This window comes from Moschus berezovskii, chromosome 2, assembly GCF_049115385.1.
Source record: "Moschus berezovskii isolate FMDL1 chromosome 2, NW_MosBer_1.0, whole genome shotgun sequence".
In the NCBI taxonomy this organism is placed as follows: Eukaryota; Metazoa; Chordata; class Mammalia; order Artiodactyla; family Moschidae; genus Moschus; species Moschus berezovskii.
In genome coordinates, this window is record NC_142461.1 from 25,694,756 (window position 1) to 25,838,934 (window position 144,179).

Genomic DNA, 144,179 nt, shown 5'->3' on the forward strand with positions numbered 1-144,179 from the left:
TGTCATCGACCATGACAGCCGAGGGCGAAACCTCTGGTCGCCGACAGGTGTGGACCTACGAGCAGATCCAGCTCAGAGAGTCCTGTTTAAAAATATATGCTAGAAGAGTTACTACATATATATATATATTTAAGACCCTTCCGAGTAGCCGATCAGCGTGCAAATTAATTCCACGCTCTGGGACCCAGGTGTAAAGGGATTTGTGCTGAGACTCGGCGGCTGGCGGGCGGTGGAAGGCGGGGGGATTACCTTGATTTCTCCCCCTTTGAACGCGGACGCCGGAGATGGTTCTTGGCTGAGCGCAAGGACTCTCCGGCTGACAGCGGAGACTCACTCCTCCGCGGGAACCCGGGGCCTGGGCAGCGACCGCGGCAAGTTCCCGGGGAGGCTCCTGGGCGGGTGGGATGGCGTCTGCCTCCCGGGGCTGGCCTGTGCCCGCACCCGCGCAGCCTCCGGTGCAGCAGAGAACTCGAGACCGCCCGGGGCGACGGGCTAGTCCCCGCACAACTGGGACGACACAAACGTGACCTCTTCGCAGCTCCCGACCTCAATCTCCAGCCCAGCGACCCCTACACTGATCCCGGAGGACAGGCTCGGGCCCGGGTGAAACAGAAGGCACAGCAACGCGGTCACCAACCCACTGGTAGAGCGCACGGGAACCCGCTGGTGCGGTATCCTATCAACTTAGCCACTCAGTACCGAGACTTAAAGGCTTGTTTGTTTGTTTTGCCTTTGTACGGAAACTGGTCTTCCTTCAGCCCTTACTCTCCAGATTTTGTGACGCCCGGATTTCAGAGTCTGAAGATCTCTGATCCGGTGGCGTCGTTACGATTCTTGGAGGTCCACGGGCCCCTCCCAGCGCCCGTCCCAATTCGCATCTATTCCTAAAAATAACAGAAAAGCCAAAAACCCACTCCAGCCTCCCGCCGTCTTTCCCATTTCCCCCGCGTCTTTCGCAATCCCCCCCCCCCACCACGTTGTTCCAGCGCGGGTCGGCGGGACGTGGACACCAAGAGATGGAGACTTGGAAGTACCTTTGGTGTGTTCGGTTTTCTTTTGGAAATTCCTCGCGGTTCCCCGCACCGGCGTCGCCCGCATCCTACGCGAGGTTCACTACCCGGCTAGGCGCCTACGAGGACTTCAAGAAGCCCGGCCCACGACACGTTCCAAATAGAGCGCTGATCCGCGGGAGGCACGAAGATTTGGATTCCTTCTGCAAGCATGCATCAGCTGCCTGCCACGTGTCCTCCAGCCCGAATTAGGGGCGGCTTAATGATGTTAAGCGTCTCTGGTTCTTCTCCGCCTGGGAAGACAAAGTAATAAGCTCTAACTGGGAGTAAGAAAAAAAGATTGTTTAAAATAAGCAAAAAATTTAAAATGGGATTATATTACTTTAAGCGTTTTAAAAGGGAACTGAAATGGAGTAGATTTCCAAATTATTTTCAATCGAGATAAGATAGATCAGTGCCTCCCAGAGGCATTAAAGGTAACTTTTGTTGAAATTTATTTACAGAACAGAGCAAACAGTGAGAGGTAAAGTATTTGGCCAACTCCCAGATCCCATCCCTTTGGGGTCTGATTGGAGAGTTAGCAACTTGTTGGGATTCTGATTGAACAGGAGTGACAACACCACATTGTCTGGAGTTTAAATTCTAGTTTTGTAGCTTGCTAGCTGTGTGACCTAGAGCAAGTTAAGTAAACTCTCTGGTTCTCTTTTTTCTCATTTTAACTGGATACAATCTAGTGGTTTTAAACAGTAAGTAAATTAGTCTTTGTAAAAGGCTGAAGATGCCGGTACTTATATTACTATTACATAATTGTAAAACGAAAATGTGCCAGTATCATTAAGTACTATTGTTACCGCACAATTTCCCCTGTTCTGCCAAGATAGTTTATTCGAGATGGGGAACCCAAGCCTCTAGACGGAGGAGTGTTAGGCTTTCTGAGCATTTGTTCTCCCAACCCCAGAGCACCAGGCATGTTCTGAGAAGTCTTCTGGAAAATGTGGTCTAATTCCTGGGAGGTAGACTGTGACGAGTGTTGGAGAAATGGGTTAGCCACCACCTGTGGTGGTGGCGAGAGGATGATGGCATCTGTAGGACTTCTCTGGTGGTCCAGAGGTTGAGGGTCTGTGCTTCCACTGCAGGGGATTCAGGTTCGGTCTCTGGTCAGGTAAGTAAGATCCTGCATGCTCTGCAGTGTAAAAGATAAGCCTCATCTCCTTACTTTGATACTTCTGGACAGAGGAGCCTAGCGGGCTACGGTTCATGGGATCACAAGAGTCAGACATGACTTAGCAACTAAATCACCCTTAAAAGGATTTGGTCCAAGTGTTGATTTCATGCATCCTTTCTCCTATCAACATGCACGTGTGAAATGTGTGAGCTGGCAAAGTCCAATCTCTATTTCTCCTTGTCTTTTTCTTTTTTAAAAAAACACGAATTATAAAACCATGGGAGCAAACTAAATGACATATTCTTAAGTCAATACAAAGTAAGGATGTGTGTGCTGTGTCTGGCACATAGAAGGATCATCACTTTTGTATTTTTCTTCCTAATATCCTTTTCTTTCTCACAACCCTCTGTATCCTGTTGTCCCCTAGTATAAAACTATCCCCCCATCACATATTCTGAAACATGAAATGGGGGTTCAGGTCACTTTTCCCAGCACAAATGTATCCTTCAAATCAGAAATAGTCATTCTGTGCTATCTACTATGAGCGCACCTTGACTGATGTCAATTAGAACTTTCAAAATCAGAAATATCTTATCGTTTCTTCAGTATTTTGTCATTTTCTCTCCCTCTTCCCTTTTCAATCTTAATTCTCTTCTCTTCCAGGACTTTTCAATTTCTTCTCTTTTGACTGTCTCTGAGAATTTCGATTTTCAGGGTCCTTTCCTGCTTTTTGAGCTCAGAAATCTTTGATTTCCCCTCCCAGGGTGACTTGCCAATCCCTCCAGAGTTCACAGTGCCCCCAGGATCTAGCTCCCACCCCCCTGGTCATCCTGCCCATTGAAACCACAGTTTGCTCTTCTGATACCATGGTTTCCTCACAAATCAGAGGAGAAGAGTGCACTGCACACCTCCCCTAGTTGGAAACATGACTTTGTTCTGGGGGACATGTGATGATCTTTCTATTACAAGGATGGTTCTTATGATCTCATTACACAGGGCAGCAGCCCAGGCTGTCTGAGAACCTCCTCGGCTTGCTGTGGAGATAGAAAACAAGTCTGAGATGCCCCAGAAATTCCCATTCCATGTGGGCCTTCTTACCTCTGCTGCAGGTTCACACTGTTTCTGCTTTTCTCCCCTATCAGTTCAGTTCATTCACTCAGTCGTGTCCGACTCTTTGCGTCCCCGTTGACTGCAGCTCGCCAGGCCTCCCTGTCCATCACCAACTCCCAGATTTTACTCAAACTCATGTCCATTGAGTTGGTGATGCCATCCAACCATCTCATCCTCTGTCGTCCCCGTCTCCTCCTGCCTTCAATCTTCCCCCGCATCAGGGTCTTTTCAAATGAGTCAGTTCTTCACCTCTGGTGGCCAAAGTATTGGAGTTTCAGCTTTAGCATCAGTCCTTCCAATGAATATTCAGGACTGATTTCCTTTAGGAGGGAGAGTTCTCACCTATCAAGTAGCTCCAAAATCTAGTAGGACTTTGCTTTATGAATCGTTTTCTGACAAGTAAGAACTGCTCCTTTTTGTTGAGCAGTGTGTCCACTAGTTCTGAGGAAACCATGGCCCTCTTTCAGACCCCCACAGAGCACTACCTGCTGTTGCCTCTACTGCCTCTGCTGTGTCCAACTCTTCTGACAACATAGACTGTAGCGTGCCAGGCTCCTCTGTCCATGGAATTCTTCTGGCAAGAATACTGGCATGGGTTACCATGTCCTTCTCCAGGGGATCTTCCCGACCCAGGGATCAAACCCCATTCTCTTACATTGCAGGAGGATTCTTTACCGACTGAGCTACCAAGTCTTTCTATTAATAATGTCTGAAGTCCTATGAAGACATTCTCTCCTGTATGGTCCTGCTGGTCTTTTCCTATTTACCTCACAAGGCTGGGGAAGGATGACTGGTTTGCTAGGGTCTTGGGCTCCTCCTCTGGAGTCCTTTCTCTCCCTTTCCCCTCTGAATGGTAGCAGATGTGGGATTCATTCAGGAGGTACATGCATACCTGCCATGTGAAGCAGGGCATGTGTAGTCTGCCCAACTCTCTCCAGCCTGCAAGGAGTTTTCTCCTATTTAGGGAGCAGGAATGACAGGTCCAGATGACGGGGGAGGGGGGACCTGGACATCAAGACACCTGGACACCTGGGTCCCCATTTTCTTTCAAATAAAAATTCAATTTTCGGACCATGGGCACTGAGGAGAAGAAGACGCTCAAGGTCATGCTGGAGTTTTGAGCCAGGGACACGTGGAAGAGAGGCGACAGGGAAATCTCAATCTCCTGACCCCCGGCAGTGACATCTGCCTTACTCTCAGAGGTGGGGTGGGGGATGGCTCCAAGGAAAGCTCCCTCTGTTGGTGGCAAGATTCAGTCTCCCTGTCACTCCTTCAGTAGTTGGAATGAAGTGTCTTCGGAAAGGGGACAGTGGGAAACACCCGGAAGGACTTGCACCCCCCAAAGTTTCCTCTTTCTAGGTCAGATCACCTCTGCTGGTTCGCCTGCCCAGGCCCCGCCCCTAGTTCGCCAGGACATCAGAACGCCCCGCCCACTGGCAGTAGTAGCTCCTTAAGCTGTTGTTCATCTACTGCGTTTTTTCCGTTCCGTTCCGTCGGTCAGTCGTGTCCGACTCTTTGCGACCCCGTGAACTGTAGCCTACCAGGCTTCTCCGTCCATGGGATGCGTTTTTTCACCTTCATCCTTTTCCTTCCTTTAGCAATCACTCCTTCCAATCCTAGTTCTCTGCAGAAACCTACCTCTACTGAGCCTGCCCAGATTTTCTCTGTTGAAATAGCAATGCGCCAACCCCATCTCACCCCAGGGTTGCATACCCCTTCTCCCCGCAAGTCCTCTGAGCTTCTTCAGAGCTGAGCTGCAAACTTACAGTCAATCTCCTGACAAGTTGCATCTATTTATTTATTTTATGGTTATTTTCTGGGACTTCTGCTCTGCCATGATGAGGACTCTGGTTTGTTTTCACCACAAGGTTAGCCCTAGCTTTTGGAACTGCACATAGTAGAAGCTCAGTAAGTATATGTGTAATAAATGAAAAGCTCTGGGTTGGCTCTGGGAACTCAGCCAGAGGACAAGTCAACCATTCAGTGCATAGAGTAAGATAATCAAAACTGCCTCAGGGAAAGGCTTCAAAGGCCTGGCTTGCAAGGGTCTCAGGGCCTGGGGGTGACCAGTGAGTAAAGGAACCCACACATTTAATGAAAAATTTTTTGGAGGGGGGAATGAATGATTGAGACAATGTGGGACCTGGAGTGTGCACCGTACATTTAATGAAAATTTTTTCAGAAGGGGGAAGGAATGTTTGAGAGACTGTGGGACACGGAGTGTACCCAGCCTCTACACAGAGGAAGCAGCAGGAAAGAAGGAGATGATGCATCCAGAGGATGCAGCTTAAGCCAGGAGGGTGGTGCTCACCAGCCACTGCATCCCACACCTCTTGGCGTGGCCAGCACGGCCCAAAGCAGGATAGCACATTCCCCTTCTCCTCAGACCTTCACATCCTCGGGGCACAGGCCAGGGCTTGGTAGCTTTGGGCACCATAGTCACGAGAAAAGCTGGGATTACATGGAGAGACATTCGGCCTCCTGGGGAAGCTCCGAAAAGCCCGCTGGCCTTGGATGCTGAAGGGTGCAAGGGTGGATGGACCAGTCCTTTAGGGCATAGTAGGCTGAGTGCTGCAGGGCTGCCCAGAAGGAGCCTGAATTTGGGACCCCCATCTCCAGCCAGCTTTCCCACAAGGGACCTGGAGGCTTGGAGTTTTCCCGATTTCTCAGCCAAGAAGTAGAGCCCCCCAACCCCAACCCCTCCTATGCAAAGCAAGCGTCCTCTTGCACCCCCCACCCCTGCACCTGGGGGAGTTGGCCTCCTGGAAGGCTTCCAGGGTCTTCCCGCCACGCCCTCCAAGGCAGCTGTTTCGGGAAGGGGGGTCGTCCTTGGGGCCACTGGACTGGGTTTTCTGCTCTCCATCCCTGTCGCTTCACCCAGGAGTAAATGAACCCCCACCCCGCCCCTGGAACACGGCTCAGCCAGTATTCGGGGCTCCGCAGAATGGATTTTAGTCCGGCTGCTTCTCTATGGGGTCACACAGAGTCGGACACGACTGAAGTGACTTAGCAGTAGCAGCAGCAGCTCCTGGAAGCATCCGATGGAAAAGAAGGCCGGGGAGCTGTGTGGGGAGGCGGCGGCCAGAGGAACCGGGGGGGGCCGGGCGATGTGTTCGAGTGAGTCTGCTTGTGAGTTTGTGTGTGTGTGAACGAACGAGTGTGCCCAGATGCGGGAGGGACGGGAGCGGGGGACGTCGGGGCCCTGTCGGGGCTCCGGGAACCCGGCGCGCAGCCGGCTCTGGGCTCTGGGAGAGGCCTGGCGTCTGCTCCGGCCGCCCCTGCAGCGCCAGCCGAGGAAGGTGCGACCGCGTCGGGCAAGGCCGGCTCCTCGGCTCGCTCCCCAGAGGCGCTGTGGGAAGAGATGAGGCGTCCCCAGTACTTTCGCTTCGGGCCTGATGGATGCGACCGCACACCGAGGGTTGCGTAATTAAGAAAGATTACGACCGGTTTGTCCAAACATCCCTCTTAATTAATGAAGAGGAGGAATCGAAGGGTGATTCATTGGCATTTGGAAAAGTTCCTCGGCGGCGCGGGCTTTGCTGGTATCCAGGCCACCCCCAGACCGAGGCGTTCTCATTCCGGACCGAAGCGTCCCGCAGCCAGTGCCCCCTCACCGCGCCGTCTCGGGGCCGTGCTCCCCGGGACTCCGCGACCCCCTTCCTCGGACTGCAGCCGCTCCAGGTCGAGGTGGCTCTCCCCTCCCTCAAAGGATGCGCTGGGACCTCGCAGGCAAGCCTCTCCCTCCGACTTCGCTCCCCGCGGTGCCGCCTCATCCCGTCCGGAGAGGACTTCCAGGAGCCGGGATCGCTGATTCCTGGGCTCGGCCGTCGGTGCTCCGCAGGGAGAGGGCTTTGGGAAGGAAGGAAGCCAGTTCCGAATCCCTAAGGCCAAGTGCGCGCAGAAAATGCTGGGAATTCACCCCTGCGTGGGAATGTGCGTGTGCGTGTGTATCACCGTGGAAACGCATCTTGAGATGGATGTGTGTGTGTCTGTATGGCTCGTATGCCCGTGTGTGGATTTCTCTGTGTCTGTGCGTGTGCGAACCTGTGACTGTGTGTGTCCCCGTGGGGGTCTTCTCTAAGTCTCTTAGCGGCGCGTTTTGCTAAAATACCGCCCCCCTCCTGGCCTACTGACCACCTGCTACAGCCCCGGAAAACAGTGCCGCCTCTCTCTCTCTCTCTCTCTCTCTCTCTCTCTCTCTCTCTCGAGCTTCGCTGCATTAAAACCGTCCAGCTTGAGCCGGAAACTTATTTCCTCCTAGTGGAGGCGGGGGAGTGTTCCCTCCCAGCAGGGGCTGGGGGCCGGCAGGTGGGGGACACCGAGTGGCCTCGTGGAGGGCCCAGGAGCCGGGAAGCGGCTTCAAAGGTTTGGGGAATGACTCTTCGGCCTTTATTTATGTCCCTATTAATATAATATCCATCATGTAGATATTGATCTTTATCCTTTAAACTGATACGCTGGGAATCAATTAGCCATGCAGATTACATTTCCTACATATCCCAATGTTAATCTTTCAGACTCTGGGCCAGTGATATATATTTTTGCAGCCAGATAGTATTAGATTTCGTTTAGAAATGAAAAGAAGAAGAAAGGCTTTCCGAAGCTCATTTCTCTTGGGGCTACTTGTCTTAACTCTTGGCCCTGGGTAGGGCGTTGGGGGTCTGGGGGCCAGCATGCCTGTTGCAGGATTTTCCAGGGGTGGGGTGGGAAAGAAAGGCCACTAGGGTGACCTAAGCACGGGGCCACCGAGGGGACCAGGGACAGTTTTCTGTGACAGGGCTCTGGGCAGTCTGTTAGCCCCGGGTCTGCACTTCTATCGAACGCTTGCTCCAGCTTAAACTTCTCCTGGCCGCCTCCTTTCCATCGCTTTCGAGTATGAGATGATTAGTTTTCATCTTTTCAGAGTTTCCCCTTAGGGTTCTTCCCACTCTAAACTTCTAAATCAAAGGTTTTCTTCCATTCCTAAACCCCAAACCCAAGGCTAGATTAACGGTTCGTCTCCAGAAAGAGAATCTTTGTTTAGAAGAGAGAAATTGGTGTTTTCTGGCAGGGAAGAGAAATGGGGAGCAAGTTTAAGACCTAGAAAGGAACTTGGTGTCCATCCTAGTATCTAGAGATCTGAAGGGCTGAGGTAACTGGTTTTGGTTGTGGTGAATTCCTTTCTGTTTTTTCTTCTTTCTTCCTCCCTCCTCCTTTCCTTGTCCTCTTCCTCCTCTCCTCCACCTTTGAAAGGAGGGGTGATCAGGCTGTACCCCGGAGTGAGGGATCCCCCTCCCCCCACACCAGGTGAGCTTCCAAGGGGTGGCGGTGGTCGGGAGGCAGACTGCAAGACTGCAACTCTTCCGAAGAGTCTCCCTTTGGTCCCCACCCGTGCTCCTCAGGGCTTTAGCCAAATCCCCAAGAAACGTTTCTTCCAGCCCTCCGACCTGTGGTGTTTTCTCTGCCAACTTGGCAGCACAATCCCCACCCCTCAATTGGCTTTGAAAACCCAGGGACCGCAGGTCCCAGACTCACTCACAGCGCCGCTGCCCTAGGCCTGGGACCTCACTGTGGCTCAGCTGGAAATCCTGGGTTTGAGCAGCCTGCCGGATCTCTCTTGCTCCTTGTGTCACCCGCCTCCCTCTTCTCCCTGTCAAATCCCCCTGGGAGAGAAACTGCTTGTGGGCTTGGAAGGGATTTAGGTCGAGAGGCAGTGGTGGCTCACTGAGCTGGCATGGAGTCTGAGAGAGACTTGGCCTGATCAGAGAGAAAGGCCTATTAGTCCACCCTGCTCCATTCCTTCCCTGCCCACCCCTTCTGCTCCTATCCTGCCCCGGAACCCCCACCCGACACCGCACCCCACACCACTCCATCCGAACTCACAGTCCAGGCACTCCCTCCAGGCACCCTGGGGCAGGAGCTCCAGGTGTGGTCATTTGCCTTTGTTTCTGCTCCCAATGTCAAGGAAACCCCAAGACCTCCTGCTTCCCCCAGCAGTCACGGGCACATTCCCAGCTCTGCTCTCGAATCCCGCTTCAGAATCCCAACTTGGGCTGCATACCTCCTCTCTTCCTCAAGACCCAGGCTGTTCCCAATAATACCCCCTTTCCAAGACCCCTCAGTCTTTACCTTCAACACCAGGATCCCTTCACACGGGGTCCTTCGTGTTCACATCTCGTACATACACCAGCAGAGCAGTTACTGGGAATTTCTCTTCTAAATTTCAACAACACCTCCCACCCAGCCCCCAACACACTCACTCTTCTTCCTATTTGGGCAGGACATTTTTTTAAGGTAGTATTCTACAAGACTCTTCTCCCAAACTCCGTTCCCCGCCCCCCCCGCCCCAAACAGGCTCTGGCATCCCGACTTCCTTGTTTGCTTAAAAAATAATTTTTGCATCCAAATGAACATGGATAGGAGACCAGTTGCTGTGACATTCATTCTCTCCTTCCCTCACCGACTTTCAAAAAATACTTTTTACTTCTCTCTTCTTTCTCTCCCTTCTTTTTCCTTTCCTCCTTTTCTTCTTTTCTCACAAACCATATGTTCTCCATTGAGAACCCGTTCTGAGGTGACTCCCCCAGCTACAGGGGCAAAACCACTGCAGCTGATCCACTCCATGTTTCAGTAAGATGCCCACATTTCTGTCTAGTCCCTAAATCCGACCCCATCCCAACCGATTTTCTAACGGAAGAGAATAGAGGCGCCACAGCTTTTGATGAAAAACTGCAGGAAGCCTGATGACAGTTGCTAAGTCCGGCTCTGAGCTAGGCCTTGGGTTTATTCCCGAGCAATCACCAATCTGGTGCCCGGAAGAAATGCGTGGTCAGGATCTGGAGTTTGGATTTCTTTCTGGGGAACATTTCTCAAGAACTGACGGTTTCCCGTTGCATTTGATCAAGCCTTAGGACTGCCTCCTGAGATGCCTGAGAGCCTCCCTCAGAGGCTACTCCCTCCAGATAAGGCAAAAAAAGATCTGGGTGGCAGGCATCCCCCAGTTCAGGCACATTATTTTATATAGATCATAATTTCCTCTTAAGGCCTGTGTCCGGATAGAATAAGGTCATCGTCTCTCAGAGGCCCAAGAAGTCCATAGGTCATGAAGGACTGTGGCCTGGGGCCCACAAGTGTGGGAGCTGTGTTCTGGGTGTCAGCTGGCCCAGGCGGACTTTACTTAACCTGACTTGTCTGTGGACCCCTGCATCCAATCCTGCCAGGAGGGAGAGCTTTCTAGGAACTGGGCATTGTCCTCACCTCCCCCAGAGCTGGGAGGGGAAGCTGCTGTCTATTTCACCTGAAGGGCTTCTGAAAGGGGGGGGGGAGGGCAAGGGTGGAGGAAGCAGAGGTAAGTTATGATCCTGTTTTGGTTGAATTATCCTACTGTTGTTCTGAAGGCTCCAGTTTCATTTTGCACAAGCACAGACAGTGCGGGTGGACACCACCCTCCTTCACAAAACTGAGCTACAGACTCTCTGGCTGCTTTCTGCGTAATTTGTCAGCAGAAATGATGCTGCCTCCCAAACCTGGATTCAGGGCTGCAGGGTGCAGGCATTCATCTTCCAAGCCCACTTCAGGGTCACTCCTTTGCCAATGAGTAGAATGGGGACTCGGTGACCTACAGGTTCCAGGCAGGGGTGAAGCCTGGTGGAGACTCCTTTCCTGCTGCAGGAGTCAGGGGGTGGGCTAGCTTTCGCTTCCAGAGAGACTTTGGAAAGAAATAAGGGGAGGCCCAAGCTTTTGAAGACAAGGATGGAGTGGCTGAAGTGCAGAATCAGGTGCCTTCTTGAGAAACCAGGTGGGAAACCAGTAACCATTCCGCCCTCTGGTGATCAGTTGCTCACGTGATGTGAGACATTCCCCTTCCCCCCTCTCTGACTTGGCTGCAGTGGGCACCACTGGCCATGGAGTCTCAGGAGGGCTGTCCTGGCCCTCCCGAGTCAGACTTCGGGTCTACCAACCTCAGGGAATTTGGACTCTGGGGAATTTGGAAGTGATCCCGCAACCTTATGGGCCCAAGCACCTGAGGATGTCCTCCCACCCATCTCTGGGTCTTCAGGTTCCTCTAGCTGTTGCCAGGGTGGGGAAGAGAAGAGTTAACTGGTGGCATATAAACGCCAGAGTGCTCTGGCGGGCGGGGGGGGGGGCCGGGGGAGTCCAGGAAAGAGAGACTCCTGGGCCTCAGGTCTCCACTCCACCCTCTCTGGTTTCCATTTGTACATTTTTATAGCAAGGGGTGGTTGGTTTATGGATATGTGTGCTGGCCAGGCACCTATGGGCACTCGAAATCAATTTCGATTGGCAGTATCCCCTTTCAAGGGTCCTGCCGGCTCCACGGTTGCGAGGAGAATGCAAAACCTGGGAGAGTGAGTCTTTGGCTTCGTGTCCCTTCATGGATCCATGGGCCCTGGGGAGAGAGAACGCCCTGGGAGAGAGCATTGGGTCCACGGGGAGAGCTTGAAGCCCGAGCCCTCGGCTCCACAACAAATGAGACACAGCCCTGGCCGTTCTTTAAGTTTTTTTACACCGTCATTGCCGGCAGTGGGGAGTGGTTCCCAGGTTCCTTTTAACTGAGTTGAGTTTTCGTTTGCTCCCAGGACACGCAGTTTGGGTACCTCCCTCCTCCAACAAGAACCAGGGACCCTAGAAGGTGCTCTGGCTGCTCTGCTCAAGTTTTAGTGGCAGAAAACTTGGAAAAAGCCCAGCTCTTGAGAAGTAGTGTAGGAAACAGGACACAGGCTTTGGTGGCCCTCAAGTGTGCAAGAAGGAAATGAGAACGTTTTCCCCCGACCAACTGAATCATTTTGTATAAAACCAAGTTAAACAGGGCTGTGTGCTAAGCAGCATCCCTCCAGTGTAATGTGAATGCGCGGGCACTCCCCCTTGGGTGGGTAAGGGGGTGTCCAGACTTTTTCTGGTGTCTCCATTGCCCCTCTCCCATTGCTCAGAGGGTCAACCAAACCTTTTGATTTTGGGCTGAGATGAAAGCTGCCTGCTTTCCCCACTTGCAAGTGGAGTTTTAAAAAGCCGGCTCCCACACAGTTGAGCAGCTATACTCCCCCCAAACCCCCATCTTGCCTTCTTAGTTTGACTTAATTAGGGGGTGGAGAGTTGGGGTTGGGGGGCTGAGTTCACGTAAAAACTGTCAAAGAGTTGAGGGAGAAAAGGACGAGAGAGGGTGGAGAACTCCAGCACAGAAAAAATTCAAAAATCGTAAAAGGAAAAGGGGGAACTTGAAGCCCAGAAGTCATTGTTTCCTTTATTTCAAAGGGAAAAACCTGCCCGATTCTCATCCTTTTGATTGATTAAGGCCCTGAATACCTCGCAGGCCCAGAGTGACAGTCTCTGAATAGACTCGAGCGAATAAAGCGCAGTGCAGAGCGCGGGGCTGGCACTCGGGGGTGTGAAGGAGGCGAGTTCGCTGGCACTTACCAAGTTATAAATAAAAGCCTATGCACAATAGCACCTTCTCTAAGGACAGACAGTCTTTACAACACTCCTGGCGTCATATCCTGCTGGGGACACTTCAGCTCCTAGCCAAGACTTTGCTCCTTTTATTTTTCCAGCAGTTTAGTCTGAATACCATAATAAATTCCTGAGAACAAACGCTGCAGCCGGGCAAAACTTTAACATATAGATGAATCTCTGCCGAAGCATTGGGGGATCTGTACCTCTAGATTTAGAGCTGGGGCTTCTGAGAGAGAGTTTTTTAAATCAAGAAGAGGAGATAATTTTCTTTCTCTTCCCGGTAACCAGGACTGGGGCCTCCGGCCACTACCTAAGTAAGCTTCAGTGTCCCGGCTGCCAGACGGTGAAGACAAAAGAACTTGTCAGCACATCCTGGACTCTTTCTGGGAGCAACCCCATAGGGGAAGACCCTCATAATAAGCCTAGGCCAAGGGGCATGGGCCAGAGGAAGGAACACTAAAGAGGTTTGGGGGCTCCAATGCCTTCTTATTGGAACTGCGCCCCCTTCACTGGCAGTAAGCCAAGAAAAATGGGCCAGAGGGAGAGCCACAGGTAGAAAAACACAGACACAGAGACACACAGAGAGACAGAACGAGAGGACGAGTCACACAGAGATACACAGAGATACGAGACAGAGAAATCGAAACGCAAGGAGAGAGACATACATGGCGTGACAGACAGAGAGGCGCGGATCCCTCTGCAGTCTCGGCATCTCCTCCGTACTGTCTCTCCGGGTTTCCGTGGGTCGACCCTTCTTTCCCCAGGTTAGAGGCGCAGCGCGGGTCCCTCTCCGGGCCGGCCGAGGCTTGGGCACCGCCGGGGATGGGAAGAGAAAGTGGCCGCTGTCGCCCAATCAGCGCGTATCTCCGCCACCCGGGACGGTCTCCCCGTCGGCCAATCGCAGCTCAGGGCTCCTGACCAAGCTTTGGGTGAAAGAACTAATAAATGCTCCCGAGCCCAGATCCCCGCACTCGGTGTCACGACGGGAGGAGACTCAGGCCGGCCACGCTCCCGCCCCCACCCCCCTCCCCGGCTCGTTGCCGAGCTCCGAGCCCCCTCCCCAGCGCTCCCAGCCGCGGGGCCGCCGGCCCAGACTCGCACCAAACTTTTCCGCCGTGGGCTCGGGATCCTGGACTCCGGGGCCTCCCTGCCCAACCCCTTTCCCCGGTTCCACCTCGAGCCTCTCTCTGGACTAAGAGCGAGCAGCCCCCCTTCCCCGGGTCCCTCCTTTCTCTCCAGCCTTTTTGGGGAGGGGCTCTCCACGCTCGGGGGAGTTGCCTGGGGTCACCAGCGCCTGTCTCGTCTATTTCGCCTTCACCTGGATATAATTTCCAAGCGAAGCTGCCCCCAGGATGACCACACTGGCCGGAGCTGTGCCCAGGATGATGCGGCCGGGCCCGGGGCAGAACTACCCGCGCAGCGGGTTCCCGCTGGAAGGTAAGAAAGGGCCTCAGCGCCGCCCAGATCCTGGGTCCGCGGCCAGGCTGCTCCACCCAGCCGGGGTCTCCACGGGCTCCTTCGGCGGGTCCAGGAGCCCATTTCCCGGGTACCCCCATATCAGGAGGGGACAGTCGGGTGAGATCCACTCTCGATTTTCTCTGGGGTCAACGAAGCGTCCTTCTCTGTAACTCCTGCCGGAGCTTGGCGGCCAGGCCTGCTCCTGGGCGGGTATGCTTTCCCCTGTTGTTTTGGAAATGCCTTGGTGGGGCAGGGATCAACCGGCTTTTGAGCACCAGCAAGCAACTTCTCAGCATTTTGTGCCCCCGAAGGCATCTCAAAACTACCCCGGCTGTTCCTGTATTGGCTAAACTCATGTTAATTCTGGAAGGATTTTCTTAGGGGGTGCGAAGTTGTGGTGGTGCATGTCCGTGCAGAATCGTGCTGGGAAATTTTTAGTATTAATTGATTCCTTAATTAGGGCCCCATTTATCTCCAGCTTCATCTGTAAGTTTCCACAACCCATTTGGGGGACTGCCTTTCAGTTAGTCTGAAGGTTCTGGACTCCAGGGAGGCAGGAGACCTTGCAAGTCCTTTTTCGGACTTTCTAGACAGTTTGCAAGGTTGGGGCGCCCGAGCCGGGATGCTGACCCTGCTGACGCCTGGGCTTGGCCCTCAGTCTGAAATAGGATGTATTATTAATAATAACCAGAGCACCAACGGAGGCGAGGGGCCTGTGAGCAGACTGGACTGTCATCTCTGGCCCGAAGTGTAACAGGTGACTCGCACTGACACCTGCAGCTTGCTTTCAGTATCCTCTTTGACCTTTGGCTGCGGCACTCCTAGCCCAAAACCCAAAGGGTTGTCAACTCCTCCAAGTCTCTTAGAAAGAAAGGCGCCCAATTAGACAGGATTTAATGATAGCTGCAGAAGGCCTGGGTGAACTTCTCTCTGCAGAGAGGCTGTTGCTTCACCAGCCTCCAGGTCTCCCCACCCCACCCCCGCCCCTGCAAATTGTCCCCTTTCTTGGGTCCAAAGGGAAGACAGTTTCACTATATCGAGTTTATTTTGCCCTGGTTGCTCCTTTCACACAAAATTACGTGCCCTTGAATTGCTTAATAGTTTGAACAAGTGTGGTTGAAGTAGGGTCTCAGGTTGGGAGCCTGAATGGAGCAATTTCAGTGCTAAGGCTGTAACATGCCGATTGGCCAGAAGAGTGTGAAATTGGGGTTCATCTTTTGGGCTCTCTCCTCTCTCCCCAAATGATCTTCCATTTGTCTCTCTTCTTGCCTTCTGTTCCCAGTGTCCACTCCCCTCGGCCAGGGCCGGGTCAACCAGCTTGGAGGTGTTTTTATCAACGGCAGGCCACTACCCAACCACATCCGCCACAAAATCGTGGAGATGGCCCACCACGGCATCCGGCCCTGCGTCATCTCTCGCCAGCTGCGTGTGTCCCACGGCTGCGTCTCTAAGATCCTATGCAGGTATCAGGAAACCGGCTCCATTCGCCCTGGTGCCATTGGTGGCAGCAAGCCCAAGGTGAGCTCGCAGGCCTGGCCCTGGGGGCCTCCTGCCTGTGTTGTCTGGAGTTAGGGCAGAGTGGAAAGGACTGCCAGCTGGGACTTTCTGAGGTGTTTTTTTCCAAATCTGGGAAGGTGTGTGTATGTGTGTGTGTGTTGTGGCAGGGGGGGCGGGTGTGAAGAGAAGGGGCTACAATGCTGTTTGAGCTGGTACTCCTTGATAAATGCTAAGGAAAAAAACTCTAGTCTTTTTGCAAAGGAGATAAAGCATTTGTTTTTTTATGCCTCAGAATCCTGAAATTCTCATCAAATTGTTTTAATAGGCAGACACCCAAAGTGTGAAAGCTGTAGGTGTTCACCTGTTGCTGGTTTCTTCTCCAAGTATCTCCTCAGCTCCCAGGGACTGCACTGCTCATTCCAAATTTAATCCAAGGAGCCACTTTTGGTTTTCGAATGGTTTCGCTCCCAATTCTTCTCTCCAGTTGCCTCCAGTCCAAACTGTCTTCAAGGAATCAAAAGCTAGGGTGATTTGCTTTCTTTGTAATGAGCCGATGACTTGGCTTTTAAAAGGCAGTTTGGTGCTATCCTCAAATTATTTCGGTTCTCCTTACAAAAGGAAAAAGAATCACACTGGCTATGGCTGAGTGGGAGGGGATTGCCTGCAGCTGCCCTTTTTTTTCTGGATGTGGGGAAAATCCAATATAATTTTCTGGTTGCCACAGGGCAAAACCAAAAGGAGGGTTCTGGTAAACTGAAAATTTCCAGACAACTGCCTTTCCTTGCATGCCAACCCACTTTGCAACCTCTCTAAGAATCTCTGGAAACTCTTTTTCTTGGGGGTGGGGAAATAAAGAGCCTGTCTTTCCAATTATTCATATTTGCTACCACCCTGATTTTTAATGGACACCCAACTTTTGCATTTCATTTTGCTCTTCACTTGAGCTAAAACCTTGAGTTCTTTTGAAAAGGCCCAAGTTATAGATCTAAGCTGATTTTTTTCTTCTCCTCTTTCAATGCTTCCTTTATTAGTTTCGTTTTCGTGTTGATTCAGTGTAAGGGGTTGCCTTTCTTTATTCCCAGGCATCAGAAAGTACACCACTTCCAAGGGGTCATACCTCTTCTTATTTTATCCCAACTGTGAGAGCTAATCTGGGGAGGAGAGGGTGGGATGGTTTCCTCTCTGTCCTTTTCTAAAGTACACTGCTCAGAGAGTTGGGGTCCTTTTGCTAACCAGGGGAAACTTGCCTTGGGGCGCAAGAAAGAGCATCCAGCCAGGCCCCGAGGCGGTGAGGCTGCCACATCCGGCCCAGAGAACTGGGTACCAACGCCGGTCTGCCGGTTCTCTTAAAGCAGGTGACAACGCCTGACGTGGAGAAGAAAATAGAGGAATACAAAAGAGAGAACCCCGGCATGTTCAGCTGGGAAATTCGAGACAAATTACTCAAGGACGCGGTCTGTGATCGAAACACCGTACCCTCAGGTACCAGGCTCATCTGCGTCTTCTCAAAGCTAGGCGTCAGTCGCTATTACGCGGGCTGGCCATCTGAACCATAATCACCCCCAGCGATCGATCTGGACGATCGGGAGGCGGTCCTTCCCGGGGCTCTGAAATATTTACGAACTAGCCGTTTTATGGAGGGAGTGATCAGCTGCTTGTCCTGGGGTTGAGAGACCGCCGCTCAGGGTTCCCCAAAGAGGGTTTCTGTCGAAGGGGCAGGGCAGGAAACGCGAGGCGGAGGCCAAGCATTTATTAATATTGATGTTCCCTTTTAAAGAGAAACAAATGTTTTGGTAACCCTAACCGAAGGGAGATGGGGCCGTGCCAGCCGAGGCTTCTCTGTGCGCGCACGGGAGGGGAGGCTTCGGCAACGGCCGGGAGATTTTTTTCCGGGAGAGTCCCAGGGACCATCCGGCGCCCCCGGCAGCCAGGGGGAGGCGAAGGAAGAATAGGGGCGAGAGTAGGGCGAGCGCGAGGGCGCGAGGGTTTGTTTTTAATTAGAAGGAAACTCCCTTTCCCCTCCCTGCGAGAACGAGATATTTCAGAGGATGGATTTGTTTACCAGACTGGAATCTGGAAAAAATAAACGGGGAAGAGTGCATTTTCTTTTGATTTTTACAATAGGAAACGATTCTGCAGTTGAAATTTAAACCCTTTATGGTCTTAAAAGAAAAGAAAAAAAGTCGAATTGCAGGGGACGGGTCCGCTCTCGTTCTTCCATACCGCGAACCGCGGGGCGCAATGCCTTCAGCTTGGGGTGGGGGTGTGCCGGGTGGGCTGGCGGGAGAATTCTCTGAGATTGGAGATCTAGAGACCCGTCTGTGGAGTCAGGAGGGAGGCTTCCTACTGGGGAGAAAGGAACGGTACGGCTGTTCCCGACCCCTAACCCGGAGGTGCGAACTTCCCAGGCTGCGGTCTCCGTGATCCTAGAAGACGATTATACAATGGGGGTGGGGTGGGGGCAGGTTGAGTGGGAGGGTGAGGCGGGGTGTAGAAGGACAAGGATGCCCAAAGATGCAGGAGGGGGCAGAAGCAAACTGTGCAGGGCAGGCCTTCTTCACCCCCACTCCGATTAGGGGCTGGAGAGCCCCTTCCAGCATGGTCCGGCAAATCTCAGTCGTTTGCGCCTCCTTCTTCCTCCCGCCCCCAGTGAGTTCCATCAGCCGCATCCTGAGGAGTAAATTCGGGAAAGGCGAAGAGGAGGAGGCCGACCTAGAGAGGAAGGAGGCAGAGGAGAGTGAGAAGAAAGCGAAACACAGCATCGACGGCATCCTGAGCGAGCGAGGTAAGCGGCGGCGCGCTGGGCGGCGCCCTGCGGGCCCGCGCCTCCCGGACTCCGCGCTCTGACCTTGGAGGCTTGAGGGCTGCGCCTCCCCGGCTCGTGTCACGGTCCCTCCTCGCTCCTATCCACTGCACCCGGGTAAGAGCATTGAGAAAGACCCGAGATGCATTTTCATTGAATACAAAAATCTTTTCTCTCTCTCTTTTCTGTTTTATAAATCTTTGTTCCGCACCTCTCACAGTCCCTCGGAATCTAGAACTACAAATTGCGGTCTGGCTGAGGGGCTACCCTCTTGCCCACAGGCTTGCAGAACTTAATCTGAGCAGTTTGTGGCCTGCGGAGCAGTCTTGGAGCCTCCCGAGGTTAAAGGAACTTTTTGCGCCCTTAGGAGAGGCCCAGAGTCTCCAAAGAGCTTCCTTGGTTGGGCGGGGGAGGTAGGCAGAGGAGAGGAAGAGAGACTCAAAACTCTTGAAGGCAGTAGGTTCTCAAAGTTGCGTCAGACCGATTGCCTTATAAATGTATATGTGTACGTCGGTGGTTTTTCCTTTGTTTTAAATTGGTTTTCAAGTGCGGTAGGGTTTGAACTGTGTGTGTCTGGGAAGAAAAACAAGCCTAAGATCTCGGTTACAAGCTGAGGGGCTCTGGGTTCTCGGGTTCACAATGTGGGCACACTTTCTCTTCCCAGGGGTGTCTTCTCCTTGGCTGTGATCTGTCAGCCTCAAGAGAAAAACCTCCCCTGTGGAGCCTTAAGTGTAGCCTTGGGGTTATCTTCAGAGTCCCACGGAAAAAGTCAGCCCCGTGGGAGTTGAACTGGAAAGGGATCCTGGCACAAGGAGAATCTCCGGAGTTCTGCCTCTCAGCACTTTTGGCCTGGGGGATGGTTGCACCTCTTCCAGGCCCAAAGGATTGGGAGTTGCCAGGTGTCCCCACGCATGCATGGCCTTCCCTCGCTGGGGGCTGAGACTCCTGAGGCTGAGTGGACTTTTGAGTTGATCTAGAAGGGCAGGCGGCTCTCCAGGTGGGCTTGGAGTGGTCACCCACTTCGACTTACTGGATCTGAGCCCTCCACCGGTGGTGTCCCGGATAGGACTGTGGTTCGGGACACTGGTCGCTTCTTTTACTTCCATTGCTCAACTCCAGCGCAGACCACTGGCCCTCCGGAGCTGGCAGCTTTACAAATCAATACGAAATCTGTACACAACCTCAAAGAGACACAGACTTAGATGTTACAAATCCAAACCACAGATTGTAGGCCTAAACCGATGCCCAGGTGCTCTGGCACACACAGGCAATCAAGACATAAAAACCCAGGGAAGTTGTGTGAAGAAGACACATACCCTGTGGCTTCCCTGCTTTGAAGCAGGGGTCTCACACAGACTCAGTGTAAGCCCTTCTTTTTGGAGGGGTGCCTTTCTGCCCTGGTCTCTGAGAGGATGCCTGACTTTTAGTCCCGGTCTAGATGCTGTATTGGAGGTGCTGGGGAGGGAGGAAGGCGAGAAGCCAGCCAACCCCAAACCCAATGGGCCTCTGCAGGCAGTGAACCCAGAGGGAGGCTTGGGAAGGGGGTTGGAGGTAGCCAGGCTTTGCTACTTGTTGCTGGAGGCGCCTGCGCCGCAGCTCCATCGCTCCCTTGCCGCACCGGCAACCGAAGGCCCAGGAGACAAAACGCCCCAAATGAGCTGGTCAAACATTTGTACAACTTTTCCAGCTTTTACAAAGAAGGCCTTCTCTACACAATCTACACTTGGAGATGAACTTGGGAGACAAAGCCGGGAGAGTCCATTGAAACTCACACTTTAGCTCGGCCCAGACAAAGCTCCCGCTCGCAGCAGCTTGATGTGAACAAAGGAAGGCAACCTTTTTATAATTCAAGGAGAAAAGAAGAGAAAACAGCCCCACAAAGGGCCGAGAATAGACATTATGGGCTTGCAATGAGGGATGAATTATTCAATGAGCCCCAAGAGCTGCTGCGCCAGGAAGTTTTATGGACTCTCCAGCCGTGGAAAAAGTGGCCATTTCACCTACAAAATGTTTCTAGTCTTTCGGGCCGTCTAGCTGGGGCTGCTGCCATTCAAGGGCAATTGCTACCATTTTTAAAGGCAGAGTATTCTCCCCAGCGGGGCTAAACCGTTGAAAACACACACATACACACAACTCGGAGGCTGAAGTCTAATTTAATTTGGGGTTGTCAAGCAAGAGGCAGCGTCAGTCTCTTCAGCGCCTCTAGCTCCTTTTCCAGATGAGCCCTGGAGGGCAAGAGGGGCCCAGAGAAAGGACAGAGTGGAGTGGAGTTGGAAGGGAAGTTTAGAAATCTCAGAAAAAAAAAAAAAATTCCCTGTCGTTTGGGCAGCAAAAGTCCCAGGCTGCCCGGCTTGGAAAATACAATGAATGTCGATAAAGGGGTCTGAGCTCCCAGGCGGGCCTAAGGAAGGCCGTTTGGGCGTCATGAGCAGGGCGGCGCGCGCTGTCTGAAGGTTCCAGATTCCTTTTCGGCCTGCCGGCTATTGCTGACTGGCTCTTCTCGGGTGCATCTTTCTACTTGTCCGAGACTAGGACACAGGGTGAGAGGCACCCTGAAAGAGATCAGAACAGCTCTTGTTTTTCTCCCCAGAGTCGCGTTCTAGATGGCCCCATTCACTTTCCCAACTTTGCCTTGTACCTCGCCCCATCCAAGAAGAGCGTGGCGGACCGACCCGTTGCGCGCAGGCCCGTGCGCCCTGGCACGCAACAGACTGCGCGCCCCTCCTTGGATCTACACCTCCAGCTGTTTTGCCGGGGTGGAAGGAGAGGGTAGGGCGGCCAGGAATCCCCCACCCTTCCCAGGACCTTCCCCTTCCTTCCCCTCCCCAGTCGGCACCGAGAGCCGACCGGGCGCAGCCAGAGGAACCCAGCCCCGGTCGCGGCAACGGGGGGCTGTGGGCACGGCCCGCGCCGCGGCCACTCAATGGGCGCCTCTGTTCCTCCCCCGGCGAGGCGGAGCGGGCCCGCGGGCGCCGCCACAATGGGCACGGCCCCCACTCTTGCGCCCTGAGCCAAAGCGCCGCGCCGCGCCGCCCCCTCCCCTGCGCTCCGGCCGGCTCGAAGCTTAGCTCGCCGGGCTGCAGCCGACTCAATTGCCTCCTTTATGTCCTTCTCACTTTCATCTAGACACAGCCCGCCTCCCCCTCCTCTTTCTCCTCTTTTTTCCCCCTTCCTTGCCTGAGGCTCACATTAGTGAAATTTCTGCAACCTCCCCCCATTTTTTTTTCCTCTCTTATTTTAAAGAAAGCCCTTAACACAAAAGCGGTGACTAATCAATAGAAACTGCTCCTTCATCAGCTCCTCCCCCCAGCCTCCTCCTCCTCCTCCTCCACCAGAGTCAGGGTGACGCTTTTCCTGTTTGTGAGTTTTGGGAAACATTTTTGCTTTGTGCCGTAATGGAATTAGAGGACAGATGAGGACTGTAAATGGACACGCGACTGCAAGACTCTCGCTTAAATATTTAGATGCAAAGTTACAATTACTGACTTGTTGCAGCAGCTTTGAAGTGGCAGCTCGGGAGTGCAGGGGGAGAGAGGCCAGATTGCCAAATTGATGTTTTGATTGGGGCTGGAGATACACTTTCATAGGACCCTAACCCTTTTTAAGGATCACCAGTGAGCGTGGGAGGTTTGCAACAATTTCAAAGTTTGAGCCAAGAGACCCAAGCATAGATTGATTGGAGCTTACCCTCCTTTTATATCGATCCCTTTCAATTTGACATTTATGAAAAACACTTTTTTTTTTTTTTTGATTTGAGAAAGTAAAAGTGACAAAAGCTTTGCTCGAGTTTGCAAACTTGTGAGCTTTTCTAAAATTAACGAGGACGACGTCATCTTTTCAGCCGGGCATACGATAAAACAATTAAACACGTACCGAAGTTTTAAAGGTTCTGGAACGATTTCGTTTCCTGTGGGATCATGAACATTTTATCATTAACGGGAGCATTACTGAAATCGAGGGGAACGGAAGGCAGTTTCGTGCCTCCCCATCTACCCCACTCCACCAGTTAGCAGGGAAGGACTTTTTGGCGCGAGGCAAAAGGGCGGGGGTCAGGCGGGGGCGGGGGGGGGAGGGGGAAAACTTTCCCACAGATTAAAATCATGATCTTAGGTTTGTGGCATCGGAACCTTTATTAAAGTGGACAGCCCGGTCTCCATTTGTCAGAATCACGAATTTGACCCCAATGTCGTCTCTTGTCTTTGGGGGGTAAACTTCATGTTTTCTGAAGCGCTTAAAATACTCAACAAGGAAATATCACCCATTTCAAAATCTATGGGAAATACCAGAACTTGAATTAAATTGAAACAGCACGCTGTGTTCTTTTCGAGGAGGTAACGGTAACGATTTTCCCGTTGGACCGATTTGAAAGGAAGCAACCGAGATCAGATTGTAGCTTTCTTTTTCGCTGGTTGGTTTTGTCTGGTTGACTGCTGTCGGCTTACTTTATAGCCTTATTGAAAACATGCAGATTTTCTAATTAATGCTTGAAATTGTATGTTTATTTTGAAGTTTGATTTGCTGGGTGATAGCACCGGAACGGGGACGCTGGGGCTTCAAGTGCGTAATAATTACTGAAGGGTCATTTAAGAGTCCCCAGGGCTAAGCAATAAAACCCATCCGCGCGGCGAGGTGGAACCAGCAAGTGCGCTTGGGTTCAAGGGGTGGAATATGCGGAAATTCATCAGGTGAATAGCAGTGTTGCCACCGAACTCAGGTTCAACGTTCACGAGGACATGTATTTTGAGAACAACAAAAATCCTTCGTAACCATGAGGTTAAATGTTAACGTACATAGATAGTCAATAAATGTTAAAAGCCTCAACAACAGCAACAAACAAATGGTGAGAGTTTCGCCAGGGTTGGGGACAGAAAAGGTTCTGTTTGGTGGGGTCCTACCCCAGGTAATTTATTTATGCGGGTAAATAAAGATTAAAGAACCATTAAGAATGTACATATATAACTAACAAGACAGTAAAAGGCAATTAAGCAGTCAGTTTAATGCCTTATCTCACTGGCTGCTCTGAGGTTGTTTTACAACAAGGAATTAAGGAAGTTTTCAGCAGCTCTGGCCAAATATTGATTAAGTAGCTGTTTGTTGATACCATTGTTACGCATTAAAAGGCCAGGATCGCGGCCTCTCAGTGGCCATCTTCCATTGTGAAGGATTCTTAACCACTGAGATCAAAGCGGGATCATTTCAACTTATCTGTCTTGGAAAATCCCCCTTTTCCTCTGAAACCTCTAAGGAGGATTGACCGAATTCTCTTTAAGAAATAGGAACCGAAACCAGTTACATGTCCTAGGTTTGTAGAAAAGAGATTCATGGGGTGTTTTCAATTATCCTATGATGATTTCTTGTTTAAAACTTAAGCTAAGATGGTGAATTTATCATCAAATAGATTCTCCTTGGCCAGGAGGTGGTGGGAGGCATGGAAGCTAAGATCCCAGTGTCCACTGAATTTCTAAATATGGAAGTTTTACTGAAGTTGCCTTCTAAGCTGGAATGATGTAAAGGCAAGATGTCAGAGTTTTATGTAAAACTAGGTGGGGAGTAATTAAATACACAGGAAACTGGGAGTTAGATTAACTGCATTTCCCTACATATGTTTCCACAATTTTTCTGTTTATGGATGGTTAGATGAATCCCATGTATATTTTTAAACCTCCTACAATGTAGGAGCAGATATGTGTTTGTTTGTGTGTGTAGTTTGTGCATCGTTAGAGTTTATTTATAAGTCGGTCACTATGAATTATGCTGGCAGTAAACTATACCCAGTTGCACACACATGCAGAAAGGTTTATTTGTCCTGTGGATTACACTTTCTAGAGTCATCAGAATTTGAAGTAACAACACAGCTTCCCAATTCATACTCAGCACTGCTGTTGAATGCTAGGAAAAATATTTCCCTGAATAATTTTATGACTTTTTCGACTGTTGATTTTTCGATGAACTGCTAGACTTTTTTTTTTTTTTTTGATTTAAGAATTCAATATATTTGGAAAGATTTTTCTTTTATTATGAGAGCTAAAATTCCTGCAAAGGCTTTTTTGGAAATACCATCTCTGTGCTTAATTTGCAAATTCCAACAAATCACTCTGAGGTTGTGAAATTTATGCCAGATTTAGCTTTGAATATTCAAGTGAGCATCATGAATCTGCCTGTGGGGGGGATTTTCTGAAGCCCTTTCTCTGTTCATTTCTCTACTAAATAATTGTGCTTAGAGACTTATTTTTATTTCATTTGATTTTATTTTACTATGTCATTCACTCTTGAGCAAGATGAATCTTGACATACAGAGTCAGAATCATTAGTGAGTATTTTCTAACATTTTCTATTATAATTCCCAATTAATTAATAATCTATCTGTGCTCAAATGTCCTTTGAAATAGTCCAAATCGTTGCACATTGGGACAACTGCCTGAGACAGATTAAGCTCAAAGTGTGAGTCAGTGCAGATTGATTATGACTGCCTTGTCCTGGGTCCAGATGCAGTGCTAGAGAATTCTTTGCTGCATTTTTCACGTATATGTATATTTCATGTTTCACATACATGTGGAGTGAAAGTGACTGTCCCCTCTTGGATATCAGCCTATGTGTTCATATACTGCTAGGACACAGAGTCATACTCTGAGTGGAGCCTGACCTCAGTACCAAGGCAGAATTACTGCCTTTATGTTAATTATATCTCAATAAGGTTAGAAAAAATATTTGATGTTATTGTTGAAATAAAAAAGTGCTGGCTGCCTTAGCTGGAGAATTGTGATCGAAGAAAGTGAAAGGGAATTTCAGAAGTTGCTATTCTCTTGGAAGATGCACACCAAAGTGGGGACAGAGGACCATCCTCTACTCTGCTGGGAAAGGTTTTCTCACATTCATCCCAGTCTTGGGTGGAGAGTGGCACAGTTCAGCTTTCAGCTTTATGTAGTGGTATCGGGCCAAATGCTGAACTCCGATAGTGTCGAACTTTTGCTGGAATGGGATTGTCTCTTTTCTAAGAAAGCATCCTCTCACATTGTCTGTGATGGAATTACACCCTCAGATGAACAGAATATACTTTCCAGTTTGTATCTGGAACTTGCAGTTATCAAAATGCCCGTTAGGATTATAAAACCTTTATTTAAGACAGATGAGTTAGAAGTTTCACCATTGTCAAAGGGAATTATGAAAACCGTGGAAAATAGTTGTTGAAGACAGTTGAGCAATAAAAGGCTTTATGAATTTTTATCGTCAAAGTCAGTTTTTCTTCCTTCCTGATAAAGAACAAGGAGACTGACATAATTTCTGCCACAGCAATGGCCACTTCTCTTTAAAGAAGTAATTGCATCTTAATAAAGGATAATGGTGTAAAATTTAGAATTTGATTTGGTGTACATTTGTCCTAGAAAAAAATTCCTGAGGAAGAGTTTTACCTTAGATGTTGTATATAACAAAGTTTGTAATATTTAAATTTTAGCTGCAGGATTTTAAGTTAAAAAAAAAAAAAACTCAAACAACAAAGAACCCCTTCTCTCTGTGATGAAGCAACTCAATCAAAGTAGGTAGTCTGAGTTTTTACTGCAGTGGCTGGGAAACGAATCTTCCTCCGTAAAACAAATTGGAACTCATGACAGGCAATAGCAAACCAGCAGTGTTTGTCTCCTTCAAACCACTTAGTGATTTCTTGATTCTTATGTACTTTTATTTGGCCAGCTTTATTGTATCTACAATAGTATATTAATATAAACTTTTGATTCTAGGAACCAATTTCCCACTCATTCTGGATCTGATTCCATTGGATCTGTTTTAAAATAGCTGATCAAAATGCTTTGTGACAAGAGTGGGAGACTCTTCTTGGCCGACTAAAATAGGTTTGGGGGAGAGGAAATACCACTGACTTTCAGCATTAAAAATTTTCAGGATCATGTTGGAATTCAAATAGTATAGCTAAGGAGGCTTAAGTGGAAATTTTAAAAGATTTTATAATCAGATGGTAGGCATATTTCTGGAAACAACTGCAGAATTCGGTGTGTTTGGCTTTATGTCATTAGATGGAATCAATAAGTAGGTTAGGATAGAATAGCTAAGAAAGGAAAGTTGATGGCTTTGTGCAATTTACCTTACAACATGGAATTGGTTTTTCTATACTTTCACAGTCAACGCTTACATGCTCATGTACAAATTTACATTTTTAACAGAAAGACTGGCTTATGATTTTTGCAAGTACACAGATAAAGGCGAAGTACAGCCACCATACCTATATATTTTTTTTGGCAAGCCCTAACATAAGCATTAACTTACCCAGTCAGCAGGCACTTAGGCATTGTCTGGAAGTATTAGCATAGTTTTTATTTCTTTTATAGGGTTTATCTTTTTTTGAAAAAAAAATCTTATTTTTAAACAATTATAGACCCATAGAGTCTATTTTCAAACACATATTAAAAAATTCTTCCAGTATTCAAATATATTATCATGATTAAGAAAATCTTGGCCACAGGGTGTGTGTGTCTCCCAATTACCATGGTTGAGCTTAACCTGAACTAAAGAAAATTAATTGGTCCAATTCATTTTATTATAAAAAATAAAAAAGCAACAGGTTCCTTCTTTCTGAATCCCCACTTGGCTGGTTTCCTAACTGAGGTTCACTAATACAATTGAGTGTTTCTTGTCTGACTTAAACACACCCCAAAGTCCTTTTTCATGTCTTTGCTTGCCTTTAAAAGCATAGCACCCAAGGTAAAAGTAGTCTGTCTTACATCACTAATTTTGCTCTAAAATTTAGACCAAACACATTTTGGGTGTGATCCCTTGAACTTCAGTTTTGACAGCTGGTAAGATGGGGGCATATTATACTGTACCAATTTCCCAAAGTGATATGAGAATGAAACAAGAAGGTGCAAATTATACCTATCTCATAGGAAAACTCAAAACCCTGTAGGGGGAAAAAACTCTGAACTTGCAGAAAGTGACTAGTCTGTTGGCAGATGGGCTCTGCCCAAGGGCAGATAAAAGCTTAATTCTGGCTTAGGAGCAACAATGAAGTCCAACACGCATACATGCACACACTCACGCACACCACAAAATCCACTTTCACTGAGTCAGAAAAAATTGAGTTTATAAGAAACTCTTTAATAGAATAGTCTGTATTGATTTAATAGATATGAAAAATACCAAAATTCAAAAACTATTTGCTAGGATGTCAAAGAAATTTCTTAATTACTTTTTTCTCCTGATCTGAAAGTTTATTTTTCTCTCTTAGACTAACTTGGTTGTTGAAAACTCTTCCAAATCAAACTTTGTTTTCTTTGTGTATTTGCACAAGTCTTCCCCCACTCCCCCCACTAAACTGACAAATAAGTTGCTTTTTGAAAATGGATCTCATCTATACATTCTTACTCCTAAAATCCTGGTGCAATCCTTTGTTTGTGTTTGTATAATTCCTCGTGTCCCTTCTTCAGCCTGCTTCCTTGTTCTAAAATGTCTTTATGGCTCCGCATGTGAGATGGTGTGCATTCTTAAAGCTTTTTGCATGATTCTTCTTAATCTCTCTCCTTTAAAATTTGAGTTCAGAAATATTAAGGAAATTTTCCAAAGTAGCATTTGTTAAGCTGGGGGGAGATACATTTCAATGACCCAGCTATTCAGTTTTACTGTGTCTAGTCCCCAAATCTGGGGACTTCTATGTGACTGGGGTGCTATGCGAGGGTGAAAAGAAAGTAGCCTGGTTTGTAAGACTGGGGTGGGGGGCGCGGCTGGATAGCCCCTGCCCTGTGGTTCCCCCCGCTGGAGCAGCTTGCCAATGCAGTCACTGGAGAGAAGGAAGGTTGTTTTCTTATCCCCGCATGCACTGGGCTGACCTGTCTCTGAAATAGGTCAGGCTGGGGCACCGCCAGTTTATGCAGCTGTCACGGCTTAGGCGTCTCAGCAGGCAGCCCGGCTCCTTGGCCAGTCGGCCCCCAGTGAACTGATAAAAAATTCGCTGGCGAGCCCTGGGCCTTCCTTCTGGACCGTGCTGGCCCCCTGAAGGCAAGAGGACTCCAGGATTATGGGGGCCAACGCTCATCAGCCTCAAAAGGGAAACGATCTTTTATTCCAAGGATTGCCCTCTTGTCCATCTGAACACTCAAGTGAAATATATGCTTTGTCAGATGGCATTTTAATTTTTAATTGTTTATTTTTTGGCTGCACCACGTGGCATGTGGGATCTTTGTTCCCTGAGCAGGGATCGAACCCCCGCCCCCTGCATTGAAAGCATGAAATCTTAACTACTGGATTACCAGGGAAGTCCCCAGATTTCTAAATCACATTTATTTTTGATTGGGTAAACCGTTCACTCGGTACATAATTCAAAAGATAGAAATGGGTGTACAGGGACAAGTTTCCGCTCACCCAAGTCACTCAGTAACTTGATTGTCTTTCTAGAGAGCCTGTATAAACAAGCAATTGTATTTCTTTCTCTCTTAAAAATATTCTCTCCTCTTTTGTTTGCACAAATGGTAGCCCATTGTAGAAACTTTTCTGCGCTTTGCTTTTTTTATCCCCCACCTTCGAATATATCTCTGCCATCACTCCACATCAGAGGCTGAGGGTCTCCTCAGCCTGTTTGTATAGCTGCATAGTATTCCATCCTGTTGGCAAATGATTTATTTACCAGCATTTAGAGTGTTTCCAATTCCCATTTGGCACATGTGTGAGTTTATTTATAAAATAATTCCTCTGTCATAGGGACAAAGGGAACGACATTAGTGATTTTGATAGCTTTAGTGGAATTTGGGTTCTGCATTGAGAACAAATGGTGAAGCAATGTTTAGTCAACATGGAGTGTGTGCAGGTTTGCCTGTGGCCACTTGTACGAGAAAAGAGACACTTCCTTCTACCACTGTATGTAGGTAGGAACATAGGTTTTGAAATTTCTGCTTGGGAAATTCCTCCAGTATTTTGGTATTTCTCCAAATGGAACATTCTCTAAATCCAAGGAAAGGTTTTTGCCTTGATTTATTGGTGCCTCTTTTTATTCTATTTTTATCTACTGTTTATTTCACTTTGCCTCCATCGGAACTAGTACACATATATTAAGCACTTATTTTTCTTTCTATACTGGAAAAATTATTGTTAGTTTTTAGAACAATTCAGAGAAAACTTATTCTGATTGTTTAGTTACAAGAGAAATTGTCTCTCAGGGTTACCAAATTAGGTTTGAACTGGTAAGAGTGCAGGTTATGAATAATAAAACAGTTTTCTATTTCACATTTTTGAAAAAGTGCTGGCCTGATTCTCTAGGGTTTTCTTGAGTTTGGTAAAGGCTAGTTTTTAATTTTATGAACTTTTAAGGGGGTATGTATCCATTCCCTTCTAGGCACAAAAGACTTTTTATATTTTTGCACATACCTTGCCTCCCTCAAATCATTTCAGCCCATTTTCCCTTAAATCTGATGCTCAGGAATTGAGTTGTTGATGCTGCTGAGTACCTGGCTTACCTAAGCTGGAAGTTCGAATCTGCAGAATGAGCCAGAAAGAACTGTGCTCCAACTACATAAGAAAAACAACCCTCTCCAAAGCCCCCTGAGAAAGCTGGAGACGTGAATGCCAATAAATATTTTAAGGTTAATATTTCAAGTCATTCCTTCTTAGGACTGGGTCTTTCAGAAACAGGAGAACAAGTTAAATGTTAAGGATTTATTTTTGAAAATAAAAATCTTGATTCGGTTTTTAAAAATAACAGAAAAACAAACACAGGTCTTCTTTCTTGACTGTTCCTGCAGCCAGCCCCACAGCATGTAGCAGTGTTCTACTAGACACGAGGCAGGAAAGTGGGTTTTCCTAACGCTAGAGCTTTTGTTTGTGCTTCGATAGAAACAGCTATCTGGGTGCCTAGGTTCTCTTCCTGCTTCCCCTCCAACTGGCTTATAGAACTCCAAAGGAGTCAGTTTTGGATGTAAACAGGCCTGGCATTTAGAGCATCTGCAAAGAGCTGAGAAGAATCAAAAGCAGCTTTTTTCCCCTCTCCCAGCTCTGTGCATAATTTGGATTGAATCAGGCCCATAATTTGTGACATCTGATTACTACCTGCAAAAGTATGCAGCCCTCCATGTAGGAAAGAGGATCTTGGGAGGGTTAATCCCAACGAGGAAAATTGTTGACCTGTTTGTCAGCTTGCTGTGACGCTCTCAACAGAAATTTAGACCATATAAGATCAGTGGTTTTTGGGTCCATGTCAGCAGAGTAACCATACTCCAGATTCTCCACATATCCTCACGTTGTTCTTATCACAGAGGTGAAGAAGGTAGCAGGCTGAGGCGTTCTCTGGGGAATTGGTTTAATATTAGGGAGCAGGGGTTTCGTTGGGATAGCTGCCCCCTCTGAATTTTTGATTTACAACTTTTTAAAAAGAGAGCCATGAATTCATCTGGAGAAACACTTCAACTTTCCATTGCAAGATTCCCAAGTGACTGGGATCTCAGTGCATGGAATTACTGGATATATTTTGGAAACTTTTAGAACTTATTACATCCTCTCAGACTATTTCTAAAGGGTAATGATAGCCCATGTCAGGAGGCTGAGCAGATAAATGGGGTCTCTCCCAGTGCATCCTGGGAACTTGCAGTCCTGGCTACACAGTGCATCCGGGTCTCCTGCAAGACGCCAGGGCCGAATAGGATTTGGGAAGCTAACCAGGATGGAAACTTTCCAGGTAGTAGATTTGCCTAACTTTTATTCCTACAGGACACATCTGGGGCTCCTGTGCACACAACACGTATTTATCAGGGGCCTGTAGAAAAGCAAATTGTGTAGTCTCTTACTAGAAGCCAACGTCTGCTTGTGGTGACTGGCTAGCCCTGCCAAACTCGGAAATCTCGCTGAAGTTTTGTCTGAAAGAAGAAAGGAAATGAAAGACTGTGGACTTAGCATCTGGTCAGAAACTGAAGAACCTGGCTGGCTAAGAGTTCAGGGGTGAGGCGGGATGCCTAGTACGGGGAATTTCTCCCATTCTACAGGGAATCAGTTCGAGGTAGAGGGTCGAGATGGTAAATCAAGCCCTGGCTTATTTTGGATTTAGCTCCTGGGCTTTTGTCTGAACTTTTTGAGCCTTAACCTCTGTCTTCGTCCTGCCTGTGGAAAGTGGGTTTTCTTGGGTCGTCATGAGCATAAAGCTCTTCGGGGGCTGGGAAGGCTGCCTCATTTTGTTTTCATCAGAGGTTCAATAAGTGGATGTGGAAACAAACAAATCGTGTTCAGGTCAAGTACTCCTTCCCTGGCACACCTTTGTGTCATGTGGTTTGTCTTTTTAGAAAAATTGAAACCAACAGCCACTGCAAAAGCTTTTATTCCCAGTGGAGTCCTAGCAGATACCTTGGGCAGATAAGGAGAGGAACAATTTCCTTATTACAAAATACAAATGACAGAGAGCCGAATTTGGTCTTCATTTTGCTGGTTGGCGAACTTTCATCGTTTTATTGAATTACTATAATTTAATGTTACTCGTTTAAAAGTAACGATTTTTCCCCTGAAATGAATCCTTTTTATTTATTTATTTTCAAAATTGAAAGCTCAAATTAAATTCATTTGGGAAGACAATGACTATCTTTCACATTGACATTTCTGGTTCTTGGGAAATCCTTTTGGAAAAACTTTAGAAGATGGTCACTCAGACCACAGTTTAATAAGAAGTGATGTTACTGGAACAAGTTTGGTTATGTTTTGTTTTGTTTTTAAGATCATTTATTTGGCTGCACCATTTCTTAGTTGTGGCAATATGGAATCTAGTTCCTTGACCAGGGAGCAAACCTGGATCCCCTGCATTGGGAGTTCAGAGTCTTAGCCACTGCACCACCAGGGAAGTCCCAAGTTTGGGTGTTTTACAGGGATGTTTGATAATCTCCCTGCCCTCAATCCTCTGTTCCCAAACTCCTTGAAAATGTTTTTGTCACTTGCCTTTCACAAAGGGCTTTATGGACTGACCTTGGGTAACAAGGGGGAGGTCAGTTTTAGCTGCTGTTCCCTCTCCTTTCCTGTCTCCCTGCCATCCTGCTTCTTTCTGCCTGGTTTACTCTCCGCTTGTGTACCCTGATTCCATGCCACACCTACCATTGCTTTCACTGAGCTTTATTTTACCTCATTCACATGAAGACTCAACTGTTACCCTTCCTAAGGATGTTTGAAGTGTCTCAAAGGCCCCTGGGAGCTGGTCTCCTGGCATAGAGGAATGAACCCCCAATGGCAGAATTCCAGGTACCCAGGTAGGACAGCTTTTTGGTGGAGGCAAGGGGCAGGTTTCTGATGCCCCTCAGATCACACCCCAGCAGATACCAGCTTCACTGTGACTGGGCAGGATTAATTCTGCTCCGAGGAAGCTCTTTGATGGTGAGTGTGGCTTTCCAGGGCATGGTACCCCACTGAGTACTCAGGGGGAGGCAGGGCCAGGTGGGGCTCAAGAGCATTCTCCCGTGCAGGTGGATTTCTGATACATCCAGGATGCCAGGGAAGGGCCTTGGCTTGTGTCCTTTGGGCTTTCCAGCAAAAACCAGGGCCAGATGAAGGGCATACAGCATCTGTTTTGGCTTGGAGCCAGGGAGGGCACTTTGGGGCCCATCCTGCCTCTGTGCTCACAACCCTCCCAGGAAGCAGATATCTGATTTGGGTATCATTGCTTCTAGTGGTGCCTGGATAGTTGTCAGTGGTCAGAGGAAGTGAGGTTCTCCTCCTCAAAACAGGTAGGGCCCAAGGGGCATTTATGATAGATCCACTCTAGGAGAGCTTCTGGAAAGTGCTGTGAAGCACTTCCAGGAGTCTCCTGAAATGCAAGAGTTTCCTAAAATCTCAGTGCTGGCATTCTGGAGAGCCTCAGAAACATGTGGCTTTGGAGGATGTAAGCCACTAGGGTCCCAGAGGGACCCCTGGCATTTGGTCCACCTGTGATATATGGAGTTCAGAAACAACCTGCTGGGTTTGTTGACTCTGATGATCTTGGCTTACTGCTGAGCCCCCAAAGTTGACACTTAGACTTGATTAATGTTTTGCAAGTATTAACAACAACGCATATGAGCACCTAGAAACAGCTCCCATCTCTCCCAGGTACTCTCAAGTGGGGGTTGAGAGAGGAGTCCTGGACAGAGGTGGGTTTACCACAGAGCTGATGAACCTTCAGTTCCAGAGCCCCTCACCTGTGTGTGTCCCTTCCAGGGGCTCTCTGAATTATAAAAGCTTCGGGTCCCATGAAACTGCATCTATCCTTGTCCTCGTTCAGTTTAGTGTGGGAAAGGTAGAGGCTGCCTGTACATACAGTATAGGCCTGGCACATCTGTGTTTGAGAGCAAAGCAATGATAATAATAACAATTCTGATACTCAGTTATCCTCCACTTGTATCTTTGATTTTAAAAGTTTCCAGGATGCTTCCTTGTTTCTTATGCCCTACCTTGTTTACTTATGGAGCCTAAGTCTGTGTCTAGCAATCCAGAGGTGCTGAGAAGTCACCCACATGGCCCTTCTACTGCACAGTATTCTCAGTCCTTGCGTGGAGACCCTTACAGGCATCACAGACCACCAGCTCCATCAATCTGGAGGAAGCTCCATCCACTCACTTCATATAGGTCGGTGGGTGTGATTGTAATTCTGGGGGGTGGTGGGGGTTGGTGCCCTCAGCTGTTGAGGTGTATTTGGTAAGTTTTAGACATTTCTTGTAGGTCTTTACAACTGTCACCATAAACAGGTCGTGTTCCCTCTCTGGACCTCATTCTCCCTTGCTCTTAAAGATGGAAGCATAGGCTAGGTAAAGGTGATGGTCTTTCCCAGCCTGGCAGGTTGTGGCAGCTGTGGTCATGTGAAGCTCTTGATAGACTTTGGGAAGGCCCGGGCAGCTGTTTGAGGAAACAGTGGGGCCTCAGGCAGTCAGGGAATCAGGGCAAGAATGGAGAGGCCTGTGGCCCCTCAATGTCTTAGAAGGTGAGTGGCTCCTGCCTGTTTTCTGTCTCAGGGGAAGGATAGTGGCAGTGGGGCCTTGCTGTACTGTTCACCATGTGGACACACTGGCTTTTCCCCATCCATGTGGGGAAACGCTTGCTTTCTTGGACCTCCTCTCATAGCTGCAGCTTCCAGATGAGGCTGGAAAGGCCTGGGGGTATTGGTTAGAGAACTTTGCTTTAAGTTAGAGTTGCTTAAGCAGGATGGTAACTTTCCTTCTTTCACATCATCTGTGCCTCGACATCTTCCCCGACACCCAGAGAGGGACACAGTTTTCTGGCAGCCGACGAGGTCAAAGCTAGAAACTGCCTGGGCTTGAGGAGAGAATCAAGACAATGCTGTGTTCACTTCATTGAATTCTGCTGTCATTTCTTAAATTAGCTTCCTCACGCGTAGTTCTCAGAAACTCAGTTGGATAAACAAGATTTGTTTTTTGGTTTCTGAGTTAAAATACATGCCTATACACATACAAATTAAAAAAATCATATTTGAATCAATTAAACATTTCCACACCAAACATTTGGTAAGGAAACTCAAGGGAGATAGTTCACATCTAAAAACGTTTATCGTTTTTTGAGAACTTTGCTGTGAAGTGTTTTAGAAACTTGAAGAGGATGTAAGAAGTATTTTTTGTTACATTGCAAACAGTTCAAAGCAAGATGTCCTAACCTAACAAGGGAAGATTTCAATACATTTTTCCCCCTCACTTTTTAACTTTTATTTTTGTGGAGGAAAATTATTTCAGAAGTCAACACATACTACTTATCAACTTTTTTAATATATATTCTGAAAATAGACAATGGTTCATTCAAATGCTACAGTCCTTATTACAAAGACCAATGATAAAATTAACAATGTAAAATGTGTTGTGAAAAGTCATTTTTTATTTGAGGAATTTTTAGAGTATATAAAATAGCCAATCTAATATTTGCATTTATAACTTTTCTTATGTATCTGAAATATATGGCTCTAATTTTGTTGTAGTTTTATCTTAAGCAAATAGATTTTGTAGGTGAATACCGCTACAACTTATCTACCAATCTTTAAAAATGGAAGCAGAACATTATAAAATGAGAATATCAGGAAGAGAAACTGTACCCCTTTATACATACAGAATAATAAGTACTACTGTTTACCATATGAAAGAGTTTGTTTCTGTTTTTCTTAGTGATTATCCTGTACTCAGATCAAATGTATTACAATTTTGAACTTTGAATCACAAATTACAATTTTTATTTGCTAGGAGAGAAAGTCACTACTTGACCTATAGATTAAGAAATCTGATCTCAGCTACTTTTAGTCAACATTAGAATTTTTGTTGAGTAACTCCATAAAATCAAAACAATTCAAATTATTGACTCCCTTTTCTGTATCCATAAGCAAACTTCTGACTTATACTGCCATGTGAATTGAGTTCCATCAGCTTTGAAGAAGTCGAATTTGTGAGAGTTATGGCATTCATTTGTTTAACATAGCTTGAATAACCAGATAACTATAACTTTTAAAATGGCAGGCATTTATAATGCCAAGTTTGGGGTGGTGAGCAGTATTCGATCTGAGTATTTGATTTCTTGTACTTTTTTTTTTTCCATGTTTTCTTAGGGAAGTGCTGGTTGAGATTCGAAGAAGACTTGTTATTCTATTTAACTATATAAAAACATTAAAACATTTTAGGGAATGCAAAAATACATATGCTTCAGGTTAAAATGTTGAGACATCTTGGGTATTTGATAACATTTCCACTATAAAGTAGCAAAAGCAGACTTTTAAAAACTTTATACATGAGGTTACATTTGCTGATGAAAGTAATTTGAACACTTTGGAAGGACACTCAACTTTCTAGTGGTAAGACTTTTTACTGTTTTCCATGCTGCTATTTATTTATAGCTAGAGTACCATTATGATCATTTTTGTAATTGTTCAGAGGGATAATTCTTAAAAGTCAATGTGAATGCAAATGTATATGAATGAAAGAAAACGAAATCAACAAATGCTAAAACTAAACAGTAAGATGACCTTCTATAAAGTAAGTATATATGTCATATAATAATATATACATTAAGTATTTATATTAATAATACTTATAAAGACTGTTGTATAATTCCGTTTGAATGTTCCAGAGGAAAAATATCCCTTTAGGATTTGGAGAAATTGAAACTGTTGCTATTTGCGAGGAAAGGGACCCACAGAAGAGAACACGTTCTAGGGAAGTAAAAGGAATCCTTAAACTTCGAGGGGTCGCAGAGTTGGACACGACTGAGCGACTGAACTGAACTGAAACTTCTTCTTCAGAGGCTAAGGATTTTGTATCTTATTTTATGTACAGACTGAAGAGTCCTTCCTGAAGTTGATTTCTCACATTAAGATTAAAAAGATAATTTCCCTAGAAAGTGGAAAACAAAACAAAACCCCGCCAAACTCCAAATTCACTTGCAGGATGGATGACAATTTAGATTTGCTTTTACTTGAATGATGGGAATTTTTTAATGAAGGAAAGTGAACTGAGGAACAAATTCAAGAAATTATAGCACCAACTTTGTTATATTGTGGTTGAATTTTTTTTTACTCTATTTTAGTCCCAAGAGCTGTCAAATTATCTAAAGAGAACAATGAGTTTCTCAACAGAAAACAAAAAGGAAAAAGAAAAAGAAATTACCCAGAGATGCTGCAACTTACAAAACAGTCACTCCTGCTAGGCTTCCTATAGCTTTAAATGCAATTGACTATTGATTCTATCAGACCTAGTTGACTTAAAAGCTAGGGTGGATCAGGAGCTGATTTTTGGCATTCCTTCATTTTCCCACTCTTTTGTTCACTTGACACTCAGCTTTTATACACTGGCTTTGCAGGAACCACTGGCATGATCTCTGAACAATCTGTCGGAGGAGGAAAGGGCTCCTCCAACCAGCAACCAGAGTTTTAATTAAATACTGTGCATCCTGTCTATCTCAAACAGCTGAAGAAATGGCTGTTGGCATAAAGGTACCAGTGAACTTATGTTCTCTGGGGTTAATACGGCAAGGAACCTTCTTGGTGGTTTAAAAAAAAAAACCAAAAAACAGAACTCTAAGCACCCCCAATCATGTGATTATTATTTTTTTAAGTTAAGAAGACTCACTGAAGCAACAGTGCCGATCTGTGGAGCTCAACTCAGTATCACATTGAAAGGGACATGCAGGTTGGAGAAATTATTTTGTTTATTAATTCAGGTTACATGTCCTGCCAGGCTGGCTGGAAGAGAAGGGAAAGAGAGGTGTAACTTTTAAGCACACACTGATTTGTTCTTATTACATAACAAAAGTCTATTTCTTTATCATGTTATCATTCAGTTAATAAAAATTAGCTACAATAACAGCATCAACTTAAAAACCCCTCAAAGTCCAGGGGATTTTCTTTCACAATGAACATGAATACTGTTCAGAAATACAAACAGTCAACGGATAACTTTAGGTCTGAAAGAGAAACCTGGCAAGGGTAATTGAATAAGCCTGGGTCCCTTGACTGTGTCATGGTGAGGGCAGTCAACATGTCATAATTAGGTTTATTGAGGGCCATTCCAACAATCTGCTTCTATTCTTCCTGCCTTATTGTCCACAGCTAGGCAAATAGCCAAGGGACAAAAGGAATCAAGTGCTGACAAAACATGAAAGAGGAAAAAGATTTAGCTGCTTTTATCAAAGAAACTGAGAAGGACTTTGTGTAAATAAAATAAGTGACTGGCCATCCTGCATTTAGGCAATGCCGTTTTCATTAGAATTAATTCTTGACATATTGGAAGAGTTCCAAGGGAAGGATTTCTACTTCTGACAAGTTTAATTTGTAAATTAAAAACAGTTGGTTAAACATGAGCCTCCATCAACAAAACTTAACCAAAGCCATACACGGCAAAGGGCTAAGCAGGTGAAAAAGAGAATTACTTTGAAAACAAAGTCTTCCCCAAAATTATGCAAATTCTTATTACTTCATAACAAATGTTTCCCATTGAAGCCTACAGCAGGATGTCTGCTCAGGGAGGTTTGTTTAGATCACATTTTCTTCCCCTTTAAGCCTCTTTAGTTGACATAACACTTATTCCTTGCTTGGGCACCGTGCTGCTTCTTGGGAGAAGTGGCAACAAGAACAGAAGAGGTAGACTGACATTTTAAAAGAAGTCAAACTAATGCCACTTCTGTAAGTCTACAGATTTCAGGACAGCCTACTCTGCTTTTTCTTCAAGGTGAGAGAGTCTTCCAAGTGTGCTTTCAATTCCTAGTGGGGATAAACAGTGGAGACGGATATGCGGTATTTCCTAAAGTATTAGGAGTCATCATCAGCTCTCAGGTCAGCGTTGTCTGCCTAGAGGGTTGCATGCAAAACCAGCAGCGCTGTTGGTTAAAACTTGGTGATGCAAAGAAAGTGGAAACCTTCGGGAGAGAGTTGTAGCTTGCATCTGGACAAGGCTTTAAGTCTAGAAAGCCCCTTTAATAAAACAGCTATTTGTGAAGTTGCAATACCTTTCCTGTTGCATTTTTTTAGCTTTCAAATTAAGTTTCAGATAGGGGTCTTTTCCATGAACCTGAATTTCAGAAGCTGCAAAAGAGTAAGTGGCTGAAAAAGAGAACTCTATCGTGAACGATTTATCCCTTGGGGATACAAATTTTACTCGGGTACCAAGTGTCCCTTAGTTTTATTGAGAGTAACAGAGGTGATAAGAAACCTATGACTGGGGTAGCTTCAGTGACTAAGCTGTTTAGATTTAAAAACTTCACATTGCTTTACTTCACCTGACATATTAGAGACTTACATTACTATATTCCTTGGCACTTGAAATGAGAGTGAAAAATTTTTTTTCTCACGTCAAAGAATTATTTAATTCCATCCAATAGTAGATATGAAAGAGTTAAAGCCCTGGAGGAATGCAAGACTTCATCGTGATCATCAGTATCAGTACCTATGTTTGAATGGAGCCTCTTAATGGTTGTATTTGTATGACTGTAGCATCCTGAGGAAGTATTGAAATACATGGTCCAAACAATTTTCTTGTGGCTTATGAAGCTGGATCTGCAGTGTCTTGAAGTTTATTCCACTTGTGGATTTTGGTAAAAAAAAAAAAAACAAAAAAACCCACAAAAAACCAAAAACCCACTCAGTTGGACTGCTGATCTAGTTCTGCACCAGATGTAACTGTGGTTTTTATGAAGGATTTGTTGTTGTTGTTAAAAGATTTTGCTTTAGGTCCCAGTTCAATCTCTAGCTAGCTGAGTGATGAAGGGAAACTCAGTAGCCATTCTGAGTTGGATTCCTCTGAAGTGAGACAGACAGTAAGATGCTCTGCTGTCTCCAAGGATTGTTGTGATGTGTTAGTGGCCCTGAATACATTTCAAGTTCTGAGCAAGTATAAAGAATTATTTGTTTATAATCTACCCATCGCTTTTGTATTTAGCGAAACAAGATTTGGTGGCCCGTTTGCCTCAATGTGCTTTCTTTCTTAGAGTACAGTTTAACAAGAATTAAGTGGGTCTTCCTGTGGTCAGTCCAGAATACCCTGAAATAATTCTATATCCAGGACATGTGGGACCTGGTTGCTGGGATGACACCGCTTTATTGCAGAGCGGCACACGGGTGTACATCTAGTGGAAAAGTGGTATGGGAGAAGCTGCTTTAAAGGCTTGCATTTGTGCAAAATAAGTCTTTTTGATTTCCATATTGTTCCGATGCCCGTTGGCTCATGTCACAAAATTGGAAGGCCCAGCAGGCCAGGAAGGAGTCTCTCTGGAAGGAGTTGGGGATTTATGCAGATTGGCCGCCTCTCTGACATTTATTTGCTGCCCTTTTCTCACTGTGTTTTGGCAACTCTGAACCAGATGGACAAGCCCATGGAAATGAAGGCCAGTGAAGAGAAGACACTTTTGATTTCTTCAAAGATAAGGGAGAACACTTTCTTTCTCTCCTTCTTTTAACATGACTGTGGCAATTTTTTTTTTTCTTTTTGTGCACAGATCAAAACTGGCAAGTCACTTTTGGAGACTGATTGGAACATTTGAACAAGGACTTTCCTTGTTACGTCATTGAGAGTAACATAAACTCTGTTTACCAAGGCATCCATGGAAGAGAAATGTCCAGGCAATGGTCCAAGTGTTATGTCTACCAGAAACCAGCCATGTACTTTGTAGCTGGGCACCAAGAATGTTGTCTGAGTTTCAGCTAGGATGATAATTCACCAGGACTTAAATCCTTCTTTAATCACCAAGCTCTCCAAAAGGCGAGTGATGACGAGGGGAAGCATAGCTTACTGTTTCACTCTGTAATCATTTATGATTTGAGCTGTATTTTACCTTACAATGACCTCTGGTGCTGTTAGTGGATCATTCTAGACTTGCTGCTACAGTATTACAGGGGCCACCATGAAGACAATGGCCACTAAATGGTGATTTATCCGGGAGAGTTGGAAAATATGACCTTCGTGGAAAAAAAGATGCGCAGAGGTATTTTCCTATTTTAGATGCAAACGACAGTCTCTGTACTGAAAGTGTTCATGAAGAATCAATTATTTAAGCACAAATATTCACTCTGAAAGTAATTATGTCTTGAGCACTGGGACGTATTTTTGAAAGATACTGTTTCTTTTCTGCATTTTAAAGTCATATGCTTGTGCCTCTGTGTTACCCATGGTGCAAAATTTCAGACTGAAAATATTTCATCTCAGGCATGTGACTGAACCTCGCCCTTGGAATTTCAGTGTTGAAATATGGGATTAAAAATGGTGAATGGATTTGCTAATTAGGTGCAGCTTTTCTTTTTTTTTTTTTTAAGGGAAGTACGGGAGGGGGATGTGCAGCTCCCGATTTTCGTCTTACTATTTATTGTATGTTGTCGCTGTCTGTAGACTTTTTCTTTTATTTGTTTACTCTTGTTTGTTTGAACTAATCACTACTTAAGAAACAGTCCTCTCAGGACGGACAGCCTCCTCTTCCTGAAGCCTGTAGCTTCGGTGACCGTTCAGGCATAAAAACGTGCTTATCTGCAAATGAATGGTAGCTCTTTGCTTCATTAAAGCCCCTTTCTCTTTTGGCACTCGCATTGTGACCCTTTGATATTAATTCAAAGGGCAATTAAAGAATGCGGCCCATCTTTGAAGTAAGGCATTCAGGGCAGGGGTAGGGATGAACCTGGGCCTCTGATGGACTGTGTGTATTCAACAGGCCTTTTCAAGACAGTTTGAAGTGAGTCAAAGAAAATGGGCAGGAGAAGGTCAAAGAGAAAAAAAGGGCTAAAGAAACAGTCTGTATTTGTTCGGAGTATTAGCCAAGCAAACTGCAAATAGCAACAAAATGAAACAGTTAATAGAGCAGCCAGACAGAGCCATGTCAATCACTTAACTTGAACAGCGTTAGGCGATCGGAGCTCCCTCCACTGTGTTACCTAATTATCTTGGGAAAGGCAGTAACTGGAAGTAATGGTATTGTATTTCTTTCTGCTTACTGCCCAGAAAAGGTGATAAATACTCACTGCTCCATAATTATGCAACATATATACATAAAGGAGTAGGAGGGGGTGGGAGGAGGTGGAAGGGGGCTGCATGGGGGAGGAGGTTGCATTGAAGTTGTGTTCCTAGTCAAAGAACCAAATATGGCACAAACATGGCATTTTCAAACATTAGCATGCTGGAGAATCACTTAACTCGTTTCATCTGGAGCTGGCTGAAATATGCATGATTTCTCCTTTCACAACCCTTAAAGACAAACACGTTGAGCCATCCAAGAAAAGTTCTTTCGCGGGAAAAAAAAAACAAAAAACTTAACCTGCAAAAGCTGTGCTCAAATAATATGAAGGATTGGGCTGAGCCTTCCCGCTGCCTCCGTGGAAACTGAGTGAAGCCGCCGCCACTGGGACCCTAGCTTTTCCCACCGTGGCTGGGTGTTGAGACACTTCCTTGCAAGAAAAGTCCAGAATAAGCCCTAACCTTAGTAGACGGTCGAGAGGGGGAGGCAGGACTGGAGGAGTGATTGGAGGCAGAATGGATTTCTGTTCCTAGGGTTAGGAAGGATACTTTTGGATTCTACTTTTATGGGGTCATTGTTAAAAACAAAAGAAGAGCATCAACTACACGCTTCTTTGAATGGTGTGAGCAAACTGATTTTAGAAAGATTTCCAACTCCCTCAGGGGTGTCTGGGTGAGAGAGGGGGAAACCCCAAGGCCCCCTTTGGAATGTCTGCAGATAGGTCGAACTGATCTCCGAATTGCAAAACGTGGCCACCTTTTAAAGGGGCCGCTGAAGACTGTATTCGGATCCTTTGTAACGGTCTGTTGCAGATTGCTGTTTGATGTTGGCTTTGTGCATAATGGGTTTTGTTTGGAGGGACAGTAATAGATCTGAAGGGTCTGTTATGCAGCTTTTTGACATACTGTTCCAGAATGTATCTATTAATATAAAAGTTTCTGCCTTTGTAAAAAGTCCATTACTGAACTAAGTACTCAATTACTCCGCATTTTAACACACCAGTCCTGGCACTTGAAAACTGCCTTCTTAAAATCTGATTTGAAGGTCGCCCAGGGTGAATTGTAAACAGAGCTAGGAAAACAAATTATATGGTCAGTTTTTGAATATATTAATAACTTCAGCTATTTAGTAGTGTCAACACATAAATTCTCTCTTGCCCTGTGTAATGCTACATAGGATGGAACAATGTTTGGGAGCCTAAGGGGCATTTCTACTTGGAATCAAAGTTAAAATGGAGAGCAGTAGCTGCTTAAGAAACTGAAATTCAGTGAATTTACAAATTTCCTTAGGTGACCTGCTTGCAGATTCTTTACCCTCTGGCCCACCAGCGAAGCCCCAAAATAGCACAAAATACCTTCAGTTCAGTTCAGTTCAGTCACTCAGTCGTGTCCGACTCTTTGCGACCCCATGAATCACTAATAATTAAAAACTTGGTTAAATAGTAATTGTCAGATAAGGGGAAACTCAGGCAACAGAAATAGAATAATCTAGGACATTTTCACCAATAAAAAACTGTGGAAACTTTTCCACTTAGAGAAATTTTTTTCAGACAGGTTTTGAAAAATTGTTTTAGTTTTAAAATTACTCAATTTAGAGCTCAATTTTATGTTTTTCAGGATGATTAAAAATCATGATATCTGGAAATATTAGGAAATGTCCGTCATCTTAGAATGCTGAAAAACTGACATAACTTTCAGATCAAAATCAGCTCAAAGTGGGAAGAAAGACTGCAGGCATCTTTGTTATTCTTTGTCTTTTTCCTAATCCTGGTTGATTTGTAGATTTTCACCAACTAGCCTCTTTTTCCCACACAAACCCCCAGTTTTGTTGCCAGAAGTGAAGGCTGGAGAATAGTGGTGAAGAACAATTTAAGTTCCCTTCTGTCTCCTGTGTTAATCTTGCCCACCCTTCCTGAATTCAGAATCCTGTGCAGTCTCTAGGAGACTGGTTCTGAAGACAAGATACATTTAAAAAATTTTTATTTTTGATTGGAGGATAAATTGATTTACAATATTGTGTTGGCTTCTGCCATACAACACTGTGAATCAGCCATAAGTATACATATATCCCCTCCCTCTTGAACCCCCCCCCCCAAGTCCCCATCCCATCCCACCCCTCTGGGTTGTCACAGAGCACTGGATTGAGCTCCCTGTGTTATACAACAACTTCCTATTAGCTACCTGTTTTACATATGGCAATGTATACCTAGAGGTCCATTGACAGATGAATGCATAAAGAAGTTATGGTACATATATACAGTGAGATATTACTTAGCCATAAAAAGGAACACATTTGAGGCAGTTCTAGTGAGGTAGATGAACCTAGAACCTGTTACACAGAGTGAAATGAGTCAGAAAAACAAATTTCATGTATTAATGCATATATATGGAATCCAGAAAAATGGTACTGCTGAACCTGTTTACAGGATGGGAATAGAAATGTGGAGACAGACACAGAGAACAGACTTTTGACACAGTGGGAGGAAGGAGAGGGTGGGAGGAATGGAGAGAAGATACGTTTTATCATTTGCTCTTCTTATACCTGTGGAGAATTTGAATTGAAATGGGAGTCTAGCTTACAGAGCATCAGTTGCAGTTACTGCACTTATAGCCCCTGCTACATTCAGGTTCAATGTCATATCCTTTCATAGGTCTGTAATGCAAAGAACTCCATTCTGTCATCCCCTTGGCTGCTTCCTAGAGATACAGGAGGAATTCCTAGTGTCTGTGTGATCTTTCGGATCTCATGGCTTTAATGATTTCCCCCAAATGAGAATTTATCCCTATCCTTGGATCAACAGTCAGTTCTCTAGGGGCCAGACAGGTAATGAGAAAGCAGCAATATAAATGTATTCTGGTTTTCTGTCTAAGGATACAGAAGTGGGAGAGTAACACCTCTTGTAAAGGCAGAGCTGGGCTTGGGATCCAGGTTCGTAGCTGGCTTGTGGCTTCTGGGAAGGCAGGTGACAATAAGAAAGTACTGAGAAGGGGTCTGTTTTCAGGGAGCATGCCGTGGCATGTAGGTCTCTGAAATGCAGCCAGTAATAATATTTGCCTTACAAAATTGTGACAAAAATTATATGAGAAAAAAAATTACATGAGAGACTACACAGGAATACAAGTGCCCCTCAATAAGTGTCAAGTACTGTCTTTGTTAATCTTATTTGTGGGGTGTGGCTCAGAGGTGAGTTCCCAGGAAGCAAATAAAGCTTCAAGTATAGGGCTTTTAGGTCCATGAGCCCCTGAGGGTGCTGGGTGCTGTAGAGTCCTGGGTGGGGACAGGAAATCAGGATGACTTTTTGTGTAAGAATTCCTAGTAAACTGCCTTGAGAGGTAAACACAACAGGTAACTCCAGTAATAATTTACTGTAATTTTTCTCCCATTCAAAATAAATACTTTGTACCTGGCTTTTGTAGTTGTAAATTTATATTCTTCTTAAGAAGGTCCTGCCAAACCTGGATCAGCTACTGGGTGTTGTCACACTATTGGGCTGGCCCTTGGAAAGATACCCTCTCCAGGCACCAGTGAGCCAGGTTATGGTGTGAGTGGGAAATGGTTACTTTACTGATGGGTAAGTTAAGAGTTTGATTTATTCATAGGCATTAACAGAATTCTATCTGTTCCGTCAGATTCTATGTGCATGCACCAAGATGTCAAAACCACTGTCCTACTCTGGAATTGTTTGAAGTATAGTTAGCTTAATGTTCTAATTCCCAGTATCCTGAGAGAGATGGAGGAAAAATCTTGCTGTCGGAATGAAGACTCCATAGGAGGCTAACTCAAAACAACAGGGAAAGTATAGAACCTAGGGAATTAGAAGTCATTTTAAAGCAAGAGTAACAGATCCTGTATGAATAAGGAGATATCAGCACTTGTTCAGAAACCAATTCAGACTGTTTTATGAGAAATATACAACAATCAGCACCAACCAACTACACTTTTAAAGTCCAGGGCACCAAGGAAATGCGGGGAAGGTTCATCTGGCCATCTCCGGGTTCAGAGATGCTTCCTGGAAGAGATGTCAGAGCTGAGCATTAGAGGATGACCGGGAGCTGATCAGCACAAGAACCAGAGGAAAGGCGTTACAGGCAGAGGGAACAGCATGGGCGACAAAGGCATGGAGCAGTCAGACCCACGGTGTACCTGGAGACTGGGAAGCAGCCGAAGGCATCAAGAGGTCCTGTCACCAGATTCACTCAGTCTTAAAAGGCAAAATAAGCACCCCCTTTTATCTTTCCACTGTTCAAAGTGAACAAGTGATACCCTGTAACACAACCCCATTCTCAAAAGACTAGATAGATTGCTTTCTCCCTACCTGCAGCTTTCAATTCAGTTCAGTTCAGTTGCTCAGTCATGTCCGACTCTCTGCGACCCCATGAATCACAGCATGCCAGGCCTCCCTGTCCATCACCACCTCCCAGAGTTCTCTCAAACTCACGTCCATAGAGTCGGTGATGCTATCCAGCCATCTCATTCTCTGTCATCCCCTTCTCCTCCCGTCCCCAACCTTTTCCAGCATCAGACTCTTTTCCAGTGAGTCAACTTGTTGCATGAGGTGGCCAAAGTATTGCAGTTTCAGCTTTAGCATCAGTCCTTCCAATGAACACCCAGGATTGATCTCCTTTAGATTGGACTGGTTGGATCTCCTTGTAGTCCAAGGGACTCTCAAGAGTCTACTCCAACACCACAGTTCAAAAGCATCATTCTTTGGCTATCAGCTTTCTTCACAGTCCAACTCTCACATCCATACATGACCACGGGAAAAACCATAGCCTTGACTAGATGGACCTTGATTGGCAAAGTAATGTCTCTGCTTTTTAATAGACTATCTAGGTTGGTCATAACTTTCCTTCCAAGGAGTAAGTGTCTTTTAATTTCATGGCTGCAGTCAGCATCCGCAGTGATTTTGGAGCCCCAAAAAATAAAGTCTGACACTGTTTCCACTGTTTCCCCATCTATTTCCCATGAAGTGATGGGACCAGATGCCATGATCTTAGTTTTCTAAATGTAGAGCTTTAAGCCAACCTTTTCACTCTCCTCTTTCACTTTCATCAAGAGGCTCTTTAGTTCCTCTTCACTTTCTGCCGTAAGGGTGGTATCATCTGCATATCTGAGGTTATTGATATTTCTCCCAGCAATCTTGATTCCAGCTTGTGCTTCTTCCAGACCAGCTTTTTTATTCTGCATATAAATTAAATAAGCAGGGTGACAATATACAGCCTTGACGTACTCCTTTTCCTATTTGGAACCAGTCTGTTGTTCCATGTACAGTTCTGACTGTTGCTTCCTGACCTGCATGCAGGTTTCTCAAGAGGCTGATCAGGTGGTCTGGTATTCCCATTTCTTTCAGAATTTTCCACAATTTATTGTGATCCACACAGTCAAAGGCTTTGGCATAGTCAATGAAGCAGAAATAGATGTTTTTCTGGAACTCTCTTTACTGAGATGTAATTCACATATAACATGGTGTGACTGTAAGATGTTCAGTGTGTTGATTTGATACACTTGTATATTGCAAAGTGATTACCAGAACATACATTTGTAACTGCATGTTAGCTAATACCTGCATCATATCACATAATGAGTATTACTTCTTTGGCTGTGAGAACATTGAAGATCTACTCTCTTAGCAACTTTCAAGTATATAATTCAGTATTATTAACTATAATCACTGTACTGTACATTAGGTTTACAGAACTTATAAATGGAAGTTTGTACCCTTTGACCAAGATCTCCCTTTTCCTCCCAAAATTACAGCCTCTGCTAACTACCATTTGGGTATCTGTTTCTATAAGCTTGGTTTTTTTAGATTCCACATATAAGGGAGAGTTTAAACTTGTCTTTCTCTACCTGACTTATTTCACTTAGCATGATGCTTTCAAGTGTCCATCCATATCAAAATATGTGTCTTTAACATTTATTGTTAAGTGTTGTTTGAAAACAAAATGGATTTCATACACTTCAGTTTTTTTTTTAAATGGAACAAAAATCTTCTCACTATAACTGACCACTTTGAGAAGCATTTTTTTTAATGGAACTAAAAAATTCTCCCACTCTGAGTGACCACTTTGATGAGCATTTTTGGGAAGAACAGAGCCTGATGTACAGAAGTGAGGTCCTTGGGAATGTAACAGCCTAACTCAAACTCTTCCTTTACACTTTATTCAAGGAGGTGATCTGAGCTTGGAGTTACAAACTCTATTTTTTCTAGATTCCTTCTTTTTGTGACTTAAATTTATATTTTGAAATGGTCATTTAGTAAAATAGACTTTAGGGTTTTTTTTTGCATTGAGGTGAAATTTATACAAACCATTTTAAAGTGAACAATTCAGTGGCATTTAGTACGTTCACAATGTAATGCAACCACCAGTTCTGCCTAGTTGTAAAACATTTCATCACCCTGAAAAGAGACCCTGTACCCAGTAAGTCATTGCTCCCCGTTTCCTTCATCCCCCAGCAACTACCAGTCTGTGTTCTGTCTCTATAGATTTAAATATTCTGATTATTTAATGTAAACAGAATCATATGACCTTTCATGTCTGTCTTCTGTCACTTAGCATCATGTTTCAGAGGTTCATTCGCACTGTAGCATGTGTCAGAACTCCGTTCCTTTTTATGGCTGAATAATATTCCATTTGTATGCATAAACCGCTGCTTGTTTATCTAATCATCCACTGGTGGGCCTTTGGGCTGTTTCCACCTTTTGGATATTATGAATAGTACTTCTGTGAACTTGTATATACATAGGTTTATTCTTTTTTAAAATTTTAACACATGTGTATATTTATGTAACAACCATCATAATCAGTATACAGTATAGTTCCGTCATCCCCCCAAATCGCTTCATGCTCTCCCTTTGAATGGACACCCTCCTCCCATTCCCAGCTCCTGGCAACCACTGGTATGTTCTCCAGTTTTGTCCTTTTAAGAATATCCTATAAATGGAATCATACAGTATTTAACTCTTTCAGACTGGATTCATTTACTCAGTATAATTATTCTGAGATTCATCCAAGCCATTGAATATGTCAATATTTCATTTCTTTTTAAAAAATTGACATACTTTAGTTTGGAATTAGTATTTAGTTTGAAGTATTTAGTTTATTTTATTTAGTTTGGTTGATTAACAGTGTTGTGTTAGTTTCAGGTATGTAGCTCAAGTGTTTCAGTTATACATATACATGTATGTATTCCTTTTCAAATTTTTTCCTGTTTAGGTTATTACAGAATATTGAGCAGAGTTCCCTGTGCTACACAGTTGGTCTTTGTTGGTTATTTTTAATATAGCGGTGTGTACATGTCCATCCTGAATTCCCAATTTATCTCTTCCCTTTCCCCCCTAGTACTCATAAGTTTGTTCTCTAAGTCTGTGAATCTGTTACTGTTTTGTAAATAAGTTCATTTATATCCTTTTTAAGATTCTTCATATAAGCAATATCATATGATATTTATCTTTCTCTTTCTCTGTCTCTGACTTACATCACCAGGTCCATCCATGGTGCTGCAAATGGCATTATTTCATTCTTTTTAATGGCTGAGTAGTACCCCATTGTATATATGTACCAATCTTCTTTATCCAATCACCTGTCAATGACATTGAGGTTGCTTTCATGTCTTGGCTACCAGTGTACAAGTACTGTAATGAACGTGGGGGTGCATGTATCCTTTCGAACCATATTGATGAATACAATCCTACTGACTGGTTGTGCTACAGTTTGTTTATTTATTTACCCGTTGAGGAACATTTGGGCTTCCCTGGTGGCTCAGAGGTTAAAGCGTCTGCCTGCAATGCGGGAGACCCGGGTTGGATCCCTGGGTTGGGAAGATCCCCTGGAGAAGGAAATGGCAACCCACTCCAGTATTCTTGCCTGGAGAATCTCATGGACGGAGGAGCCTGGTGGGCTACAGTCCATGGGGTCACAAAGAGTCGGACACAACTGAGTGACTTCACTTCACTTTCATTTTGAGGAACATTTAGATTATGTCCAGTTTTTGTTCATTATAAATAGAGCTGGCATACATGTTTGTGTAAAAGTTTTGTTCAAACACAAAATTTCATTTCTCTTGAGTAAATGCCTGGGTGTGGAATTGCTAGGTTATATATTAAATGTATGTTTAACTTTATAAGAAACTGCCAAACCATTTTCTACAATGGCTATACCATTGTGCATTCCACCAGCAATGGATAAGAGGTCTGGTTGCTCTGTGTTGGTGCTAGCCCTGATATTATCAGTATTTAAAAATTTACCTATTCTGAATAGATGTCTAGAGGTATCTAATCATGGTTCAATTCACATTTCCCTAATGACTAATGATACTGAACACCTTGTAATGTGTTTGTTTATCATCCATATATTCTCTTGGGTGAAATATCTGTTCAAGTGTTTCGCTCGTTTTAAAATTATATTGTTTTCTTATTAAATTTTGAGAGTTCTTGTTATTCTGGATTCAACTCCTTTGTCAAATATGTGATTTGCTCTTGATCATAGCCTATTTGTTCCTTCTTCCAACAGTGTCTTTTGCAGAGCAGAATACTTTGATTTCAGTGAAGTCCAGTTTGTTGATTTAAAATTTTATGGTTATGCTTTTTAGTATCATGTGTAAGAACCTTGTGCATAGCCCTGGTTATGAAGATTTTCTCCTATAAATCAGATTTTGCATTTAGGCCTGTGGTTCATTTTCAGTTAATTTTTGCACGTGGTTTTATGTTTAGAGCAAAGGTTATTTGTTTTTGCATATGGATGTCCAAATGTTTCAACACCATTTATTGAAAAGATTATTCTTTCTCTGTTGAATGTGCTTGCACTTTTGTCAAAATCAACTGGTGGTGTTTGTGTGGGTCTCTTTCTGAACTCTCTATTCTTTTCCATTGATTTATAAGCCAGTTCTTTTGCCAGTACCACAGTGTCTTCATCACTATAGTTCTGTAGTAATTCTTTAAATTTAGTGATATGATTCCTCCAAACTTCTTTTTCAAAATTGCTTTTAGCTATTCTAATGATTTTCCACATACACTTTCACTATAGCTAATCTTATAGCTATGAAAATTCCTCCTGGGAGCAAATTAATTTTTTGAAAGGCATTTGTTTTGGTTTTGAATAGTTTTGGAAATGAGAGAGTGAAAATAAATAAGTCTATTTCTGTTTCACACAAAATTAATGAAATTATCAGATTGGAGATTTCATTCTATTACAAATTCTTCCTCTATGTAAAGTGCTCAGTTTTAGTGAAATGGTTGCCCGTAAGTTAGAGAAATTGAGCGGAGTCATGTCTACATGAGAGATAAACTTTGAATCACCACATATGTTTAACCTGCTTTTTGAATTGGTCACGCAACACTCAGAATCAGTCTCAGTCTCAAAGAAGGCATACGTAAAACATTTAATGTATGTTCATGAAGAACAGGTCAACCTGCCTTTGGCTTGTGTATCATTTATTTAATTTATACAGTTTTAGGCCTTTGGGTCCTTTCAAAACATTTGCAAATGTGCAGCATTATAGGGTTTCCAGGCAAGTGTTCTTCCCGTGAATTAAAAACTAGAACACCAGGAACTCAGGAAGGGAAGTAGAAGGTAGGAAGTTTTGCTTTCTTTTTCTGCTTTGAAGGAAGAAAGAAATTCACCCCTTGCCCCATTTTAGAAGAGGATTCTTAGAAAGATGTCACAATCTTCTTGGCATCTTTTCCTTAGAGTCTAGAACTTCATTGCAAAATTCCAGTGAACTTTGACTGCCATGTCCTTATGTTTATACAGAATGATATGTATGCCAGATATTAATGTGTTTGTCCTATCCATTTTCTAATACTTAGAATAAAATGAACACTTAACACTTATAAAATCAATGTGAGCATTATGAAAGCGAGCTTAAAATATAATTAAGGATTCAACACACTAATACCTGGCATACAGTTAGAAGGTTGGTTTTTTGAGGGATGCTGTTAAAATCAATTATCTTGAAACTCTTGGCAGCTCATTATGTGCATACCAGGTCTGCCAAAATAGTTCAGTTTGTTGATCTAAATTTTGGAAGCTTTGGGTTAAAGTCTGCTTATTTCAAGTTACTCTTTAAAAACTGTATATTGAGATGAATATCCAAGATTAAAGTTTATCAGTTAAGTAATTTTAGAAATTTTACATTGAGAAGTGAAGGATGTGGCTACTTGAGTTCATTCTAATCATACCAAGTCTAGGTAGCTCTTGGTAATGCTCTCTTACCTTGAGAGCATCATTTTTAAATTTTGTGTTTCCAGAAATACTTTTTTCGTGCCTCAACCAAGACCTTATGGTGTTGAAACATAGCTACAGGTAAATGAACATCAGTTCTTCGATTTCTTAGTTAAAGAATAGATAGGCAACTAACACAGTTCAGCAAATAATTATAATGCTTTATTTCTCTGCGGTTCTTTTACATGTAGTTTTTGTTTGCTACTTCGTATTGTGACGTGCTGCAGAATGGCATGGCTTTCCCCACCTCAGAGATGAAAGTGAGCCTCAGAGAAGTGGTTGATCTGAAGTCACTGAGCTAGGAGTACATAGCAGAATCAGCCTGAGAACCTCATTCTCCTGAGGCCATTTTACTTTTAGATAAATTCCTACCATATATCTGTGAGAAAAGGGAGAGAATGACACCAGAGTACTGCAGTTTGGATTCTATGGCAAAAATTATTTGATATCTTTTGAGTTTTTCCATTAAAACCAAAAGGACAAAAATGCTGAATTCTGTAGCACCAGCTCTGGCTTTGAAGTATTTTATAAAACATAGGCATTTGTATTTTTCTTTCTCTAAACACAATCAGTGTTACTTCCCAGTGGAATTTCTCTGTTTGGACTAGTAGTTATAAACCCTTGTATTTTGATATTCTTAATAGATGTTGATTGGTATAATGCTATGCCAGGGCTTTATATTTGATATATCACATAGTACCTGCAAAGTGCTTATTTGTTTTGTACAATCTTTTGGTCTTAACCTTTTGATCTAGATATAAAACAGGCAGAAGCAATGTAATTCCTGCCGTTAATGTAATATGATGCCAGGAATCAGGAATGTCCATTTTAGAATGTATCAGGAAGTGAGGAATGGGCTTATTCAAAAATGATGTTGTGTTGGATACATTGGGTTGGTTGCTGCTCTGTTTGTGTGCTTGTGCACACGTGTGAGTGTTCATTTAGAAACAGTAAGAATAGGTTCTTCCCAATAAGCCATTCTTGGAAGGTAGATCTCAGCAGCTGTAGATGAGATAAAATATAGAATAAATTAAGTTTAGGAAAATTTAAAACTTTAAGATTAATTTTTTAAAAAAGGAACCCATTGAGGTACAAATCTGCAGGAAGAATGTTTCTCATTCTAGTTTCCTTGTTGAGGTCAGTTTAATGGCTCACTTCACAGAATGCCTCAGGGTTTGAGATTTTTATAGTGTGTATAGGATCAGTGCCATGCACTCAATCCCAGATCTGACCCAAAAGAATAAGACCCAGGGGGAAAATATCTCAGCATTACCAATAAGAGAACTACTTTTTTCTTTAATTTTTTTAAGAACTAAATTGCAGATCCACACTTCAGAAAGATATGGTCAGTACCCAGTAAAACTCAGATTAAAAAGAATCCTCCATCTGCCCCAAATATTCTCTAATTGCAAACAATATGCAAGGGTTAGGAATCAAGTCCAAAGGTTAAAGGTTCTTGCTGGCAAGTGAAAGAGGGAGGAAAGAGGTATATTGATGCTTGTCAGTTTCCAGATTCTGGGGTCAAGCTATTGTGCCTAAAAGGAACAAGGCGTCTTCAGAAAAAGTGTGATTATCAAACAACAGGTCAAAGTTTATCTCTAGGTCAATGAAAAGGGTGGGGGGAGGGTCATTATTCAGATTCTGAATATAAGCTTTGTATTTAAATTTGTGACAAGGTATTCAATATTTTACAAAATTACCTATTTGGTTTATTAAATGTCATTTAATAATGAAATCAGAAAAAGTGTTCTCATAATAAATATGAAGTAATAATAATAAAGCCTCACATACATTATATAATTTAATCCTCAAAAGAATGTTGTGAGGTAATATATTATTATTCCCACTTTGTAGATGAAATAATTGAAACACTTCTTCTAAGGTCATTTATGTTAAGAGTCATCAGTTGTGTCCGACTCTTTGCGACTTCATGGATTGTAGCCTGCCAGATTCCTCTGCCTATGGGATTCTCCAGGCGAGAATACTGGAGTGGGTAACCATTCCCTTCTCCAGGGGATCTTCCCAACTCAGGGATCAAACCCAGGTTTCCTGCATTGCAGGCAGATTCTTTACTGTCTGAGCCACCAGGAAAGCCCCAAGGTCACAGGGGCATGTGAATATACTGTTCTTTCCGCCACTGTAATTCTCCCAAACTGAATGGTGTGATATTGATTTAGTCCTAATTTGATTCATCATAAAACACAAATGTTCTTGAGCGCACTTGATTTTAGGAGGGAAAATGTGTCTCAGATATTCCTCTTCCTTGAAGTGGTTCTTTTTTTCTTCTCATTTCTCCAGAAGGGTTTGCTGTCCATATCTGTCCAAAGCCCCTTTTGTCCTCTGCCTGGACATTGCCCGACCAGTCCTGGTGGTGACTCTGAGCTGGGACCATACAGGGACACCGACTGTAGTGGCTGCTGGCAACAGCAACGGTGCAGGGAGGCCCCAACGACACAAAAGCCTCTGGAGGCCCAGCCTCCCAACGTCTGCGCTGCTCTCAGATGCTAATGGCCCTTTGCTCCTCAGCAGCCCTTCTTGTTTGGTTTAGAAAAATATTTCAGGACGGCATTTGGACCAGTGATTACAGGCAATCTGATCATCATTCAAAAAGATCAACCAAGACAGTTAGTTGATAGCGAATTTTTTTTTCTTCACTAGAGGAAGGATGTTTTTGAACCAATGTCTGGGAAACAGTTTCCCAGTGGAAGCTGCTGAGAGAAGTCTCCATAATTAGGGTGGTAAAACCTCCAATAGTAATTAAAACAATTCACAAACTAAGCTGGTTTTAATTTTTCTGGTAGCTGCGGAGGCAGAAAGCAATTGTTCTAGCAAATTACTAATGCTTAAAACATAAAAACGTGTTATTAATTGGCTGTTTAGTTATATAAGCAAAAAGTAAAGGGAAACAGTGTACACCTTGAATTACCATGACCTCATAGCATCAATAGTCAGGCAGAGAGTGTGAGGAATTAGATATTATCTGAAGGTCTAAAAATGCTGAGCCCTTTAGTCAACAAACTTTTTTGTGTTTCCTTGTTAAGAGAAAGCACATGTAGATAAATGAGGCAAAATATATATCTACGTGGAAGTTCCCCGCCCCCGATTTGGTAGTTTTTCCTCACCAAAAAAAAGAGCCTGTGTTATGGTGTACCTGTGTGTGTCCATTCTGTGAATATTTTCTAGATTTAACCAGCAGGCCATACCTAATATTCAACTATCATTAGTTATTTATACTGCTTCCAATTTGCCTCATTAAACAAAAAACTCCCTCACAACTGCAGCGTCCACTTCCCCCTTCCAGACTGAACTGAAGTTTAGAGCTGTGTGGCCACATCTGTACCTTTCAAGGTGGAGTCCGTGCTAGGGATCGTGCAGCATTTCACAATGGAGAGAGAACCAATCTATCAAATTCTACGCCTGTTTTCCGAGATGGAGTCAAGTTAAGTTCCCTGAAACAAGTTACCTTGTTGAAGCCCAACTTAAAGAGTTCCGTATTCATATTCACTTTCTGATTTTTCAGGAAAAGGAAATTTAAAAGATAATTCGTTTAAACAGCGCCGTTGCATACAGTATTTAATTTTGTATTCATGAGAAAAATGAGACTTCCAGGCTACTAGTAAAGAAAAGTTAATTCCTTGCAGTAGAGAAATCAAAGCGCAGTTTCCGAGTCTCCCAGGCGGAGGGCCTGGAGGAGGTTAGGGGGTCTTTGTGCCCGGGGGATTGTCTCAGTGGGAGTGGAGGGGGAGAGGGAGAGATCAGGAAGTGCCTGCCTCAGTGCGAGCCTGAGGGATCAAGGAGGGACCGCAGGGGGCTCTGAGGAGGATGGTATTAGTTGCGCGAGGAGGTCCTGCTCGGATCAAGGCATCTTCCAGGCAACGGTGAGCAAAGTCCTCCGGGGCTGGTCGGAGGGAAAGAATGGTTTTCTGTGAGCGGAGAAAAGTCCTTCGTGGAAACTCCGAAAACACTTAAGAGCACTGCCTCCTGGAATGTGATTGATTCCAGCATACTCCTGAAGAAAAAAAAAAAAAAAAAGAAAGCCCAGGAGCTCAGAGGCTTCCCAGGACAGGGTCGGGCTCAAACCATAGAGAAGAAGTTGCTCATTCTCAAGGTAGGCTCTCACAACCACCAGCAAAGAATGCAACTGACTGGCCTTGTCATTGCTGCTCAAGGCTGGAACTTTCCTTCAGGGTACTTGTGCGCCCTGTGAGACCCCCATGCTCCCGATCAGCTCTCGGCAGAGTTCTAGGGCACTCCTGTTGGGTGCTTTATGTGTAATTAGAAATTCCATCATCACAACACCATGCAAAATAGGAATTATTGCCCCTGTTTTACACTTGAGTTCCCTGGGGTGCCGGCGGGGGAGGTTAAATAACTGCTGGCAGCCACACTGCTGGGAAAATGGTAGTTCCAGGATTTAACTCCATGTGCGTTTTACTCTGAAACCTAGCCCGGTGGTCCAACTTCACAGAAACTAAGAGTCAAACATAGAAGACATGAGTTAACACTTAAAAAAAATTCTCAGAACTTTGACTGGTACAGTAAGTGCTAGATAAATGTTGATATTATTATAATTGATTTCTGGGCTTCTTGCATAGGAGAATATTTCTGGGACCATCTTCAAGTGATTTTGATTTTGCATATGTGGAGTGGAGCTCAGAAATCATCATTTTTAACAAACATGTCAGGTGATTCTGATGCTTATTCTGGTAGATGACTTGCATGATGTCCCAATCTAATAGCAGTGCTAAGACTTTATCTGGAGTAGGAAGAGGCAACCCACTCCAGTATTCTTGCCTGGAAAATTCCATGGACAGAGGAGCCTGGTGGGCCACAGTCCGTGGGGTTGCAGAGTCAGACACAACTGAGCGACTGAGCACTAACGCTTAATTACCTAATGGGGCCTCTCCAGCTAGGAGGTCCTCCTATCTTCCTTGACCATATTTAGGCAGGGCAGGCACTTCCTATCTCATAACCTCAAGAGTAAGTTCCTATCACACAAGCTAACTCATTTTCAGTATTAAAATCAGATCCCATGACTTACACATTTGTTTGAACACCACACATTCCCTCTTTCCCCAGTGAAATTTGTGAGTTTGGCTATTGAACCAAATCTCTAATTCTGTTAATGTTGCAACTTGCCCAACTGGCTAAGTTGAGAATAGGAGGTTTAATAGTAAATCTTAAGTATATGATAAACTGAGATGTTTGACATGCATACACTGTAAAGTGACATGAAAATAATATGAAAAAAGATCTCAGAGATCTCCAAGTGGTCTCAGCCAGCCACAATACTTTCTTACATCCTTAATAAACATGGCCTTGATGGAGACATAAGTTTGAGGGCAGACCCTGAGATGGGTCTCTGAGATGCCTTTGTGATAAAATAATACACTTAGACTATGGGAAACCCAGATTTCCAAAGGTCTTCCAGGATATTTAAGAGACCCTGAGTTTCAGACCTTCTGAGTAACTATATAGGTCTGAAGTATTGATATTTATGGTGGGGCGATGTATCTCAGAAGAGATAAACATATTTCAGTACGACAAAATTGAAATGTAAGTTGAGAAAATACTGACAAAATATAAAGTGAAAAAGCTACTTACCACACCACCACCCGCCCCAACCAGGCAAATAATATATCCACCGAACACAAAGTGGGATTAGAAGTCCAACTATTATTTGGTAAACCATCTAATATGTCTGACTGAAAACTTAAAGTGAAACTCCAATAAAAAAATTTGCAATTGACATTTCCTGGAGGTTGGATGTCAGATTCTTAAAATTTTGATATTTGCTAAACTCAGCTTTGTTCTGTTCACTTTTCTGCATGTACTGCTTTGCATAGACCTGGACCTAGAGTTGGCACTAGATAAACATTTGGTGAATAAATAAATGAGGAATTAGAGGAAAAACTTTGTGATGAGGTTATTTAAAATTTCAGTCTCTTTTTACTGGAAAGGAAAGCATATGTCCAAATGTGTGTATGGTAGATTATGTCCTGTTGTCTGGACTCTGGTTATATCTTTGCCAACTTGTTTTATTGCTATTTCTGGTGGTGCATCATTTAGGGTTATTTGTATAAATAAGGCCTTGATTAGCATTAAAATTTGGATCCTGAATCACAGCCTAGAATGTCTTTAGTGTTTGAGAAAGTTAGCACAGTAATGTAAACCAGGATACATAATTTATACTTGAAAATGATAACTTTTATTTTATATTTCTACGGTCCTCTACATTTTTCAAGGTTTATTCATTCTTCTGTAAATCTGGTCTTTACAATCACCTATGGACTTTTTCTGACTCCTTAACAGATGGCCTATCTAAGAATGATACAATTTAGGCAATTGTTTGTCCAACTGAAGGTCTGGGTTGAGAATACAATCCTAGAGGTAGAATACTAGTTCTTTCTTTTATGTTATTTTTAACTTCCTTGTTTACCAAATAGGTAAATTTGCTGCCTTGGTGGTGGCCACTTAGATAAAAAGAATGAGAGTGGTGTGTGGGGTATCAGGGCATAGGACTGGGGAGTCAGGCGACAAGTATGATTCTAGCATTTCTGCAGGTGTAGCCAGTGGCTTCTGTCAGACGGCACTGAGTTCATGGCATGGAGCTCCAAGACAATCCGAGACGCCAAAGTCAAAGCCAAGGTGAACATTAAGCTAAAGTAACCATAGCAGCAAGACGTGAGACCACCTGGGAAACTGTTGTCCAATTAAAAGAATTTCTCCATTTTCTATCTCCTTGTTAACGGAGTAATAACTTTGGTTTTGGGTTAATTAATTCATGAATTAGGTTTGGCATTCAACTCTGTAAAGCTGAGCAACATCTCAATTACCTGGGCTCTCATGGGAAAAAAAGTCCGCTGCAACTCTGGTTTCATTCATGCCTGGAGATAGGGGAATGACAGCAGTAGGAGACAGGATGAGGAGCCTTGCACCCACAGTGCAGAGGGAGTGGAACTTGAATCATGCTATGGAAAAATGAGAGTGTGGGCTTTATATTTTGCCTACCCCTGGGTAATGAGAGTGGTGGTGGGCTTGGATGGTAATAGGGCATGTGAAGAAGAAATTTGGCCAGAATTCATAAACATGAGCATCTGTATGAGAAAATTATTATATCAAACCTACTTCCATTCTGTACTACTTTAGGAACTCTTTCTGTGCCTCAGATTTTTCACTCATAAAGTTCAGAATAGTTTTAATTTGCAGATTAGATGAACAAAAGCAAGTAAAAATGTTTCACACAGTACTTGAAGCATAGTAAGTACTCATAAAATGTTGGCTATTGCCTAGATCAGGTACTGTTGTATAGACCTTTTTCTAATAACGGATTGTATGGTGAATATTTTTGGTTCTGTGGACTACTGGTCTCTGGCACAACTACTCAGTTTACCTTTGTAGCTTGTGCCATTTGCTCTGTGCTAAGTCACTTCAGTCATGTCTGACTCTTTGTGACCCCGCTGTAGCCCTCCAGGCTCCTCTGTCCATGGGAACCATTTTCTTCTCCAAGCATGTAGCCATAAAAATATATAAATGAATAGATGTGGGTTGCTGCTGCTGCTGCTGCTAAGTCACTTCAGTCGTGTCCGACTCTGTGTGACCCCATAGACGGAAGCCCACCAGGCTCCCCCGTCCCTGGGATTCTCCAGGCAAGAACACTGGAGTGGGTTGCCATTTCCTTCTCCAATGTGTGAAAGTGAAAGTGAAGTCGCTCAGTCGTGTCCGACCCTTAGCGACCCCACGGACTGCAGCCTACCAGGCTCCTCCATCCATGGGATTTTCTAGGCAATAGTACTGGAGTGGCTTGCCATTGCCTTCTCCGATAGATGTGGGTATGTGCCAATAAACTTTATTTATGGACACTAATATTTCATTTATTTTCTTGGACTCCAAAATCACTGTAGATGGTGATTGCAGCCATGAAATTAAAAGACACTTGCTCCTTGGAAGAAAAGCTATGACAAACCTAGACAGCATATTAAAAAGCAGAGACATTACTTTGCCAACAAGATCCACATAGTCAAAGCTATGGTTTTTCCAGTAGTCATGTATGGATGTGAGTTGGCCCATAAAGAAGGCTGAGTGGTGAAGAATTGATGCTTTTAAACTGTGGTATTGGAGAAGACTCTTGAGAGTCCTTTGGACTGCAAGGAGAGCCAACCAGTCAATCCTAAAGGAAATCAATCCTGAATATTTGTTGGAAGAACTGATGTTGGAGCTGAAGTTCTAATACTTTTGGTCACCTGATGGGGAAAACTGACTCTTTAGAAAAGACTCTGATGCTGGGAAACATTGAAGGCAGGAGGAGATGGGTATGACAGAGAATGAGGTGGTTGGATGGCATCACTGACTCGATGGACATGAGTTTGAGCAAGCTTTGGGAGTTGGTTATGGACAGGGAAGGCTGGTATGCTGCAGTCCATGGGGTCTCAAAGTGTCAGACACGACTGAGCAACTGAACTGAATATTTTATTTAGTTTTCATGCACTGATGTTATTCATTTTATAATTTTGTTCAACTATTTAAGAGTGTAAACACCATCCTTAGATCACAGGACAAGCAAGGACAGGCCGTGGGTCATGTTTGGCTGACCTCTGCTATAGACCTTCACATCTTCCGTTTGGAAGTCTTATTTGCCCAGTGAGCTTCCCTGGTGGCTCAGATGGTAAAGAATCTGCTTGTGATGTGGGATACCTGGGTTTTATCCCTGGGTTGGGAAGATCCCTTGGAGGAGAGCATGGCAACTCCCTCCAGTATTCTTGCTTGGAGAATCCCCATGGACAGAGGAGCCTGGGGGCTACAGTCCATGGGGTTGCACAGAGTTGGACATGACTGAACGACTGAGCATAGCACAGCACAGGGCCACATCTGTGCTTGTGGAGATGCCCATTATTAGAGTTCTGTTGGCTACTTCTGGTTCTGCTGCAAAGCATGTGATGGGGTGTCAACAGTCCTTCCTTGTTCACTGGAGACTGGTTATATCCACCACGTGGAACACTTCACTTCTAGGAGACAATTGAAGTGATGGACTAAGTAGTCCTTTAAATACAAACATGCATTTCTTGGGTAGACCATGTCCCAGGTTCCCAAGATATGTCTTTAAGGTTTGAAAACAAAGCAAAATGGCTTTCTTTATTTGCCATGAGTTTCTCTGCATTCTCCGTGACCTTATAACTCAGTTATCATAGTTCATAGAATGGGTTTTGCTCATAGGTGGGGGAAGTGGCTGCCCCTGAAGGGTGATTTTACTGGGATTGAGGAAGAAACCCTATGTCCCCATGAAAGACTCAAGGAAGTTCACAATCATGAATATTGGTTGACTTGTCTGTCCCTGCTGTTTGGGGGCTAAACTGGGCTTCATTTCTGTTGTTTAGGGATGTTTGCACTATATTCATGGTAAGAAGTGTAGAAAGAGTGTCTTTCTTTTGTTCATTGCACTTATGGACTCTGGTTTTGTCAGGGGTTCATGAGCAAAAGTAGATTTACAGTGAAGCTAACTTCAGAACCCCTCTTCCAAATCCTTGCAAAGGGCCCCCAAACTGTGTCATGTGGTCTTGCAATTTTGTGAAATATGCAAAAATAACCTAGTTTTGTGGGTTATTTTTAAAGAACTCCGCCCTTCTAAACTGTAAAAGCTTTAGACCCCACAAAACATGGATTTGCTTCAGGCTCTGTATTTACAGGCTGGGACTGACTTACACCTTTTTGGAAGGTGAGAAGAAAAACACCTTTGTTGGTAGATAAGGAGGATTCTGGGATTTGTAAGTAAATCTTCCTTAAGGCCTCAGACTGAAGAAAACATAAGATTTTCTTTGGGAAAGGGGCATGAAACTGAGAGAGGAATGACATTGTTGGTGTTTTCCTGTGCTCCCTTCCCCACCACCTCCAGAAAAAATAAAAATCAGGATGTTTGAGAAAAAGAAGGGCAGGTATCTTAAGCTGATCAGAAAAGAACCTCATATACTCACATTTTTGAATGCTTCATATATTGTCTAATTTGCTACTGGCTGATAATGTTTAGTGCTGCATTATCTGCTATAATAATGATGATGATATGCTGGTAATGATGACAGAAACACATATGTTACATGAATGTTACCATTTATAAAACACTTTCACATACTTTCTCTCATTGGTAACCACTGAAGCCAAGAAAGCATCTTTTTATTTATGGTCTTTGGATGCCTCCAGAATTAATGGGATCCTGTGAAAGATTGAGATGGAATGGTCTCTATGGTCTTTTTAATTATTCTCTACTTGTGTGCATGTGTGCCCAGGCACTCAGTTGTGTTCGACTCTCTGCGACCCCATGGACTGTAGCCCACCAGGCTCCTGTCTCGGTGGAGACTACTGGAGTCCCTGGTGAGACTACTGGAATGAGTTGCCATTTCCTTCTCCAGGGATCTTCCCGACCCAGGGACTGAATTCACATCTCCTGTATTACAGGCAGATTCTTTACCACTGAGCCACTAGGCAAGCACCTATTCTTTCCTTATTTTGTGATAAAAACCATGACACCTGTCAGTTTCTCTTCTTTTGTGAATTCTTCAGCATTGGGACAGTCAAAATAACCATTGAACTTTGACACACAAAGCTGTTTGCTTCTCTTCAAGTGGCTTCTAATTTTTGCTTGCAAAACTACTCAACTGGCAAGCAAAGAACTCAGTTCCCTCAAAACCTACTCTTAGTAAGGCAGTGTTTGCATTCATCAGCTTTGTCTGTAAAAACATACTGCTGACCTCTGACTGTTTGACCTTTTAAATGAAAAAGCACCCCTGGGACACATAATTAAATTTATACACATTCAAGGATGCGCTCAATCAGAGAAATGTGTGGTTGTGAAAGAGTTGATCTGGAAGTTTAGTCAGTAGTTCAGTTAAGAAGGAAAAGTGCTGGCTGAATGGAAAAGATGAAGTGCTCTTGAGTGCAGAGAAAGGAGGGGTGTATAGGATTGGAAGGTTCAGGGAAGGTTTGTGGAATGGGGTTTTGAGTCCTTTGATATGGGCAGAAAGGGCATTCTAGGTAGAGCAGATAGTGAGTTAAGGTGGAAAGGTCAAGATATGGCCAATCCTTGGTCCATTTTGGCAAGTACTTGGGATTCAGGGAAGTAGGTTTGTTTCAGTCGAATAAAACCTTTAAACTCCACTCAGTGAACTCTTCGCAGATACTCATGTACACATTCAATTTCATGTTAATGAACAGTTTTCTAATTTTTAAAGCTGATTTACTCAGGAATATATGAATCACTATTTCTTATAAAAATTGGTTATTAGTGCTTGGTATTTGAGTAATCACGTTACTTGAGCAAAGAAATTTGAGAATGATACTAAGAAATAGATGATCTAGAAATCACTTTAATGCATTTTTAGAGTGAAGACTGGTGATTATCTTCTTAATTCTGATACTTCATTGGCTTTCTGAGACTTTTGGTCCTTTTAAACACTCTTGTGTATCATCTTCATTTGAAAAACAAGAATAATTTAGAATTTGAAGATCTAGATTTGAGATTTAACTCTGCCACTAAAAAGGCAGATGATAGATGGATCATTTCATCCATTTGAAACTCAGTTATTATTTTATATGCAAGGTAAAGCATGGTCTGATGATTTTTAAGGTTATTTCCAGCTTTTAAATTTCTGTGTTCAGCAGCACATTTTAATACAAAACAGGAGCATCTCTGGGCTTCCCACACCTGCCAAGCAGGAGATGCAGGTTTGATCCCTGGGTTGGGAAGATCCACTGGAGAAGGAAATGGCAAACCACTCTAGTATCCTTATCTGGAAAATCCCATGGAGAGAGGAGCCTGGTGGGCTACAGTCCTTGAGGTCATAAAGAGTCAGACATGACTGGGTGATTGAGCAGGCACACAACACACACATGAACATCTCTAGAAAATAATTGAAAAAATACTTTAAACAATATTCCTGATATTTTCCCCCTGTAGTCTGCATGGTTAGTTACTTGGAACATCACCTTCCTGTATCAGTTGGTTTTATTCTGTAGGCACTGTCTCTCTTCATGCCCATCTTATATTCAGACATTCACACACAGATCCTGCTCTGGCTTCTTCTACTAGGAAGAAGAAACCTTTTTAAGGGCCCCCTCTTACTTAATTGAATCATGATTAGAAATGGGGATGAGGATTTGAGAGGATGGTTAGTAAGGACAACCATCTCTGATGACTCAGACTTTCTTAAAACTGTGGTTCATTTTTTATGAGTGTAGAGAGATATATGAGAGTGGGTTTTGTGCCTGTTTGAGTTAATTATATCACTGCTTTATGTGAATGCAATGTGAGTACCTGTCATTTATCTCAATCTTCATATATAGAGAAGGGCGGATGCTTGTATTTGTACATTCAAATATATATATAAGTGTAGATAGGCAGATTGGAAGAACCCTATGTAATCTCAGAGCTGAATTGAAATTTTCATGTATCACTGATACTACCAAACAGTTTTGTTGTTATTACTAAAATAACAGAGACAAATTCATTTGAATACTTGCTGGAGGAAAGAATTTTATTTACTTTTTAATTGTGTAGCTAATCAAGAGAAAGGTTTTAAAAACTTATATTTTGTTAATAATATACATGGAACAAAAGAATGGAAAGAAACACCATAAAGGAGTTTGACTAATTCATCTCTCTCTCTTGATCCATCCATCCATCCATCCATCTATTTCAATAATCTATTCCCTAATTTAAAGTCAATAGTGATTATTTTGAATTCTGGAACTATAGTTGGTTTTTATTTTTATATGTTGCTCAAATTTTAGTTTGTAATGTGTTTTCATAATGTAAAGACAAAAATATACAACAAAATAAGAAATGTATTTTGTCCAGGAAACACTTCTTAGGAATAAACTTAGAATTGGATGATGAGGAGTAGGGCTTCAGTTTGAACTAAATTGGCAACATAGTTTTTAGATGTTGGCATTACACTGACATGTCAATGGGATGATTTCTGGTTACATTATTGGTTGGTGTGGGTAGGAAGGATGAGTAGGACTATCTTTGGTCCATCCAGGTCATCCAGGATCCTTAATTTATTCAAAGCTGCCAAAGATAAAGACACATATTTAGACCCTTAACCCCCAACCCCTCAGAGCAGGCATTCCTAACTCAACAAGACTTGTCATCAGAGCCATTGGAGAAAGGAGTGCCTGGGGTCAACCCTCTAATTCTAAAATCACTTATTGTGTTATTACTCTTCTTTGTGAGAAAGGGGACTCTCTTCTCTTCTGTTCTTTCCTCTTCTCTCCTCTCCTCCCTTACTCTGTCCTACCTAGTACTTCTATTCTTTCCCTTTCAGCTCTGCAAGATAATTCCTGGAAAGAAAATGTCGAGAGGAAACGCAGTTGCCCCAAAATTCACCTGGAAGCCTGCTTTTGAAGGAGTTCTTCATTTTATTTCTCGTGGAGATGGGAGTCTGACCTATTCATATTGGCCAGGGACACTAAAATGAGTGGATAGAGAACTGCTTAAAGCTATACTTCATTTTACCTATGTTGATTCATATCAGTAGACAAAAATGAAGAAGAGAATTTGCCCGTGGAAATTCTTCCCCACGGAAACCAAAATGAATGTTGGCACAGAGTAGAGGCCAAGTGTACTTCATTTATTTTACGCTGTTTGCTGGATGTTTGTTAAGCTCAGTCCTCTTGCTTAAGCCCTGAGGTATTTGGGAGCACAGAATTTATTTACTGTCATAGCTACCTTAATCTTCGATTCTGCAGCACAGATGCATGTCCTGGGCCAGGAGGAGTAGAGTGCCCTGGGTTACATTTTAGATATTTTTAAAACTAATTTTACCAGAGTACAGCTGTGTTACCATGCTGTATTAGTTTCTACTGTATCGCAAAGTGAATTGGCCATACCTGTACATATATGCCCTCTCTTCGGAATTTCCATCCCATTCAGGTCACCATAGTGTATTAAGTAGAGTTACCTGTGCTATATAGTGGGTTCTTATTCAGAGCTGAACATCCTTTTAAAGCAGATGCATAGACTGTGGGCAGGATCTTCAGAAGAGAAGCAGATGAGAGATTGGATGATGATCTTATTTCACAAACTCAGGAAATTCTACAAACATCTTCGAAGTTTTGGTGATCATGTTTTTCTCCCTCAGTCTTAGAATATAGCATTTTTCTCACACTAATTTTTTTTTTTTAAATGCCTGGTGGGGTTTGGATAATATGAAGGTGAAGGTATGCAGAAGGCTACATGTTCAGAGGATCTATTGTGCACTGGGAGCTGTTGTGTGCTTTGCAAACTCTTCTTTCCTTAGAACCAGTCTTTGAAGCAGGTGTTTATAAAAACCACATTTACTAATGAAAACTGAATCAGAGGCTTAAGCTGCTGCTGCTGCTGCTGCTGCTAAGTCACTTCAGTCGTGTCCGACTCTGTGTGACCCCATAGACGGCAGCCCACCAGGCTCCCCTGTCCCTGGGATTCTCCAGGCAAGAACACTGGAGTGGGTTGCCATTTCCTTCTCCAATGTGTGAAAGTGAAAAGTGAAGTCGCTCAGTCGTGTCCGACCCCTAGCGACCCCACGGACTGCAGCCTACCAGGCTCCTCCATCCATGGGATTTTCCAGGCAAGCGTACTGGAGTGGCTTGCCATTGCCAGCTGCTGGCCCCAAATCAGAGAGGAAGTGGCCAGGTGGGCGTTTGAAGTAGCTTGACTTTTCTCTAGAACTGGAGGTCTTTTACCATAGCTTTTTTTTTGCCCACTTTGTTTGCTCAAACCTTTGCTATCATCTCTTCTGAACTCAGTGGTGACTGTTGCTTAGATGTAAAGAGAAAATTTCATAAACCAGACATCCCTATCTAACTAAGGATAGTGACAAATCATTCACATTATCTACTTAATCATCTTGACTGGTTTGCCAGTTCCTCCTGGGGTTTTGGTGGGATAGGACACCAATCTGAAAACCAACCTTCTAAGCCTGAGCATCATACCTTTGCAGGATGGAGGAGAGAAACCCCACTCTCTTCTTCATTATCACTTTCGTCCCAGCCTCTGGCAAAGTACTACTTGCACAGTAGGTTTCCCAAGAGTGCTTTCTGATGGTGACCTTGATGTTGCTACTAATGCTTTTGCCAGCGAGAATTAAGCTCAGCCTCCCTCTTTTGCCTCCAGGAAAAGTTTCCTCTTTCATTTATATTCAGTTATTACCTCTTCCTATCTTCCAACAAGCAGTAATTGACCCAGATAAGATTTGGATTTTCAAAACAAGCTTCCTGTGCTGTCTCTTTTCTTCGTTATGGAACCCGACAGAAAATGAAAAGCAAAAAACAATCTTGAAATGCCATATGGGAGGTGTCACTTAAAGCATTTATGTATTAATTTGATCTCTATATTAAAGATCACAGGCGCACAGAATCTATGGCTCTGTTATTTAGTAAATAATGTATCTGGGTTTTTCAGCCTTGAGAGACCACTTAATCTTTCTGTTACCTTGGGGCATGGCTGAATTACCTTCCGTATATACTGATGCAGGACTTGGATTCAGTGGAAAGAGTGCTGGAGTGGGAGTTAGGTGATTTAAGTTTTACTTTCTGAGTTTAAGCACCATACTTGCATCCCTAGTGCCAAGGACAATATCAGCAAATCTTAGGCTTTCAGTAAATGTTTACTGAAAGATGTGTGATTTGAGACAACCCCCCTTGCTCTCTCTGAGCTTCAGCTGCAGAATGAAAGGGTTGTCGTAAAATTTCTTCCGATGATTCTGCAATTCTGTTAGTGTTTTGTTCTGTATTTCAAGTCTCTTAGTCATTTATCTTCTTACCTCCTTTGGTAGGTTTCTGGCACCAAAAGTGCAGTATTTAACTTTCTTCTTAAACCTGCCTTTCTTCTCTTTTCCAAACATCTCCAGTCATGCTAATCCTGACAAAGTTTGGTTGTTTAGGTTTTGTGTATCTCTAGGTTGTCTTGTCTTAATAAGGGTGGCAAAAGCGTTCTTTTGTTTTCTACCCTCTGAAAGGCTCTCTGTGTAACTTGTCACCTCTTTTATATATTCAACCTTAGTTTATTTGTTGACTTTTAAATGACCAATGCACATAATAGCAAAAATATTCAATCGTGAAAAATAAAGGCAGGGTGATTCTTTGTCAATTGTGTTTTATTTAAAGCTCTGTAAATATGGCTAAGGTTTGGGTTTCATAGGCAGAATTCTTTCTTAGTGACTGCACGTAACATAATTTCACATATACCAACCACCATGGAAAATATCACTCACCTTTTATGGTCATGTTTTCACAACGAATTTATAGAGTTGACTGTGACCAGGAAGAAAAAATGTGTTGATACTGGCCAGTCTTTTTCTCAGCCCACCTCACTGGTTGAACCAACTTACTCCTCAAAAGACAATGCTAATAAAAGCGTATATTTGATATATAAGATCTAATATTTAGGCAGCTTCTCTCAGTTCTCATGGATCAGGTAGGTTACAGGACTCTTGAGATCTCATTTTTTCTCATCTATAAGATGGGGATGACAGTACTCATATGGGGTTCTGGGAACTTTGAAAGAATATGCACATAAAGAATGCCAGAAGCAGAGGTGGGCTATCTTAAGCTGTCAGCAAATCAGTGAATAGCAGCTTTTAAAAAATATCCTTATTATTATTATTATTGAGTTGGTTTTGCCCAGAACGTTGAAGAAATGATCACAAGAAGGTCTTTGAGAGATCCATGTTAACCAGTTTACACAGAAATGATTTCAGAATTAAATTGTTCTACATTGCAGTTGATGAACCACACTTGGACCAAAAAATGTGGTTTCAATTCAGATGCAGGAACAGAAACATAAGCTAAATCTCCTCATAAAGAGAGTGTTTGGTGACATGGTTTTTCTTTCCCTATTAAAGAAATATTTTTCCATAGGCGGAAAGGAAGGTGAGTATGTTTGGCAGAGTAAAGGGGCTGGACACAACTATTTCTTAAACTGATATCACTGGTGATATTAATAGTAAGCAACCCAGAATGAGAGGATTTCTAATATTCTACAATTCTGAATGAATAAGGTGTAAGTGGAAGAAAGAGATATAATTACCACAGGGAACACAATCTTCTGTTTCATTTGGTTTATTTTTTTTCCATTCATGACATCTCAGAAATGCATAGTTAACCCTGAGAGATGAAAAATGCCTATTGTTCTTTCGAATTGTTTGCTGTGTCCAGCTTTTCTTTCCTGACTCAATTCTGTTGAATACCTACGAGTTGTCACATTTTTAGTAAGTAATAACTGTGTCAAGCTGTGATGACAAAATATCCCAACATAACTGTTAATAAGCATTGTCGTTTTAAGCATGAAACAGTTTAGGCAATGATTTATCTCTTATAATGCAGCACTTGGGGCAGCTGTATGATTTGTCTCTTTAGCAAGTCAAGTAACTTCTTCAACAAAATGTTAAGCACAGATGGGCCATAAGCTGTCAGTTAACTATTATTGTGTCTGCATCTGCTTGCTTTCAATGCACTGTTTTATGTATTCAGTCAGTTACTTAGCTGAAAAGCTGAACCTACTCTGATTGGCAAATAAAATGTTCATTTGTCTCTTCTTCCTATTGTTTTGTTTTGGTAACACATGTCAGCAGCTCAATTACCCAGTTCATTAACAGCTCCCAAAGGACATGATGGCCAGCCCCTGATAAGAGGGCAATTGTGGCACATATGGTCAATAATGGCCTCTCTCTTGGCAATTGTAAATAAAAGTCACTTGGCCCTTTTCCTTTCACCAGAACTACTGTTTTCCTGTTCCCCTTCAGTGTGCAAATTACCTTTCTTTGCTTCCTGCAATCCAATCCCAGTAAAGCAAAACCCAGTTTACTGTTTTTTTGTGACTCAGAGACTTCAGCAGAGAGGGAGCTCTGGCTCTTAATTTTAATTATGAGTGACTTTTAAGCTCTTGAGGGAGGAAAGTTCTTATCAAGGGAGACTATTCTTAGAAAGCTGTTAGCTGATTAATTAGTTCACTAATCAGTTTTCCTAATTGAATAGCAACACATTTTCTTGGGGCTTTTTATCTCTTTTCCTCTTTGAAATACTCTGGTGGCTGAAATACTCTGGTTACCACAGAATTTAAAGAAGCAATTTATTAGTAAAACAAAAATGTTCCAGTAGAAATCATTTGCAGGAGGCAGATAGGCGTGACTTCATCTTTGCTCCACGAGAGAGATTCATTTCCTTCCAGAATTCTTGTTCCAGGTAAGTCTCAAAGGGTTTAAGAAGCCACTGGGTTCATCTGAGTCTCTGTCAGAGTCCCCCCAAGCCAGTAAGGATTCCATTTTCCTTTTTATACCTTTGGAAGGAGATGCCAAAACAGTTCCTTTGGGGTTTTGTGGCTCCCTTAAGCAAAATGTTGCTTGTGTCAGGGGAAAAGAAAGGGCAGAAGCCTGTTTTTACTTCAACATATCAACGAATACAAAATAATCATTTCTAAAGCTCCTAAAAATAATCACTGCTGCTACTGCTAAGTCACTTCAGTCGTGTCCGACTCTGTGTGACCCCATAGACGGAAGCCCACCAGGCTCCCCCTTCCCTGGGATTCTCCAGGCAAGAACACTGGAGTGGGCAGGGCTGAAATGGATGAGAGAGAAATAAACCTGTGTTTTTACCAAAGAGGCCTTTTAAGTGACTCATGGTCAGGGTAGTGGCTGTGAGAAGAGAGCTCCACCCCCAATACATTACCTTAGTGTAAAGTGGATGGAGACCTCACGCGCACGTGAAATTCAGTGTTATTGGAACTTCAGGATGGGGGGATGGGGAGGTGGGGGGTGGCGGGTCTTGGGGGCCATGCAACTCAATGCTTCGGAGGCAACTAGGCTGTACAGCCAGGCTCTGCTTCGCAGCCCTTATCTTACACAAACACCCAATGGTGCACGTTGTCCTTTTCAAGTCACTCCCGGGTCCGGAGCACACGCGGCCCTCCTGGGCTGTCCCCGCGGCCGGCCATATTCATAACCAATCTGTACTCTCCTCCCAGGGCAGCGGGGACTCCGGGAGTTGTTGAGTGTCAGGGTTTATTTGTGCTATTTTGATTAGCACCAACCTGGCAGGAGCTTATTTTCCTTCTAATGACCCCTTGCTGTGAGAAGGCAGCTTCCGAGGGAAGGGCTTGGGTCAGAGGGGAGGGGACCGGCATTACGTTTCTGCAGCCCCCAAGTGGGGGTGGGGGGCGCTGCTGGGCGGGAACAAGGGTAGGTGAAGGGCTGGAGGGTCTTAATTATATTGAGAATTTCTAAAAGAACCTTTCCGAGAGAGCCCAGAATATCCTTCCCATAAACTCCTGCTTTTTTTTTTTTTTTGGCAATTGCTAAAGATTTTTGGGCTGGCTGGCACATTTTGCGGGGGAAATTGTAGTGGCTATAAAAGCAAAATAAGACCCGTACCCCGCCACCTCCCCCACGAGGCCGCTGATGAGGTTATAAACTAAACCGTTTCTCGTAGTTTATCAACGAACACAGTCAGAATTACTCAAATTCTAGTTCTGAATTAGGAATTCTGGAAAGTTCGAGAATTTGTTAGGCCACACACACTGGCTAGATCTAGATACCTTAGGATTTTGTTGTAAAACTTCGGTTTGTTCTTTTCAGCGGAGTTTTTTTTTTCTCTCGACGTATATACAATTTTAAACATTAAATAAAATCACCGATTACATTTTAGCTGGTGAATTAATGTGGAAGAGAAGCTTCCAGGTGCTGAAGTCTCTCAACTGGCTTGGATTAACCCCTACTGTGCGTCCATTTCAACCTCCCCCTCCTCCCGCCTCTGGAAAAAAAAAAAAAGTACCCAACCTCCCCTTTCTCATCCACTCCGGCTTTCTTTGTGTCTGCTGCTCCCTGCCAGGCAGGTGTCAGAGCCCTGAATGAGGGTAAACGCTCCGCTGATGGATTCCACAGATGGAGCGTGGAAATCGGTAGAATAGGCCTCGGCCACAGGCCATTTCTGGGGATCCAACAAAAGCCTCCAAATAAGTCAACAAAAATCCCAAAGATCACAAAGGGAAAATGTCATTTGTCATTTACTCTGGAGCTGTGAGGGAATATCAGACTCTTCCTGGCTTTCACCCGAGTAAACACGAGAGAGGTCATTCACATCTCTCTCAGTGTAAAAGGACCACTTCAGATCAGAAAACAGTTAGTTGTCCCATTGTCTCCTCCTGTGTTGAATAGTGAAACTCACGAACACACGAGACGTTCTACGGTTGGATGCCAAGTAAGTGCATCCAACTTCAAGTTGACCCGTTAAAGACCTCATGGGATATACCTCTGAAATACCCCTTCAGTGTCGAACACAGAGTGAAAGCACCTCGTGGGGCTCTCAGGAACCATTTTTATTTTTCTCTTGTTCTTTCATCAGTGAAACACAGATTTGAGGACCGGTGCTGACAGGTTTAGCTCCAAAAGGTTAGTACAGACACCCGGACCGAGGCCGTCTTAGAAGAAATGACCAATGACCAAGGAAGTTCAGCCTCAAAACCTGCAGGGCCTCCTCCCATGTCTGTAAATCGCGTTGTATTATATTAGGGGCAAACATAGAGTTTAAATGGTTGTCATGTTTTGATTCTTTAATTATTCAAATGAAAGGTCTTGCTGAGAAGAAAGACAGTGTGCCAAATGCGCTCTTGTGAGTTATTTTGTTTCTCCATTTTTTGCCTGTCTCCCATCTCTGAATTATACTGGTCTGGAAACCAGTAATTATAGAATCCCACGTGACTAAATCCCTATAAAATTGAGGTAAGATCTCATGTATAATAGCGTTAACTAGGATGAAATATTTCCTGAGGCTACAGAAGAGGTCACAAGGGGTTAACGGACAAAGACATACTCTCTAATTCTGTAATTCCTTCTTTAATTAAACTTCATGGTCGGCCCGCTGGTGGTAAGACTTTTGCCTTCTCCTCCTAGTTTGTTTCTGAAGGAAGAATTTGTAATCCTGTGGGGTATGATTGTTGCCTATGCTTGACTTTTTTTTTTTTTTAAGCTGAAAATATCCATTTTCCCAAGGTTGGTTTTGGGAGTTAATGTGAGATTATTGGGATAACTAAAATTTTTGCTCCTAACACTTAGAATTAGCTTGACATAGAAAAAAGAAGAAACGAACTTCTTTCAAAATTAAGAATAAAAACAAGGTTGAAATACTTAGGCACCTGGTGAAAGGTGACATTTTCCCAGCGATCACACTGAGGTTTCTGCTGAATAACTTGTGACTATCCCAACAGATTTCAAATTTTTATTCCTGTCCTTTTTGTTTTAAAAGAATTTGAGGTTACCTTATAGCTCTTGATATCCTTTCATCAGGGTGCCTTTAATATAAAAAAAGAAGGCTTTAATACATATATAAACTGAGTGATCAGTTCAACTGCTTGTGATCAATAATATTTTCCAGCTTGACCCTGGATCTTAGGACGAAGGGTCTGTGATGGTTATTAATGGAGACTGCAAATGGTCAGACAATTTTAATTTCTTAAATTGATTCGATATCTTGGAAAATTGATTAGTTTCTAGTGTTTTATTTGCATATACAAAGAACTCAATATTGAATTAAATTCAATTGATTTATCAGTTTCCCCATTGAATTTAATTCAACAAATATTTATTGAATTCTTTGCATATTCAAAGTATGGCGGCTTCCCTGGTAGCTCAGATGGTAAAGAATCTACCTGCAGTGCAGGTGATCTGGGTTCAGTCCCTGGGTTGGGAAGATCCCCTGGAGAAGGGAATGGCAACCCACTCCAGTCTTCTTGCTTGCAGAATTCCATGGACAGCGGAGCATGGCAGGCTGTATATAGTCTATGGGGTGGCAAAGAGTCGGGCATGACTGAATGACTAACATTTTCACACTATCACTTTCAAATTGTTGTATTTCTGTCAATTTTTGCTTGAGTCTTAAGTTTTGAAAATTTGAGACAAATGAGAATAGTGGTGGCAATCAGCTAAATGATTTATATTGGAATTCCTGATTTTGTGTGTTTCTGGTATTCGTCTTCAAAAGGATTGTGTGTGAGAGAGAGAGAGAGAGAGAGAGAAAGTAACTCAACACCTATTTAGGACGTTCCAGGCTAGAAGGGAGAGCTCTCTGAAGTCCTATAAACCTAGGTCAAATCCTAGTTTCCCAGCTGGGTGACCTGAGTAACCTCTCTTGAGTCTTTCCATTTCCTGTGCAATGGGGTGAGTATTTACTTTACAGGATTTTTGTCTAGTTACATAAGGAAAGGAGAGAAATTCTCAACCTCTTGGTAAGATTTTGTTCCAGGTTCATTGGTGACATTGAGTTAAACTAATGTATAAATCAGAGAATGGATTGTGAAGAGGTTTTGGTAATAGGGGTCAGAACTTTCAAAGTCTGATAACATGGATTGGGATAAAATCTGAGAATTTTTATGCAATTTAAAATAATAAAATTTCCACTTAAAAAACTATATTATGTATCAATATGGATTTTCTTATGAGAACCATTCTGGAATTTCAAACTGGGGGACAGCATCTCTAATGAATGATAAAACAAACTTTGTGAAGGCAGGTGTAGAATGTGATAGAGCAACTTAAATGTATGAACATCTCCCTTCAGTATTAAGGCCAGACAGTAGAAGTACAGTGAAGAAATTATATTTAATCTAGTTACTATATTCTGGCAATTTATGAACATTTATATAAACATCTTGTTAATGCTGCGCTTAAGTATTCTACACAGAAAAAGTATATATAATTTCTTTCTGTCAAGCTGTCGGAAAAAAAAGTCTTGTTTTTACTTTGCTGTAATATTTAGCAAGGTTAGAAACTTGGTGTCTGGTATCTAATTTGTTCCAGTTTTGAATAAAGTTAAATATGTAAACTAGAACTTCAGTGGAATGATTTAATTTGTGCTATCAAATTGGGATTTAAGTTTTAGACTTGTTTTTGGTAAAAACTGATTCAAGTTCAGGACATTATTTCGAACCATGTTCTATGTGACTAATACATTTTAATTCTGTTGAGTGATACAAGAAATGGTAGTATTTCTGTCTTTAGAAAGAGCTAGTATTTCCTAGCTTGTAGATTAATCTAGGGTGGTTCACTGAACATTTTTTAAAGCCCACATCCCTCTGGAATTCACAGATGGAGAAAAGTTAGAATTAGCTTGTAAGACTGTGGCTTCACAGTGTCAAAAATGATCAGTTTGTTCGGATAATTTTCCAGCAGAAAAATCAGGCAAATCCTCAGTGCCTTTGAAATTATGCTGTTTGGAGTTTTTCCTAGTTAGATGGAACCTTTGGATTGCTTTTGAATAAATAGTCTAGAAATAAAAGTAGTAATTTGCTAACTTGTTAAAGCAAAATTTATTTTTGGTGGTGAAGGCTGTCCTATTGAACTCTTAGATATTCTGAGTCTTTTTCATCACTGGCTGTTGATAGTTCCTCACCTTTTTTTTTTTAAATCACAATCCTCTTTGAATTGATAATTATTCCTCAGAAAAAAATTCAATTGCATTCAAATGCTTGCAACAATTTTCAAGTAATTTTTAAGGATTCAAAACCTCCACCCTCAAAGCTCATCTCAATGGTGGATGACTCATAAGAGCAGAATTTCCATTTTAAAGATCTAAAATGATGGCAGAGAAGTAAATTTTAGTTCAAAACTTAATTTTTCTTCTGTACTTCTAGCCATTCAGCATGCATTTATTGAGCACATATTATGTTTCAGCAGTAGTTCTAGCAATGAACAAGGCAAAGGAAGGGACTTGAGCTCACAGAGTTTATATTCTGGGGGGGTAGAGGTGGGTGGGTATTAATTGTTAAGTCTTGACCCTCAGAATTAACTCTGGCTGGTTCATGTACATGTAAGCAGCCATTTTTCTCCAGAAACTAGCGATGATTTTGATTAATTGACCTGACAGTGCATGGCACATCATATTTACTTGGGAGGATTTAATAGCCCCAGAGACTCCCAAAGGAAACATGAAAATTTCCACATACTATTATCCTAATGGGATCAGAGTAAGAGAAAGTGCAAGCAAAGATTTAAAGTTCTCACAGGCAGAAGAGAGATTTAGGTCAGTTCTTAAATGCTGTTGAGTTTTTTACCTGAAATCACATTGGACAAAAAAGCAAGGCAACAAAAAATGAAAACATAGAAGGAATACATTTTATAAAAATTTATTTTCTTCTTAGGGGGATGAGTAATTTGTTTCTTGAGTATATTACTTATAATTGAAGGGGCAAGTAGGGGCAAGTTTTTGGATAAATTGTGGTGGAAAATATTTTATATACTCAGGAATTTTGCAGGGGAAGCAAATAACTAGTCTGGAATATTCTATAGAGATGGTTCTCAAAGTGTCAGTCCAGGATCAGTAAAATCAGCATCAGTCACCAGGGAATGTCTTAGAAATGTGACTTCTCAGAGCCCATTCCGTACCAACGAAATCAGAGGAATGGACAGCCATCTGAGTTTTAACAAGTTTATCCAGTGGTTCTGATGCTCCAGAGGTTTGAGAACCACTGCCCTACAATTATTCACAAATTATTATTCTTTTAATTTGGTTCATATTTATTAAAGGTAGACTCATGTAAGTTGTATTGGCTGCTTTTTAAGTTTAGCACGCAATGCACAACATATTTTTTAGCAAGTTAATATTTGTTGTTCACTTGCTAAGTTGAGTCCGACTCTTTGCGACCCCATGGACTGCAGCATGCACATGTTAATACTCCTGTAAAATATTCCCATACTTAAAGAAAGTCTATTTTTCTTTCAGTTAATGCTAAAATATCCTAAAATAAGATTTATATTAGACCATTTTATATTAAATTAGATAACATAATTGAAAAACCAAGCATAATGGTCAACATACATTACAGCATTATATATTATATAATATATTATATATATATAATATATATATTACCTTTTGCTTTTATGTACCAGAATTGGTTGTCTTTAATTTGTCATATATATTATTAATTTACTTTCTTAATTTCACAGTATTTGAATGTGAATAAAATGTAGAAGTATTAAAATAATAGAAAACTTAGAATTATATTTGAGTTCTTTTGTATGGGTACTTTTTTGGGGCAAATTATAGCTTATTCAAAAGCTGAATGAAATTTAAAATTTCCATGGGGAAGAATTAAGTTTGAGCTCAAGAGAAAAGAAAATTGGTATTGTAGGAGATACTGCATTTTAAGATTGCTTCTAGCACCCGTTGCATTTCCCCAAGTCCTCCGGTGTGAGGGGGCAAATGAATTACCTTGACATTGTGTATGTCTGCTCAGTCATCTCCAGCTGTTTGCAACTCCATGAACTGTAGCCCGCCAGGCTCCTCTGTCCATGGGATTTTCCAGTCTAGAATACTGGAGTGGGTTGCCATTTCCTTCTCCAGGGAATCTTCCTGACCCAGGGATCAAATCCACGTCTTTTTCATCGCCTGCATTGGCAGGTGGATTTTTTACCACTGTGCCACCTGGGAAGCCCATTAATAATCTACAATTTTCTGGCTGGCAGCATACATAGACCCCTTCCCTAGAGGATCCCCCAGTTGTTTGGGGAGTTTTATGAGTGCATTTGGATATGTTCAGAAGCACGGTGGCTTCAGCTCCTGCGTTGTGCTCAGAGTTTATGGCCTGACAGCCCCCTCACAGCCTCTGCCACTGCCCTGAGGTCCAGGCCTCTGAGGGAGGACTGCTCTCCTACTGAGAACCCTTGTGTGATGCATCCTCAAACTGCAGAACCTGCACCAAATTGCATCACGAATATGAATTTCTACTTAATTTCCCAGCTCCCACTCCTCTTTCTTAAGCACCTGCGTACTCAGTTTGGAAGGTCTTCCCTGAACGTGCTCATACACAGGCAAATTCAAGCTTTGGTGGAGGGGGCTGCAGCCAGGCTGGCTTCAGGGCCTCCTGTGCAGAGAGGGGCCCTTTGCTTAGTTTTATGCTCTGTTGTTGCCATCTTGAAATGCATGATTAACATTTGAATGCAGGATCCTGCATTTTCGTTTTTGCACTGCGTACCTCAAGTTGGAGTACTGGTATCACTCTTTTTTTTTTTAAACTTGGCTGGTGGATTGCTTCCTGATTTATCCACTAAGTCTCTCAGTCATATCTGACTTTTTGCGACCCCATGGGCTGTATACCTGCCAGGCTCTCCTGTCCATGGGGTTCTCCAGGCAGGAATACTGGACTGGGTTGCCATTCCCTTCTCCAGGGGATCTTCCTGACTGAGGGATCAACCCCATCTTCTGCACTACAGGCAGATTCTTTACCGTCAGTTTATGCCTCAAATTAGGCAGCAGTCCTGAGCAGCTGCCTATCCATTCAGCAGAGAGCCAGACTCTGAATCTCTGTTTAGAAACAATTCACTAGACTATGCCCGCTTCTTCCTGCGTCTGTTCTTGAGACTTACATGAGCAATATCTAAGCTCCCCTTAAAGCATTTCCTAATATCTGGTAACGAGATAGTAAATTTAACATGGTTTTTCTTATAAGGAGTGGTCAGTTCAGTTCAATCGCTCAGTCGTGTCCGACTCTTTGCGACCCCATGAACCGCAGCATGCCAGGCCTCCCTGTCCATTACCAACTCCCGGAGTTCACTCAAACACATGTCCATCGAGTCAGTGATGCCATCCAACCATCTCATCCTCTATCGTCTCCTTCTCTTCCTGCCCTCAATCCCTCCCAGCATCAGGGTCTTTTCAAATGAGTCAGCTCTTCGCATGAAGTGGCTAAAGTATTGGAGTTTCAGCTTCAACATCAGTCCTTCCAATGAACACCCAAGACTGATCTCGTTTAGGATGGACTGGTTGGATCTCCCTGCAGTTCAAGGGACTCTCAAGAGTCTTCTCCAACACCACAGTTCAAAAGCATCAATTCTTCAGTGCTCAGCTTTCTTTATAGTCCAACTCTCACATCCATACATGACCACTGGAAAAACCATAGCCTTGACTAGACAGACCTTGGTTGGCAAAGTAATGTCTCTGCTTTTTAATATGCTGTCTAGGTTGGTCATAACTTTCCTTCCAAGGAGTAACTGTCTTTTAATTTCATGGCTGCAATCACTATTTGTGGTTATTTTGGAGCCCCCAAAAATAAAGTCAGTCACTGTTTCCACTGTTGTCCCCATCTATTTGCCATGAGGTGATGGGACTGGATGCCGTGATCTTAGTTTTCTGAATGTTCAGCTTTAAGCCAACTTTTTCACTCTCCTCTTTCACTTTCATCATGAGGCGTTTTAGTTCCTCTTCACTTTCTGCCATAAGGGTGGTGTCATCTGCATATCTGAAGTGATTGATATTTCTCCCGGCAATCTTGATTCCCGCTTGTGCTTCATTCAGCTCAGCATTTCTCATATAAGTACTCTGCATATAAATTAAACAAGCAGAGTGACAATATACAGCCTTGACATACTCCTTTTCCTATTTGGAACCAGTCTGTTGTTCCATGTCCAGTTCTGTTGCTTCCTGACCTGCATACAGATTTCTCAGGAGGCAGGTCAGGTGGTCTGGTATTCCCATCTCTTTCAGAATTTTCCACAGTTTATTGTGATCCACACAGTCAAAGGCTTTAGCATAGTCAATAAAGCAGAAATAGATGTTTTTCTGGAATTTTCTTGCTTTTTTGATGATCCATCAGATGTTGCCAATTTGATCTCTGGTGCCTCTGCCTTTTCTAAAACCTGCTTGAACATATGGAAGTTCATGGATCACGTATTGCTGAAGCCTGACTTGAAGAATTTTAAGCATTACTTTACTAGCGTGTGAGATGAGTGCAATTGTGTGGTAGCTTGAGCATTCTTTGGCATTGCCTTTCTTTGGGTTTGGAATGAAAACTGACTTTTCCAGTCCTGTGGCCACCGCTGAGTTTTCCAAATTTGTTGGCATATTGAGTGCAGCACTTTCACAGCATCATCTTTCAGGATTTGAAATAACTCAACTGGAATTCCATCACCTCCACTAGCTTTGTTCATAGTGATGCTTCCTAAGGCCCACTTGACTTCACATTCCAGGATTTCTGACTCTAGGTGAGTGATTACACCATCGTGATTATCTGGGTCATGAAGATTTTTTTGTACAGTTCTTCTGTGTATTCTTGCCACCTCTTATTAATATCTTCTGCTTCTGTTAGATCCCTACCATTTCTGTCCTTTATTGAGCCCATCTTTGCATAAAATGTTCCCTTGGTATCTCTGATTTTCTTGAAGAGATCTCTAGTCTTTCCCTTTCTATTGTTTTCCTCTATTTGCATTGATCACTGAGGAAGGCTTTCTTATCTTTCCTTGCTATTCTTTGGAACTCTGCATTCAGATCGGTATATGATTCCTTTTCTCCTTTGTACAGCTATTTGGAAGGCCTCCTCAGAAGCCATTTTGCTTTCTAGCAATTCTTTTTCTTGGGTGTGGTCTTGATTCCTATCTCCTGTACATTGTCAATAAGAGCGGTACAGTTCGTAAATTTATAGGAATCCTGTGATAGTTTACTGTTATTGCCTTTTTAGATACAAAGTCAGTTTTGGAATATTTATTTTAAAAAATCACTCTTTAACAAATTTTCTCCTGGTCTAAAAGCTGGTGAAAATTTATCAGGAACCAAATTAAATGTGATTCATTTATTGGACAAGAACCGAGTATCCATTAAATGCTAAGGGTGAGTGTCAGGAAAAGTGGAGGAGGCCTGTCCTTGCTTTTTAAGAGCTCCTAATGCACTTAGAATGACAGATGCAGAGAGCAATTATTTCTGCCTGGGGGAGTCTGGAGATGGCGTTGGGGAAGAGATTGAATACTAATGTACTTCCTCAAGGAGGGGCTTGATGTCCATGGGAGGACTTTGGGAGTATACTTTAGACTAGGATTTGAGTCATTATATCTTGGTCAGACCTTTTTTTCCCCCAATGTTTTGGCTCCATCAAGCGGCTTTCAGGATCTCAGTTGCCTGACCAGGGATCAAACCTGGCAGTGACAGGTCCAGACTGTCACCGGCAGTGACAGTCCCGAATCCTAACCATTAGGCTAGCAGGGAACTCCACCGACTTGTTTGTTGACACACATTAGATTACTTCTTTTCTCCTGTGCTTTTTAGCCTCGGCACCCCAATCAGATGAAGGCTCTGACATCGACTCTGAACCCGACTTGCCCCTCAAGAGGAAACAGCGCCGGAGCCGCACCACCTTCACAGCAGAACAGCTTGAAGAACTGGAGCGGGCTTTTGAGAGAACCCACTATCCTGATATTTACACCAGGGAGGAACTGGCCCAGAGGGCAAAGCTTACGGAGGCTCGAGTACAGGTATCGACGTCCCAACATCCTGTCCTGCGTAAACCCAGACAGGGAACAAGAGCATCTTCTTCTCTAAGGTGTATTTCAAACCAAGAAAGTAAATATGTTAGGAATGGTCCTTAATTGTGAATGGTAGACTCTCACATTATAAAGTTCTCTCTTTCTGATTTCTTTCCTTTACATTTTGCCTTGTCATGATAACAATATCATGACCTCTTTTTTCTTTTTATTTGCACTTGTGTGGTCCAACCACCTCCCGCCACTGTGCCTCTCCCCACCCTCCTCCCCCTCACCCGCTCCTGTCCCTTCCTCAAGGTATGTCTGTGGGATTCAGCAACATTTTACTGTGCTAACCAGTAAGTCAGAAAATGTTCTTTTTCCTTTTAATAGTTTGGTAAGTCTAATTATTGATATGATGGCTATATTTGGCTTTTTTGTCACATTGTTTGATATGAGTATTTTATATGTATAGATTTAAAACTGTGATCTATTAGCTTTCTATTCTTAGTATATTTTGTATTTATGAAAATACGTTCTTATTTTAGACTTTGGTTGTCATTACGAGGAGACTGTGTTAATAATTGTATCAAATGTAACATAGAGAAGACTGTCAGTTCGTGTTACTCATGCATCATTTCAGGGATCCTTGTTATGTACCAGGGAATGCATAGATTTTGGGGGTGGTACATGGATAACAACGAAATTTTGAGTGGTTGTTGTGTGCCAGGCACTGTTCTAAATGCTTTGTATGGATTAACTAATTTACTTATCATTATAACCCTAGGTTGGTACTATGAATATCCCCAATTTATAGATGAGGAAACTGAGACTCAGAACGTTTAAGTAACTACCCAAAGTCATGTAGCTAGTAAGTGATCACGGTAATTGGATTCCATATATTTCCTCTCTGTAGCCATTCAATCATGAAGAAGTGCAAAGTTGTATAAGGTAAAATCCTTTTCTTTAAGTCTAGAAGCTTTTCAAGTAACTTATATTATTTTAAGAACATGTAAAATTACCCTTTCAACTTAGAAGTGTTCTGAACCCTGGAGAAAGGCTACTTTGGTGTAATTTGTTTCTATTGAGTAATCGAATAATGTTTCATTATGAATGATGAACAGTCTCCCCAAGGTAGAAAAGCACTGCTGGAAAGATTACAAGTGCCTCAGGGTATCCTGGAATTCTTTGCTGGCCCAGGAGTTGAAGTCACCTTATCCGGAAATGTCATGTTATTCCCAGATACTTGACTTTCATAGTCAGAGTGAGACTGAGGACTCAGCAGCGAACTAGGCAGTTGATGTGGTCTCTAGATTGATTGACACCTTCCCCTATGCATCTAACTCTCTCTCCCATCACAGGTTGTTCTGGAATAGCCTCTTATAGTCTGCAGAGCCAAGTCAGGTTGCTTTTCTCAGCTTGACTTTCTGATCGTCACAGTGCTAGGAAAGTCAAGGAACACTAAGATGAACGAAGACAAATTTCTCAAGGAACTAGTGTTTAATGGGGTAATAAAGTAAACACACAAATAATTTGAAAGCAAAGCTGATATGATGAGTGTATTAGAGAGAGAGGAAGTGCAGTGAGAGCTGAGAGGAGGAAAGGTGTGAGATCTTGTTGGGGTAAGCAAGGGGGGCTCATGAAGAAGGGAGGGTTCAGGTGGATTTCTGGGTCTAGATAGATATTCTGTGGGCAGGGCAGGTGGGAGGGCATTTCAGTAACACAGAATAATAAGCAGAAGCATAGAGCACTGGACGCACACGAGTTACATGTCAGATGAACTTTCATTTTCACTCTAGTCACGTTGAGGAAACAGTGAGTAGTTCAGTTTGGTTAAATAGAGGGAGTGGTAGGGTGGCAGGAAGGAAGCTGATTGGAAATCTGTTTGCTTTCTTTGTATTCTTGCTGTTTTTGTTCAGTCGCTAAGTCTTGTCCGACTCTTTGCAACCCTGTGAACTGCAGCATGCCAGTTCTTCGGTAGCTCCTGGAGTTTGCTCAAATTCATGTTCCTTGAATCAGAGATGCCGTCCAGCCATCTCATCCTCTGTCACCTCCTTCTCCTCTTGGCTTCAATTTTTCCCGGCATCAGGGTCTTTTCTTAGTGTTTATTTTTTGGTACTTAGGAAATGTGCATTCTTAACTTCAGTTGTCATTCTGGGCAGAATATGATTCTATCAGACATAACATATAGAGAGGTGTGTCAATTCTTGCTATTCACTCACCACTTCAGGGATCCTTGTTATGTACCAGGCACTCTGTGGACTGTCGGGGTGGTGCATAAACAATAGTGAAATTTTGAGTGCTTACATACATTTCATGAAGAGCTTGGGTTTCAGGCAAGGCAGCTAAACTTGATGCAAAGAGCATTGAAGGTGGTGGGCATGAAATAGGTCAGCGGCAGTGGGAATGGAAAGGAGAGAACTGCTGTGGAAGGTGGAATGTAGGCATCTGATTGTGTGAGCCTGGAGGTACATGCAGCAAAGAGTCCCAGGTATGCTGGGATTTATAGCACAAATGTTTTACAGCTGGACCTATTCAATCTCTGTATTTAGTACATTGGGATATAGTGTTCCTTCCCAGAAATGACCACTTCTAACCACAAACTGGGCTTCCCTGGTGGCTCAGATGGTAAAGAATCCACCTGCTATACTGGAGACCTGAGTTTGATTCCTGGGTTGGGAAGATCCCCTGGAGAAGGGAATGGTAACCCACTCCAGTACTCTTGCCTGGAGAATCCCATGGACAGAGGAGCCTGGCAGATTACAGTCCATGGTGTCTCAAAGAGCCATACGCGACTGAATGACTAACACTTTTTCAACCACGAATCATGATGTATATATATATCACATATTATTTATAGTAACATGTACTCGTATATCATATTTATATAGCATATATAATGTATATCATAATATATCAAATTATTTATAGTAACATATACAGTGTACATATTATAATTATATAACAATGCTGTATGTATTATTTACATCAAATCTGTTTGCTTTTATTATAGCTCTGCAATCACCCAGTTTAAATGTGAAGCTGAGGTCCATTCATTCTTCCTTTCTTTCGGCAAACCTTTATTGAGTGCCCTCTATATCCCAGGGTCTGGTCCCTATCCCGCCGAGGCTGGCCAAGCCCATATCCTGGGTCTGCCCTTAAGACAGACTGGAGATCAGTTCTGAACTCAGAGTCAAAAAATAAACACTGGATTGAAAGAAATCAAACAAAGAGAGTGATGGAAAACCGAGAAGAGTGTTCCCTGTTCCTCTGCCTCCTTGTTGCATTCGCCAAAGACAAGTGTGTGGGGACAGAATTCATCTCAACTGCGTGCAGCTTGTACGGTGGCGGGCACTCGCATGTGGTTCAGGAAATGTGAAGGAGAGTAAGAATGGCCCATTAACTTCCAGAGGACAAGGGATCAAACCAATAAAGAGTGGTTCATATTTTTTTGTACAGTGACCTCCTCTCCAAAGCGGGGCCCTCATTAACCTAACAGCTGTCCTAATGTGGCTTTAACCCAGTGACTCTTTACATTCCTTACGGCTTCATTAGTTCCCTTGAGACACATCATGTCTTTGCACCACAGCTATGATCTACAGCCTAACAAATTCCCTACAACACCCGGCATATGGATCTTTTACTTAACCCAGCAGGAAAAAGAAGGGAGTAGTTAATCACTGATTAAAATGCCAGAACAAAATCCTTTAGTTTTTAGAAGGATCTGGGAAAGCAGTAGCAGCGTCAGTTCAGTTTGAGTGATAGCCAGAGGGTGTGTTAGTTTAATTTGGGGCACCTGGGAAAACCCAACACCAAACCAAAAAAAAAAAACCCAAATGTGTCTACATTCCCCTCCCTCCATGGAAGAAAATTTCTAAGCTCTTGTGGATAAAGATGAGATGAAAGCTTTAATAACTTAGACCTTTGTCAGTATTTGAAAAAAATTTGTTTGGACAATAACCATGTTATATTTATCAGGGCTGAATCTGAGTACACAACATAAGAATTACTGTACAGCAAAGACATAATTCGCTTAATTCACCTCCCTGGTAGCTGTTATTATGAAAATAATGGCAAAACTACAATTTTGTAAGGAATGACTTGCAGACACTTATGATGTGTAAAAGTTTTAGTAAATATTCGATTGAAGAACTGTACGAAGCAGGCAAGTCTTCTTGCCACCCAGGTAATGGAAGACAGGAAAGGAAGCTGCTTGTGGAAAGAAGGATTTAACTAGGAGTCAGAAGATGTGGGTTTTGGTCTCAGCTTTACCCAAAGGGTTTTGTCAAGCAAGTCACTTAATTTTGCTTTAATCCTTTTGGGCTTCAATTTTTCTAATTTTATTTTTAAAATATGGGATTTAGATCAGATGGTCTTAGGCTGGGTCCATGAATGACTAGGATAATCATGAATAGACTTCAGGAGACCTGGGAAACTTGACATTTGTACACATATGCTCTGCTTTTGCCTGTGTGTGTGTGTGCACAAGTGCTAGGTAGGGAGAGGGCTGCTAGCTTTCCTCATATTCTTACAAATCACTACCCCTTGATCATTTCATTAATTAAGAGCCCCTAACATGCATGATCTCTCAGGACCCTTCAGCATTGATAATTTTGGATTCTCATGGAAGCCCAATGATGGTTTAAAACCATCTAACAGATCTTTGTAGTTCAGAAGTTAAGACAGGTATGAAATATTTGGCCCTGAACTCCATAATGAAGCAAAAATGTGGTCATCCTACCCTTCTCTGCTGCAGTTTGCTCTTGTGATGGATAAAGTTGTGTTGCCCTCATGTGTGATATTCGTGGGAGCATGGCATTTCTTCTTGTCAGCCTGGCCGGTCCTCTCCACAGCCTGCTCTCTACACAGTGGTCAAGGCTGGGTAGCGGCCATGGTAGGAGGGCTGGGCTAGTGAGGTGAGTAAGAAGTTCCAGGGAACAAGTAGCTTGTCCTGAATTTACCTACTTGGAAAGTACTGTAATTGACACTTTAGTATCAGCTCTGGTAGTTAATGAAACATTTTGTAATCTTGTAAATTCTTAGGGTTAATGATTACACTCTCTTCCCATTTTTCAAACTGTATTTGAAATAACCCATCTGGAATAATGTAGGTTAGATTGCTTTTGAGGACCACACCAAAAATGTGAACCAGTAATTTATTGAGAGCAAAATTAGGCTTACACCATGGGACAATTAGCACTAATCCATGAAACTTGGAAGCAATTTGGACCTAAGCCTCTGTTCAAGCCAGGCTGGCTTTCAATTATTTAAGGTGTTATTTGGGCACTTTCCTGCTTGCTCAGGGGCACGAAAGCCTTTGGCTATAGACAGAACTCGGAAAACAAAGGCTTTAATTCTTGGATTTCTCAATGTGACATTTTTACTTAATAACTAACATTTACTGAACACACTATCTTTTTTTTTTTTTTTGCAGTATTCTTTTATAAGTTTTGTTTGTATTGTCTCATTTAATTGTTTATGTTGTCTCGTTTAATCCTGTGAAGGAGATTTTATTTCTCCCATTTAGTAGATGAGAAAATAGAGGCCCACTGATGTTAAGCAAATTTTTCAAGGTTACAGAGGTAGTGAGGGACAGGAAAAGCTGGAATTCAACTCTTGCCTGCATTGCTCCCATGTGAATGAAAAGTATGACTGTTTTTTAAAATACTGAGTTTTTGTCCAGCTTTTATTGCTGAGAACAAATTGGTCACTTATTTTATTCAGGAAGAGGAGAATTTATAAAAACCTATTCTTTTGTGATTATCTTTTTCCCCCTAGTTATTGTGATATTATAGGGATCTTTCAATCAATTTCAGTTTTGCTTCAAAAAATCATTGGATGTTATGTTACTCCAGAATGGACCTGAAGATCATTTCCAAAACGATGAAGAGAGACATACAAGCAGGGAAAGAGTCAGGGAGCCGGTGAAATTGAACCAGGCTGCAGTTCATCACATGAAATAAAAACTTGCTGCAAGGGAAGGTTCTGATGTTGTGTAATACTGCACAGGCAATGATAAACAACTGTGCCTGATAGTAGTTATCCACTGATATATGCCTCCTGCCCCACTCCCTTACTATGCAAAATGCTATGTGGAAGACCAGGTAATGCTGGGAAGAGTGAAGTCACACTGAATTAGAGATTGTAAAGTGGCATTTAACAGGAAGGTAGCAGACTTTGAGATGGAAAAGACTGAAGGCAAAAGAAGAAGGGGGTAGCAGAGGATGAGATTGTTAGATAGCATCAGCAACTCAATGGACATAAATCTGAGCAAACTCTGGGAGATAGTGAAGGACAGAGGAGCCTGGCAGGCTACAGTCCGTGGAGTCGCAAAGAGTCAGATGTGACTTACTGACTGAACAGCAACAACCAGAAGCTGACTTTGTAAACTCGTTCTTTCTCCCTGCTGGCTAAGAAATTGGTGGAACACTCATATTCTCCTCTAGATCCTCAAAGACCAGACTGTTGCTATTGTTACTCTTTTCAAAACAAAGAAAAGTTTCTAGTCATTATAAAAACCAAATCATAAATACCTTCTACCGATTTTGGGACTTCCCTGGTGGCTCAGGTGGTAAAGAATCTCCCTGCAATGCTGGAGACCTAGGTTTGATCCCTGGGTTGGGAAGATCCCCTGGAGAAGGGAATGGCAACCCACTCCAGTATTCTTGCCTGGAGAATTACATGGACAGAGCACCCTGGTGTTCTATAGTCCATGGGGTTGCAAAGAGTCAGACATGACTGAGTGACTCACACTTTCACTTTCCACCCATTTTAAGTGATTTTAGTCTTATGCACTTACACGTGTCATTCAGTAGATTATTCCTTGATTGTTAGGAATTCGGTGATATAATATTGGAAGAGTTAGGTAGGACTTCTGAGTGCCAGGGGAATGTCTTTCAGTTACAGATGGGGTAATGACAGCACCCCAGAATCATTGTGCTCAGCTTGGGTACTTAAAATGAAGGTGATTTCAAGGGCACCTTTTTCCTATTAAAAATAGATGTGTGTTTTATGAGTTTCAAAGCCTAAAGAAGGCAAGGACCATTTCCCAGTTTGCAACTTCAGTGTATTTTTACTTCAGTGCTGCTTCTGGCAGTTTCAGCTGCTTCTTGGAGATGCAGAGGCTTCCAGGGGCAAGATGATAGAAAACTCTGGTTAACTGGCCAGAGACAGGCAGCTAAGTCCTCAAGAAGCCCTGCTTCTCTCAGAAATAGCCCTCTGGATTTATTTAGCCTGAATTTAAACAACATTTAAATTCCTTCCTTTGGGAAACTCTTAAACCTCCTGTTAAAGGTTTGTTTTTCAGTAAAGATTTGCTTTCCAACTATTCCTCGTCTTCTATAGTAGTTGTAATATATACTGTGTGGTAAATATAAGAACTTATAAATCCACCTTCTGGTGGGTTTATTCCATGTCATCAATGTTTACTTGTATCACTGTGGAAAAATGAAGCAAAACCAAACAACCTTGTATACCTAGCCTTTTGGGTTTAATCTTTTGAAGGGATTTATAGAAAGTCATGATGTTCCTTCTAATTTCTTATCTGAATGAAGACATTTTTGATTTTAAAAATTGGGTTATGGAGGAGTTAGCATGAACATAAATCAAAAGTAGGTTGGGATTGATGGAGTAACCAGTCAGAGCCCACCCACTGGATAAATCAAATTTGGTTTACTTATCTAAAGGTTACAGCAAGAAGTTGGCACAGAGAGATTGGAGACATGCTCTGATAATGTCAGAAGGGCAAGCTTCTGAGATCTTCATAATGAATCTCACCAGTAGGTTTGGTGACAGTAAGTCTGAATGAGTGAAGTCACATCATAACTTTTGGAAATTCATCTCTCCTCCCTGCCTAGGCAGCTGAAGATGCTCTGCACATGGGCTGGTCAAGATAAGTGTGAGCACCCTTCACGTCGTGAGCTGGGTGTGCCTCACTGATCTTTATATACTATAAAATATGACCACGGTGCGTGGGATAGTGCAGTACACTCAGGCATGAACACAACCCTCATTCCTTACCCTCAGCCTCCTCAGGCTACCCAGCTTGTTCCAAGCACTTCCCTGAAAACAGTTTTTTTTTTGCCCTGATGCCTCTGGGAGTCATGGTAACAGACACTTAGACTTCCAGTGAGAAAACACAATTGATCCAGAACCGAAATTGAATGCCGTTCCTGGTTCTATTATCCCAGGTGGCAATTTATTAAGTTAAGTAAAACTCTAATTCAATTATGTATCAACTTGAGAAAATATTGACTTACCTTCTTTTCCTGTGGGATACTTAAGGAATATTAAATGTTAGTGTTCTGAGGAAGTTCAAACAGCTTTCCTTACCAGTATCTTGCAGCATGGCTAGAGAAGACCAGACTCCTTTTCAGACAGATGCTTGAGTGAATAGCAAAAGTTTAAGCAGATGCCTTGGTATAGTATTTATTAAACTGGGCTTTCTTGTTTAAGAAAGGAGGGAGGGAGACATTCCTCTCTCTACTCTTTTAAAAATTTTGTGACTTAAAATTTACAATTGTTTAAGTGTTAACTTTGTTCTGTGGGGAAATCAAGTCATCTTTTCTCAAGCATGCTGGTCACTTGTGTCATCTCTTCTGTCTGGACTGACCGCTTTTTGAAATCACATCCAAACTTAAAGTGAGTTGACATTCTGTCTCTCATCTAAAGTTTTCCTGATTCTCTGCATTTCCAAACATGGAACTCTTCTACCTCTAGTGAGCAATTAGTTTGGTGACCTTGACCACTCTGTGAATTCCTTGAAGACGAGACAGTGAGCTCCTTAAGCTCAGGGATCCTATCTTATCTACTCCTTTTTCCCTCTGATAAAAAGGTATGTGCTTACAGCTGTTATGGAAAGAAATAATAAAACAAACTCATTTTGTAAGGGATCTTCATAGATAAAATGCTTTCTTTTCTTGAAGTTTCTTTTCTTCAACGTTTATTTCTATTAAGGTCAGTATAATATCTCACATTTTGGAAGAGACGGTAAAAAATAGCTCCACTTATCCTTCTGGTCAATTTATAAGACTCTGTAGGAGCTGTGCACATAATGTTCATAGAAATACAGACACATTGATCAGACTATGAAATAAAAGGGTTAGTGCAGTAGGCAAGGCCAAATTAGGACACATGTCATGGAGGGGGCCATAGAGACTCCTGGATCCTCCCTGAAGTGCTATAGTACATGATAGTGGGAGGGTGCCAATGGTGATGGCACCCCTGCTCAACCATCCCTCCCCATAGTCACCCCAGAGTTCATGGGGGCTCTTGCCAGACCTCAAAAAGCCCTTGAAGTCCCTCTACTGACCCCTGACATCTAACTCTCCTTTCTCCTCTGACAATACAAGCCAGAAGGTAGAGGATTCTTGTGTCTGTTTGCCCTGTCAGTAAGGGGCCTTTAATCTGTTTTAGCATGAAAAATTCATTAAGAATGTACTATTATTTCATCAGTGAAATTCTCAAATTTTAAATTAAATCCATAGGTCTGGTTTAGCAACCGCCGTGCAAGATGGAGGAAGCAGGCTGGGGCCAATCAACTAATGGCTTTCAACCATCTCATTCCGGGGGGATTCCCTCCCACAGCCATGCCGACCCTGCCAACGTACCAGCTGTCGGAGACCTCTTACCAGCCCACAGCTATTCCACAAGGTATGGAGGAAGGCAGTCAAGGGGTTAAAATGTAATTCCCAGTCTCGTTCCCTGCTACTTACTTTATACAGTGAAATCTTCTGCGATGTCCCTGTGGCTGTCTGTATCTTTGTTACATTATATTGGGTTGTCCTGAAAGTACCTGTCACCTTTCAGAGAAATGGTTTGTTCTATAACATGTCTGAATCTCTCTAGTTAAACTGTGTTGTAGTTTAACACTGTTTCAGGATTTTAAAACAAAGCCAAACAATGAACCAAAACAATCTCCCAAAATAAGCACGCAATTGACTTTTCCTTTGTTAAAACCTCTACGTTTGTACTCCAGTCTGCAATTCACCAAAGTTCTGATGGCTCCTCACTGGGGTAGGAATTGAGGGTAGGTAAACTTTGATAAAGTCCTTCTGTGTTAGAGCATGGGCTTCCCAGGTGGCTCAATGCTAAAGAATCTGCCTGCCACGCAGGAGACGTGGGTTCGATCCCTGGGTCAGGAAGATCCCTGGAGAAGGAAGTGGCAACCTACTCCAGTATTCTTGCCTGGGAAATCCCATGGACAGAGGAGCCTGGCGGGCTACAGTCCACAGGGTTGCAAAGAGTCAGACACAGCTTAGCAACAGCAACAAAATATTAGTGCATAGAGGTGAACGGGATAAATAAGAAGACTAAATTATTTTGGATTACAAAAGATAGCATTGCAGGCATTTGAAACTATATTATCACACTAATATTTAGGTGTTTTGGAAGTATATTTGATAAGAAATTTAAGACGCAATTCTTACGTTGGTTAATCTTTATGTTGATTAGTAACATTCACTACTAATATAGATTTGTTCTCACTGTTAATGTGATTTCTGAATTTCTGTTCTGGTTAAGTGTTCCTTGGAAGTATATAAATAAACTATGTACTTGTACATATGTGTGGAAGAGATGTGGCTCTATTTGTTAGGAGTGGCTCTATACTTACGTATCAAGAAGTGCAGTATGAAATTTACATTTATTTGACCAGTGGATATGCTGATGGCTCGGTGACTGCGAACTTTTGCACTGAACCTTCTCTGCCAGCCTCCAAAGGAGATTTATGGCCGATAACCTTCTTCCTTGCAGCGGTGTCGGACCCCAGCAGCACCGTCCACAGACCTCAGCCGCTTCCTCCGAGCACTGTACACCAAAGCACTCTTCCTTCCAACGCGGACAGCAGCTCTGCCTACTGCCTCCCAAGCACCAGGCATGGATTTTCCAGCTATACAGACAGCTTTGTGCCTCCATCTGGGCCCTCCAACCCCATGAACCCCGCCATTGGCAATGGCCTTTCACCTCAGGTCAGTCCCGTGTTTCCAGACAGACGAGTTGCTGTATACCAGAACCAAATAGTCAATTCCCTGAGGCAGTCATATAATGAATTGCCAAATTTAAACCATAATGTATTCTTTATACAAGCCACATGATTTCAGTTTTCTGGTTTCCTTTCTCTCCACCCTTCTTACGGGCTGTATCAAAAGTTAGACCTTAGACTTAAAATTCAAGAGACTTTTTTCATAATCAGGGAGATTTTCTGTTTATACTTAGTTGTCAAGGTGTCATCTCCTCCACACGTGGTAGTTCTGGGTTTTGGGTAAGAAGCTCACACATATTTTTAAAAATGGTATTTGGTCAGCTGATAGGGTTGTGAGCAAGAAAGCTTAATAAGAAAACACCACAGCTTTTCTAGAATTTTCAGAGAGAAGGTTAACAAGTTGTGTGGAGAATGACCCATCTGATGGCTGCAGAACTCTGGGATAAATGAGTTATAAATGCAAAAATTAGGAGAATTACTGTTCCTTGGGAATATATAGAAATTTGAATGTTGTAATTGTTTTTCTAATTTGCATTGGACTATGAGCTTTTCTTGAGAGATTATATTAATAAATTGCCTTGATAATTGCATGTCAGAGGGTTGGTTAAATTTCCTACATGTGGCATCTGTCTGGGGTTGACATTATTAGCAGTTGTTTAAATACAGATCACTTGATTTTATTAGAGAGCACTTGGCCCAGGTGGTGAGGAGAGCTGCCCGCTAAATTTGGAGAAATGTCACGAAGGGGTTGCAATCTATAATTGCAATCAAGAATCTCTTCAGGGCTGAGAGTGAGAGTTTTAACAGCTTTATCTTTTCTTAACCCCCTTTTTCCTCTTGGTGGTTAGAAAAACAGAGAGAAGCTCAGAATGACACAAATGAAAAGTGAAAAGACAATTATACTCAATTACACACTAATCATTGACTATCACCACTGCCTAAGCACCAAGAGGGCATTCTAATAGGCAGAAAATGAGATTTTAATGGCACAAAGGGTGGCCAAAATAAGGACTCATATATCTTTGCCTTCTTCGTTTTCTTCAACTTGTGGTTTGCGTCTTGGGAGTGGAGTTCCTGGGCTCTGCACAACGGTGATAACTCTGAGCAGCTGAAAAGTTCAAAGCCGTTGCAGTTGAAAAGAATGAATAGCAAAGGCAATGAAATAAACATTTCTGCCTAAAGGCAAAAGTTCATAAATCCTTTTTTGTAACAGTAAATGTAATTAAGTTTCATAGATTCCTATAGCACATCCTGGGATAAAAACTAAGAGGTGGCTTTAAACCTTGGCTGCAAAATAGCAACATGAAAACAATGGACGTGCTTCCTACAGGACTTTAATAGACTTAATTTTCAAGTACTGGCATTTGTGAATGTGGTTTTGCATGAATATCATGGACTTATATTAATAGATTCATGTTTAAAGGCCTGCATTTAGAGCACAGAAGCTTCTCCCACAGTTTACAAGTAACATCAGAAGTAGTTGTTTCTGCAGTTTAAAACGTAAGTAGTTTGGGGCCACAGAAGAGTTTTTTATGAACACGATTCAGTTGAGAGTTTGCATAAAAGTAAACTTCAACTCTGTAAGGTGAGACCCAGGATTCTCTTGGCATTTGTCAGTGGTCGAGTATAATAAAAATGACACGAATCTATATTCTCAAGACACTGAAGCTGCTAGTGTCTTGTATTATAGATGTCTACTCTTGGATGTTATAGCATATGTGTTATACTATGTTATTTACATGGAGGTACTAGCACTTGACTTTGAAACTGTTAGTCCTTGATTTCAAGAAGACTGGCTATGATTCTAGAGTTGGCAGTAGGGCAGGAATGATTCCATTATCAAGCACTGGAAAATTCCTCAGGCAACTTCTCCTGTGTTTCCTTACAATACTCTTATACATCATGTTAACTCCTTACTTATTATATTAAGGATATCCAGAATATTTTGCATTTCTACCATACATTTCCTCCTCAAACCACCTCTTGTGTTAGTTGCTGTAGCATCTCTAGTGAGTTAGAAGACAGGTGAATAATGTGAAGTTCCTCCTTATTTCCTTAGGCAAAATTGGAGAAAAATAGCTGAGTGAATCAGCATCTTGCCAGACGTATCTACAAAATAGATGGAATAGGAGCATTAGGGGAATTGGGAATTAGGACTTAGATTTCTATAGCCTTTAAGACTGACCACTTCTCAGGAATCCCTTTATTTAAGCAAAGAGGTATGTGTACACTGTTTTTGGTTGTTTGTCGTTATTAAAAATACCATAGGGATTTCCCTGGCAGTCCAGTAGTTAAGACTCTGCCTTCCAGTGCTAGAGGGTATGAGTTTGATCCCTGGCCGAGGAACTAGATCCGCCATGACACAGGGTGTGACCAGAGGTCCAAGAGGGAGGGGATATGTGTATGCATAGAGCCAGTTTACTTTGTTGTACAGCAGAAACTAACACAACATTGTAACACAATTATACTCCAATAAAAAAGTTAAAAAACTGTAAAGAAAATTGAAGAAAAGAGTCCACATTTAATAGCTGGTTTACCTGTTATCTAAAGAAAAGGGTAAAGAATGGTGAGGACTGAGTCTTTTCGCTGTTATAGGGAAGTGCTTATTAATATATTAGATCATATAATATTAAATATGGGGAACTTCCCTGGTGGTGCAATGGTTAAGACTTTGCCTTCCAATGCAGGAGGCGAGTTTAATCCCCGGTTGCTAACATCCCACATGCCTCAGGGCCAAAAAATCAAAACAGAAGCAATATTGTAACAAATTCACTAAAAATAGTCCACATAAAAAAAAAAAATCTTAAAGGACATAATCCTACAACTGCCATTTCTCCTCTTCTCCAACTTTTGCACTTCCTATCTCTGTCTGAAAGTCTGATATGCAGACAAATCAACTGAGGCTCAGAGAACTTGTGGCCATATTGCTGATAGTGAGAGAGCTGGGACTAGACAGAATTCCTGGCTCCTCGTTTAGAGCCTCATTACTTACAGCACCCAGTTGGGTGGAGAGAAGATAGATTTAAAAAAAATAAAGGTGGGGGCTTTATTCATATTTTAAAATCATTTTATAGAAGCTAGTTTTCTAAACTTTTGGATTTGGGTTAATTAACACTCTTTGCTAATGCACTCTTTATATGCTTTTTTGCTTTATGCATTTTTCTTATCAATCTTTTAATTTCCTCTAGTAATAAAAAGTACTTTATGGTTATTGTAGAAAATGGGAAAAAAAATTTTTTTTTTTTTTAAGATTTCCTTTCTCTGGAGTAGGAAAAAAATTCCCCTAGGCAGCCACTGCTGCTAATTTTGCGTTTTTCCTTCCAGCTCTTTTTGGGTGTTATGCTTTAAAAATACATATATAATTGAGATAGTGTGTATATCCGTTCCGTTCCGTTCAGTCACTCAGTCGTGTCCATGGACGGAGAAGCCTGGTAGGCTACAGTCCAGGGGATTCTCCAGGCAAGAATACTGGAGTGGGTTACCATTTCCTTCTCCAGAGTATGTATATACTATATCATAAAATATGTAAACTTCCATCTTGCCTTTTCCCTGCCATTACAGCTTCATCATAGGTCTTTTCTTATCTATTAATTTAATGGAATTGGATCTAAAGTTTTTTGAGTCATTATGATCAGTTCATTGTAGATCTCTTTAGTAGATGCCATTTTATTTGTGCATCTTAATTGATTTTTTTCCTAGTGGCATTGATGTTGATGTATCATTTGCCCTTCAGACTTGGAAATCATGCATTAGGATGTGTGTGAACTATTGTAAAATCAGCTTTCTAGTTAATGAAATTAATAGACACCATTATGATAAGCAAATTATTCCTTACAGTTTGTGTGTGGGATTTAGTTGGGGCCTCTAACATATCTATCTGCTCCCTCAAACAAAGATTCTTTTAAGGCTTGGCATCAGAGCCATGAGTCAAAGGGTGTTTCTTAGATGCCCTTAGTGCTCTCTTCAGAGAAATTCTCAGCTTTTGGAGGGATGGGTGTGAAGCAGTGATTGAGGAAAAGGTCACTGTCCAGTTGGTCAGATGAGAGTAGCAACAGATTGACAAACATGTGTGACATTCTGAATCTCAGAATCCTGATGAGAACTTTTAGAGACATTGGTCATATCCTTCCTCGAGTTGCTTAAAGCGTCTGTGCATTACTGAATTGTTGGCAAGTGTATTTTGTTCTGAGGGACTCCATAACTGTATCCGTTTTATTTATGGAAAGGCTGAGGCCAGTGCAACACAGAGTCACTGGCAGAGGGAAAAGCCAAGTCTGTCTCTCTTGCAGGTTTTTGGGCTGTGCTGGATCTTCGTTCCAGCACACAGGCTTTCCTAGTTGCGGTGTGTGGGCTTCACTAGTTTCAGTGTGTGGGATTCTCCAGTTGTGGTTGGTGCAGGCTTCCCTGGCTATGGCTCGCAGCGTTAGTTGCCCCGTGGTACAGGATCTTAGTTCCCTGGACAGTGATCGAACCCACGTTCCCTGCATTGGATGGCAGATTCTTTACCACTGGACCGCCAGAGAAGTCTCTCTTCCAGTTTTACTAGTTCTTTAATAAACCAAATTACACATTTAATTTGCCAAAGAGGCATGATGTTGTAGAAAGTTTTCCATGGGCTCCAGCGCTGATATTCAACTTGGTTTTCCAGCAGGGAGAATGGAAAGGCTTCACAGGTGAACGACTGGGCTTCACGCTCCCTCCAAAGCTGGATTTGTTACCTCACCTTGAGATTCTCAGTGTTGGGTGGAAGGAGTATAGGATCATTTCCTTGAAATTTTCTGCTGTCTCTGAATTTCTACATAGCCATTCTAGAAGATGAGGCTTTTATAACAAATGACAAAACACCCCCTGAGAAGAAAACCGTTTAACTCACTATACCCTGCAGCAGCACCCTCTTTTGAAAAGTTATGTGTTCTTGGTGTGGGGACACTACAGAAAGAAAACAGGGAAATAGAGACCATGTATTTTCCCTCCAAACCCAGCTGGTATATTCCCAGCACCTTCCTGCATGTGCCGCGGAGAAAAAGGAACGCCGACTTGGAATATGGAGCCAAGGAAATACAACCAGATGCTTGAGACATGAGACTAATTAACATTTGGCTCATGTTCTTCTAATTAACTTTCTTTTGCAAGCAATACTGCCCTGACTGCTCCCCCACTTCCAAAACACACATAGCTAAACCTCCAAAACAAGGCCAATAAAATGAACAAACTTATATCATTTCAACCCCCACCCTCCGACCCAAATCCTACAAAACTCCACAGTTTTTGGTGACAGCTTCTAATGATTTCTTGAGTGAAATACAGTATCAGTGGGTTACAGGTTTCTAGGAAGCTTTTTTTTGTTGTTGTTATGTAGTATACAAAAATGGGCCAACTTGGCTGCATTTAGAGTTCATCAGCCATTGCAAATGATTCTTCAAATGTTTTGGGCTTGGTAAAACCTAAAACACATTTTGCCAAGCACTTTTCCTCCTTAATTTTTCAAACTGTGTATTTTAGGGAAAATTTGATCCATATGGTTTTGATTCATTTACTCTTATATCATTGACATTTTTTTTTTCCTATGGAGCCATTTGATATCCAAGAAGCTTTCTGAGCCTTTGCTGTGTTCATTTTAAGCATTTTCTTCCTTAAAAAGAGGAAGTCCTCTCTGCAACCTCAGAGGCTATAAATTTTGAGTACTCTCTCAATTCAGCAATACTTAAAAATACATTTGGTATAAATCTGGATTATTATGAACACATTTTATGTTTAGAACAGATGGAGTGATTTTTGTTTCTGGTTTTATGAGTGAAACCAATGATAAAATGAGAAAATAGGCTTAAATTACAAAAAATGTTTTGCTTTAGACAACGTTTAACTGTTATTAATAAATCCCCACAGTAAGATCTACACTCACAGACTTCACTGCAAATTTTGTCCAGGTCTTGGGTAAGATGTAATTGAATAACCAGTACACCTGTCCTATTTCATGGATAATCTACTGAGGAAAGAAAAAAAATTCTCATAAAGATTTGTGTACCAGGCTTCAACATGCTTGAATGTTTGCTCACCACTAAGCACCTCAGGAACAAAGAGTAGGTCTGCAGATCTCATCAAGTTCATGGACCATACCTCTGTTAAGTCTGGTTGAATCATCCCAGCTCTGTGGGGATGAAATGCTGTCTCTGAAACAGACCAAAGAAAGAGCAGATATATCTTTATACTAACGAGATTGTGGTTAATGGCAGAAGATGCCAGAATCAACTTTTGTTCTTATTCACATTTTACAAAAGGAACCCTTTAACTTCACCACCCATCCAGTTGCTTTTAAAGAATAATATTAAAATTGAGATTATTAGTGTGTAATGTATGTAAATTGCATATTTGGTGTCAGCTACGCCTGTTAGGCAGCTTCTCCATTTCATGCATATATGTATTAGACTGTTGTGGTTCCATTTCAAATCAGATTTCAATTGCTCAGCACAGTTTCTTTTGACAAACATTTGTTAATCCTGAAACTTATTAGGGAGATTCATTTAAGTGTTAATATGTATACACCAAACTCAAGACTGCTTTTGATTTTGTTTGTCATTTCTTGGACCACAGTGTTCCTAATTATCTCAAATTCCTTAGCTGCAAGGCAAGATGAAGGATCTGTGTCCGTCGAAGGTGTAAGGGTTTACTATAGATCAGTTTGTTATGTGAATGGGGTACCGTCTTTAAGAATGGTTGTGATGGATACTCTTCTGTTTCCCATAGAAAGAATATCCCTTTCATTGTGGCATGGCAATTCCTTGACCTTCTTTTGTACTGTTGATGCATGTGAAAGCAGTAAGACTTACCCTCGTGGCAGTTCCTGTTTCAGGAGAGCTATTTTTCTGGACATTTTGGGCACACATCCAGAAGCTACTTGATGCCAGGCCATTTGTTCTGTCCATTTCACATGAGTTTGCAGATCCTCTGCCCTCAACTTACCTCTATCATCGTGAAGAAGCAGGCAAGCAGGTGGCCTGCCACCAACTCATTTCCCAACAGAGGAAATTCTTTTCTTTTTTTTTTTTTTCACAATTTCCAGAGATTCATCTGTGGACGGAAAAGAGAGTTTTTGATTAAAGAGATTGGTTGGGTGTCAAACAAAGCCTGGAGAGAGAAAGTGGCAGCCTCTCTGAAGCTTCAGCCTCTTTCTGTTTCATTTCTAAAGCAATTCATGAGGTGCAGAAGCCTTACATGTTTATGAAGGCTCAAGGATGTTTATGATCATCAATAAGCCCATTTCGGCTACACCAGAGTAGCCGCTGACCATTTGCAGGTTTCTATTTTGCCATATTAGGTTTTCAAGATGTCCTGCTTGGTGGTGAAAACATTGCTGCTAATCCATTTGTTGAATCAAGGCAGGCTGTAATTGACATGGTGCCTTTGGTTTTTCTCCGAAGGCTGTGGTTGCTACCCTTAAAGAGTATGAGGAGAGCACTGGTTTATATCAGTTCTAGCCACAGCCTCTTGCGTTAGTTATACAGAGTTGAAGAATTGTGAGAGAAACAAGTCCTTGGCCAAAATCTCGCCTTTTAAGAGAAGAAAGGAGCAGCAGCCTCCAATGACTGAATCTTAACTCATGTCACTGAAATGAGCCATGAGAAAACCTTTCTTGCTGAATTAAACTTGTATGTGTGTGTGAATTATATTGATTTAAATAGAAATTCTATCAGCTACTTTCTCTTGTACATTGAACAAATCAAATGTAACAACCCCATGGTTTTTAGGCCCATTTGAATTTCGTTAGCCATCGAGGAGAAAAAATTGAGTGTGATTGCTTGGTCTATAATTAAGCTACTAGAATAAAAAGTTTTTCTTTGTAATCAGTAAAACATAGGAAAGTCGTGCTGGATTCTAGTGTGAGGCCAATGGTCTGAATCAACCCTTTATATGTGGTTGGAATGCAATGTAAAGCTTTTAATTTATTACTGCATTCGCAAAACGGCAATATCTACAGAAATCTGAATACTTGCATATTTATTCAATTAGAGGCTGAATGTGTGCTTTGTACTGCAGACACAGAAGACTGGATTCAGTCATTAGTTGTGTACTATTTTTTGTTGTTTTTCTTTTTTTTAAAGAATCTGTCTCTGCAAAACAGTCTGGGTTTCATCAGAGGTGTATATTTTTCAATGTGTAGTATAATATTTAAAAATTACTCTTGACATTTAGCTAGAGTTCAGTGAACTAGAGTTTCTGAGATTAGTGATTGCATTGTCTCCACTGATTAATGGAAAAGATGATAAATTTGGGAGACCCTTTGAAACAGTGCATTTTGTAGAATCAAAGGGTTGTTCCTACTTTGTAGGGAATATTTCTTAGCTGTAAGAGGACTGGGCAGGTAGTCCTTAGCACCAAACTAATGAAGGATGCAGGCATTATTTAAAGTAATAACTGGCCATCGCTCTCCAATGCCAGCACCGCCTCTAACTCTCTGAGCTCCAGCCAAAGGAGAAGGGGGGTAAGTAAGGAGGCCTCTATACCATGGCTGGTACAAAGCAGACTGCCCGCAAATCGACCGGTGGTAAAGCACGGAGGAAGCAACTTGCTACAAAAGCCGCTCACAAGAGTGCGCCCTCTACTGGAGGGGTGAAGAAACCTCATCGTTATAGGCCTGGTACTGTGGCACTCTGTGAAATTAGACGTTATCAGAAGTCCACTGAACTTCTGATTCGCAAACTTCCCTTCCAGCGTCTGGTGCGGGAAATTGCTCAGGACTTCAAAACAGATCTGCGCTTCCAGAGTGCAGCTATTGGTGCTTTGCAGGAGGCAAGTGAGGCCTATCTGGTTGTCCTTTTTGAAGACACCAACCTGTGTGCTCTCCATGCCAAACGTGTAACAGTTATGCCAAAAGACATCCAGCTAGCACACCACATACGTGCTTAAGAATCCACTATGATGGGAAACATTTCAGTCTTTAAAAAAAAAAATTCTCTTCTTCCTGTTATTGGTAGTTCTGAACATTAGATAATTTTTTTCCCATGGGGTCAAAAGGTACCTAAGTATATGATTGCAAGTGGAAAAATAGGGGACAGAAATCAGGTATTGGCAGTTTTTCCATTTTCATTTGTGTGTGAATTTTTAATATAAATGCGGGGACATAAAGCATTAATGAAAGTCAGAATGTTTCAGTGAACAAGTTTCAGCAGTTCAACTTTATAACAATTATGAATAAACTTGTTAAATTTTTCTGGACAATGCCAGCATTTGGATTTTTTAAAAACAAGTAAATTTCTTATTGACTGCAAAAAAAAAATAAAGTAATAACCATCTTCCCCCCTCCCCCGCCGCCCATGAAATACTGATGTCTCATTTTGCTCTGCTTGCATTAAAAAATCTAATTAAATAGTGAGATTAAAGAAACAGTCTGTATCACTTCTCAACCTTTTGGGTAAATGAAGTGTAAAAATCCTCAAAAGAAGTGACCCTCTATATGTACAATTCCATGGGAAAATTTCTAGTTCAATGTCAACCCTTTTGTGATGCTTCTAGGCAGAATTTTTTAGTCTCTGTTGATGCCACATAGCGTGTTTATACCTTGTTAAAACACATACCACACTGTATTATAATAAATCCATCCCCCCTCGGATCATGAGCTTCTAGAGGCATGATACTAGGTTGTAATCATCTTTGAATGCCTAGAAACCAAACAGTGTCTCATAATAAAGGCTTGTTCCCAAAGTGGGCTCTGTGGAATGGTGGTTTGGGGAAAAAAGATTTTGAATAAAAAATCTGGTAAATATTTCAAATTATATCCCTTTATCTTTCAGAGTCCCAGTGCATATTGGCCTACTAAAGGCTCTGACAAATCTTGCAGTATAAAAACATGTTTAACTTGACATTCTCTAATTTGACTATGGATCCCTTTTGTTGAGTATCAGACTACTACATTTTGAGGAACATTTTCTAGGAAGGGCTGAATGAAAGCAGTGGAGAGTAGAGATCCAAGTCATGATTTGTCCATTTCTAGAATTGTCCTGTACGTTTTTTCACTAGTGAATGTTTCTTCTGTTAATGTCTGATATTATCTTCTGCTTGAATATATTGTCATCCTCTGTAGGTGACCTTAGGGGGAAAAGGGATAATTTAGAAAAGAAGCTATAAACTGCTTAATAATATTGATAGGTATGAAAAGGAGTGAAAACAGAAAATTTCTGTTTAGTGAATTGATGGCCATGTGGGTGTAACTCATTGATCTAAGCAGGGACGCCAAAGTCACAAGCGCTAGATTGCAGTACTTGACAGCCAGTTACTAGCTGTGTGTCTTGGGGCAAGCTGCTTAAACTATCTCATCTTCTGTTCCATTCTCTTGTTAAACTTGGAAGGTATTGAAAAAGAATCACCCTATAGAGCTATGCTGAGAAACATAGTACTTAAAAGAACTAAATGCACTTTGGTAAAGAGATAATACTGTTTGTTGCAATAGAGCTTTCATTATTGTTTACTTTTTAAAAAAAATCATGTGGGCCTCTGACAAAAAACCATACTTTTGTTTGTCTCTGATGAAGAAGGCAAATGTAGAAGTTGAATACCATCAAAGGAAAACCAGTTTATTGGTGACTGGGGTATTTTCAGTTATTCTACTTAGACATTTTAAAGGCCCAAGGACTCATAGTGGTGTCCATTCAGAATGCAGTCATTGTAATTAATATACCTGGGATATGATACTGCCCAAAATACATTGTACAAAAATTGGTTTTGTTTAAGTAATTCAGATCACCTGACTTCCCAGGTGGCTCAGTGGTAAAGAATCCGCCTGCCAATGCAGGAGACACAGGAGGTATGGATTTGATCCCCGGGTTGGGAAGATCCCTCGGAGGAGGAAATGACAACCCACTCCAGTATTCTTGTCAGGAATTCCATGGACAGAGGATCCTGGCAGGCTATAGTCCATGGGGTCTCAAAGAGTTGGACATGACTCAGTGACTGGGCATGCACTATAATGAAACAAGAGACAACCATCCTTCATTACATGGGGCTAAGAGTAGGGATGGGACAGGGTCGTCTTATTGTTTCCTATTCTTATTCTTGTTTTGATTTATTGAAATGTAATACTGACATTCCCAGGTGGTGGTGGTGCTGCTGCTGCTAAATCACTTCAGTCATGTCCGACTCTTTGGGACCCCATGGACTGTAGTCTACCAGGCTCCTCTGTCCATGGGATTTTCCAGGCAATAGTACTTGAGTGGACTGCCATCTCCTTCTCCAGAGGATCTTCCCAACCCAGCGATTGAACCCAGGTCTCCTGCATTGTAGACAGATGCTTTACCATCTGAGTTACCCAGGGAAGTCAGTGGTAAAGAACCTGCCTGAAAATATAGGAGACCCAAGAGATGCAGGTTCAATCGCTGGGTGGGAAAGAATCCCTGGAGAAGGAAATGGCAATCCACTCCAGTACTCTTGCCTTGAGACTCCCATGAACAGAGGAGCCTGGTGGGCTACAGTCCATAGGGTTGCAAAGAGTTGGACATGATTGAAGTGACTTAGCAAGCAAGCAATAGTGACATGAACTCATTTTTAAAAGATCAGTGGTTCTGCTCCTGTGATAATAGATACCTCAAAGGCAGGAGAATCTGATGACCTATACTTCTCTCTCACCAGCAAAGGAGAAAGTTAGCTAAAACAACAGGTACAATAGAAAGGTTTTAGAAAGTAAGGAACAACCTTAAGTAATTCTGAGTTAACTGACTGGGGAGTATTCTTTTTTATCACTAAATTACAAAGATTCTATTTTTGTCAAGATCTGTAGAAGCAGAGTTCATTTCTGTAGATAAAAAAAAACTATGTACATGGGCTCTGAATCTTGCCAGCTACTTCAGGTTGCCTGGACAATAGGAGACATAGCCCCTGCCTATTACAATCAAGGACACAAATAAGTTTAGAGGTGAAAAAGCATCACCATGTCTTTATTGGTCCAGTGTCTCTGGCATTGTGAAAGTGGGGGAATTAAAGTAGGTAGGATTTTAGCTTACTGGAATAGTAGCTTCTGGTTCTTAGAAGACTGCATTCTCAGATGTTGTCCCATATGTATACAGTTGTTACAAGTTTCCAAGCATTTTAAATGAAAGTTTATTCGGCCTTAACACAAAAACCTGTCAAACAGGCCAGAAAACTCTTCTTGAAGGGTAAGTTCATTCTCAGACTTTTGTGAGGCTGTGCTCTGCTTTCCCGTGGTTAATAGAAATAGTTTCCCTGATAACTACTTGTTAAATCAGTATCACTTGATCCTTTCAGTTGGCTCTTTTCTCTGTCCTGAGGACATATCTTCCTTCACAGGAAGAGAAGGGTAGGAAGGTCCTTTTCTGTAGTCTTTAGGCATTTAGTAAATGGAGTCTTATGACATGAGCTTTGGGCAACCACAAAAATATTTGCCTACATCACACATGGTCTGGAAGAAAAAATAAATTTCATTGTTGAGCTGGGCAACTTTTTCCTCCCTTAGTAGCCTGGAATGTCTGCCTTCCAAGTTTGTAGGGGGATTGGAGATGTAGTATAACCGAGCATCCTTCTGCTTCAGAGGGGGCAGTGTTGAGGCCCTTCTTTCTAAAAGGTAATGTGGATGCTAGGTTATTGTAAAGTTGTATGGGAATCTCAAACAGAACTGGGCAGTTAGGATTCAGTAAGGTGTGCGTTTACGAATGGTTATTAGGGTGAATCAGCCCTGCATGTCCTTGAATACAGGCATAGTTTATAGGCAATTAGAATTTTAAACGCTATTTCATTGAAGGACTGTGGAATGCCCAGGTGTAGAGCTTTTCTCTGTCTATATTTGGTTTCTTAGGTCTCAAAAGGTCAAGTAATATTTAGCAAACGTGTCCAGAAGTAGTCATGAAATTGAACCAAGATATATGCTTGATTTTCCACAGTCATGTTTTTTAGACAGGTTTTTGAAACAGTGATAGGTTTGAGTACTTACTCTTCAGAGGGCTACTGTGGTGGTGAGAAATTTCCTGAAAGGAGAAGAGTTAACAGCAGGTAATGTCATTCCTCCCAGAAAGAGTTGGAGACTTTCTGTGCTAAGTGATGAATGAGGGTATCTGACCCACATGTGTTTTACATTAGAATGGAACATTGCCCTGACATCGTTAGGAGCATTTGTCAAGATTCCCTGGACAGAGCTTCTGTAAATTACATGCTGCAAATGTGTCAGGGTCAGATAAGAGGATATTATTAACTCCCTCAAGTTTACTCAGGGCTCTGTCAGTCCATCTTAATATGCTAACGGCCCACAATTTTCCTTGAGCTGTTTTGCTGTATTTTTCATTCATAGAAGAAAAAATATGTATGCTATACCCTCCCCCCCAATATCACACATGTTCTTTTCTCATAAATCATATTAATTGTAGACATGGTCACAAAGCATATTAAATGCAGGCATGCGTAAATGAATTAAAACATATGAGAATTTTATTACAGCCCACGGTGGGTCTAACATAGTCAAATAGCAATTGTATTAACCATAGTGTTCATTTAGGTGAAATGAGCTTTTTCTTAATGGGCTTTATTTTATTGATAATAGATGGACACGATATGATTGTCCTTCATTGTCTAGAAATACACTCTATATGTATGTGTATATGTATATGTGTCTCTTGCAAGCCATTTCTATGTTAATTTTCTGTCTAGATTTATATTTTAGTCATCAGTGTCTAAAGAAGTCTCTCTTGTTATCCATTTGACAGTTTAGGTCTATTGAGAAAGAGGTATTCTAAAGAACTGATAGAGTAAAAATCATTCTGTAACTGGTCACAGAGTTGGAGATTAAAGCACATGTAACACTTAAAAGTTTAGCTTATACAGTACTTACAGTGCTCTTTTCAAATAAATCTTGGAAATCTATGCACCATATGAACCACACTTGCCTGGCACTCATACTTTTTCATCATGCATGAAACAGAGCTACTTAAAAATGATGTTAGCTAGGGATTAACATTAAAGAAAAATATTGAGTTGGCCAAAAATTTCATTCGAGTTTTTCTATTTGGGTTTTTAAACTTACAGAAAAACCCAAACAAACTTTTTGGCCAATGCAATAAGTATGTATTTGGCTGGACATTTTACATGTACTAGTTTTCTTTCTGGTTAGGCAGAGGTCAGCCATGCCCTTCCCTAACTCTGGGTGGGTGAGAAGGTCACCATCCTTACCTTAAGAGAAACTTCTGCCTTAAGGCAACTTCCTTCTTACAGCTTTCAAACAGAGAGGGCAAAAAAATCTAATTATTTAGATGCCAATCAACTGCAGGATAATTCCTAAGGCATTTGAATTTGAAGACACCATTTTCAGGAAAGTCTCCACTGTTCAAGTTTAGGTTTAGGTATAGCCTTAAAAATATAGTTGCTGAAATTTAACCATCAGATAACTTCAGTAGCACCCGTATTGAAAAATACACTTGCATAAACATTTGGATTTTTTGTTTGGTTCTGGAAATAAATTATATCCAGATTTTAAAAGTTTAAAATAATTAGATTTTTAAGAAAAGTGTAGACTCTATTAAAATAAAACCTCTTTGTATCATACAAAGCTGTAACTCACAGTGGTTTTCCAAAATGCAACTAAATGTGTATTAATAAATGTTAAGCTAGAAGAGCATCTGATTACCTAACACCAAAAAAGAAAATAAAGACATAAGCCAAGATTCCTGCTAAGGAAAGGAAAAAAAGAAGTGCCTAGATGTACACCATAATATGCTAAATCATTTTAGATTTCTGATAAGCTCTAAGCACTCTTAACTGATGGTAAAATCATAACACGTAAGCCAAGACAAATATTTTCCAGACACATTGTTTTAAACGTAAATCTTAATTTGGTTCATAGTTTGTTTTTTTTTTAATCTTTTATGTTTAATCTTACAATAGGAAAATTAATTCAAGAAATATGGCATGAAGCAATTGTAAAGTTAGTTTTTCCTGAACCATATAATCTTCCAATCAAGATATAAACAACCTATCTGGAATTCTGAAACTTGAGAATGAGTTTAAAAGGCTCTTCAAAAAAAGCCTCTAATAATGGGAATAACTAAGGAACCAGCCGAAGTCCCGGTTCACAATTCTAAGGTTTGAATTTATTTTTAAAGGTCGTCCATAAAACAATTTAGAAGTGACATCTGGGAAATATTTACCAATATATTTAATAGATTTTTTTTATATGCTTCACCTTAGAGTTGTACTCAACTAAAAGTTAAAATAAATATCCTCCTGTCTCCCTTCCTAAGGAGACAGACAGATATCTTTATAAAAGGAATAATTTTCTTGTTCATTGCAGTTCCTGGATTTATCTGACATTTAATAAGAATATGACTGGTGTTCAGGTGACAGAACTGAGTAGCCCTGAGTTTTTTTTTTCCTTTGAAATTATTTGTGAAAACCAGGCAATTGTGTTTCTCTTATCTCAAATTAAAAAATAAAATCGGGCATACGAGGCCTGTAGTAGAAATACCTTACTTATAGCTTATGAGGGAAAATCCCCACTTTGCAACCAGTGAAGATTTTATTTTAGGCTTTGAATTACAATTTGCTGTAGGAAAAGCATATATGAAAAGAGATCCTGACAATATTCTTTAAAATATGACTGACAGACATTCTGTAACCATATTGGGGGAGTTTTAAGAAGTTCGTTTACCAACTTTGTGCAGCAAAAAGAAATTTCCATAGCTTCCCTTGAACCACATGGAATAGCAAAATTGCTTTCAAAGAAACGTACATAAAAGTGTAATGGGACCCTTCCATAGAGACTTGAGGTTTTAAATTATGTGAGGGGAAAGTAATACATTTTGTATTGATATAGCTATTTTTCTTTCCTAACACAGATTTCCTTTTTGATTTTTAAATAAGAAGTTATTAAAATGATGAATATACATCTCACATTTTCTCAGCATGAAACATTGAAATTAATTGTGTTAGTTATCATCATTCATTAGCTTCCATTTCAGAGCAAATGTAGGGTCGTATTAGTGCTGCTTTCTCCATCCTTATGCAATTCCTGAGAAAGAAGTCATGGTTACAATGTGTGACTATCTCAATGGAAAGAAAAACTCATGGGAGACTGTCTGTCTCTTGGGCTTGCTCAGGGAAGTCAAAGGGATAATGGGCCTCCGGTCCTCTTTATTTCCCCACATTAGCCTCTGCAAGGATTGGGCTGCTGAGCTAAGTGCAGCTGCTGATATAGGAGCTGTCACTAGCTTCCAGTGTGTGACATTGGTAATAGCGACAGGAAGACCTAACAAGCATCCTTCTTATTCCATTCACACAGCAGCCACTTCTACTGAGTGGATCAGGACCCACGATGTCTTCAGGATACTGTGCTCTGGCACCTTTAAGGAGCTCTTTTTCTCTTGCCCTAGAATACGGCCTTGGAGATAGTACCGTACCTTCGCATCCATCAGTAGATAATGTTTCAAGGTCTTCCTGTCCTAAGGTATTTTCTAATTCAGCAATTGCAAAACGTTGCTACTTAAACAGCATAAGCTGAATTTTGCTTATCGGAAGGACTCATTTCTTCTCTTTTAGGGTCTTCATGTATTTTTCCCCATGGACAAAGTTATTGCTGCCTTCAAAGTTTTGCAAACAAGAAATGTATGGCAGAGGATTAAAAAATTTTATCACAAAAATGTACAGATAGCTCATGGGAGTGTGGGCATGTTTTGAATAAAATTCTGCTCTTACTCTGCAACTGTAATGGTACATAGAGTATTCCATTTCTTCCTTAAAGTGATATACCTTTCACAGAATTTCAAGTAGTAGCTTCATGAAGAACACTGTTAAAAATATACTTCTTTTTATCCAGTAATACTGTATATTTTTCTTCTCTGATTTGATATAGTTACAAAGTTGCTTTTTCTAAGTGCTTTTTGAAAAAAACAGCGCAGATTATTTACACAGTAAAATATTTGTGCCCAGTGTTAAAATCCCCTTTCATTAAAAATATCATACTTTAAAATTTTTTTTATTTTTTATTGGGGTGTAGTTGATTAACAATGTTATGTTAGTTTTAGATGTATAGCAAAATTATTCAGGTATACCTATATGCTAAAGCTGAAACTCCAATACTTTGGCCACCTCATGCGACAAGTTGACTCACTGGAAAAGACTTTGATGCTGGGAAGGATTGGGGGCAGGAGGAGAAGGGGACAACAGAGAATGAGATGGCTGGATGGCATCACCGACTCGATGGACATGAGTTTGAGTGAACTCCAGGAGTTGGTGATGGACAGGGAGGCCTGGTGTGCTGTGATTCATGGGGTCGCAAAGAGTCGGACACAACTGAGCGACTGAACTGAACTGAACTGATGGCTATATTTATTCTTTTTAAAATTCTTTTCCTATTTAGGTTATTACAGTGTATTGATCTCTACAGCAGGTCTGTGTTGGTTATGTATTTTAAATATAGCAGTGTGTATATATCAATCCCAAACTTTTGGTCTATCCCTCCCTGCCCACACTTCCCTTCTAGTGACTGTAAATTCATTCTCTAAGTCTGTAAATCTATTTCTAGTTTGTAAATAAGTTCACTGTATCATTTTTTCAGGTTCTTCGTATCATCTGATACTTGTCTTTCTCTGACTTACTTCACTTAGTATGATGATCTCCAGGTCTATCCATGTTGCTGCAAATGGCATTATTTCATGCTTTTTAACGGAAAAAGAAATGCAAAAAGGCAAAATGGCTGTCTGAGGAGGCCTTACAAATAGCTGTGAAGAGAAGAGAAGTGAAAAGCAAAGGAGAAAAGGAAAGATATAAGCATCTGAATGCAGAGTTCCAAAGAATAGCAAGGAGAGATAAAAAAGCCTTCCTCAGCAATCAATGCAAAGAAATAGAGGAAAACAACAGAATAGAAAAGACAAGAGATCTTTTCAAGAAAATTAGAGATATCAAGGGAATATTTCATGCAAAGATGGGCTCCATAAAGGACAGAAATGGTATGGACCTAACAGAAGCAGAAGATATTAAGAAGAGGTGGCAAGAATACACAGAAGAACTGTACAAAAAAGATCTTCACGACGAAGATAATCACGATGGTGTGATCACTCACCTGGAACCAGACATCTTGGAATGTGAAGTCAAGTGGGCCTTAGAGAGCATCACTGCGAACAAAGCTAGTGGAGGTGATGGAATTCCAATTGAACTATTTCAAATCCTGAAAGATGATGCTGTGAAAGTGGTGCACTCAATATGCCAGCAAATTTGGAAAACTCAGCAGTGGCCACAGGACTGGAAAAGGTCAGTCTTCATTCCAATCTCAAAGAAAGGCAATGCCAAAGAATGCTCAAACGACCGCACAATTGCACTCATCTCACATGCTAGTAAAGTCATGCTCAAAATTCTCCAAGCCAGGCTTCAGCAATATGTGAACTGTGAACTTCCAGATGTTCAAGCAGGTTTTAGAAAAGGCAGAGGCACCAGAGATCAAATTGCCAACATCCACTGGATCATGGAGAAAGCAAGAGAGTTCGAGAAAAACATCTATTTCTGCTTCATTGACTATGCCAAAGCCTTTGACTGTGTGGATCACAATAAACTGTGGAACATTCTGAAAGAGATGGGAATCCCAGACCACCTGACCTGCCTCTTGAGAAACCTGTATGCAGGTCAGGAAGCAACAGTCAGAACTGGACATGGAACAACAGACTGGTTCCAAATAGGAAAAGGAGTATGTCAAGGTTGTATATTGTCACCCTGTTTATTTAACTTCTATGCAGAGTACATCATGAGGAACGCTGGGCTGGAATCAAGATTGCCGGGAGAAATATCAATATTCTCAGATATGCAGATGACATCACCCTTATGGAAGAAAGTAAAGAGGAACTCAAAGGCCTCTTGATGAGGGTGAAAGAGGAGAGTGAAAAGTTTGGCTTGAAGCTCAACATTCAGAAAACGAAGATCATGGCATCTGGTCCCATCACTTCATGGGAAATAGATGGGGAAACAGTGGAAACAGTGTCAGACTTTATTTTTTTGGGCTCCAAAATCACTGCAGATGCTGATTGCAGCCATGAAATTAAAAGACGCTTACTCCTTGGAAGGAAAGTTATGACCAACCTAGATAGTATATTAAAAAGCAGAGACATTACTTTGCCAACCAAGGTCCGTCTAGTCAAGGCTATGGTTTTTCCCGTGGTCATGTATGGATGTGAGAGTTGGACTGTGAAGAAAGCTGATCACCGAAGAATTGATGCTTTTGAACTGTGGTGCTGGAGAAGAGTCTTGAGAGTCCCTTGGACTGCAAGGAGATCCAACCAGTCCATTCTAAAGGAGCTCAATCCTGGGTGTTCATTGGAAGGACTGATGCTAAAACTGAAACTGCATACTTTGGCCACCTCATGTGATGAGTTGAGTCACTGGAAAAGAGTCTGATGCTAGGAGGGATTGGGGGTGGGAGGAGACGGGGACGAAAGAGAATGAGATGGCTGGATGGCATCACTGACTCAATGGACATGAGTTTGAGTGAACTCCGGGAGTTGGTGATGGACAGGGAGGCCTGGTGTGCTGTGATTCATGGGGTCGCAGAGTCGGACACGACTGAGCAACTGAACTGAACTGAATGTTCCTTTGTGTATATTTACCACACTTTCTTTATCTGTTCATCTGTCCATGCACATTTAGGTGGCTTCCATATCTTGGCTATTGTCAATGGTGCTGCAGTGAACATTGGGGTGTGTGTATCTTCTTGAACTATGGTTTTCTCTGGATATATGTCCAGGAGTGGGGTTGCTGTTTTTTTTAAGCAATCTCCATACTGTTCTCCATAATGGCTGTACCAGTTTACATCCCCATCAACAGTGTAGGAGGGTTCCCCAAAATGGTACATTTTTAACATTTTTATTTTCCTTATCCACTCTTGTCCATTAGGCTGCTATACAGAGAGGTACTTCTGATTTGAAAGGATTGTGTTTGGTACTGAGCAACTTCTATTTTAAAGACTTTTTTCTTCTAACAGACATTAGTAATTTGGGCTGAAAGAAAATATTTAATAAATTAGTGTATCAACTGACTTTTACAAATTTTCCTAACATATATCATAAAATCACCTACATGAGCTCAAAGAAAGGCAAAAACAAAGTATAGGTGGAAGAACATTCAGGAAATAAATGCATTTTGCATTATGTTTAGGTTTTTTTAAATGAGAAAATAATCAACTTACTGTAAATAGCATTATATGAGAGCCCAAGTTCTGGTGACTTTCATCCTCCTAGAGCTGGGAATCCTATTGATTCTTACTTTGTGACTCTCATTTTCCCTAATCCCCAAGAAAACAGAACTATGCTCTGAAACATATAATTATTTTTTTGAATATAATTTTAGAGATTTTGAAAAATCTCAAACTCAAAAAAATTTAGATCCCTTGGAATGTCTTTTAAAATTTGGGAACAACTGTGTGGCTTGCCCTACACCGGCCCCCCTCCCCATCCGCTCGCACATCTTAAACAAGAACTCGAGTGAAGGGAGACAAGGAATTGGAGAACAGAGACTTGGGTGTGCAGGGAAGGGGGAGGTGAGGAGGATCATGACTTGTTAAAATGGAGGAAGAAAGAGTAATCCATAGAAGGTGGTGAACAGATTCTCTTTTGTTTTCTTACCCCATCCCCCACTTTTTTTGGTCTTTTGGGGCTAATTGAAGATGGATCAGTTTAAAGCTTTGTTTCAAGAAGATTTTGTTTAGCTATGAGGATTATGCAAACCCTTCCCAAAGGGGATTGTGGCCTCACTGGCTTTGGGATCTAATTTAGGAAGCTTTCTGGAATGCAAGATTCACTGCTCCCTCCTGCCTCCCTGGTGCACCTCCATCCAGGATTCTGTGGCCTGAATTACCTTAGTGGGTAACAGAGGCCTCCAGACAAGGTAGAGTTCCATTACTGCCCTCTTGTCTTGCTTTTATTTGTGCATTTTCATCTCCATATGCTTCAGACTTCCTAAAATACAGCGGGACTGGGATGGAAGTATTGTGCCGTGGCGGGCCCCTGCATTGAAATACTTTGTGAGCAGGTGGAGCTCTTTACCCAGCAGTCTATTTCTTTTGCTATTGCTTTTTGAGCCCTGCCACCGACTTGTACGAAGTTGAGAAAAATCACTTCCTCTCTTGGGTGGCAGTTTTCCAGCTGCAAAATTAATTATCCACTTGCTTCCATCACAGGGTGTTATAAGGGTCAGCGAGCCTGAGTTTGTGAAACTCGTCACCGTGCTAATCAGAAAGTTGTTCTGTTATTACAGTTTTGTTTTTTTAAAAAGTTCGCTTGCACTCCAGGGTTATTTAAAAAGCCAAACGGACTTCTTATGTTTGCATTTCAGGCTTCTTATAATATGTTTGCATTTCAGGCTTTTTTTTTTTGACACTTCTTATGAAAATGTTAGTTTGGAGAAGAAATGAAAGGATTAGGTAATAGAAGAAGTTATTTGAAGAATCATTTGCCTGATAAATGCTAAGAACTCTGTTAGGGGCTGAGAATATAAGAATCAGTAGTTCACTCTTCTCAGAACACTCATAATTCAAAGTAGGTGACCAAGTATTAATTGCACAGTAAGAAAGATGGGGAAAACACAAGGAAATGTCAGAGAAGGAGTACTTTATTTCTCACTACTGAAGGATGGCCAACATAGGGAGAGTAATTTTCTTGAGAGGGAGCTCCATGAAAAAAGACAGATCTCAAAATACACAAAAAGAATTTGATTTAGATTCATGTCACTTAAAAAAGTGTAAGCAAATGCCTGTTTAAAATGACACGTGACACCCCCAGTTATAACATGGTCAAACATGACTTAAAACGAACAGTTTCTCCCTCCTTCCATCCTGTCCCTGTGTCCTGCCTTCCCTGAATTTCCAGCCTGATCTTATCACTAGGGGCATGGTGTCCGCTCTCTTCCACCCTCTTTCCTTCTTTCTGAAACTGCAGTCCGATGTTATCACTGGGCATGATGTAATAGCTCTGCCACTTTGAATTGAGGCTACCCTCTTCAGGACGGCCCTCTCACAGCAGATTTCCAGAGAAATCAAACTTGGCCTTTTCCAGTTGGCCCTTCAGCTACAGGCTAGGGTCTGGTCCTTCCTGCGTTCTCACTTCTTCCCCATCTGCCTGTTTATTTTAGGTAATGGGACTTCTGACCAACCACGGCGGGGTACCCCATCAACCCCAGACTGACTACGCGCTCTCGCCTCTCACTGGGGGCCTGGAACCTGCCACCACGGTGTCGGCCAGCTGCAGTCAGAGACTAGACCATATGAAGAGCTTGGACAGTCTGCCGACCTCTCAGTCTTACTGTCCACCCACCTATAGCACCACGGGCTACAGTATGGACCCTGTCACGGGCTATCAATATGGGCAGTATGGACAAAGTAAGCCTTGGACTTTCTAGGGAGTGATTATTCCTGGAGGAGTGAAACACTTTAACTCTTCCTGGAGAAAGGGGAGCTGCCAACACGATTAAGCCTTCCATCCCGGTATCAATTTTGTGGCAAAGCCAGCTGGTTGTTCCAGCAAGGGCTTCCTTGTATAATTATTTTCTTAACTGATGTCAACAACCTCTTGCGGTTATTAATTGCTGAGACGTGAAAGCTGATTGCCACTAGGTAAAACACAAGTGTTGGCCCAAACGAAATAACCCCTGGCATTAGAAACACATGTTCTTAATGAGGTCAGCTCAAGGATCATATGGGGTATAATCCCCAGGACACAGAGTTCTGTCAAACTTGTCTCAGGAATAAAAATATTAGTCTCGATCCTTTGATACCCCAGTATTAAATATGACATTGTCAGCCTGTAGCTGATTTTGCCCCTTGCTGTGAATTGTCCCAGCCTGACCTGAAAAGCTGCATGTGTTTCCTTACAGGTGCCTTTCATTATCTCAAGCCAGATATCGCATAAGTGAACTGTCCACTTGGAGTGTAAACTGGCCCTGTTTCCGGTCTCCACAGCCTAGACATGAAGAATCTTCTCAGAAAAAAAAAAAAAATTACCCTCTTGGGGGGGCAGTCCCGACAGGAGACAAAGGAGAATGATTGATTTTCTTTCTCCAGTAGTTGGTTTCAAATTCTTTTGAACATGTTGAACAAAAGCAGTGGAGAAAAGGAAGATCCGGAACAATAAAAGACAAATGCAACATTTTAAGGCAATGATTTAACATGGCTACATATCAAATATCCCAACTCTAGCGCAGATGATCAAGGAGCTAAAACATTCCATTTGTGTGTGTGTGTGTGTGTGTGATTTATTTTAACTGGCTTGGGTAAGCAGAACGTTCTGAAAATATAGTCGGAGAAGAAAGTAGAACAAGTTTGACGTCCGATGCTGACACTTCTACAACTTTAAAACTGCTCACTCCATGAAGCAGGAACGGAGGAGTCTTTGACACACTGGAAATGGATATAAAAATAAGTGCCACCATTTTTAGGAAGTTAGACTAGATGTAAAGGACGTCCCCAATAAATTATTTGTTATCTTACCCTCATCTGTAATTCGATTGTCAGTACACATCCTGGCTGGACATATCTTGCTAACAGGATGGGAGGGTGGGGAAATCCAGGACGAAAGCTTGTTTTCTTTCTCAGTGTGGTAGAGGTGTGTGACATTTGCCCAGTTTATTTTCATTCGGAAGCCAACCTGGGGTGGGGGTGGGGGGTGGGGTGAAAAAGTGGTGCGCATTCCCACAGCTGCTTATCAGAGTGCAATACTGTGTACCTCACGGATGCTTTGGCAAAGGCCAGGGCCCTAGAAACAGAAGCAGAATTCTATTTTTGCAGGTGCTTTATTTTTTGCAGCCCATGATTCATTGTGGTAGAATGCAGTGACATTGCCATTTGCTGGACAACCAACACCCAGCTTGCCCCTTTTGATGAGAGAACGTGTTTGAGAATAATCCTTTTTAAATGACTACGTTTACATTCTTCTCTTTTCTATGAAAGGCAGGGCAGCAATACCGATGTCCATGTTGGCTCTCATGTACTTTTAAATTATACAATAATAATATCCAGTATGGAAAGGTGATAGGAATTGAGGTTTACATATGTTTGTGTGGTGACATTTTAGAATGTCAATAAATTTGTTTTTTGAGGTGTTCAGAGGAACAGGATGGTGGAAGGCAGTGTTATTTATTTCTTTCTATTCTTGGAACCATGAATGAGGTAGGCACAAATACATTCCTTTTAGAGTTAAGAACTATGATGTAGTGAGTTAGTGAGACTAGACATAGTACTGAGTTTAGTTCCTACGTTGGTCTTATGGGGTGATGGATCGAGAGAAGAGCTATCTTCGTGTTGCAGCCTCAACCAACAACGATGTGTTGTAAAAATGTCTTTCCTGTAAAAAAGTGCAGTAAATATTTACTATTTATAATGAATAAACAGTTATGAAAACTTGCCCAACACTGATTTTTTTGGGGGAACTGGTAAATGCAGTATTAATAACAACGTGGAAATGTGGAACCATCAAAGCTTATGCTTCACTTACAATCTAATGCCTTTTAGATTAAACCAGCAGTCCCCACCCTTTTTGGCACCAGGGATTGGTTTCATGGAAGACGATTTTTCCACAGACCGGGTAGGCAGAGGGCATGGTTTTGGGATGATTCTCTTAAGGAGCGCACAACCTAGATCCCTTGCATGCTCAGTTCACAGTTGGGTCCATGCTCCTATGAGAATCTAATGCCATCACTGATCTGACAGGAGGTGGAACTTAGACAGTCATGTGAGCCATCAGTCAGTTCAGTTCAGTTCAGTTGCTTAGTCGTGTCCGACTCTTTGCGACCCCATGATGAACAGCACGCCAGGCCTCCCTGTCCATCACCAACTCCCGGAGTTCACTCAAACTCATGTCCATCGAGTCGGTGATGCCATCCAGCCATCTCATTCTCTGTTGTCCCCTTCTCCTCCTGCCCCCAACCTTTCCCAGCATCAGAGTCTTTTCCAGTGAGTCAACTCGTCACATGAGGTGGCCAAAGTATTGGAGTTTGAGCTTTAGCATCAGTCCTTCCAATGAGCCATAGGGAGTGGCTATAATGCAGAGAAGCTTCCCTTGCTAGTCTGCCACTCACCTCCCACCGTGAGGCCTGGATCTTAAAAGTCCATGGTCTGGGGGTTAGGGACCCCTGGATTAGACTATTACATGGACATATAAGGTCACACAACCCACACCTGTTTTCTTGATGAAGCTTGGTTGAAAATACTTTTAAGGACTGAAGTTTGTATTTTAATAGGTGTGGAATCTCTTCGCAGACAATCCCTTTGAAGCCAGCTTCCTATCCTCCTGGTTCTCTCAGAGCTATCAGCTCCCTTCATAGTCACTTGCAAGCGTGTTTTCCCGCAGAGAACATTATTCCATCTTCATTGCCAGCAGTCATGTCCACTGAGATTTTTATGGAAAGCTCTCATATTTTGTTCTTCTGTTTTGGAAGCTTGCTTTACTCTTCATGAAAAAGCATTACTGCCTATTTTATTCATTCTTCTTCCCTCCCTCCCTTCCTCCTCTTCTGCTGTTCTCCGTCCTCCCTTTCCCTCTCTCTGTTCCTTCAACACTTTATTTAAACACGTATTTAATGAGAGTCTAAATGTGCCAGGCATGTACTTGGCCTTGGTGTTACAGCAGTAATTATAACCTTGTGGGTGAGACAGAGAGGCAAATACATGGCTGTAGTAAAGCATGAGGCCTCTTTATTGGGGAAATGATCATAATACTCTTTGAAGCTCTTACTTGTATTGACTTGTGTTTACTCCTCCCAGCATCTTATTTGAGGCAGGTGATGTCATTAGCATTCTTCTTTTAGGTAAGATCACCCAATGGCAGAGCTGGGATACAAATGCAGCAATCCAACTTCAGAGCCTGTGAGCTTCAACTCATTCTCTCTGCTTCCCCAAGGCCAGACTGGTGTGAGAGAATCTTATAATAAAGGAATACCGTCGAATTTGGTCTCCTGCACTGCAGGCAGATTCTTTACATCTGAGTCACCAGGGAAGCTACAACTAACCATGTATGGCTATTTAAACAAGTAATTGAAAGTAAATACAATTCAGATTCCAGTTGCACTAGCCACATCCCCAGTGTGCAAGGGCCATGTGTGGCCAGCAGCTTCCATATTGGGCAGTGATAAAGAACATCCTGCCATCATAGAAAGTTCTGTTGTTCAGCACTGGTCTAAAAGCACCTGCGTGTGTGCTAAGTTGCTTCAGTCATGTCTGACTGTAGCCCACTAGTCTCCACTGCCCATGGGATTCTCCAGGCAGGAATACTGGAGAAGGTTGCCATTTCCTTCTCCAGGGAATCTTCCTGACCCAGGGATCGAACCCACGTCTCTTATATCTCCTGCATTGACAGGCGGGTTCTTTACCACTAGCATCACCTGAGAACAAAACACCTGAACTCATTGTTAAAAACTCCAAGGACTCACAGTACTGCAGATAAAAATGTCCAAATTCTTTAAATGCCTTAAGGTCTTTTAAACACGGACACTCATCCTCCCAAGTCAATATGTTTCCCCTTTTCTGACATTTATTCCAAAAATAATACAAGGAGAGGAAGGTAATCCTTACTGAATGCCTACTTTTGTAATCTAGCTTAATCTTCACAAAATCCTGTGAGATGGCCATTATAAGCCCCAATTTATAGATAAACAGACTGAGGTCCAGAATTGTTCATTAGTTTGGGTGAGGTCACACGCCATCAGAAATAGCAGAAGCAGACTTTGACTTTCATTCAATCCGGTGGTGGAACTCTTTATTACTTATCTCTGCAAATCCTGCTTGTGGTACTCACTTCATTATGTCAACCTATCCTTTTGCCAAACTCAAGTTGAAGACAAAGTATTTAAAGGAAAAATCATTCACTCCCAACACATGAGAGAAATGCTACCAGGCCTTGGGATTACTCAATAGAAGTTGATCTTACATATCAGTTTCCCTTCCTTGCTGATCTTAGAACTTGCCATATGTACCTCATACCTCTTTTTGATACTTCTTTATGCCCTTCTCTTATTTCTACATGTTTCTGAGATCTGTTACTCTGCTTGTATTTCTTATGTTGAAAGTCTCTGTAGATCATTTTTCCCTGACTTCTTTTGGCATCTAATCCATCTCCAGGGTATTGGGGCTCTGACTTCCCCCAGTCCTAACCCTAGTTGGGGTCCCTCCTCTCACCCTCTGGGACAGGCAGCCCTCAGGACTTTGAACTCTCAGAATTCAACTGAGTTCAAACTTGACTTTGTGTGAAGGGCTTCCCCTTTGTCCGTGTAGTTATACACTTTGATCTAAAAACCTTAAATGTAAAAACTGAAATTTAGAACTTAAAATTATTAAATAGTGGAATATGAATGTTAACTGCTGAGTCGTTCCTTGACAGCAATTTTCCTAGAAACTGACACATTTTGCGCCTGTGATGGAAACAAACATATTGCTTTAGGCTTTTAATTAGCCCAATTTGAAAATGCACGTTCACACACACTTAGATATTTGGAGAACATCCTTTGTTCGAAGGGATCTTCATTAGTGTTGGCATACAGAACCAGTGTAATTGACCAGGTCACTGTTGTGAATTTAGAAAGAGACTTAAATGGGGGTGGGCGGATTAATTAATACCCTTTGTGTGGACATGCCATGGATGAATCACTCCTCAAACTATATAATTGTTGCATGGAACCAGAACTGAGATCTCTTTGAAAGGAAATCCATTTTGGGGGTGAAGATTTGGGCCTCAACCATTCTGAGAATCTGGTTTTTTGGTGTTTAATCATTTATGAGTAAGGAGCATGCTGCTGCTGCTGCTGCTAAGTCACTTCAGTCGTATCCGACTCTGTGTGACCCCATAGACGGCAGCCCACCAGGCTCCCCCGTCCCTGGGATTCTCCAGGCAAGAACACTGGAGTGGGTTGCCATTTCCTTCTCCAATGTGTGAAAGTGAAAAGTGAAAGTGAAGTCGCTCAGTCGTGTCTGACTCGTAGCGACCCCATGGACTGCAGCCTACCAGGCTCCTCCGTCCATGGGATTTTCTAGGCAAGAGTACTGGAGTGGCTTGCCATTGCCTTCTCCGAGGAGCATGCTAAGTTGCTTCAATTGTGTCCGATTCTTTGCGACCCTATAGGCTGCAGCCCACCAGGTTCCTCTGCCCATGGGATTCCCCAGGCAAGAATATTGGAGAGGGTTGCCATGCCCTCCTCAATGGAATCTTTCTGACCCAGAGATACAATGTGCATCTCTTGGGTCTTCTGCATTGGCAAGCAAGTTCTTTACCACTAGCGCCACCTGGGAGAAAGGAGAGCTGGAATCAGACATCAACAAGTGACAAGTGGCAATATTTATGCAAGGAGATCCAGAGGCCTTGGACAAGCCTTGGCCTTGGATAAACACTCATGGATCTTCAATCAGTGTTAGATATACGAGAAGATAGGAATAAAGAACTCGATTTACGGTTCTTGCCAAATGCCAGTGATATAAGCTAGTTCTATCCTTTTCATAGATCCACTCCTTGGTGTTTCTGATAGGTACCCAAGTACCTAGTCCCACGTGTGTCCCCAAATGAGTACTCAGTGCCTGCTTATTGAATAAATAAATGAATGAAGAGTGTCTCAAACTATCCCAACGTGATCTTCTGAAGGAGGATCTCCACCTCAAGGGTGTGTGAATTATAGTAGGAATGGAATCAGTTAGGGGCAGGCTTTATTCAGGACAAAGAGTAGCTTTTAAAACATTTTCTACTTAAATAAGGAAAGTAAGGAAGAATATAGTCATATTAGTGGGTGGATGAGGAGACCACGAAGTTGCAAGAGTTCATCTCTGCTGCTTCTGTGTTTTCTGAAGCTGAGCACAGTGGGAGGAGGCAGACATTTAAAACAGCCTCAGTGGAGCAGTGAGGGACCTGTCATGGGACCCAAACAGGATGTGGAGCAACCTTGAGCACCCAGGAAAGGGCAGGATGACTTTGTTCAGCTGTGCTTGGTGGCTCACGCATGGGGACTGAGTGGACTGGAGACTGGATTGGTTCTTTCAGGGGGATTTGCAGCATCACCAGTTAGGAATGAGTGGCGGAAAGGCTGCTGGAGAGGATGGATGAGGCTGTCTTGCAGGGCCTTGAAGACCATTCTAAGAGTTTCCTCCTTAGTACCTATCGGACTGCTAGACTAGGATTTTTTTTTTTTTTAACTGAGGTGTAAATGCTTTGCAGTGTGTTAGTTTCTGCCGTACAATGAAGTAAATCGCCATGTGTATTTACCTCCCCTCCCTCCTGAACCTCCCTCCCCTAGGTCATCACAGAGCACCGAGCTGAGCTCCCTGTGCAAGTTCCCTTAAAAATGTCTATTTTACACATGGTAGTATTTTAAAGCAGGGGGAAATACAATCAGACATACATTGTTGGAAAGATAATTTTGGAAAGCTCCCTTTTGGTGCTGGGGATGAGAAAGAAACGGGAGTCACTGCACACCAGAGAAGAGATGACATCTCTGCCTAGAGATTTCAGAGATACATAGAAAATGGACCCCAAGCTCCTAGACTTGACAGGGTTACAAAGTATAGGGGACAATCTTCTGAGAAAACCGTTCTCCCATGCCTTTGCATCCTCACGTCTTTAAGAATGACATACTACTCTAAAAGTAGTTTTCTGAAGGCAGTGTAGCCTAATGCTATAGATTTTAAGAACACTAGACCTAGCTTTTAAATTCTCCATGGGCAATTTAAAAATTTCTGCTACTAATAAGTCATCTAATTTCTCTAAACTAATTTAAATTACTCTAAAGAACAAAAAATGGTGATGATTTCTTTATTGGACTCTCAGTTCAGTTCAGTTCAGTTGCTCAGTCGTGTCCGACTCTTTGAGACCCCATGAATCACAGCATGCCAGGCCTCCCTGTCCATCACCAACTCCCGGAGTTCACTCAAACTCATGTCCATCGAGTTGGTGATGCCATCCAGCCATCTCATTCTCGGTCATCCCCTTCTCCTCCCGCCCCCAATCCCTCCCAGCATCAGAGTCTTTTCCAGTGAGTCAACTCGTCGCATGAGGTGGCCAAAGTATTGCAGTTTCAGCTTTAGCATCAGTCCTTCCAATGAACACCCAGGACTGATCTCCTTTAGAATGGACTGGTTGGATCTCCTTGCAGTCCAAGGGACTCTCAAGAGTCTTCTCCAGCACCACAGTTCAAAAGCATCAATTCTTCGGCGATCAGCTTTCTTCACAGTCCAACTCTCACATCCATACATGACCACGGGAAAAACCATAGCCTTGACTAGACGGACCTTTGTTGGCAAAGTAATGTCTCTGCTTTTTGATATATTATCTAGGTTGGTCATAACTTTCCTTCCAAGGAGTAAACATCTTTTAATTTCATGGCTGCAACCAGCATCCGCAGTGATTTTGGAGCCCAAAAAAATGAAGTCTGACACTGTTTCCACTGGTTCCCCATCTATTTCCCATGAAGTGATGGGACCAGATGCCATGATCTTTGTTTTCTGAATGTTGAGCTTCAAGCCAACCTTTTCACTCTCCTCTTTCACTTTCATCAAGAGGCTTTTGAGTTCCTCTTCACTTTCTGCCATAAGGGTAGTGTCATCTGCATATCTGAGGTTATTGATATTTCTCCCAGCAATCTTGATTCCATCTTGTGCTTCTTCCAGCCCAGCGTTCCTCATGATGTACTCTGCACAGAAGTTAAATAAGCAGGGTGACAATACACAACCTTGACATACTCCTTTTCCGGAGCCGGCGTTATTGGACTCTATAGAGGGTTAAATGGTATATTGAACATGCCTGGCAGATGGTGGGCAATGAATATATCTTAGCTATTGATATTATTAGTTAATCACCTTGATCATAATATGCAGATTATAAAATGTGTTCCTGGACTTTTAACTTGCACAATAACCTAGCCAAGTTGCTAAAATAATGAGGAATTATTTTTAATGACTATGAATGGAGAAGTCAGAAAATAGCTCTTTTATGTGAATATAACTTATTGAGCAGACGTATTCATAGTTTATTTTTTCTTTGCCATATATGGTCATGGTTTTTAAATAATTCTCTCTTACCACTGAGAATTCCCAAAATAATGGGACTGAAGTCACAAACAAGAAACTAATAAGCTGACCTCTGCTCCAAAGAATTCTTACTGTTGATGGCTCATTTATCAGGGCATTTTTGTCATGGTAAAACAGGTATGTTTCTAAGATGCAGAGGAAGTACAGTAAAGGTCAGTCAGAGACAGTGGTCTACAATACATGTTTATACACAGAGGACTATCTCATTGCAAGACTGACACTTAACCGTGTGTGATGGCAGTGGGGAGAAGTTATTGGGGATATCAGGGTTTTTTTGGGAGAAGCATTTCTAGTTCTTTTGGGTTTGGATTTTATAGGAATGTGTATTTGTCAGGGGAGAAAGTGTGAGTAGATTTTTGCAGGTACAAGTCTGGGGACTTTTAACCTCATGACCCAGGGCAGGAGGTGGTTTACTGTTTGGCCACCTAAATGGTGGTTCCCATCTGTCTTCTTTGCTGAAAGAGCCTCGGCTTCTTTCAACTGCGTTGCAGTCAGGTACTGGCGTCAGTAGAACCCAGTGAAATCCAGGGCATAGATGGGGAGGGAAGAATCACTGGGTTCTAGGAATACCACTGACACACTCTTGAGATGACAGTAGGGCAAATGCTCAATATTATGCTAACAGTTAGAATGTGAACTGGGAGCCATTGAGATCTGAGTTCTAAGCCTTTTATTCATTTATTTGGTAAACACTTTTTGAGAGTCTTCTGCCAGCCAGGAATTGTTTTATTGTCTACGATGTTTTGTTCAACAAATAGTGGTTCCTGACGATCCCTGGGTTGGGAAGATCCCCTGGAGAAGGAAACAGTAACCCACTCCAGTATTCTTGCCTGGAGAATCCCATGGACGGAGAAGCCTGGTAGGCTACAGTCCACGGGGTCGCATAGAATCTGACACGACTGAACGACAGAACGGAACGGAACGGACGGACTTCAGAAGCTAGATCTTCTGAAGCTAGTGAAGGTAGATCTACATGAATAAAGAAGCAGATGTATAGGGCTTCCCTTGTAGTCTGGTGGTTAAGAATCCATTTCTGTCAATGCAGGGGACACTGGTTGGGGAAGATCCCACATACCACAGAGCAATGGAGGCCAATCGCTGCAACTGCTGAAGCTCAGGCACCCTAGAGCCCAGCTCTGAAACAAGAGACGCCACCGCAATGAGAAGTCAGCACGCCACAACTAGAGAGGAACCCGCTCTTGGCACAATTAGAGAAAGTCCACACGCGGCAACAAAGACCAAGTGCAGCCGAAATAAATAAATTAATTAATGAATAAATGAAGGAAGAAGCAAACACATAATTAGAAATCGTGCTGAGTGTTGGGAAGGAAAAGAATAAGATACAAAGAGAGATTAACGGGACCGACTTAGACTGAGCCTTTAGGGAGGGCCTGGCAGAAAATGAGAAACAGTGACTCTTGGGAAGGGAACAGCGAATATTTCTAAACAGAGGGAACAGCAATTGTGATGGTCTGGATTTGAGAACGAACTTTGCTTGTTTGAGGGACTGAAATTAGGTCCTTGCATCTGGCATGCAGAGCGGAAAAGTGAGGCTGGCCTGGGCTGGGTCATGCCAGGGCCCCTATAGGCCACAGTAAGGGGCTTGGATTTGATTCTGTATGCAGTGGGAAGGGACTGAGGACTTTCAAGCAGAGGAAGGACATTATCTAATTTTCATCCTTCATGGAGGACATGTTGGAGGGATCTAGGACTGGAGATCCTGGGAGGTAACATAGTGAGATTGACTTGTTCGTGTTGTCCTGGAAAGAATACTTAGTTGTGGATTTGAATACTGATTAAATCTCCTATGATTATGTACTTATTCCTTCCAAGCAGTAGCTTCTCTGAGCTGCCATTTTCAAAATTAAGTGAATAAGAATTCATAGGATAGTGAGATTAACTGAGTTAATTCTGTGTGTTTCAACATAGACTGTTGCAAAGAGTGAACTTCCAAGAAATGTTAATTCTCTTTCCGTCCCCACAGGGAGTAGATAAAGGACCTGATACTCTACTTCTTAGTGAATATGTGTCTGTGTGTGTGTCTGTGTGTGTGTCTGTGTGTGTGGCATTGAGGCCAATGGGTTGATGAAAGTAAAACAAAGAAAAGATATTACTGCTTTCCTTACGTGGTCTATTGTACATGTGTGTGCTCAGTCGCTTAGCTGTGTCCAACATTTTTGTGGGCCCATGGATTGCAGCCCACCAGACTTCTCTGTCCATGGAATTTTCCAGGCAAGAATACTGGAGTGGATTGCTATTTCCTCCTCCAGGAGATCGTCCCAACCCAAAGATCAAACCTATGTCTCTTGGGTCTCCTATATTGGCAGGTAGATTCTTTATCACTGTGCCACCTGGGAAGCCCCTGGTCTATTATAGGGGTAGCAATGTCTGTTAGTATTCACAACATTAAAAATTATGTTTTCATTGTAAAAATACTAACGGACCATTAAAAAAAATTAAAAACCATAGAAAAGTAGAAAGATTTTTTAAAAAAAGCTCATCTAAATTAACAGAAAGTAAAAGTCGCTCAGTTGTGTCTGACTCTTTGCGAACCCGCAGACTATACAGTCAATGGGATTCTCCAGGCCAGAATACTGGAGTAGATAGTCGTTCCCTTCTCCAGGGGATCTTCCCAACCCAGGGATTGAACCCAAGTCTCCCACATTGGAGGTAGATTGTTTACCAGATGAGCCACCAGGGAAGCCTGAAGCCCAAAGAATTGATGCTTTTGAACTGTGGTATTGGAGAACACTCTTGAGAGTCCCTTGGACTGCAAGGAGATCCAACCAGTCCATTCTAAAGGAGATCAGTCCTGGGTGTTCATTGGAAGGACTGATGCTGAAGCTGAAGCTCCAATACTCTGGTCACCTGATGTGAAGAACTGACTCATTTGAGAAGACCCTGATGCTGGGAAAGATTTTGAAGGCAGGAGGAGAAGCAGACAACAGAGGATGAGATGGTTGGATGGCATCACCGACTCGGTGGACATAAGTTTGAGCAAACTTTGGGAGTTGGTGATGGACAGGGCCTGGTGTGCTGCAGTCCATGGGGTCACAGAGAGTCGGGCACGACTGAGCAACTGAACTGAACTTAACTGAGAGAAACAGAAGCCAAACATAACCACTGGTAATATTTTGGTTTTCTTAGCCTCTTTGCACTGAGGATAATATGGCAGACAGTGTCTACTTATAAGGGAGGCTGAAAGAAAATTGAGGTATTTGTGAAAAGTTTCAAAAATTTTGGATGAAAGATTCTACACAAATATAATGCCCTGTTGTTTCATTGCCACTTTCAGAATTATTGTAAAGATTTAAATTTTGGGGTTCTCTTTTGGACTGGTCAGTATTTCAGGGCCTCAAGCCTTGTTTCAATATTAGGGAAAAGCAGACGTCTTGAGGAAGAGAACTCTGATATCCTAGTGTTCTTGCCTGGAGAATCCCAGGGACGGGGGAGCCTGGTGGGCTTCCGTCTATGGGGTTGCACAGAGTCGGACACGACTGAAGCGACTTAGCAGCAGCAGCAGCAGCAGCTAAATGGATATTATCCCTTGTAAATCATTTATTTCATTTAAGAAAAAGTGTTGACTATGGCAACCTGAGGATCTGATACCCTCCTGCTGCAGAGATGAATTGGAATTAATTCATTTTTGTAGTGATAAGCAGTTAAATTGTGTTTCTGACAGCTGGTAACTGGAAGATTTTCAAGCACGAAAAAGGAATTGGCTGAGTTACTACACACACACAGCATTGCATAAAACCCCATTGTCTAAGTGACCGATATCACACCACAGGAAATCAGCACTTGGGCATAAATGTCTTCCAGTCTTTGGAAGTACAGTGTATGTTATCCAGTTACTCAGTCTGTGTCATGAAATATGAAAATAGTTCAGGAAAGACACATCCCACTTGACCTTTGCAGAATGATTTAATAAAGTTAGCTTGATACAAAAATATGAAAGAGTAATTGCTGATAAAAGCAGACTTGTGGCTTCCTTCTTTCAGATCCTCCTTTCTTTGGAAACACTTCACAGGCTTTATTAACTCTTTAATGTTGTTGTAATTGGTGGCATTTGTCCCTGAGGCCATGTTACCAGCCCTGGAGTTGGGTTCCATTAGAGCAGAGATTCCGCATCTCCTACGTTTTCATCCCCTTTCAGCACTCATCTTGATATCTTTGTCTACATAATTAGGCAAATATGTTTTCAATTGTTTTTACGTGTGTACACATTTCACCCCTTTTACTGCTATCTTGATTGATGTTTTATGGGATACATTTTCATTGGTGGCCTCCTCCGCTTAGAGAGGTGCCAACGTTGGCTTCTGCATCCACTTAGGACTCTATCGCTTCCATCTGCAGGTGTAACTGAATCTGGTCCTTCACTTTCCCAATAAGGGCTGTCCTTCCCAGGCTTCCTCACTGACGTCTCTATCACCTCATCCTTCCATTTCCTGTTATTTATTTATTTTATGGTGTTATTCTGATTTGAAATGAAACGCAGAGAAAATTTGGAGACTACAAAGATGTTGAAAAGAAAACTTCCTTTTGAATTTAGAACTGTCATCACAACGGCAACCATCAGCTGACGTGGTTTCTTCCCAGAGGCATCTTGGACCTCCCAGTAACACTATGCAGTTTTTTTTCATCCAAGGCACCCCATTACCTGATATTTTCTTGCTCACTCATTTGTTTGTGTAAATTGTGACAGTAGGGATTTTGTCTCTCCTCAGTTCAGTTCAGTTCAGTTCAGTTGCTTAGTTGTGTCCGACTCTTTGCGACCCCATGAATCACAGCACGCCAGGCCTCCCTGTCCATCACCAACTCCCGGAGTTCACTCAAACTCATGTCCATCGAGTCGATGATGCCATCCAACCATCTCATTCTCTGTTGTCCCCTTCTCCTCCTGCCCCCAATCCCTCCCAGCATCAGAGTCTTTTCCAGTGAGTCAACTCTTCGCATGAGGTGGCCAAAGTATTGGAGATTGAGCTTTAGCATCAGTCCTTCCAATGAACATCTAGGATTGATCTCCTTTAGAATGGACTGGTTGGATCTCCTTGCAGTCCAAGGGACTCTCAAGAGTCTTCTCCAGCACCACAGTTCAAAGTGTCAATTCTTTGGCGATCAGCCTTCTTCACAGTCCAACTCTCACATCCATACATGACCATGGGAAAAACCATAGCCTTGACTAGACGGACCTTGGTTGGCAAAGTAATGTCTCTGCTTTTTAATATACTATTTAGGTTCGTCATAATTTTCCTTCCAGGAGTAAGCGTCTTTTAATTTCATGGCTGCAGTCAGTATCCGCAGTGATTTTGGAGCCCAAAATATAAAGTCTGACACTGTTTCCACTGTTTCCCCATCTATTTCCCATGAAGTGATGGGACCAGATGCCATGATCTTTGTTTTCTGAATGTTGAGCTTCAAGCCAACCTTTTCACTCTCCTCTTTCACTTTCCTCAAGAGGCTTTTTAGTTCCTCTTCACTTTCTGCCATAAGGGTGGTGTCATCTGTATATCTGAGGTTATTGATATTTCTCCCGGCAATCTTGATTCCAGCCTGTGCTTCTTCCAGCCCAGTGTTCCTCATGATGTACTCTGCATAGAAGTTAAATAAGCAGGGTGACAGGATACAGCCTTGACGTACTCCTTTTCCTATTTGGAACCAGTCTGTTGTTCCACGTACAGTTCTGACTGATGCTTCCTGACCTGCATACAGGTTTCTCAAGAGGCAGGTCAGGTGGTTTGGTATTCCCATCTCTTTCAGAATGTTCCACAGTTTATTGTGATCCACACAGTCAAAGGCTTTGGCATAGTCAATGAAGCAGAAATAGATGTTTTCCTGGAACTCTCTTGCTTTCTCCATGATCCAGCGGATGTTGGCAATTTGATCTCTGGTGCCTCTGCCTTTTCTAAAACCTGCTTGAACATCTGGAAGTTCACGGTTCACATATTGCTGAAGCCTGGCTTGGAGAACTTTGAGCATGACTTTACTAGCATGTGAGATGAGTGCAATTGTGCGGTAGTTTGAGCATTCTTTGGCATTGCCTTTCTTTGAGATTGGAATGAAGACTGACCTTTTCCAGTCCTGTGGCCACTGCTGAGTTTTCCAAATTTGCTGGCATATTGAGTGCAGCACTTTCACAGCATCATCTTTCAGGATTTGAAATAGCTCAACTGGAATTCCATCACCTCCACTAGCTTTGTTCATAGTGATGCTTTCTAAGGCCCATTTGACTTCACATTCCAAGATGTCTGGCTCCAGGTGAGTGATCACGCCATCGTGATTATCTTGGTCGTGAAGATCTTTTTTGTACAGTTCTTCTGTGTATTCTTGCCACCTCTTCTGCTTCTGTTAGGTCCATACCATTTCTGTCCTTATTGAGCCCATCTTTGTATGAAATATTCCCTTGGTATCTCTAATTTTCTTGAAGAGATCTCTTGTTTTTCCTATTCTGTTGTTTTCCTCTATTTCTTTGCACTGATCGCTGAAGAAGGCTTTCTTATCTCTCCTTGCTATTCTGCATTCAGATGCTTATATCTTTCCTTTTCTCCTTTGCTTTTCGCTTCTCTTCTTTTCACTGCTATTTGTAAGGCCTCCTCAGACAGCCATTTTGCTTTTTTGCATTTCTTTTCCATGGGGATGGTCTAGGTCCCTGTCTCCTGTACAATGTCATGAACCTCCATCCATAGTTCATCAGGCACTCTATCTATCAGATCTAGTCCCTTAAATCTATTTCTCACTTCTACTGTATAATCATAAGGGATTTGATTTTGTCTCTCCTACTTAATGGTAATTCTCCTGTGCCTATGATGGCCTGGGATATATTTGGTCCTCAATAAATTGCTTAGTTTAATAAATGAACTGATTTATATTTTCAAACACATCTTTCTTTTTCTCTTAAACATCTAAAAATACTAAAAAGGACTAATGTAATATTACGTTTATATCAGGATTTCTTTCTGATGTCGTATCAGCCAGGAGAAGCTGGAGAATGCTGCTCATGACAGTCTCAAATCTTCATGACTGAAGACAATGAAGATTTATTTCTAACTTTCTCTACATGTCCAATGAGCTCTGCTCATCGTGGCCACTCAGGAGCCCTGACTGATGGAAGTTTTATCTTTGCACATGCTTTCTAGAAACCTGGGGCAGGAGAAGGGCCAAGATAAGTTGAACATTGGCTGTTAAAACTTCTGCTCAGTTGAGACATGTTTTATAACTGCTCACATTTAATTGACCAAAGCAAGCCATGGCAACCCACTCCAGTGTTCTTGCCTGGAGAATCCCATGGACAGGGGAGCCTGGTGGGCTGCCGTCTATGGGGTCACACAGAGTTGGACACGACTGAAGTGACTTAGCAGCAGCAGCAGCAAGCCATGCAACCTAAGCTCAAAAAAGATGGAGGAAAGAAATTACTCTAACTAGAACTCTTGTGATGATAATGTGGGTTAATATCACACTTGGTAGATGATGAAAAGTAATTGTCTTACCCTAAACTCCCAATCCTTCATTCCAGCCTCTCCACTATTTATAGGCTTGGTATATCATGCTCAAAAATTTTCTCTTCATATGAAAATATATGTGATGTGTATATAGATGTATGCATGCATCCTTTTTGGGTACTCAAGAATATTCAATAAATGCTATTCTGTCTTTTCTTGGTTACTGGATTGTTTTATTTCTACATGTGTTTAAAGATCTTTCTCTATACATCATAGAGTTCTCCTGCATTAGTGGCCATTGCTGTCTGTACCATACTTCACTTAGTTCAGTTCAGTTCAGTTGCTCAGTCACATCCGACTCCTTGTGATCCCATGGACTACAGCACACCAGGCTATCCTGTCCATTACCAACTCCCGGAGCTTGCTCAAACTCATGTCCATTGAGTCAGTGATGCCATCCAACCATTTCATTAACCACTTCCCTTTTGATGGTAGGAGGTTTCCAATGGCCTCCTTTGACAACAGTGCTAACAGTGCACTTCGATGAAGCTACTGTGATGTAGTGTAATAAGAACAAGCCTGTCTTGGCTTCAGAAAGATCTTGTTTGCAACCCCAAATCCCACTGATTACCTGAATAGGCAACTCAAGCCTCATGCATCGTGTTTTTTATTCAGCTTTAAAAAGGAGATATTAATGCATCCTTTACAGCACTCTTGTGAGAAGTAAATGAGATAATTTCTTGTAACCTAATGGCCTTTCAATAAAAATTTTGTGTGACTATTTTGTCATTGAACTTGAATTTAAAGGATTATTCATACAGAATCTTACTATAATAGTAGGTAGCAGTTAGTAAGCACTCAAATGTATAAATACCATGGAGGTTTTCTCACTCATTTTTTCTATTTTATTATATAAAACCTGAATTTTTTTGCCCAATCTAAAATAGTTTTCATTTATTTTATTGAAAATGTATCAATTAACTTGAGTCCATTTCTCATCAAGAATAAACAGAATTGCATAGCTTGTTACATGAACTCATAATTATCTAGCACATCCATGCTATGTAATCTGGTGTTTCAGTCCATTAATAAGTATGTCTTATAACTGTGCAGTCCACGTGGTTTCAATAGAAATGTACATTAATTTTATGGCCATGATTAGCAATTCAGAAAATCCTGCCCTCAAAGTCTTCCTTCTGTTTCATAGCATTGCTGCCAGCATGGGGTCTCAAAGAGTCAGACACAACTGAGAGACTAACACACACACTACCAACCATGTAAACTGTGATGCCACCTGAATTTACAAATTCATCAGAGTGACACACCACTTCTGGTCATATTTCACTAGCCAAAGCAAGTCACATGGTCCTTCTCACTTCAAATATAATGTATCTGAAGGCGAACTCTTTATTCTCCTTTGGTCTGATTCTATCTACAGTTACTGCTCCTCATCTAAGTAAACAGCAACACTATTCACCTGGTTGATCATGCCCCCAAATTGAGAGTCATTTTGACTTCTCTTTTTCTCTCAGGCTGCACATCCAAATTATCAGCACATTGTAGTTGCTTTAAAAGTATATCTCAAATCTAGTCACCTCTTAATATTTCTGTTGTTAACAATTTAATGCAGTCATTGCTCTCTCTCAGTACCTGGACCACTACCTCAATACCTTCCAAATGTGATCTTTGTTTCTACTCTTAGCACTCCTCCCTAATCTGTTTTCCAAACAGCAGCCACAGTGATTATTTTAAATGCAGGTCAAATCTAGTGACATTCTCTCACACCTAGAACAAAGTTCAGTGTTTTTCAAACTGGTTTGTAATCTGTGTGTGTGTGTGTGTGTCTGTTTCTATGTGACACATATATCTAAACCTATGCTATTTTTTGATGCAGATGCTTTTTTCTTACTTTGAGTTGCAATAGAAAAAAATATATAAACTTAATTTTATAATCTGGCTTTTGGATCTCTTTGCAACCTCTTGTTCTAATTCTCCCATTAATTCAGCCTTAATCACACTGCCTTTCTTGCTGTTTCTTAACACTCCAAGCACCCATTACCTCAGGACATTTGCACTTGCTGTTTATTTGTGTTGGATCATTAATCATCCAGATATTCAGCAGCTTCAGTTTCCTTTACCTACTTAGAAACCCTCCTTAGAAACCTTCATCTTCTTTGTCATTTTCAGAAGCCTAAAGGCTGGTTCCAAAAGTTAGATTCTAGGACAAAGGATCTAGAAAAATGGATGAGGAGGAAAGCTAATATATTTTTCTTATGATCATCTATTAGTATATATATATAAGATTCTATACTTTTTATAACCAAACTAGAAAGAGGCACCTCTGTAAAAAGTCTAGAATCTGCCTAGCTCCCTCCAGCTCCCCAAATTTACAGTATCTTTCCACTTATTCCTTCAGCTCAGTTCAGTTCAGCTACTCAGTCGTGTCCAACTTTTTGCGACCCCTTGGACTGCAGCACGCCAGGCCTCCCTGTCAATCACCAACTCCTGGAGTTTACTCAAACTCATGTCCATCGAGTTGGTGATGCCATCCAACCATCTCATCCTCTGTCGACCCCTTCTCCTCCCACCTTCAATCTTGCCCAGCATCAGGGTCTTTTCAAATGAGTCAGCTCTTCGCATCAGGTGGCCAAAGTATTGGAGTTTTAGCTTCAACATCGGCCCTTCCAATAAATATTCAGGACTGATTTCCTTTAGGATGGACTGGTTGGATCTTCTTGCAGTCCAAGGGACTCTCAAGAGCCTTCTCCAACACCACAGTTCAAAAGCATCAATTCTTCGGTGCTCAGCTTTCTTTATAGTCCAACTCTCACATCCATACATGACTACTGGAAAAACCATAGCCTTGACTAGACGGACCTTTGTTGGCAAAGTAATGTCTCTGCTTTTTAATATGCTGTCTAGGTTGGTCATAACTTTCCTTCCAAGAAGTTCCGTTCCATTCCGTTCGGTCGCTCAGTCATGTCCGACTCTATGCGACCCCATGGACTGTAACCTACCAGGTAAGCATCTTATAATTTCATGGCTGCAGTCACCATCTGCAGTGATTTTGAAACCCAAAAAAATAAAGTCTGACACTGTTTCCACTGTTTCCTCATCTATTTGCCATGAAGTGATGGGACTTTGGCCACCTGATGAGAAGAGCTGATTTATCTGAAAAGACCCTGATGCTGGGAAAGATTGAGGGCAGGAGAAGGGGACGACAGAGGATGAGATGGTTGGATGGCATCACCGACTCGATGGACATGGGTTTGGGTGGACTCTGGGAGTTGGTGATGGACAGGGAGGCCTGTTGCGCTGCGGTTCATGGGGTCGCAAAGAGTCGGACATGACTGAGCGACTGAACTGAACTGATGGGACTGTATGCCAGGATCTTAGTTTTCTGAAGGTTAAGCTTTAAGCCAACTTTTTCACTCTCCTCTTTCACTTTCATCAAGAGGCTCTTTAGTTCTTCTTCTTTACTTTCTGCAATAAGGGTGGTGTCATTTGCGTATCTGAGGTTATTGATATTTCTCCCGGCAATCTTATTCCTTATGCTTACACAAATGTATAAGCCTCTATTTGCACATACGAAGCTGTTTTTGGTGCATTACTGTGCTTTATTTGTTTGTGTGTGTGTGTGTGTTGCATAATACTGGAGAGGGTGGATCTGTTTTAATTAATTACACCATTTTCTGATGTAACTATACCATTTTCACATAATGTGTTAGTTGCTCAGTTGTGTCCAACTTTTTGCAATGCCATGGACTGTAGCACACCAGGCACCTCTGTCTATGGAATTCTCCAGGCAAGAATACTGGAGTGGGTTGCCATTTCCTTCTCCAGGGGATTGTCCTGACCCAGGGATCGAACCCAGGTCTCCCACAGTGCAGGCAGATTCTTTACCATCTGAGCCACCAGGGAAGCCCCTGACTGAGCACATAGCTTCCACACAAATATACTGGGGTAAGTTTATCTCTCCAGCTCTGTCTCCATCTATACCTCTTTCCATGTTGGCACTTTAGTTTCTATAGGGTGGGTTTCTAGAAATGGGCTTGCTGTGGTAAGCTACTTCATTTTCAGTCAGTGTCCCAACACTTCAGTAGCTTCAGTTCAGTTCAGTCGCTCAGTCGTGTCCGACTCTCTGCGACCCCATGAACCGCAGCTCGCCAGGCCTCCCTGTCCATCACCAACTCCCGGAGTTCACTCAAACTCATGTCCATCGGTCAGTGATGCCATCCAGCCATCTCATCCTCTATCGTCCCCTTCTCCTCCTGCCCCCAATCCCTCCCAGCATCAGGGTCTTTTCAAATGAGTCAGCTCTTCACAACAGGTGGCCAAAATATTGGAGTTTCAGCTTCAACATCAGTCCTTCCAATGAACACCCAGGCCTGATCTCCTTTAGCTTCTTTTCTTAGCTTGAGCATGGCTCCCACCCCAACGGCCCCACCGAAGTGCATACAAGATGGCGACAGCGGGGGGTAAAGTAGCCATTGTGGCTCCTGACCTAAGCTGTTTGTTTATGGTGACCCCACCTCAGAAGCAGTGTGCTCCTTTTGACCACTGACAAAGAGGGCAATTAATATAAAATTCATGTGCTTTTCTGGATTGTAATTCTGTACTACCTGCCTTTAAGAGAACTTTGAATAAAACTAAACATATGGGGAAGTTTGAAAAATTTTTACATAGTTCATTCATAAAAGAGGAGAGGAAAGTGCTGCCGCTTCAAGTCCCATTCAGCTGTGTTGCTGGAATATATGCCCCCGAGTGTTTGAGAAAGAATATATGAAATACATCATTAGAGCACCTCAGTGCCATAAACAGTTGTTTAAATAATTCCACCAAATGATTTAGAATTTAAGTCAGTATTTTTATCGGAATTCAGTTGGCATTAGGGGAATAGAATAACCTTTTTGATTTTGTCTCTTCATCCTGGCTTCTCTTTCATGATTTACTAATTCTGTTTTATCTTCTAGAGCTTCTAAGTTACTTAGTTTTTGTATTTTTCAAGCAAGTAGTATTTGGCAATTAGGATTTAGTGGTTAAAAAATCTTTAGTTTTGGGTTAAAGGAAGGTAAAGGAGCAGCAACAACAATCACCAAAAAAGCCAAAGGAAATATGCGGACCAGGAAAAACATAATGAAAAAACTGCCAATGAATTCACCAGGACTACAATCAATTAGTCTAATACCTACACATATTTAATGATAAACTAAATACTCCATTTTAAGATGTTCAAATCAGTTTGATAAAATTAATACAATCTGAAACACTTTATATATTTTAAAGTAAATTTAAGTGATTAACTCTTGATGTCAAAATGACATAATAAAAAAGCCAAAAGGTAATAATATACAAAGACCACTATTAAACGACTCTACATGGCAGTGTTGGCTACCTGGTTTCACTCTATCAAATATTTCAACTCAGAACCTAGGGCACTGATCAAATAAAAATCAAGAAATGAAAGGGGATTTCATGACATTATTGTTGACTATGTTCTCTATGCCTGAGATTTTGTTTGTTTGTTTGTTTGATGAGAAAATGAAGAATTTGATTCTTGAAGGCAGTGGGGGTGTTGTACAAAACATGGAACTACAGTGCTATCGCTTCTATTCTGATTTTGCTCAAGTTCATCAGGGAAAATTAACGTTGGCAGCTTATTCAGTGACTAAATCTTGATATTTTTCTGGCTTAATTCATAACATAACTGTAAGCTATTGCTCCATGTTTATATTTCCCATCCATTTCTCACATTTCCAAAGCATGCTGATATGTGATCCAGGCAGTTTAGCTACCATAATTGGCATTTTTCTTGGGCCAAAAGGAAACAAATTCCTTATCCTCCATACTTTTTTAATTTCTGAAAAACAACAAGTAACATGGTTAATCCTCTTTTTGATCTTTTTTCCTTTTGAATTTTCCTTATATTCTTTCTCTCTTTTAATCTTTTACTCTCTTTTTAATCTTCTCATTTTGCCCCACCCCTTTTATTTGACTTCTCATTATGTACTCCTTTAAAAGAATTGGTCCAGTCTATGGAAATGGTTCTTCAGAGGCTGTTCAAAGAGCCATTATCCACAGTTAGAGGCCTTAGTATTTCTCTAAAGAATTTCATTGCAACACTTGCCAAGATGTCTCAACAGACTATCTTTCACAGTATTAATAGCACATAAATCTTGTGGACAAAATGATGTTTAATGACATCATTTTCTTGTGATGAAACGCTAAAATATATTCGATTTTTCACCTTCCGAATATACATGAAAGACAAAAGGTTATCCTAACAACTCAGAAAAATTGGTAATTCACAAGTCACTTAGCTTTTTCAATCAGGAGCATCCATATACATCTTTAATTTCTGTTAGACTACTTTGGTGAGAACAAATGGAGCAGAAGGGCACTTCAAATGCAAGCATTATTGAATTAATCTTTACTTTCTTACACAATTTTGAAACTCACATAGCAGTGACATTGTTTATGCAGAAGGTGCACTTTTAACAGTAGCCAAGAGTTTGGAAAGAAAGGAATGAAAGTTTGGGAACTTAAAAATATATAGGCCTTCCTTCTAACTTGAAAGACATATTTAAAATGAGTTGCCTATTTCTCTTATAAGTCACATTTTCAAAACACACTCATAAGATGTTTGGCTGCTGGTCTACTATTACACCTTTCCCTTTCATCTTTCTTTTTACTACAAACCCTTAATGACAAACGCAGGCAGCCCAGTGATACTGATATACCGCGAGCTTAGCATGTGAATTAGTCATCAGACAATCAGTTCAGGGGTCAGGCTTAGAGAAACAGTGCAAGGTTTGCAAAATGCAGGTCAGCAGAGGTGCTCTCCACTTCAAAGAGGGCGTGCTTGGCCACGAGAACTCGGATCCCGGGCAGAAACAGCTGGGATTGTCGTTTGTCCAGAGATGGAAGGCTTGTGTGTGTTTGAGCGTGTTTGTAGCCAAGATTAGGTTTCACTACTTTGTAGAACAACAATTTACTTTAGGAGGCTGTGCTGATAAAACACAATAGGAAGCTGGTGTCCACAGAAGCTCAGGTCACTAATATCAAGCAAGGGGGCTGATCTGGGACAAACCACACGAAAAGATATCTGAAACGTCCCCATGTGGTTGACTGGCTCAGGATTTCAGTTTCCGAGAAATTTATAAAAGCATTTCCTTTTCTCGGGAGTAAAGTGAGAACCCCGTTTTGTTTGTATAGGAACTGAAGAGAAAATATGAAAATTTGAACCTATTCTGAAGATTTTAGAATTTGCTTTTTCTACCTTATTTTGTTCACAGGCAAATATAAGAAAGAAAAAATTTGATTCAGACTTTTGTTTGAAGGAAATATATAAGGAAAACCAGTGTGTCCTTTTCCACTTCAGTTTATTTTTCTTAGGAAAAATAAAAAAAGGGAAGTCAAGTCTGCATGTTACCCTAATGTTAAAACTTATTTTAATTAAAGTTGTAATAAATATTTATATTTGTATTCAGTCTGTAAGTGCATTTTAGTTTCAGTTTTAAAAATGAGAGTTCTTCTTAGTGTCCTTAGGGTTTTAGGGCAACTCATCCAGAACTCAGCAAGTAGAGAAGTCACTACTTTCAAAGAAGTAAATGTACAGGATGCTAGTTTGACCTCAAGCTGATGTTACCGTTTTTCTTTTTTGAGAAAAACTACAGCGTGAATCAAGAGAACTGGGTTCTTGCATCTCTCAGGGTTTTTCAACTACTGGAAAGAAAACTGGAAAGCGAAGTAAAAAATGCTACAGAAGAGAAAAAAAAATCCAAAATCCAAACCATATGACAATGCCTATTTCTTCATTTTCTTTGTCATGTTGGTTTACTCTTTCCTGGCATTAACTGTCTTGTTGGGTTATAGTTGCTCCAAGAAAGCCATTTCAAAGAAAGATCTTTACCAGGAGTTCAATGAGAGTGAGCCCTGAAACAAGAATGTGACCCGTCAATGGTGGAGAAGCATTGCTTTGAAGACGAAAAGTCTTCTTTGAACACTGAAACCAGGATCCTGTGCTAAATACTCGTAGAAGGCTCCTATCATAGGGGGGCTGTAGACACCTTATTCAGCGAATTCCAGCCTGATAAGCCAAATTATTGCCTGAATGCAGAAAAAGACAGACTTTCTTAAAAAAAAAAAAAAGCCCTGATTTATTTGCAAAAGAATTTTCAAAAGGAGGTATAACTTATAATGCTTAGTTCTGTCTTTTTGTAAATCAGTATTAACATGCCACTAATTCATCACGGAGCATCAGTGATGGAATGTTTTGGACTGTATTCTTTTAAGTTATAGGCAGAAAAAGAAGAAAAAACCAGCTCGACTCAAGTATGGTGAATAGTTTGAAGGAATTTGTTACTTATGATATTAGCTGGTGATAAAGCCCATGAATTTCTGGTTTCATTGGAAATTCACTCTGGGAGTATAGCAGAACATGCTTTACCCGTCTTTATGAACTAATACCACTGAATGTGGGAATATATCAATTCCCTCCATGCCCCCGCCCCCACTACTCAGCTGAGTTCATATGCAATGGGAAAATTATTAGCACAACATCTGCAGAACATAATTACACTGCTGTTTTATATCCTTTTACTGGAAAGCTAGGAGTTGAAAGCTGACATTTTTTCTTTCCATGACTTGAAAACATTCATAAATCTTATAACACAAGTGTGCCTCTGATTTTCATTGGTAGCCACTAATGGTCATTTATTTCTGCAGGGCTATTCCCATGAATTTTTTTTAAAGTATATTTTTAATACTGATTAAATTAATGCAAAATACAGTATATTTAATAGGCATTTATTTTCAATGTATCAGATTATCTTTTTGTCAATTTCTTTGCCATTGTAGATTGATTTATAAACCTTTTGTATTTGTTTTGAACATCTGAAATTTTGGGCTTCCCAGCTGGCACAGTGGTAAAGAATCAGCCTGCCAAGTCAGGTGATGCAGGAGATTCCTGGGTTGGTCAGGGAATGGCACTCTTGAGAGGATTATAAGAATAATAATAACATCATTTATATTAACAAACATTATGTTGCGAACACTGTAAGTAAATAAGGATGGTTGCCATTGTCTACAAGTGCATCACAATGATTGCGTTGTGGTCAACTGAGTGTTTACTATGTGACAGACACACATCTAGGAGCTGGGGATGTAGGGAGGTGCAAAACAAAGTACTTACTTTCATGGAGATTACCTTTTAGGAGAAGAGACAGACAATAAATAAATGAGAGGTTAAGTAAAAATGGAAAGGAGAAAAATAAAGCAAGATAAGTGATTAAGGTTGGGGGTGCTGTTTTAGGGAAGGGGTTAGACCCAGTGTGTCTGAACAGGTGATATTTGAGCTTTGGTGATATTGAGATTTGAATGACAAGAAAGAGTTAGCTATGTGATGATACGGGGGAAGAAGATTCTAGGCAAAGGGACCAGAAAGTGTGAAGGCAATGTTAAGAGGAAGAGCTGGGCATGTTGTTTTAGTTTTGTTTTGTTTAAATGTTTTTATTTAAAAAATTAAAGATCTTCCTGTCACCACTTCTTTCCGGCACAGTTAAGTTTTATTTATACCAATTACAATACAATTACAACCAATAAATCAAGAAGGGTTGGGGGGTACTTATGGCTTCAAATTTAAAAGGGGAGGAGGGGGCACTTCAAACAAAGTAAAAAGCTACCTAAATTTTAAGAGTAATTGCCAGCACAACTGTCAGATTGGCAGTCTATTTCTGGCCATCTAATCAGTAATCAGTGCAGACACAGGTGATGAAGGGTCCAAAACAAGGTATACAGAGGAAGTAATTTACAGCCACAGAAGTTGTTACTCTGTAAATCTTTGCCCCTCACCCAACTGGGTCTTTTTTAAAAGATTTTTTTTTTTTTTTTTTGATATGGGCCATTTTAAAGCCTTTATTGAATTTGTTACAATATTGCTCCTGTTTTTTTTGTTTTCGTCTTTTTCTGGCCACAGGGCATGCAGATCTTAGCTTCCCCACCAGGGATGAAACCAAGGATGGAACCCACTGATAGAATTCCCTATCAGTAGAAGGTGAAGTGTTAACCATGGTCCGCTAGGGAAGTCCTGGTTCTTTTTTTTTTTTCATGCTTTTGCAGTGACTCTTTATGTAGCATTTGAAAAACTTCTATTTCTTTTAAAAGGCTTTTGGGTGGCATTTCAAAGTCTTCTGTATTCACCTTCAGTTTCTTGCAAGGTCTGATGCGTGTTAGGAGGTTCAGCTGTTTGCAGCTTCCCACATCAGCCTCAACTACACCTAGGTTCTCTGAGATACACAGGTGGGATATGAAGTCTTGATTTACAATCCTCCTCACCATTTCAAAAGAAAGAATACGTTTGTCATAAGTGGCCTGTTCAAATCCCAACCAGTGCAAAAGTAATCACAGATTGCGTCTCTGGCACATCCGGTGCTTAGAGCTTCTGCACAGATTCAACATGGCAACCTCCTCCCCTGAAGATTTCTAGGCATGAAAGGGTCACGAAAGATAAATACCCACTGTAAGTGGTCACAAAAAGGCAAGATGGTTGTCTGAGGAGGCCTTACAGATAGCTGAGAAAAGAAGAGAAGCGAAAGGCAAAGGAGAAAAGGAAAGATATATATACCTGTTTGAATGCAGAGTGCCTAAGAATAGCAAGGAGTGATAAGAAAGCCTTCCTCAGTGATCAATGCAAATAGAGGAAAACAATAGAATGGGAAAGACTAGAGATCTCTTCAAGAAAATTAAGGGATACCAAGGGAATATTTCATGCAAAGATGGGCTCCATAAAGGACAGAAATGGTATGGACTTAACAGAAGCAGAAGATATTAAGAAGAGGTGGCAAGAATATACAGAAGAACTAGACAAAAAAGATCCTCATGACCCAGATAACCACAATGGTGTGATCATTCACCTAGAGCCAGACATCCTGGAATGCAAAGTCAAGTGGGCCTTAGGAAGCATCACAATGAACAAAGCTAGTGGGAGTGATGGAATTCCAGTTGAGCTATCTCAAATCCTAAAAAATGATGCTGTGAAAGTGCTGAACTCAATATGCCAGTGAATTTGGAAAACTCAACAGTGGCCACAGGACTGGAAAAGGTCAATTTTCATTCCAATCCCAAAGAAAGGTAATGCCAAAGAATGCTCAAACTACCGCACAATTGTACTCATCTAACATGCTAGCAAAGTAATGTTCAAAATTCTCCAAACCAGGCTTCAACAGTATGTGAACCGTGAACTTCCAGATGTTCAAACTAGATTTAGAAAAGGCAGAGTAACCAGAGATCAAGTTTCCAACATCCATTGGATCATCAAAAAAACAAGAGAGTTCCAGAAAAACATCTACTTCTGCTTTATTGACTATGCCAAAGCCTTTGACTGTGTGGATCACAACAAACTGTGGAAAATTCTTCAAGAGATGGGAATACCACACCACCTTACCTGCCTCCTGAGAAATCTGTATGTAGGTCAAGAAGCAACAGTTACAACTGGACATGGAACAATAGACTGGTTCCAAATTGGGAAAGGAGTATGTCAAGGCTGTATGTTTTCATGCTTCTCATTTAACTTATATGCAGAGTACATCATGCAAAATGCCAGGCTGAATGAAGCACAACCTGGAATCAAGATTGCCAGGAGAAATATCAATAACCTCGGATATGCAAATGACACCACCCTTATGGCAGAAAGCGAAGAACTAAAGAGCCTTTTGATGAAAGTGAAAAGAGGAGGGTGAAAAAGTTGGCTTAAAACTCAACATTCAACAAACAAAGATCATGGCATCCGGTCCCATCTGTTCATGCAAATAGGTGAGGAAACAACAGAAACAGTGTCAGACTATTTTTTGGGCTCCAAAATCACTGCAGATGGTGATTGCAGCCATGAAATTAAAAGATGCTTTCTCCTTGGAAGAAAAGCTGTGACCAACCTAGACACCATATTAAAAAGCAGAGCCATTCCTTTGCCAACAAAGGTCCATCTAGTCAAGGCTATTGTTTTTCCAGTATCCATGAATGGATGTGAGAGTTGGACTATAAAGAAAGCTGAGCACCGAAGAATTGATGCTTTTGAACTGTGATGTTGGAGAAGACTCTTGAGAGTCCCTTGGACTGCAGGAGATCCAACCAGTCCATCCTAAAGGAGATCAGTCCTGGGTGTTCATTGGAAGAACTGATGCTGAAGCTGTAACTATAATACTTTGGCCATTTGATGTGAAGAACTGACTCCTTGGAAAAGACCCTGATGCTGGGGAAGATTGAAGGCGGGAGGAGAAGGGGACAAAAGAGGATGAGATGGGTGGATGGCATTACTGACTCAATGGACTTGAGTTTGAGCAAGCTTCAGGAGTTGGTGATGGACAGGTATGCTGCAGTCCGTGGTGTCGCAAAGAGTCAGACATGACTGAGAAAATCACCTCGCCACACAGTCAGCATGTTTTCCCTGTGGTTGAGAAGCATTATAAAAGGAGGCTTTAGCTTCCTCTAAACTCTACCATTATATTCACTAAAACCACCACCTTGGTAAAATTACTACTAGAGTCAAGATGTGTTACAACATTAGATAAATTCATTAAATTCAGCTCCTCAAACAATTATGTGTATCTATAATGCTCAGGTGAGAAAAACTTGAGAATCTATAAAAGTGGGAGAATGAGGAGCTAAGACTTCAGGCCTTAAAATATGTTGGAGGAATGTTACTTAGTCCCCCCAACCAGCTACTGAAATGAAACAACAGGAGAAAATACAGAGCTCATGGTTTTGCTATCGTGTTATAAAAACTAGGCTTCCTCAGGGAAGCACCTGATAAACTTAAGTGACTGGATTACAAAGGAGAATCCACTTTACACACACACACACACACCCACCCACCCACACACACACACACACACACACCCACACACACACAAACTAGGGACTTTCCCCACCCTCAATCCCTGCACTGCTGAGATACAAAATGAATTTTATAACAAAGGATCCTTAATCCCCAGAGGTGCTTTGGCTCACGGTGCCTTTTAAAAGCATCTCTCCCTTGCCTGGTACCATGGGTTGATCAAGGGGTGTATAAAAATGGGGGCCTTGGGAAGCTTCAGGCCTACAGGGCTACAGGCCCCTCAGATGTGAATGTGACACCCACCCAGTTAGATCTTTACATGGGGAAAACCTTGATAAATAAAAACAAATGTTAGTTGACGTCAAAGAATTCCAACACTGGGTCTTTCACATATGAAGGACAAAATATTTGTTGTTCAGCCACTGCATCAGACTCTGAAACCCCATGGACTGCAGCACACCAGGCATCCCTGTCCTTCTCTGTTGCTATCTCCCAGAGTTTGCTCAGCCTCATGTCAATTGAGTTGGTGATGCCATTG

The 144,179-nt window shown here is 42.1% G+C and overlaps 1 protein-coding gene across 3 annotated transcripts; it reads left to right on the forward strand.

Moving 5' to 3' along the window:
- The first annotated feature begins 13,793 nt into the window (after positions 1 to 13,793).
- On the forward strand, positions 13,794 to 116,664 carry PAX3 (paired box 3). Of its 3 annotated transcripts, none has more exons than XM_055398265.2 (9): positions 13,794 to 14,169; positions 15,473 to 15,708; positions 17,040 to 17,169; positions 18,338 to 18,472; positions 81,178 to 81,383; positions 90,857 to 91,022; positions 92,124 to 92,338; positions 114,448 to 114,694; positions 115,189 to 116,664. In XM_055398265.2, the coding sequence occupies exons 1-9, from the start codon at positions 14,085 to 14,087 to the stop codon at positions 115,221 to 115,223; spliced, it is 1,455 nt and encodes a 484-aa protein (XP_055254240.1). In that variant the 5' UTR covers positions 13,794 to 14,084; the 3' UTR covers positions 115,224 to 116,664. The 3 variants fall into 3 exon arrangements, with proteins under 3 accessions (XP_055254240.1, XP_055254241.1, XP_055254242.1); XM_055398266.2 differs by having other exon boundaries at positions 17,043 to 17,169; XM_055398267.2 differs by lacking the exon at positions 115,189 to 116,664 and having other exon boundaries at positions 114,448 to 115,122.
- Positions 116,665 to 144,179: the final 27,515 nt, after the last annotated feature.

What these genes read in the sequence shown, in the direction of transcription:
- PAX3 (XM_055398265.2), top strand. Translation starts at nt 14,085, where the DNA reads ATGACCACACTGGCCGGAGCTGTGCCCAGGATGATGCGGCCGGGCCCG. An exon ending in CAGCGGGTTCCCGCTGGAAG is followed by an intron (nt 14,170 to 15,472) that starts GTAAGAAAGGGC and finishes TTCTGTTCCCAG; the next exon opens with TGTCCACTCCCCTCGGCCAG. An exon ending in TTGGTGGCAGCAAGCCCAAG is followed by an intron (nt 15,709 to 17,039) that starts GTGAGCTCGCAG and finishes GTTCTCTTAAAG; the next exon opens with CAGGTGACAACGCCTGACGT.